Source organism: Pelodiscus sinensis, chromosome 5, assembly GCF_049634645.1.
Source record: "Pelodiscus sinensis isolate JC-2024 chromosome 5, ASM4963464v1, whole genome shotgun sequence".
In the NCBI taxonomy this organism is placed as follows: Eukaryota; Metazoa; Chordata; order Testudines; family Trionychidae; genus Pelodiscus; species Pelodiscus sinensis.
In genome coordinates this window covers 120,114,515-120,258,693 of record NC_134715.1, presented here as the reverse complement: position 1 = coordinate 120,258,693, position 144,179 = coordinate 120,114,515, and the positions used below count along the sequence as shown (strand labels likewise).

Sequence of the window (144,179 nt, the reverse complement as noted above, 5' to 3'; positions counted from 1 at the left end):
CTTTCCATTTTTTATATGACTCCTTTTTTATTTTTAGATCATGCAAGATCTCGTGGTTAAGCCAAGGCGGTCTTTTGCCATATTTTCTATCTTTCCAACACAGCGGAATAGCTTGCTTTTGGGCCCTTAACAATGTCCCTTTGAAAAACTGCCAACTCTCCTCAGTTGTTTTTCCCCTCAGTCTTGATTCCCATGGGACCTTACCTGTCAACTCTCTGAGCTTACCAAAATCTGCCTTCCTGAAATCCATTGTCTCTATTTTGCTGTTCTCCCTTCTATCCTTCCTTAGAATTGTGAACTCTATGATTTCATGATCACTTTCACCGAAGTTGCCTTACACTTTCAAATTCTCTCAACTAGTTCCTCCCTATTTGTTAGGATCAAATCTACAACAGCTTCCCCCCTGGTAGCTTTTTCAACCTTCTGAAATAAAAAGTTGTCTCCAGTGCAGTCCAAGAACTTATTAGATAGTCTGTGCCCTGCTGTGTTATTTTCCCAACATATATCTGGATAGTTGAAGTCCCCCGTCACCACCAAATCTTGGGCTTTGGATGATGAAGGAACATTGGCCTTACTTCCATGGTGAACTTTAACTACGTTTGAAGTACCAATGAATTCAGCAGAACTACTCACATGGTTAAAGATCAGCATGGGCGCCATTCTTTTGCAGGATTAAGGCCATAGGCTTGTGGCCTGTGTTTCTACACAGAAAACAAAGTGGGTTCCTGTTTGAGAATAGGGCCTCTAGACACCACCATAATAATAATAAATAATCTGTGACACAACGGGTTTGGAGTGCTTTAATTAGACAAACTGTGATTTAGCTATATGCTTTTTAAAAAACACATTTGTCTTTTTTTCCTCAGTATTGTTATTGATTATTTAATGTGAAACTACTCAATTAGAACCTATTTAAATCGTGCCAGATTACAGCAGCACTGATGCGTGATATGGGTCCCATTTTTTAAAAGCTTTGAGACGGTTTGTGAACTCCTCACACACAAAGGTGAGTAATTGCTTTGCAGACATATTATGCTCCTAGCTCTTAGCAGAAGCGAATAGAGGCAACAGAAGTAGAGGAAATACATCCCAGGATCAAAGAGTGAAAATCCTTAGACCATCCCTGAATTCCTTCCACTGCCCTTTGCTAGGCTGCAGCGAGTGGGAAAGGAGTGCTCAGGGCTCATGTTAAGGTGTTTGAAGAAGAGTCAGGATGGATCTATTTCTATCATCATATCCCTCATGAAATCAATCCAATAAACTGCAATGTAGTAATATTTCTGAACACTGAGATGCCTAACTCTACCATGATTCTGCATTACACTATCCCTGTGCAAAGAAAGGTCTATAAGGGATTGGTTTGCTGTTATTTGTTACTGGCCAACGATTTTTTACTCTAGTTTGAAGGATTTTTTGATCTTTTGATTTTACAGGAGACTGGAATTGATAAGCCTGCTGATTTCAAGGACTGCAATTCAATCAGAGCTCCCCCTCCCCCCGCCCCCACCCCCGGTGAGGCTGCAATGAATGGCAAGTCCTGGGATTTGAAGGTTTAAGTCAGGGATCACCAACTGTTCTCGTTAGAGCACTACCAGTTTGGTTGCACGGTTTCAGCATGAACTCAGCACTGTGTGCAGTAGTTGAGCCAGCAGATGTCCCTGTCACACTCAAACAACTTAAGGTGCAGAATAAAAGCCTGATTTGGAGAAATCCTATGAATGTACTTTACTTCATGGGGTTGCTCTTAATAGTAAGCAGTACTCTTAATAACAATTGATCCCTTTACAGGACAGTAGTATTCTTGTGCACCAGCTATGTGCTCTGAATTTTACCCTCAGCATAAGATTCATATTCAGCAAATCATAATAAGCTAATCACATTCTGCAAAGCTTCACTTTTCCATTAACACCTCACATGGCATATCTTGAACAAGATGCACCATAGTCATATTATAATCCTATCACTATGGTGAATCTGGGGTGCAGAGCGTTACTTGCGGGGCACAGAGTGTCACAGCTGGGATGGAACTTTTATGGCTGTTGATCATGAGCCATGCTCTCCTTATCCAGCACTCATCAATATTTGTATGTGTAAGCAGGGGCTGAACTGCTGCTTGCTATCAGCCAGCTAAAAGGAGAGGGCTGCCCTGGGGGGAGGGGTGTGCCCACTACAATTGTTTAGCTCTACAAGATAATTAACTGTTAACTGTTGATATGTAAGTACAGCTCATGCCAGGATGGGGAGGGAATACGAGGTGTGGCTATGTAAATCCCATTAAACCAGGGCTGATGGAGAATCAGTGTTGGAATGGAATGTGTATTGTAAATAACTTGGGGCTGTTGTGGGGTCACAAATCATGCTACCCCTAAATGTGGGAACTGTAAAACATGACACCAGTGCTTTCAGGAGAGACACAACAGTCATTGTAAGAGGTCTCCGAGGAACAAGCCTCTCCCCTTCCAGAGTTGAGTGAGCTGAGCTGGGGGGAAGTGTTAAAGGTTTTGAGTCAGCCTGCTTCACACCTGCCAGATGTGAGCTGTAAGTGGCCCAACCTGCCCTTTTCCCCCTGGCTGTGTCTAGACTGGCAAGTTTTTCTGCAAAATCATCTGCTTTTGTGGAAAAACTTGCCAGCTGTCTATACTGGCTGCTTGAATTTCCGCGAGAACACTGACGATCTCATGTAAGATCATCAGTGTTCTTGCGGAAATACTGTGCTGCTCCCGTTCAGGCAAAAGCCCTCTTGCGCAAATCATTTGCGCAAGAGGGCCAGTGTAGACAGCACAGTGCTGTTTTCCGCAAAAAAGCCCCGATGGCTAAAATGGCGATCGGGGCTTTTTTGTGAAAAAGCGCGTCTATATTGGCCATGGACACTTTTCTACAAAAAGTGCTTTTGCGAAAAAGCATCCTGCCAATCTAGACGCGCTTTTCCGAAAATGCTTTTAACGGAAAACTTTTCCGTTAAAAGCATTTCCAAAAAATCATGCCAGTGTAGACATAGCCCCTTTGTTTTAAGGACAGAGCTAAAGCAGACTCCATAAGGAGTCTTTTTGCTAGTCCAGTGGAAGCTGGAAACCTTTGCCAGTCCAGGTGGTGGCTAAAGAGCTGAAATCACTGGTTTGGCTGGGAGCGAGACCCATTGCAGCCAGCGAAGTGGCGGCAGTCAGCAGAGTGGCTGGTGGGAATCACTGGCCAGTGGTGTGGCGTGGCCGGTAGGAGCGCTGGCAGATGAGGAGCGGTGGTCAGTGGCATGGAGCGGCGGCAGGCGAGGAGCGGCAACTAGCAGCGTGGAGCGGCAGCTGGCGACCAGCGGAGCGTCCAGTGGCATGAAACGAGACAGCTGGTAGAGTGTGGCGGAGTGGCTCGTAAGGTGTCCCGTATCTATTGCCCCCTCCCTCCCATTTCTACCCAGGTTGATAGGTGAAACCCTGCGGGTGAACTTTTGGACTCTGGGTAGCACTGACCAGGGACAGAGACTTTTGGGGTATCAGACTTTTGGACTTCAGGTGATTCTTGGCTGGGGGAGGGGGAGTTAGCTCATGTTTGGGTTATGAACTCTGTGGTATTTTCCTAAGTTAATGCCGTATGACTTCTCTCTCTGTTTCATTAAATGTTTCTTTCCTACACTCAGGGTGTGTCTAGACTACAGGGTTTTGTCGACAGATACTGTTGACAAAGCTTCTGTTGACAAAGAGCGTCTAGACTACAGCCAGTTCTGTCGACAAAGCAAGCCACTTTGTTGACATAACAGTGTGGACGCAAAGGACAGTGTAGATGCAATAATGCCTTCTATCGACAGAACTCTGTCAACAAAAGGCGTTATTCCTCGTAGAATGAGGTTTACATATGTCGACAAAACTGCTGAGATGGACCCCTAGATATTGAACCCGGCCCTGGTTGCTGCCAGGCCTTCCCGGCAGAAGGGTTACATATGCATGTGTCATATGTGTGTCTGGAGCTATGAATACTGACTGTGCATCTATATTTGAAATGAGCTTGCTCCTGGGTAACACCGACAAAGTAGTGTATGTCCGTTCTAGCTAGCACATGGTGAAGTGGAGACCCAGGTAACGGCTCATCAGGGAAAACAATTGGCCATGGGAAAAGCTTAGCTTAGCCTCACCTGACAAGCTTTCCTGTGAATGCTTAAGCCAAAATATGGGTAATGGCTGCCATGACTCATCAAAGCATGCAACAGTATATGACTAAAGCATGTGATACTGGCCTCTGTCTTTTTGCTTTTACTTTTCCACATGCTGCTAGGGTATTGGATTGAAACAAAGACATTCCCTCCACATGGAAGAAGCTGTTGAAGGGAGAAATGGCATCACGGTGTGTCCCCATTCCCCCTAGAATATCAAACCTGGAAACACCTGAGGAATAAAGACTGAACTGAGGAAGAAATGAGTCCCATGTAGGCTGTGAAGCTGGGGGTGAGAGGAAAAGCCTTCATGTAACTGTGGCTGGATGTGTCACTGCCTGTGTAAAGATTGGTTGAAGTGCAGGCCAGGGAATGGTCCGCAACTTGTCACAGCAGCATACCACGAAAGGTCTGTATGCCAGAGGGCTCAGTGGTACCCCAGTTCCAGACCCTGGGAAGCCTGTCATACCAGCAAGCAATCAGAACTTTGCAGCCCCACTTCGCAGACAGCTAAGCTGAATGCGGATGGCACAGGACTTTACTGAGCCTCAGAGCAAAGTCAGCTGTGCTAGTTCCTTGTGAGTTCTGCAGTAGCCATGGACATAGTTTGACTGTGGGCATGACCAAAGAGGGAGAACGGAGTGGCAGCAAGTCATCAAGGTAGGTCTCTCCTGAAGTGCCCACCATGCCAGAAAGAGAGGTTGGAAGGAGATGACATGAAAACCGGCCTGTACTTTATTCCCTTCTGTGGGTGTGCAGTCCAAGTCACAATCTAGAGAAGCATGAAAAAAGCTACTGGCATCCAAACTTGCAGAATAAAATCAGTTTAAGGAGAAGACAGGCATGATGTTAAGGTGCAGGACTAGACCTCAGGAGATGTTGTTAGGTGTTTGAAGAGATTCTTAGCTTAATGGACCCTGGTATGTGACTGAGGGCAAAAATTGCAACTATTGCCTACCATAGAGGAGTATAAAGCATTTCAAAATCTTAGACTGCAAGGGATGTTTGGAGGCTAAGGTGGGCCAGGGAGCCAGCTAGCTGGCTGACACGCAGTTGAAAATTGGGACACTGAGAATCAGATAATTGCACTGAACTGTCTGCTCAATTCATAAGAAAAAATTGGAGAAAAAAATCCCCTTGAGCACATTTGAATATTCAGAAATCCTGAGGGAATTACAACCTGCTCATGGGCATTCCACATGCAGAAAGAGCTTAATTGATGAAAGAAAATATTCCCTACAAATTATTTGTCCAGAGCTAGAATATAAGGCTTTCCCATATGAGGACTGTGTGGGAAAAGTGCCTCTGGAATGCATAGTTTCCTCTCCCATTTTCCCCTTGCTCCCGAGGTAATTTACTGCTGACTTATATCATCTCATACCAGCTCAACTACTCCACACGTTCCTCATCTCTCTTTGTCCACCTGCTATAGGGAGAGAGATAAGAAACCATTGCTCCTGCCTCCCTGGGAAGAACACCTCTGAGAGATTCAAAAGAGACGTCTGTTTGGGCCTCATGTTAGGCCCAAGCTGAGCGTAGTTGAGCCAAACTCAGAGAGTGCTGAGTCATTTTTAAGAACAGTCCCAAGCTCAGCCCTCAGTATCACCATTACCACTTCCTCCTTGGGACATGGCCTAGAGGTTCCGTGGTCCCCATGCCCCTGACTCATCACACTTACTCCACAGCATTCTGTAATGTGCTACTAGAATATTTGTTGTTCTTTAAGTTTCTCCAGTTACAGACTAACAAGGCTACCCCTCTGAAGCTTTTGAACACGCAGCATAGTGAGTGTTACAGGACATGCATAGTGAGTGGCTGGCAAGAACAGGGCATGCAGGTGCTAGCACCCCTTCCCTCAACCCCACAGAGAGAAGAAGGTGATCGGACACAGCCCGAGCTTGAGAGGGCTGGGAGGTGATGGTCCTGACCTGACCTGACCTGACCTTACCTGAACCCAACAATTTTAATCAACTCCCATCAGATTCAGGTGCAAGGACATAATCCAAAGAAATCTTCAAAAGCAGAACCTCATGGGGTTTCCTCAACCCCTTCACCTAATGTTTTGCATGAGAAGAGGTGTTTCTCTCCATGCTGATTTAGGGTTAGATTTGCAGAAGACTGGTACTTTAAAAAGGCTGACACACCTTTGCTTGAGGGCACAAATCAAATGACTAGCATGTCTAAGCACCTGCTATAACCTTCAGGCTGTTCATGAGATGTGCCAATGTGCAATTTTTCACTCTCAGTTGAAGTGCAAATTACACCTGCATTTCACTTTTGCAAGCACGAATTGTCCCATGAAAGTTGCTGGAAATTTTTAAAGTCTGGTCCTTCATCTGTTTCATACCACAGAGAAGAGAAATTGCCTGAATATTGAATTAAGGGAGTTCAGGAGACAAATTAAGAAAAAGAAAACTTTTTTGATATGTCGGTCCGGCTATGCAGTAGTCCTTTTCACCCGAGCTAAGAGATCTTTTATGAATTAATGTAACTTTTCAAAATCTCAGAGGGGTAGCCATGTCAGTCAGTAAGTTTAAAAACAAATAGTCCTGTGGCACCTTAGAGACTATATAGTATCACGAGGTTTAGTGGGCAAAACCCACTTTAACAGATGATAAACTGGAGTGGACATAACTTTTCAGTGTGACCCCAAAACTTGGGCTAATAGCAGGCCAAAGTCTAGGATTGTTACCTTGTGGACTTGATAATCAGAAGTTAAAAATTGCTGCCAATTGTGTATAGGTGCCTGGAATTATAATGCATATATTTTAACACTGATGCTGGGTAACAGAAATTATTCTTAATCTAGCCTCAATAGCAATGCACTTTGAACTGAAGATTTTTCAGTGTTCTTTGGTGCCATCAAGTGGCAGTAAGTCTGAAGGACAAAAATACCATGGCGATCTTGTTATAGATAGGGATTTGAGGTCATACAATTAGCATATATATAAGGTGAAGGCTTTTCTCTTGTTTTGAGAGCCCATCATAATGTAGCAGCAGAGGCCAAGCAGATAAAAAGCATATACTAGTGTTTTAACCAGCTTGCAATGTAAACCTTTTAAACAGTGGAAGCTATGCTTCAACGATCTATTTTTGATAAATGGTTATTATACCAGCACTTGCAGATGCAGCTTGGGGGAAGGTCATGTTAGCTGGTTCCTAGCACACACTTGATTTTGTTTGTAGGACTTGAATTAAATTTAATGGGCAGATCCTCAGCTTGTCTAAGTCAGTAAATTGGAGGTAAGTATTCATAAAATGGAGGCCTGTTCATTCATTTATAAGGCAGCTTAGACGGGGCTGTGCATCACCACACAACTTTTAGGTACCTAGAAAAGCACTCAGGTCACCACTTCTCAGTTTGGTGTGTTGGCTTCCTCTACAATGAATGAGGAGGAGTTGCCTCAAGATGGACTTCCCAAAAGCCAAGAGGCTAGGTGGCTCGTTGCCTATCTAGCCAATGAGAGATGCTGACAAGACAAGTGTGTCCTAAGCCTTCAGGACATTCTGCACTTGGGATTCTCAGCTGCAAAATGTCTTTGGGTTAGGCCCCTAAGCCATTTTTGTGGTGAGAGAGGTTGAGGCTGATCACCCTCATTAACTTCAGGCCTGAGGTTCAAATATTCACCTGAGATGTGGTGTACCCCAGTTCAAGTCCCCCCTCCACCTGCCAAAGCAGTTCCATTGTGAACAGCTAATGAGAGAATGATTAGGCTGGAGAAGGAGAACATGACAGTGATGCTGCAGCCTAATGGTTAGAGTGCTCCCTTGAGAGAGCCAGGATCCGGCCACCCTACTTTCAACTGAAGAGGCTGTGGGAACCCCCCCTCACCACAATATCCCATTGCTAGGGTCCTTTCTACCAAATTCATGGCCATGAAAAGCATGTCACAGACCATGAAATCCTGTCTTTTGTGTGTGTCTTTGCCCTATACCATACAGATTTCATGGGGCAGGCAGCATTTCTTAAATTGGGGGCTCTGAGCCAAAAGGGAGTTGCTGGGGGATTGCAAGGTTATGTTGGGGGGCTCATGATATTGCCCCCCTTACTTCTGCACTGCTACCTTCAGAGCTAGGCAGCCGGAGAGTGGCAGCAGCTGACTGAGGCTCATGGTAGGCAGCAGCCCAGAAGTAAGATTGGCAATACCATACCATGCCATCCTTACTTCTGCACTGCTGTGGGCAGGGACTCAGCTTTCACAGCTGAGATCCCAGCCAGCAGGCGCATCTCTCCAGCCGCCCAGCTTTGGTGGGCAGCTGCCACCAGCAGCGCAGAAGTAAGGGTAGCAGCAGTGCAGCCCCCTCCTACAGTAACTTTGTGACCCCCAATTTCTTTTCGGGTCAGGCCTCTACAATTACAGCACCATGGCACGTCAGATTTAAATAGCTGGAATCATGTTTTTAAAATCCTATGACCATGAAATTAACCACAATGGATCAGGAATCTGGTAGGGTCCTGTCCATAGCCCAGTTGCCAGGCATGGGTGGGCTGGGCAATGGCCCAGAGATGCCTTTCTAAGGAGAGCAACTACAGAGCAGGGGGGCTCCTCTTCCCCCTCTGCTCTAGTGCCATATACAATTGCTGCTGTTTCTGCCCCTTTGCCCCGCAGCCCCTCCACCTTGGTGCCACCCCTGGCAAGCTGCTCCCGGAAGTCTCCTGTCTGCTGAGCAGAGAATGGGGGGAAAGGGTGATGTCATGGTGTCCCCCTCCTTCTGTCCCCTCCCACTTGTGTACCTGACTATCACTGAGCTGGAGCGGGCGGGCAGAGGTCAACTGCGGGAGCTGCTAGTGGCTGCTATTGGAGAGAGCATGCCTTCAAACTAGTGAGTTCTGCCTTGCTTAAAATGACAGGGTGCAGTTACACACACTGCCTCAACACAAACATTGTCATTCTCTATCTCACTGGCCCTCTCATATACACGTTGGCTACGTCTACACTGGCCGCCTATTACGAAATAGGCATGCTAATGTAGAACTTGGGAAAAGGCAAATGCGCGGGGGATTTAAATATCCCCCGCGGCATTTGCATTTTCATGGCCGCCGCTTTTTTCCAGCTTGGAGACAAGCCGGAGAAAAGCGTCCAGACTGGCGCGATCCTCCGGAATAAAGCCCTATTCTGGAGGATCTCTTATTCCTACTTGCAAGAATAAGAGATCCTCTGGAATAGGGCTTTATTCCGGAGGATCGCGCCAGTCTGGACGCTTTTCTCCGGCTTGTCTCCAAGCCGGAAAAAAGCGGCGGCCATGAAAATGCAAATGCCGCGGGGGATATTTAAATCCCCCGCGCATTTGCCTTTTCCCAAGTTCTACATTAGCATGCCTATTTCGTAATAGGCGGCCAGTGTAGACACAGCCGTTCTGTCTCTCATTCCCCCAACACACATACACACACACTTCCCACAACATGTACTTGTATTATTATTCTTATTATTACTTCTTGGTATTTCCTGTTAAAATGTGCAATGGACATATATTTTAGAAAAGAAGAGGTTAAGGGGGAATATGATTGAGGTCTATGAAATCATGACTAGTGTGGAAAAAGTAAATAAGGAAAAGTTATTTACTTATTCCCATAATATAAGAACTAAGGGTCACCAAATGAAATTAATAGGTAGCAGGTTTAAAACAAACAAAAGAAAGTTCTTCTTCATGCAGCACATAGTCAACCTGTGGAACTCCTTGCTAGAGGATGTTGCAAAGACTAGAACTTTAACGGGATTCAAAGAAGAGCTAGATACATTCATAGAGGTTAGGTCCATCAATATAAGAACTAAGAGTCACCAAATGAAATTAATAGATAGCAGGTTTAAAACAAAAAATTCATGGAGGTTAGGTCCATCAATGGCAATTAGCCAGGATGGGTACGAATGGTGTCTCTAGCCTCTGTTTCTTTGGAAATGGAGAGGGATCATGTGATGATTACCTGTTGTGTTTACTCCTTCTGGAGCATCTGGCATTCGCCACTGTCGGCAGACAGGATACTGGGCTAGCTGGGCCTTTGGTAAGACCCAGTATGGCCGTTCTTATGTTCTTAAAGTAAAATGTGAACGATATTATGGACCAAGGTCAGTACTGAATCTGTCGCTGAAATCGCGGGTGAACTAATGGCCTCACAGAAATCAGTAACAATGTATGTTGACTTTTGGGCCAGTATTTCAACTCATGTAATAGATGGGGCTCTGCTTGTCAGCTATGCTTTTGGCCTCAATGGAGGAACACTGGTGTAACTAAGAATAAAAAATTAAGTCAAGCAGTTTCCACAAAATAATATAATTAATTAATTAATAACAATTATAACTTATTATTATTAATAATAGCTAGATAGACCTTAGGTCTGACCCAGTATGGCCATTCTTATGTTCTTATTTTTGTAATGTTATTTTTTCAAAGTTTGTGGAGGATTAATAACTGCTGTTATTTTAGGTTTTGACTAATCTTTTCATTTCATAAGTTTATATCCCTCTTTTCATTAAATGTAATTCTTTGAGCAGAGAGTTCTAAAATGCTTAACCTGTCCTGGCTGGAGTAATTATCCATTTTACCTTTATTATCATATTGTGCTTTGTTAATAAAATAATAGTATCTAGACTGTAACTTTACTTTGTAATCAACTTAGCAGCCAGTTTTAAAACATTAGCTAAACACATAACTTTAGAAACTATGCAGATGACAATGTGGTGTTTTTAGTTATAGTTGTAAAATAACTTAAAATTTGCATGAAAATAAATGTAGTTCCAAGTATGGTAGTAATAGCAATGATGGAGTCAAATGTTAGTGAGTCACATACATGACTGATTGGTAAACATAAACAACAAAATAATTAGAATAATAAATTCCCCTCCTTAATAGAAGAGAAAAGCCCTTAATCACGTATGTTAAAGTTAAATATGTTTTTAGTGGACTGACTAAAATAGAGTAGATAACGGCAGTATTACAGAGTATGTGTCTGTATTTGTATAAGCTCACTTCTAGGCTGCTGATCCTGCAGTTCACCTCTGAGCATGCTTTCTGGATTGGGCTCTGCAGGTGACTTAACTCTCAGAACTCCTGCTTCCTCAGGTTCAGGCATCGCTCTGGGGCATTAGCATCCAGATGTCTGGCATGGGGCTGCCAAGAATATGCTCAGAGGAAGACACCTAGGTTCCTAGGGAACTTCTACTGCAAACATTTAGGTGTTAAGCAAGTTTAGATGCCTCCAGAGTTCAGTGGCAGATTAGCTTGGGTTTTGTGAATCACAGTGGGGCCTGATTCTGGAATTTAGGCACCTTAAGTGGGAGTTAGGCACACAGTCATACTGGGGCTGGAGCATCCACTGAAAAAGTGGGCCCCTCCAATTGGTTTCTCCCCCATGCCTCCTCCCAGTGCCTCCCTCCCACCCAGTGCAGATCAGCTGTTCAGAAGCGAATAGGAGACGCTGAGGAGCGGGGATGGAATGAGGGTAAGGTGCACTTTGGAGCGGGGAAGCAGAACATGGCGGGAAGAGGCAAGGCAGGGGCGGGAAGAGGAGGACCAGAAGAAGATGGGAATGGGGGAGGAAGGCGTGGAGTGGAGGCGGGATCTGGAGCAGAGCAGGGGTTGAACATCCCTGGAGAGATGAGAAAGTCAGCACCTGTGCTTAGGTGTCTAAATACTTTTGTGAATCTAGCCCCTAGTCTTCAGTGCCTAGACTTGTTTGTTTCTTGGTTGTGCACATTTATAAGTTTATGACCAGGAGAGACCACTCCACCATCTAGTCTGACCTCATGTATATCACAGACCATTAAATAACCCCTGATTATTCCTGGTCTGAGCCCAATAGCTTGTTTAACAAAAGCAGATTTGGGTAACGCATATCTTCCACAAAGGCATCCCATCTTAATGTGAATCCATGATTTCCCTTGATAGCTTGTCCCAATGGATAATCATCCTAACTATTAAAAATCAGTGCCTAATTTTTAATTGGAATTTGTTTGGCTTCATGATTCATACCAAGTCTTTCTCTGTTTGATTACAAGAGCATTTTAGTACAAAGTATTTGCTTTCTGGGAATTTCCATTTGCTTTGCTTTCATGTCTGAGCAAAAAAGAAAAACAAATTGACACAAAGCTCAGACAAATTAATTTCTGGGTTTTTTTAAGAGATGGAAAAGCAATGTAAAGCCCAAAATAAAAAATATCTAGCTAGGAAACCCAGTGTTCATTCCTTTAAAAAGAAATTCCTATAGCAATTAGTCTAAAGATGTTTTAAATACTTCGTGGTGTATTAAAAACCTAAGAGTTTAAAATTGTGGAGACATATTTGAAAAGATCTGCATACATAAAGACTCTTTCATTGTAAATACAGCCAAATTATATTATATTATATTATATTATATTATATTATATTATATTATATTATATTATATTATATTATATTATATTATATTATTCCCAACACCCTGTGACTTCCCAGAACAACTAGCCTGTTTTTTTTGCTCCCTCTGTTGCTTCCTGGCTTCTATGTCTGCTTATTGCCTTCCAGATTTTCTCTCATTTTTTGATTCTTTGTTTTCCCAATATTCTACCAAAGGATCCATTAAAAGTTAGTACAGGATTTTATTGTAAGGCAGTTTTTTTGAAATTGTGTTGGCAGGTGGATAGACTTAATTATCAGAAGATGAAATATTGAAAGCCCTTTAGCTTTTCACAGTTTTCCCATCAATGCCAACTTTGCTTAATTAGCTCCTTTAATATTAGCCTTTCTTCCTTGCAAGTTGAGTATTCAGGCTGGCATAATTTGGAGACATTAACAGTTCTGTGTTTCCATAGATGACTTTCTCTGCAGTAAGTAGAAAATCATAGAATACTAGGACTGGAAGGGACCTCAAGAGGCCATCGAGTCCACTCCCTGGCCCTCATGGCAGGACCAAATACTGTCTAGACCATCCCTGATAGACATTTATCTATGGCGGAGAACTGGCAGCTCATGTTGTAAACTTCTTCACCTAGCATTCCAGGGGACTGAGCTATCATTGCTGTGATATCTTCTCTGGCTGTAGTGTCAGAAAGGCAAACTAGGCTCAGATGCTGCTGCTTTGGGCTAAAGTGGAAAGAGTATTACTGACACCTAACGGTGAAATAAATGACTACATATTTTCAGGTAAAGATAGGGGGATCATATTTCCCAATGCCAAATATGGGACACCAGGTAAATCACACGGATTTAAGCAATCAATCAGAACTATGCAATACAAACATTAAGTTGACTGAGCGCCCATTAAAAAGACATATGTGTTATTATAACTAATAATAGGTAAAAAAATTTAAATATATTCTTACAATTAATGGTTACTGCTCTTTAGACGTGCCTGCCTTGTCCTCGTCTTTTTGTCCACCACAGGCTGCCTGAACGGGGCTGAGCTCTGCAGCAGCAAAAAGGCTTCAGCGCTTTGGCAAGAGCCATGTGGGAACACGGCTACAGAAAGCGGTGTAGGCGCCAGTGAAAGGGATTTCAGACCTGGGTGGGAGTGGGGAGAGTTGCTGCTGGTCGGGGCTTCAGCCCCATGTTCTGGAACAAGTTCTGCCATGTTCTGGCAGACTTCCCCCCACTTCTTTAGTGTGCCCAGGGAGGCAAGACACACACTTCTACCTCGTTTCTCCCTCGGCACCCTGCCTGACTGCAGACACCGCATGCTGGTGCCTGTTTTACCACCAGCCACAAATAGAAAGCTGCTGTGGCTGCACTGAGTAGGGAATTCAAGGACCAGCAGGGGGCATGCAAATATGGGACGTTTTGCCCCTTTTTAAAAAGAAGTCCGGATGCTGGAAGACAGCACAAATACGGGACAGTCCTGGTAAAAACAGGGCAGACGGTCACCCCAGGTAAAGAGCAACGCATGCCACTGTGGAGCCCAATTTCTTGGTTGATTGGAATGAGGAGTAACGGTAGTTCGAATTAGGATCTTTAATTCGAACTACCTACTCCGTGCCACATGTAGCTGCGGGCACGGAGTTCGGACTAAAGAGAATTTAAAAATGGCGACACTTGGGAACATGCAAATAAAGCCCGGGATATTTAAATCCTGGGCTTCATTTGCAACTCCGCTTGCCCTAATTACCCTACCTAGCTCGAACTAACAAGCTAGTGTATATGTACCCCGAGAGAGGACATTAATGGCAGTTTTCAGGTATCTAAAAGGTCATCACAGGGAGAAAAATTGTTCTCCTTAGGGCAAGAAGCAATGGGCTTAAATTGCAGCAAGGGAGGTTTATTTTGGACATTAGGAAAAACTTTGTAACTGTCAGGATGGTTAAACACTGGAATAAATTACCTAGGGGGGTTGTGGAATCTCCATCACTGGAGAATTTAAGAGCAAGTTAGACAGACATCTTTCAGGGATGATATAGACCGTGCTTGGTCCTGCCATGAGAGCAGGGGACTGGACTTGATGATCTCTCGAGGTCCCTTCCAGTTCTAGTGTTCTATAATTCTGTGTTAGCAAATAGGCAAATTGCAGTAAAAGAACCTTAAGTGCAAAACAAAGCACCCCATGAAACTTATTAAATACCTTTGCCACCTTAATAGTGCCCACTTGTAGAAGTGCATTACAGTATAGGCCCAGATTCTCAGCTATAGCTGAGGAATGCTTGATTCAGGTGAGGACACAGAGTGCAAAATATGCCTTACTCCCAGTCCTGAAATCATCTAAGCACCCTTTTTCTTTTTCACCCCCTATCTAAATTAAAGTAAGAATCTGTCCGGCTTATCCATAGCTGCTGAAACAAAGACAGCCAAAGCCAGCGGGGAAAGAGGCTCTTAGCTGCTTAGGCTTCTCTGACTTGAGGGAAATTCTCCAGCTGCAGTCTAAGCTGGCTGTATGGTAGCTTTGTGACAGAAGAGGGATGCGAAGCTGCCCCATCGGCCAGAATCGGTCCCGTACTTTTCCATCATGCTGTCAGTTTCTTTGCAGAGCTGTTGTTCATCAGCAAGATAGCGAGGTGCACTGTGAATGGGGCTGCACTTCACTGATTCTTTTTTTCCAAAAAGAGAATTTAAAAAAAAATCCACCCCAGAAAACAGTCTGCTAGACAGCTCTAGAAGGCTCAGTCTTTAAGACCTGTGCACTCCAGCAGACAAGGTCTCATGGTATAATTTTGACCTTCTAGCAAGCATATTGATACATCATATAGAAGGAAGCCTGTTTCATTCTGTACATATCCTTCCCCCTCCACACACACAGAAAGCTGATCCAAAGCTTTATAATAGCTATTCCATTTGACTTCAAGGCCTTACAGTGGCTAATAAAAATGAAAAACAGATGAATGTCTTGTGCCTACCAGCATTTGTTTCAAACATTTTGTACCGCTGCAGGTCCCAGCAGAGAAAGAAGATTGGTCAGCCATAAAATTTGTCTTCCAAATTTTTACTTTTAATTTAGCAAATTAGCCAATCATGCGTCAGGGCTGATTCTCCTCTCATTTTTAGTGCTATACATGACAAATAATTCCACTGAAGTCAATGACCCTGAAGTCTTCTCTCCTCTCCCCCTTTCATTTCCACACTGATTTCAATAGACTTTCTCCAGTGTTGCAGAAGAACCAGGCCTCGTATCTTCATAAAAGCTACATTCATGGTACTGTATTGATGCTCCTGCTTATAGATATGGCTACCACACAATTGTGCAGGAATTCAGAATGGAAAATGTTTTGTAATGAAGTCACTAACTGTTCTAGAGGAAGGCAGGCAAATCCCCAGTTTACCGTCCTAAGTAACCCCCAGGCTGATCAGTGCTGTGTATTGCACTTGAGTCGGAATAAAGTTCTTCAGAAGCTGAATCATAGCTACTGACTCATCAAAAGCCCAAGGAGTTCAGTGACTAATTCCCGTCTCCAATGAATAATTCCTCTATTTTACTGGGCACAAGAAGCGAGAAGCTTTTTCTATAGCTTGTGTCTTCTAGCACCACTTTTGTGGCCCTTGAACGAGTCATTGTTACCAATACAAGCAAGACCTCATTGTCTCTGGACAGTGGTTTCTCTGTGTCCCATGCTGATAGAGTACAGGGTCTCCATATCTCCTTGGATACTGTGGGGCTGTGAAGTGAATGACTGGCAGGACATTTGTTCTGGTTTCAACACTAGCTCCTTTCTGGCAGTGGGGAAGACTAATGACTCGCATGTGAGGATCCAGCATGTGCCCCTCATCTCACCTCCCAGAGGATGTGGAGCCCATATTGAACTGGCAGAGTGTGCTGAGAACAACAGTTCTTCTATTCAGTTGCACTATGAATTCAACTTAGTCAGTGACTGGTCAAAGTCAGGCTTTGTGATAGGCTGGAGAATGCAGTGAACATGGTCACTACAGCACAGGCTTATGATCCCTCATATGACCATGTGTGAGGGAACCGATATTGAGGGCCAGGTTGTCTGGCCTGTGCATGGGTGCATTGTGAGTTGTCAAGGGAGAGGGAGGTGAAAGGAGCCTTCTCTGCTTGTGCCTGGCTCTTGTGCAAGGTGGTATAATCACAATCTGCACTGCAGGCAGCTCCAGACTGGCCCTCCTTCAGTTCAGTGGGAACACTCATGCAGCCCACTTGCTAGACTAAGTTGACCCTCAGTGCCCTATAGGAATCTAGTAGGAAAGTTAAGTCCAGGTAGTTATATGTACGCAGCTCCACTGAAGTCAATGGAGTTTCACGGGCAAAGTTAAGAGCAGAGTTTAGCATAATGGGTACATTTTTTCAGTCACCCAACGTTCCTCTTTTTCACTGGGTTATTTTTTTTCAACAATCCTTGCATCCCAAGGCCCAAGTCCTCAAATGTGTTTATGCTTCTATGTCCACTTTAGAAATGAAATTGAGGGTCTTGTGTCACTACGGTGCTTTTGGAAATGTTCCCCATTATAATTGTCAGCCCTCTCCCAGAGGCCAAACCCGAGCTGTAACAACTCCAGGGCATGTCTACAATATGAGAGACATTACGGTGGGGAACCTAGTTATGACCAAGGTTCTCTTATAATGCCGATTGGTTCTTAGATGTGTCCGGGAAACGGGCTGCCCATTGAATGAAGTGAGGGCTATAGGATTTAGCCAACTGACCATCTCCTGGGCACTTTTGACTCACTAATGATTGAATAAACAGTCAAGAAAATGTTTAGGGGATGAGTTAAAGTTTGGGGTGGGGAAGAAAAAGGAGGCGGAAGGCTTGTTGTTAGATAATTATTGAGCTTGTTCCATTTAACACTGTGGATGGAACAAGTTGGGTAACTGTTTGTGGGGCCAAATTGTTTGCTGGCATAAATGAGTTAATTTACTTCAGTGGAGTTTTACTGATTTGGACCAGAAGGTAACTTGATGTATAAACAAAGTGGCACAGTGTTAAAGCATTTACAAATTAAAGTTGTCTACCAACTCTTCTATTTTCTGCTGGCAGCATTTGAGCACTCCTTTCCGTCTGAGCTTTCCACCACAATCTGTGTTGCCAGGTGATGCATTTTAATATTATTAGCCCTTTCAATCCAAAGAGCCAGACTGGGGAGGAGGATATCTGTCTACAGTTTGGGTGCAGACCTTGATTCAGTGCCCAGGTTGTATCTGTCAGGGATGGTGTAGACAGAGCTTGGTCCTGCCTTGAGGGCGGGGGGCTGGACTCAATGACCTCTCGAGGTCCCTTCCAGTCCTATGATTCTATGTTAGTAGGCATATCCGGACAATATCTCGTAAGAGGCTCAGAGAGTGGAAAACGGAAGCACTACCCATGTTCAATGCTGGAGACATAACATCTCTGGGGGGGCAGGTGAGGGGAACAATGTTACACCTTTCAAAACACATAGCAAGATCTTCTCCAGTGCAGCCACCCCATGGCACAGAGGATGGATGGTATCTTACCCAGAAGAGCCCTTTCCACAGCCTCTAACCAGTTAACCCTCCTCCTTGAAGTGGAATGCTCCAAGCCACATCATGGCTGCCTTCAGGGTGGATTCCATTCCCCACGTCTCTGCTACATGAATGAAGAGTCAGGTATCGTGACGGCCAAGCTATTCTGAAAGGTACCATACGGTGCTTAACCAATCTACACAAATGCCCTGTAACAAATATTGGGAGGGGGTTTTGGTGTTGGGTTAACTTCTGTTCTTACAATGACCATGCCCAATTCTGTCACCTAATAACACGAGAGCGACCCACACTTGCTCCTCAGGGGCATTATCTAAAGGATCCCTTAGATGGGCTTTATCTGTGAGTAGAGTCACTGCTTTGCATGGCCGGGTGCCAAACACAGACCACTGTAATTAAAAGAAAATTGCATCTTTGTAGGTTTTCACTTCCTTGGCCCGAGCAGGTGCCCCTGCTGGGTGGTAAAAAGCAACTGCAGCTGCTGCAGCTGTTCTGGCAGGGAAGCAAAAGCCCAGTTAAAGCTCAGTAAAGCTGTACTCTGTTCAGCTGGTAAACCCCATGTGGAGCCTGCTGTCACTTCATTCTAGGGCACTTATTGAAATTAGCATGTGGTGGGTGGCTGTGTGGTGGCTTTTGTTTTTTAAACAGTTATACAGGAAATCAGCCAAGCCCAATTTTCTGCCAACCATTGGCCCTTACATCAATGCTTTTCAGCACAGAGGGTGAGGTAACGAATGATGTGAGGGGAACCCATTTAAAAAATCTTGAACCCACTGACAGCAAGCTGGCATTTGGTGTAATTAGAAACCAGCTTGCTGAGCTAAACGAACCATCTGAGTTGCCTTTCGACAGCAGTGTGACAAAGCACTGTCTGCAGTATAATTTTCTAGTCCATATTTTCCACAAAAGGCTGTTTTTGCCCTCTTCTCCCCCCACCCTGACATTCTTTTGTTAACAACTTACAACGGACTTCAAGATGCAAAAGTCCAACATCTACTGAGCTGCTTGATTTACCAAACTTCTAAATCCACAGCAAAATCTATGATGGGTTCCCCCTCCCCACCCCAGATTGTCCTTCACTGGTAGTGAACACACACAGCCCTGTAAAAAGAAAAAAGCCTTTCATGATTTTCTATATCTATTCTAACTATCTGAGGGAGTTGAGAGAGAGCTGTCCTATTGACAGAACTGGATCAGAGCCAGTTTGAAAGTACAATTTCCCTTTTGAAGTAAGAAGCTCTTGCTCGGTGCTTCTACAGACATTGAATCAACAGTAGGCATAAAAGGCTTTAGTTTTACTAATAATAGCCAATGCAGAGATGGTCCTCTGTCTCTACCTGGCAAATGTGTTCCATTTACATATACATTTGACAGCACAGCAGAAAATTCCTGTTCTATATCTGGATAGGTGTGGTTCAGAAACTTCCTCATTTATACACCAAAGTTGGAAGCTAAATAAACGAGCTTTTTACAGAAGTGTTGAGCTCCTTCCACTCCCACGGGCATTGGGAGGAACTAAGGATCTGGGCCACCGCCTGGTTTCCAAAGAGATGGAGACATGATGCTGTTATCTTTGTACAAGGTAGGCCATCTGAAATATCTGAACAACCACAATTTGCTTGTTGATATTATCCTGATGAGGTGTGGCAACATTGTTTGATGTTAAAATGCCCCTGTGTAATGTTAACACAAGTTGAAGTAGGGGAAGTCTAGGTTGGATATTAGGAAAAACTAGGAGGGTGGTAAACCACTGGAGTGGGCTGTCTAGGGCGGTGGTGGAATCTTCATCCTTGGGGTTTTTTAAGGCCAAGTTTGACAAAGTCTTGGATGGGATGATTTACTTGGGGTTGGTCCTCCTGTGAACAGGAGGTTGGACTAGATAACCTCCCGAAGTCACTTCCTACCCTAATCTCTTTCAAAGGTTTTTCTAATATCCAATTTAAATCTCCCTTGCTGCCGATCAGGCTTTTGTTCTACTGCCTTCAGTGGACACTAAGAGCAATTGATTGCTGTTCTCTTTACAGGTCTTTTTACAGATCCTCTTTTACAGGACCTCCCTTGTCCGGCATCCTCGGGACCTAATTGTATATATTATAAAAAAAATTATTTCTGGTTTTGATTATGCTTTTTATAATAGATTACAATAGGTTTATATTAATGTAGTTTGGCTGTAATGCAAGGGACTTACAGGCCACATCCTGTATGAGCTAAAGCAAAGCTAGCATACACATGCCCGGGACTTTTCACCCAGATAACAAAGTCAATGTGCATATATTCAAAACATTTCATCTACATAAAACAATCTTCAATGGCATACAGGCTTTCAAGAATACCCTCAACCTGTCAAGAATACCCTCAACCTTAACAGGTACATCATTAGTTGGAAAAACCTAAAATAACCAGTTAATACCAGACCGAATAACTGGGCAGGACAGAAATAACAGATGTGATATATAACCTCAAAAGGACCACGGTAACAAATTGACGTATATGATAAGTTGAGATTAATGATAGACTGACCTATTGGGAAAAGCTTCAGGGGGTAGCTGAGGTGGTCTGTACAGGATAAACTTAAAAAACAACAATAGTCTGGTAGCACTTTTAAGACTAACAAAACATGTAGATGGTATCATGAGCTTTTGTGGGCTCTGAAGAAGTGGGCTGTGCCCACAAAAGGTCATGATACCATCTACCCTCTGGTTGCTTTTTATTTGGGAAGCAGAGGTCAAATTGTATGAGTTTGCAGTTAAACAAGCTTATCAAAGAGTTTAAAGAAATTAAAGGACAACTTATCATCTTTGGGTGCACTCTAAACTCGAAATAAGCACCCTAAATTCGAAATAAGATATGCAATTTACGCTATGCAAATTGTATATCTTATTTTGAATCTATTTTGAAATAGCTTATTTTGAAATTTGGTGCATCTACACAGCACCAAATTTTGAAAAAACATGCTATTTCGAAACATCCCTTAACCCTCGTGGAATGAGGGTTACCAGGATGCCAAAATAGCATGCCCGTTATTTAAAAAAATATTTCAAAATATTGGGCGGCTTGTGTCAATGCGGGGTAGCTATTTCAGGATACCTCCAGTATCCCAAAATAGTCATGCAGTGTAGACATACCCTTTGTGACTAGACTACATATAGATCTTTATTATCTATAAATATGTAACTTATTTCGAGAACATATTCTGTCAACAGCGTTCAAGGATCCTGTTTTTGAAGAACCAAGAAGGCAGCTTTTTTTATGTTAAGTTACATATAAACATGTTGGTTGGAATTTCCTTTCTTTGAATTGCTTTTGCTTTGGAGCAGGGATTGCATTTTTCTGATATGTTCTAGCCAATTGTTGTAATCGCTGTGGTCTTGTTAGGTTATTTCCTTGAGAAACAGAAATTGGAATGAAAACATCATTTTACTGTCTGCAATGTGATATGTTTCTACGGAAGGAACTAATGACGGGTCAGGACTCCTTGTCAAGAAGGAAAAACAAGCCTTCTCCAAAGTATGAAAAGGCAAGTGGATGATGATAGTGTTTGGTGTCTGGGGATATTTGCTGAAGCCAAAGGCTACACTGGAAGATTGTTTTCAAGGCACTGTACTTTTCCATAACTGCAAGGATATGATGACCTTTTGCTCCCCACCTCCCTCAAACAGTCTGAAGACAAAAGCCTGACTGAACTAAATCAGTGCAAAAGTCTCAGTGACTGGTCACTGTTCTTGGCGTTTTAAAGTTCTCTCTCGCAATTTATCATCCAAACGTGAAGCTCCATTTTTACTAGCTAAAAATCTCACTCCCTTGTGAGGAAGGGGTGCTATTGCAGCTGTCCTATCCCTCACCCCAGTCAAAGTTAAACATTTTCCATATCCCCATCTCCCCACTCCCAGAGATGCCTGAGATCGATGAAATGGCCCTTAAACAGAACTGAGCACTAAGTTGCAGGAGGGGATGGGGGAAGCACCAGCCTTCCCAATCCAACCCGTTTCACTGCAGCCAGCGACCCATATGCCCTATCACTATACCCCCTAGTTATATCTACCACCCTGACATTAAAAAACAAAACAAAACAAAAAGCTATGGTTTCTGGCCCTTTAAGTTCCAGCAAGAAGTTTTCCGGAGTTTGTTGGTTCCCAGTGAAAGAGCTTGGGAATCCTCATTTGAGAGTATGTGCTTGAGCCCTGCCCTTGATCAAAAGTTTGGCTCCTGAATCTTAGCACCTTTTTGTTCTGGATCTATTCTTGAAAGAGGGCACCTGTTGCACTTTGCAACTACATGTTATAGTTTAGAGTTAGTTTCTTCGGACAGTTAATGCACGCCATAGATTCTTACCATAAAAAAAAATGTGTCCCAGACTTTTTCACTCCTCTAGCCACTTTGCACCACTCTGGCAGCACAAAATGGCCCAATACTTTGCTCAGCTGAAGAAGTGCATCCTAAGTTTCTGAGACCTCCCAGCAATTCATCCCAGGCGAGCCCCTTCTTGGAAAGTCGACAAACCTGAGTCATTGGCAGGAGGGATTGAGTACCAGAGTGCTTGTCTAACAGTATTGTCCTTTCTGGAGGAATTAATGTAAATATTTCTCAGATGTAATCTCTGATATCCCCTATGTAGAATAGTAGCCTGTGTTTCTGAAATGACCAATAACTATTGGATACCTGCAGTGAGATTATACAAAACTCTGGTTTTGTAATCTGAATTTATTGTGAATTAGTGTCCTCATCCTTATGGTTTACTATGGTAAGATATGGATTTTGATTGCAGACTCTCTTCAGACTTCAAAGGTGTTTGGAACCAGAGGTTTAGCTCAGAAGCACACTGACAGAACATATAAGCCGTCTCTATCAGTCTTATAAAATGAAGTAACTGTCATACCCATTTATTTTATTTTTAAAAAAGCGGTATTTTTTTAAACTAAGAAAAACAGACCAACTGGATTACAAATTTCACAGGCAAAAATTCTGCTTAGTCCAGATGTGAGGTAGCATCTCTAACCTTGTGAAAACTGACCTGTATTTTAGCCCTGGGGTTCTTGATTCCAAGAAGAATCTTCACTTTAAATATATTGATTTCTTTTACAGGTCTTGAGTTCTCACTGTTTTTCATCCCCTCAGGCTTACTGATCTTATAGCAAGAAGTCACATGCACATGCCATCCCCTCCAACCAAGTGAAAATTTTCCTACATAGGGTTCATTGGGCCAATGCTTATAACAAACTTCCCCCCTTCTGACAGTGGATTTTGTTGAGATGACAAATGTAACTGGCAGACCAGTTTTCTAGCTGACTTTGTACTTGAAAGATGAGATGTTTTTCCTCCACTCAGCTGACGATTATGGAGCAATAACGCCATTGAGGAATGTGGAAATAGCTCTGTCACTTAGTAATGTTATAATGGGATAATAGCTCTGCCTTGTCACATCCCTAAATTTGAAAAGAGTGATCAAGTTAAACATCTGACCGCCACGTACATGCAGACTTTGATAGGAAAAAACTGATCGGTAGGCAAAGGGAATCTTGGCTGATAACAACAGGTGTTCCTCCCAAAAATTGGAGGTTATAGTATTAAAGTTTTTGGATGCTTAAACCTGATCTGAAGTGTCCGAGTCACTTATGTCTACAATACAAGGCTGGCGGCAACTATTTTAGGAACAGCCTCTCATGAGATTCTTGGTATTTCTTAATTCCAGTTGGGCCTTCAGCGTGGCCCATTATTTCAGAATGTCTTTTTCTTTTCCCAGACACTGCCAGAACTTTCATAGACATGAAAAAATAAGCTTCCTGACCACTCGTGTTCAATTTCCATAGGAGAATAGTGCCCTTTGAAAGCAACAGGGCTGCTCACTCAAGTTACAAAGGCATCAAGTCAAGGTCTGTCTCACCATTTCTCCAGTTTGTTGGCCTGTCTGGAATATCCTGTGAAGAACAAGGGGTCAGGTTAAATGACCTAATGGTCCCTTCTGGCCTTTAGAGCTCTGAAAGTTTTATATGCAGTCGTGGTTCCATTTTGCAGGTAGGTGGGGTGAGTGTCATACACAAACATCCATATTCACCCCCTTAGTGCTAGGGCCACATTGTGTCTTTGGAATGATTTTACTGATGAATAACATGGGGAATTTCCTATATTATGAGCTCGTATGCACTCACAGGGTACATAAGTACATATCCATTATCCTCTTTTGATGACTTCTCATGAACGAAGAGTGAATTGCCTTTGGGTGAATTGTGTGGTTCACCCAACCCAATATTTCTTTAGTCCTCTTTGCCATTCTGTAATACAGCATGTGCACTTGAGTATGTGTTAGGTATGGAAGGAGGAGATGTCCTTCGGCTCTTATAACAAAGGAGCCAGCCACCCATGGGTCAGAGCCAGAACAACATTCTGCACATGCAGCAGCTCACAGTTCCTGCCTCCTTTGCGTTGTTAACCTCTCCCAGCTAAATTCAAGGATGAGATTCAAAATATCCATTATGTCACCAGTGATTTGGGAGCTATTAACATCAGGGGTATGTCTACACTACAAAGTTAATTCGAACTAACAGATGTTAGTTCGCATTAACTTTCATAGGGGCTACACTAGCGCTCCGCTAGTTCGAACTTAATTCGAACTAGCAGAGCGCTTAGTTCGAACTAGGTAAACCTCATTGCACGAGGACTAAGCCTAGTTCGAACTTACTAGTTCGAATTAAGGGCTGTGTAGCCCCTTAATTCGAACTAGTGGGAGGCTAGCCCTCCCCAGCTTTCCCTGGTGGCCACTTTGGGCACAACCAGGAAAACTCTTTTGCCCCCCTCCCGGCCCCGGACCTCTTAAAGGGACACGGGCTGGCTACGGTGCCCGTGCCAGGTGCAAGCCTGCCAGCACCCAGCCAGCAGACCCTGCACCTGTCACACCATGAGCCAGCCACCCGATGCCCCCCAGCCCTCTGCCTCTTCCCGGGACCAGGCTGGTGGCTCTCGGGAGCCTGGCCAGGACCGCAAGAGGCGGGCACCCGCCTGGTCTAGTGCAGACATCGTGGACCTCATCCACGAACTCCTCACTAGGCACAGGAAAGTGGACGTCTAGGGCAGGAGAGCTGCCAGCCTGGCCACCCAGGAGCAGGTTTGCATGAAAATCAAGGTGGTCCACTGTGACCCCCGACCCCGAGCCCTGAGCTTAGAATGGCCTTATTGGGTCAGACCAAAGGTCCATCTAGTCCAGTAGCCTGTCTGCCGACAGCAGCCAACCCTAGGTACCCTGGAGGGGATGGACCAAAGACAGTGACCAAGCCATTTGTCTCGTGCCATCCATCTCCAGCCTTCCACAAACTTTGGGCAGGGACACCATTTCTACCCCCTGGCTAATACCACTCCATGGACCCAACCTCCATGACTTGATCTAACTTCTCTTTAAACTCTATTCTAGTTCTAGCCTTCACAGCCTCCTGCAGCAAGGAGTTCCACAGGTTGACTCTTTGCTTTGGGAAGAAGAACTTTCTGTTACTAGTTTGAAGCCTGCTACCCATTCATTTCATTTGGTGTCCTCTAGTCTTTCTATTATGGGAACTAATGGAGAACTTTTCTTTATGCACCCTCTCCACACCACTCTTGCTTTTATAGACCTCTATCATATCCCCCCTCCGTCTCCTCTTCTCTAAGATGAAAAGTCCCAGGGTATGTCTACACTACCCCCCTAGTTCGAACTAGGGGGGGTAATGTAGTCATACGGAGTTGCAAATGAAGCCCGGGATTTGAATTTCCCGGGCTTCATTTGCATAAAGCCGGCCGGCGCCATTTTTAAATGCCAGCTATTTCGGACCCCGTGCCGCGCGGCTACACGAGGCACAGACTAGCTAGTTCAGATTAGGCTTCCTAATCCGAACTAGCTGTACACCTCGTTCCATGAATTAACTAAATTAGTTCGAATTAGCGCTGTAGTGTAGACATACCCCAGGTTACAGTCAGGTAGGATGCTGAATACCCTCTGCTCCCACTACATTGAAACGCACTCCTAAAGTCACTCAGGATGCAGGACTGGACCCAATGTAAGCAGAAGATTCCAACCTAGACCTCTATCTAATTCAGCCAAGTGTCCCTCCCTCCCAAAATCAAACCAAGTGCCATTTAAAATAAAAGCACACACATTTCCACCATCACAGATAAACCCAAATCTTTGCTCTGAAGCAATAGTCGCTATTTCTTTTGCACTGAAACCAGCTTGTGTTTATTGTTATAACAGGAAAATTCACTGTTCTGTTCTTGGCGTCTCCATATCAGGTAGCTCCAGAACCACAGAAAGGATTTCAGGGAAGAACAACAGTAAGTAGGACTGAAGGGTGTGAGGTAAGCCACTGCACTAGACTAGAAAGATGTCACATACTCCTTTATGGGCTCAATAACTAGTAAGTGCATGCTTCTCCATGTTCCTCTAGTTCTGTATTAGTCTCTGAAACAGAGACTGTGCCTTTCAGCACTTTTGTGGTGTGTACTTTTTGTTCTGCCTTTGACTTCCTGCTGTGTAGACAGCACCAAAAGCCGAATTATGCTATATCAACCTAAGCTACGCAATTGACATGGCTGAAGTTGCTTAGCTAACTTCTACTTTAGTCCTGCTGTGTAGATGTACCTCAATGCATCAGCCCAAGTGTAACCCCAGGAGACTCTGTGACTGAAAAACATTGTCAGAGACACAGTTCTCTCTGCTGCTCCCTGGTCCTAGGGAGGTAATAACTTGCTGTGGTTGGTATCTGCAGGAAACTGAAACACCTCCTGCACTGACTCAGCTGGCTTGGTTGATGTGTAAAGGCCTGGGCAGCAGGTGAACCTAGGGCTGGGGGAGGGAAGCCACTGCCCCCCCCCCTTTATCCTGAGGCTCTGCCACTGCAATTCAGGGCCCTGTGGAAGCCAAGCACTGCCTCCCATTGTAGGGGCAGGCCACCCTCCCCGAGCAGGCAGTGCACCAAACAAACCTTCCTCCCTAGTCCAAGAGCATGGTGGGGGCGGGGTATGTGGCCCCAGTCTCAGTTCCGGAGGAGAGGGGAGAGCTGGTGTCAGTCAGCTTCCTCACTCTTGGCCAGAGCACAGGGGAGAGGGAGGGAGCGTGGCACCCAGTACTCCAGCACCCAGAAATCCGGCAGCACAGCCCCAGCCGCAGCTGGGCTGAATCCCAAACAGCCCTGTGGAAGACACACTGAAGGGGGTCAGAGGTGGGAAGCAGAGTGTGGATGGGACTGGGCTGGCAGTTTGGGAAGGCATTGCCTTCCCCTGCCTCTTATACCCACCACCCATGTGTAAAGGCTCCATCCATTTTCCATCTCATTTGGCCTGCCTGCTCCAGTGGGGAGAACATGTGAGAGAAATTCTTATTCTTCCTTAGACCTTTACACAGGCATGAAAGCCAAGTCGGAATCTAGCCTTAATGCTGTGTCAAACACATAATGGAGTTTCTCTATGTGTGAGTGAGATGCTGCCCACGTACCTGAGCCTGTATGTGTGATGCACACATATTAGATATTTTACCTTGGGAATTAGGGTCCCTAATATTTAAACAAAACAGTTTATCAAAAAGGAGAGATTAGAGGAATCCATGTAAATTTTGGCTCACTATGGGGAAGGTAGCTTCAGGGGGTAGCCAAGTTAGTCTGTTACAGAAAAAAACAAATGGTCTGGTAGCACTTTATAGACTAACAAAACATGTAGATGGTATCATGAGCTTTCGTGGACACAGCCCACTTCTTCAGATGACTGGAGTTCTGAGTTGGGGATATGAAAACTCGAAATAAATAGGAGAGGGGAAGGGGAGGGGGGAGACAATGAAAAAGGGAAAGGGGTGAGAGACAGACAGGGCCAGTTCAAGCCATTCCTGTGCCCCAGGCAGTGGGCGCAAAATGCATGCGTGGCTCCACCCCCTGGCGCGTGGCGCATTCGCAGCCCCGCCCCCCGGCGCACTGCTCACCTTACAGCTGCAATCGGGTGGGTGGCACCTGATGGCAGCTCTAAGGGGCACTGCGCAGCCAGGCGCATGGCGTCCCTTACAGCTGCCATCAGGCGCCCCCTATAGGTTGGCGCCCTGGGCAGCTGCCTGGGCAGCTGCCTGGCCAGCCCCCACCTTAATCCGGCCCTGGAGACAGAGCATCATTAAGTATCTGGAGAATGGATACTTAAACCTAAGCAGATAAAAATCAAAGTCAATAGATAAGATTCCTAAATCAGGAAGGATACCACTCAGGGAGCTGTTTGCACCTTCAGTAGTTATAAAACATGAAAATCAAGGAGAATGGGGCAGAGAAGAAATATTCAGGGTAGTACATGGAGAGATAACTAAGCTTGATGAGATTAAATTAAGAAAGAGAAAATGTAGCCAAACATTAGGAAAAACTCGTTATGAATTGGTGAAATTAGGACATTTAATAGGAGACTTCAAAAAGTGCTGTGGGGACACTCCTCCGGTAGCTGCAAGAGTGGAAAGATCTAACAGGTCTTTTTTTAACTCTCATGTCTTTGTGTAAGATATTTTTTAAGGTCTTAGATCTCTTAAGCAATGTCTTGTTCTCAGCCTAGCTCAGCTATGCATGGGTTAGTCCTGCAGAGGGCAGGTCTGTACAGGACATGTGCCTCTGCTGTGCCCGTCGCCTTACCATAGAAACGGATACTCTTTCTTTTCACAGTTGCTGATTTGTGAGCAAAGAGGAGAACAATTTAATGTCACACGCTTGGCATTGCTGTCATCTGGGTCCCTCGCTCCCTCTTTAATCCTTAATTTGGCCTCCTCCTTGAGACTGAAAGCAAGGGCTGAACAATGGCGGCTTTGATGGTGGTTGGCGGTGGCAGATTGGAATGAGGCACTGTAACAACTGCTGCAGGGGTCTGGGTTGTGGCCTACCATTGTCTGCACAATAATGTAGCCCTAATGTGGCTGCTCATTAACCAGTTCACTGCTGTGCCTCATTATTTTCTGAAGTGGAGGCTTTCATCATGCCTCGCTGTGCTGGAAAAGCATTGTCTGCAGGGCGTGAAGGAACTTGGTATTGGAATGGAAGTCATAAATAGATTCCATAACGGGGGCCTAAGGAGCATTGTGCGATTGTGGGTGTCTCTATCTTAGATCCAGTTTTGGCTCCGTCGGTACATGTACACACACACACTCCAACAGCATATCAGCTCAATATTAATATGCATAACCTGTGAGCCTACAGTTAGAAGCTGCTGTCGATTGGTAGCTGCCAGCAAAAATTTTCAAATGTGGATGCCTAAAGTTAGGTTCTTCAAATAAGATGCAGGGATGTTGCTATTCATTGCACTGTGGTAGTTCCTAGAAGCCGCAATTAGCATTAAAGATCCATTGTGCCAAGCACTGGGCAATCACAGGAACAAAACCCCAGAGAGCTCACTCTGGCAAAATGACAAGGCCGAATAGGTGGCAGTGGGAAAGAAGGGGTAGAGGGCCATGGTAACAGTTACAGCCCTGATTTAGTCAGGTACATTAGCACTTGTGTCTAACTTGAAGCACATGATTCATCCCACAAAAGTCAATGCCATTATTCACAAACTTTAGGTGAGGCATGTGCTTAAATGCTCTGCTGAATCAGGGTCCATATTATGCTTAATAAACAGCTGTCTCAGCTTTTCACCCATCTAATCTAAATAAAAAACAAACTAATTTGGCAGAGCAGGGGTGGGGAACCTACAGCCCCTGGGACAAAGCTGGCTCAGGGCTCACATTGATCTGACAAGCAAGGCTTGGGGCTTCGCTCCCCAGTGAGGTGAGCCAGCACTTGTGCTCCAGCCTTGCAGCAACTCTCCAAGCTTTGGCACCTCTTCACAGGGCTGGCGAATGAGGGAAGCCCCAGCAACCCGAATTGTGTAAGCTGGGACCAAGTCAGTGACTTTTTTTGTTTGTTTTGGGTTGGGGTTTTTTTGTGGTGAAGAGTTGTTTTGGGGAGAGTTCGTTTGGGGGGGGGGCTTCTCACCTGTGTGTGGCCCCTGACTGACTTTTTCCGTGAGCCAGGGGCCCCTAACACAAAAAAGATTCCGCACCCCGTGCCAGCACCTTCAGCTGTGATTGACTTTGTGGGTGCTATGACCCAGCTCTACTGAAAATTAGGCCATTTATATTTAGGGGGCATACCTTCCAGTATGCAGTAGGAGTGGTCTTAGTTGAGCTGGCAAGCTTTTTATCAAGACAATCACAGCCAAAATTAATTAAATCTAACAGAAGCCACTCTTGTTCTGGAGTCTCTTCACAACTTAAAGCCGCAGTGTGAAGTGATTTAATGTTACAGAAGTTGTAGTTTGTTACATGAAAAGGTATGGTTTTGAATACAGGAGAGATAAGCATTAATAAGGCATTAAAGGGGCGTGGTTAGAGTGAGCCATGGGAACCAGCAACCCCTAAATTTATTATCCCGACTCTGACTTTGATGAATTCTATGATTGTGGACATGCCATTTAATTTCTCTGCCTTATTTTTCCCATCTCTAATTTGGGGATAATAATTACTTATATAACTCACAGAGGTGTTGTGAGGATTCATGAATATGTGAAGAGGGTTTGAAGATGAAACATCATATAAATAATAATATTTTTCCTCCATAATGAAATGACCGTGTGTTTTCATCACACATGCCCAATGAAAAATCATGTGTTATAGGGTACGTCTAGACTACAGGCTTTTGTCGACAGAAGTTTTGTCGACAGATACTGTCGACAAAGCTTCTGTCGACAAAGAGCGTCTAGACTACATTCAGTTCTGTCGACAAAGCAAGCTGCTTTGTCGACAAAACCCCGTAGTCTAGACACAACCCTAGATGCAATAACACCTTCTGTCGACAGAACTCTGTCGACAAAAGGCGTTATGCCTCGTAAAATGAGGTTTACCAGCGTCGAGAAAACTGCTGAGTTCTGTTGACGTTATGTCGACAGAACTCAGAGGCAGTATAGACGCAGGTATAGTTTTGTCGACAAAAGTGGACTTTTGTCGACAAAACCCTGTAGTCTAGACACACCCTAAGGGTACGTCTAGACTACATGCCTCTGTCGCCAGAGGCATGTAGATTAGGCTACCCAACATAGTAAAATGAAGCGGCAATTTAAATAATCGCTGCTTCATTTAAATTTACATGGCTGCCGCGCTGAGCCGACAAACAGCTGATCAGCTGTTTGTCGGCTCAGCGCGATAGTCTGGACGCGCGGGTGTTGACATCAAAGGTATGTAGTCTTGACGTACCCGTGTGGCACATGGAAATCATGTAGGGTTTTCAAAAATACCCCTTTTCTACAGGTATCTAATTTGTCACCCCAACTCCTTTATATTATTTGTCATGCTGCTGTCATGTCATAAATACGCCACTCTGTGAACCCACAACAGAGGTCTGTTGAAAACCTAAGTTCTTGTCAGAATCCATTGCTGGTATTGTAAATCCTGATTTTATTATTTATTATCTGGTGAAATTCACTTCTGTGCCATTGGACCAACAAAAGTCCAATTGATTTGAAAAAGCTCAGAGACTTCATGCTGGTCCTCTGCAGAGGGGTGTGTTCGATCCATCTTTTCTTTTGTCTGATCAAGAATATTTCACACATGAGGGGGGGAAAAAGAGAATTGAAGTTACAAAAGGTTGAAGATGCAAATCTGATACACAGAGAAATGTCAATATTAGAAAAGCTGTCACCATTTTAGCAATCAAAATAAGTGAAGAAGACTCAGAAGAGGGGGAGAGATTAGAAAAAAATGGCAATAGGACTCAAATCATACACCTTTTAGTCAGCCGTTAGAATAATAACTAAGAAATGTAGCTAGGTTATGAAAATTCTCACTCTCTGACAGCTGCTTTTGTGAAATGAGTCAAGGAGTCTCAACCTAGTTCCTACCAGACAGGTGTCCACACCACAATAACCCCCAGCACAGATGTCACTGTTGCAGGCAGCTTTAGCAGAGAGACCAGTGACTGAATAGGCAATAGAAACTGAAAGGTCATGGAAAATGAACTTTCCTCTCAGTACCTCTGAGAGCTCCTCTTGGGCATGCAGCTTCACACTGTATTGTTAATGGGCTGGGCAAAGTCTGGCCATTTGTGTAGGACAGGCATCTTAGCCTTTTGAGCCATTCTATCTGGCTGGTTAAACTGCAGATGAGCCTTGTTTTTAGAAAAGGAAGCTGCTGGGTTTGCAGCATGAAGGTCTTAGACCCTCCAAGTGGGGCTACATTGTGTATGTCTTACTCACATGAATAAGTTCACTGCAGATTGGATCCCTTGCTGGGAACTAAAAGGGAGAAGTGACAATATACCACTGATAATGGCTGGAATCCTGCTGCAGCCAAGTAAATGGAAAACTCTCGTGCCACTTGTCCCCTCAAATAAACATTCCAGCAGCATGTAAAACCAGCTTGTCACGTGAGTAACGTTACTCAGGATGAAGTTTACACACTGAACACTTAGTATAGCACAAGGAGAAGGGTCTTCTAAATTTGTTGTTTTGGATAGCTAGCCTATACCTGAATGTAACAGTGTCTTCTGGGCTGGATTCTCAGTTTATGTAAATCAGCCTAGCTCTGTGGAAGTTAATAGAGCTACACTGACTTATGCCCGCCAAGGGTCTGACCCCAGGGTTTTACTGTCTGATAGGATTCCAGCACTGGAATTGGCTGGCACTTCACATGTGATTTGTACATAAAACAGCTTTTCGAGTACAGACTTTTACAATTAAAAAAAGCCACTGTTGGCACAGATAATCCCACTTCTCTCATTTGCATAAATTCTAGGAGGCTGGATAGCCGAGGAAATAAGCAGTAGCAGCTACATAAATGGGCCCTAAAGTGAAACAAGAGTATAAATAACAATGAAGCAATTCAATCTGTCAGGCTCGGTTTACACTGGTGGTGAAAATAAAAGAAGCACCATTATGTCTTTATAAAAGCTTGACCTTGGGTGTTTCTGAAGACATAGGGGGCTCCATGCAAGGGGAAATAGACTTTCTGTACATGATTATATTTCAAGGGTTTTGCTAGGGCTAATACACACATCCTTTGCATTTACTTCTGGAACTAAAGAAGAGGACATCTAACAAATGAATACGTGTAACCCAGAAGACCTAGGTGACCCACTTCCCAATATATTTTGCCTGACAAAGAGCTTATTCCAGACTAGAGCGTATTTTGCATTTCTCCAAAGTTACTATTAATCATGAGGGAAAAACAGGTTGTGCGAACAGTGGGAGTATCTATGAACAGCTCCTTAGATAAGAATGTTTTTACATGCCTGGAAGGAATTAGCATTTTGGACCTCCTTTGCTGTGGGCAGCTTGTGAATCCACTCTCATCATTGTATATCAGACTGCAGAGATTTATATTGATGGCATTTGAAATGAGGTGTCATGTGCTTGTGTTCCTCATGCTTCTTTCACAACCATTTTAGCGTAGTTTAGTGTACTAAATATCTCTTTTCAACAGTCTAGAGGGAGAATTGGGAAGGAAGGAAGGAAAGGAAAGTGGATTCTAGGTCTTAAATGTGAAAATATTTACACATGTAACACTGAATAATCACGCAATTACGATAGATAGATAGATAGATAGATAGATAGATAGATAGATAGATAGATAGATAGATAGATAGATAGATAGATAGATAGATAGATAGATAGATAGATACTAGAAAATTGACCTAGCCTTGTCAGGGTCTGGCACAAAAGTAGGTGGGGGCCACACAGACCTTCCACTGGCAGTTCCATTTGGATCAGTGGAAGCTGCATACCAAATTTGGTGATTCTAGGTCTTACCATTTAGGAAGAGTTCTTGAACAAACAAACTAACTCACAGATAGACAAACATCTCTAATATATAGATTACATAGTCAGTTATGCCCCAGCATTGGTCTAGGGCAGCAAGCTACAAACTATCCCTTACATAAGGTACCTCCTCAGTCAATCCCCGACAACTATTGGAAATGGATCCTTTGAATAGGAAATAGAATTTCATAATATCCTAAAATTAAATCTCCGCCCTCCCATTGCAATCCATGACTGTTTTGTTATTGATTTCAGTAGGTCCAGCATTTCACCCACAGCAGTGATGTTTTGATTTTTGCATATCTCTACATACAATAGGGAGACAAAGTTAAGGTAGGTTAGGCAATATGAATCAAGGGAAGTGATGTGAATGAGTAAGGGTTAGTCAACACACAAGAATAGCCTGGCTCCCCTAGCTGTTCATTTCCAGACATTTTGGGGTTTCTTTTTCTTTAAAGTGTTGAATTTTTGCAAAGAAATTATAAAGGGTATGGGCATAAGATGAAGTTGAAACATACTTGTAACCAATGTTCCCTGTAAGCTATGTACTTGTGCGGCCACTCAGGAGAGATTCAGATGCCACCCAGCTGATTAGCAGAGTGCCCACAGCTACTTTTTTGTTGTTGTTTCTACAGGTTGAATCTCTGTAGTCTGGCACCAGCTTTGAGACCATAGGAAAGTTGGCCACACCCATGATACGTGGACAGGTAGGTATTGACAAACCAGAGAGTGCCAGACTAAAGAGGTTCAGTTTGTACTGACAGTGCACATTCACACATGGTGCTCATAACAAATATTCCGCACATGGATGGAAAATATTAGAGGGAACATTGGTTGTAACTTTACCACTGTTTTAACCAGATTTTGTATTTGTCAAGATCTGGATATGCCACGCCTTAGAGAATATTACTTCAACCAACTCGGAAATGAAAACAATCTTTCTAAACAAACATCTAATCAACTTTCCACATGGACAATTTCAGTTCTCAACTGTGATGTCTTTAATAATAAAACCAAACTCTTCTTCTTTTTTACAGAGATGAGAGGGTATGTCTACACTAGCTCAGTAGTTCGAGCTAGGTAGGCAAATGAGGGCAACTGGAGTTGCAAATGAAGCCCAGGATTTAAATATCCTGGGCTTCAATTGCATCTCCCTGGGCGCCGCCATTTTTAAATCCCCCTTAGTCCAAACTCCATGCCTGCAGCTACACATGGCACAGAGTAGGTAGTTCGAATTAGGATCTCTAATTCGAACTAACGTTACTCCTTGTGGAACGAAGCTTCATTTGCAACTCCAGTTGCCCTCATTTGCCTACCTAGCTCAAACTACCGATCTAGTGTAGACATATCCAGAGGTATCCTCAGGGGAACTGAAACACAAAGCAACTAGCCCAAGGCTGCCTAGCAAGCCTGTGGTAGAGCCAGAACTAAAACCCATTACAACACCCTGACTCTCATCTTGAAGTAGCTAGATAATGTTTTGTCATTGGATGCCTCATCTGTACTGAGGAAGCATTTTGAGAATATGAGAATTAGGGCTGTAAACAGAAAAATACAGGAATATTCCTTAACAAAACTTTCTTCTGCTTGGTGAAGAATGTACCAGCACCTGCCATAAATGCAGGAAGAGGGGAAATGCACAACTCATTCCTGTAGCCCGCAGGTACAGCTCTGTTACTTTTTTTTTTTTTTTAGTGACTATACTAGAAGGTGAAGGCCTCTGTTACAACTAATGAAACTGTGGATTGGTCATAGTTTCCTCAATAAACAGACCATGTGACAGGAATAACAGAAATGGTATTTAGTAGAGATTCTCAGACAAAACAAAGAAGGCATTGTGTATGCCAAGTAAAATGTTTGTAAAATGTGCAGGGCCAAATCTTGTAGTGCTTGCCTATTTTCAAGATTCCCCCATCCCAAAGGAATAAAAGCTTACCAGAGCAAAAAACTAAGCGATCTTGAAAAACAGAGTGTAAGGGCAGTCCCTGAAGTATCCACTTCTATTGGATTTAAGCCTGGAAGATACAGAAAGGAACTCAAGTCTTGTCAATTCCACAGGGCATAGCAGAATGGAATTGGCATTGCTTTTTTCTTTTTGTTGTATTAAAGAGCTGGTATTGCAGCTCTGTTAAAAAGCAGGCAAGAGTGTAATGTACAAGAGCGCTATCAAATAATTTAGATCACTTCAGTGCCATTGTATTGGTATTTAACATCTGACTGCAGGTGACTCGACTTTGTCTGTGCTATTAAAATGTCTCCTGTCTAGCAAAAAAACACAGAAGTCATAAATCCCCAATTTCAACTGTCTGCTGCAGAGTGAGAATGGCAAATCAGAGAGCGGGCAGCTGGGAAATGCAATTTGAATGGTCACATCAAGTTTGCTGCAAATGAACAACTGTCAAAATGTTGCCCTAGAAATACATCAGTGTTTTTTACACGAGCTCTTCAAGAGAGAGACCAGTAGTTTCAATAGCAATGGGAATGTCCTTGGGGCAGAATAAAGGCAGAGACTCATTACATTCTATTGTCATATCCTTCATTCCAAAGATATCAAAGAAAGTTTTGATATTGACTTATTGGTGTGAATGAAAAGACATGGGGCAGGTCTATTTTTAACCATGGATTCTCCTTTGCAACTTTTTTTTTAAATGCATATTTTATATCATATATGTGTGGTCATGTATATAGTCTGCACACACTCACCCATGTCCACATAACTTCACCCTGACCTCCATCTCAGGCCTCGCCCCCCTAAATCTTAAGCATATAGTAACTAAAATCTTGTAAATATATTTATAAATAAATAAAAGGAAGCTAGCAAGAAATACATGCAACAACTGGGCCAAATTCTGATCTCAATTTATACCAATATAAACCCAGACTGCATTTATGCTGCTGAGAGCTAAGGACTGGGCCCACTGTGTCTGAACAAAAACTGAAGAAAAGCAAATTAAAGAAAAGATAATGTGAAATGGCTGTTTTGGGATTAATTTAATTTCAAAATCCATGACACAAAGGTATCCTTATACTGGGAGAATTTGCAAAGGGAAAGCATTCAATTCTGAGAAAGACTTTGCAAAAGTATAGTAGCAGTAATATTCCAACATGTAGTTTAATGGAGGGAAGTTTCAATATAAGACATTATCCAGATGTTGTTTATATATAAACAAGGTTACAGTCTATGAAACTGTTGCTACATAAACATCACTGAAGAATCTATACTTGGGAAAATATTTATGAATAACGCAATAGTGGTTTGGAAGATCTTTGTCATTGGCTATTTTGCCTTAAAGAGTTGCCAGTGGAAGATGTTTCAGTGGAAGAAAATATGCCACAGGCATTTATGGGGTAAAATACTCCATGGGGAAGTCACCATCTAACCCCCAACAGTAAAGGTTTAGAGTATACCCTCAACCCAGAGGAGTTATGTATTTTCTAGAGCTGTTGTTTCTTTTTAATATTTACTCCTGTGTAATTTTGTTTTGACATACATTTTTAAACCTTTTTTTGAATCCTGCTGTATTCCTAGCCTCCTTTAAGGATAAATAGTGTCAATGAAGTCTGCTGGGAAATTGTGCATTATTCCTTGGCTTTCCGTTTCATTTACTGTCTTCTCATTCTTGTGTTATGAGACAGGGTAAATAGAAGTATATCCTGGAACTTATTCTTTGATTTTGTTTGAAAATATTAACCCACTGGAATAAGATAATATATGTAACTCACATAAATTTTAGAAGAACATGAATAAAATTATCCCAAGAAACATATTCTAGATAGAGACACAAAACAGGAAGTCACCAACTGCTATGAAAAATACCTTTCCTAGCAGGAAAACATCTTAAGTCTGTGCCCTCACTTGAAACCCAGTCCAACTCCCATTGACTGCATCTCAAATCTCATTTTTATTGTAATACCCTCTTGTCCTAGTTTGCTCCATATATGATGCCAGCTTAGATGCTCAGCTGTGTCTAAACTACATCCCTTTCTCAAAAAGGGATGTAAATTAGACACTTTGAAATTGCAAATGAAGCTGGGATTTAAATTTCCTGCACTTCATTTGCATAATGGCAGCCACAGTTTTTTTTCAAAAAGGGTCATTTTGAAAGAAAAACGGCTGTTTAGACAGAGATCTTTTGAAAATAAAACCCTTTTTCAAAAGATCCTGTAGTCCTCATTTTTTCAGGAGTACAGGATCTTTCAAAAAAAGGTTTTATTTTCCTCTGTTTGGGGAATGGATTGTTTGTGTCTGTCTTATATCTTGTTTGTGTGTGAACCCAGGGTCAGTGCTTAGCAAACAATGGACAAAATGTTCAAATATAGATGCCTAAACTTAGGTTCCTAAATCCTATATTTTGGCACCCAAATAAGTGGCTGTACTTTCAAAAGTGCCAAAGCCCTAGAAGTTCCCATTGACCTCAGTCCCAATGCCAATAACGCTGGCCATTTTGAGAAACAAGGTCACGTATTTGAATGCCAAAATGTGCATTAGTAGACTAATTGTAAGCATTTTAAAAATTATTTTCCCATAATATTAATGACAGTCCAGAGTGGCTGTGCCACTGTTGGCAGTCAGCTGGTATGTATCTGGAGTCACAGAAGTATTGGACAATTGCAAAATAAGCAACCTTTTTTTTTTTTTTTGGAGGGGGGGAGTAAGGAAGAAGGAGGGTTGTTATAATGGAGCTATTGGCAATTCCAGTCTGTATGAGTCACAGGTTTGGCACTATTGGAAGGAAAGATGGTTTTGTGGCTTAGCGGTGGGCTAGAGCTCAACAAATATAGCTCTTAGTCTGCTTTTCCTTCAGGGGCGCTCTCTGACCTTAGATAAATCAGTTAGGGCATTTCTATACAGCAGGGCAAAAGTCAAATAAAGCCACACAACTTGAGCTACGTCAACTGAGTAGCTGAAGTCAAAATAGCTTAATTTGGCTTTTGGCACTGTCTACACAGCAGGAAGTCGAAGGAAGAATACTCGTTCTTTGACTTCCTTTACTCCTCGTAAAATGAGGGCTACAGGAGTTGGAGTAAGAAGTCCTCCAGTGTGCCATTATTTTCAAATAATGGCTCGCAATATAGACACGCTCTTCGTTATTCCGAAATAATGCTGCTGTGTAGACATAGCCTTAATCTCTTTGGATGCATCTACATTGCACCGTTATTTTGAGATAACTAGAGTTATTTCAAAATAACAATGCGAGCGTTTACACAGCCATTCTGTTATTTCAAAATAATTTCGAAATAACAGACAGCTTATTCCAAAACCTGTAAACTTCATTCTATGACGAATAATGCCTATTCTGAAATAAACAACAAGGCTGTGTCTAGACTGGCCAGTTTTTCCAGAAAATCAGCTGCTTTTCCGGAAAAACTTGCCAGCTGTGTACACTGGCCGCTTAAATTTCCGCAAAAGCACTGACTTCTTACTGTAAGAAATCAGTGCTTTTTGCAGAAATACTATGCTGCTCCCATTCGGGCAAAAGTCCCTTTTGCGCAAAACTTTTGCCCAAAAGGGCCAGTGTAGACAGCTGAGATTTGTTTTGCGCAAAAAAGCCCCGATCATGAAAATGGTGATCGGGGCTTTTTTGCGCAAAAGCGCGTCTAGATTGGCCACGGACACTTTTCTGCAAAAAGTGCTTTTGCGGAAAAGCGTCTGTGCCAATCTAGACGTGCTTTTCCAAACATGCTTTTAATGGAAAACTTTTCCGTTAAAAGCATTTCCGGAAAATCATGCCAGTCTAGACGTAGCCCAAATGGTCTGGTAGCACTTTCTAGACTAACAAAACATGTAGATGGTATCATGAGCTTTTGTGGGAATAGCCCACTTCTTCAGATGACCAGAGTTTTGAGTTTAGGTTGTGCAGACCCAAAATAAATAGGAGAGAAGGAGTGGGGGGGGGGGGGGAGAAAAAAAGGAGGGGAGTGGAGACAGGGAGCAGAGGGTATAGAAAATAAGGAAGGTGGAGGAAATCAGTATCTGAAGATTGGGTAGTTAAAACAAAGCAGATAAGAATCAAATTCAATTGATAGTATCCTCCCTGACATAGGAATCTACACAAAGAGCTGTTTAGTTATTTCAAAATAAGGCATATGTATATGCTCCACTGCTGCTATTTTGAAATAGCCCCTCACCAGGGCCATTCTAAGCCATTCCTCCTCTGTGCCTCCTGAGGCTCTAAATCGAGATAGCACGTCCATATTAGGGAAGCCTGCCTCGGACTAATTTTGACTAATGCTTCCCTGCAGTATAGACGTGCTATTTTGAAATAAGCGTGCAGTGTAGGCGTACCAGGGCTCTGCAAAAGCAGGACCTGCCACTCCCTGCAGGGAACCTCCTCTCCTCTCTCCATGTGCTGCATGAGCAGCACAGCTCCTTCCATCTCCCCTCTACTCCCCACACCGTGCACCACCTCTTCTGGCGCCGGGACACCAGTTCTGACTGGTGGGACCTCATTGTCATGGAGTGGTGGGACAACTAGCAACGGCTCCAGAATTTCTGCATGCAGAAGGACACCTTCTTAGAACTCTGCAAGTGGCTGTGTGAGAGCAACAGACGCCGCTTGCTGGGGAGGGTGCTATTGTGCTCCCAGGAGCACAAGGTTCCTGTATGGCAGCCTCATTGCATCTGTGTGCTCTGGTCTGGCTCTCCATGTGCACCCATGTGCATGGGTTGCTGAGCGATCCCCAGGCCAAGAAGGCTGGGTAAGAAGCACACAGCCTTTCACCGCCTGCCGCCTCCCGTCATGTGTGTCTAGGGAATGGCTGACCCCTAGGTGACATCCTGAGAGGGGGGAGATGGCTCCAGGGACAGGATGAACTCTGGGCTGGTGAGCATGGTGTCGCTGCTGGCCTCCTCATGTTCCTCCTCCTGCACCTCCTCCTCCTCCACAGCCACACCCTCTGGGAGGCTGATGACTCCTGCCCAGAGTCCACAACAAGGGACTGATTCCCCCCCCCCCCCACAATGTGGTGGAGCCAGCGGCGGCCCGTGCCTATAGGCAAACTCGGCAGCCGCCTAGGGCGCCAAGTTAAATGGGGCACCAAATTCTCTGCCACTTCCCCTTGCTGGCGTCAGCCCCGGAGGAAGGCTTCCCTGTGCCGCAGGAGGGGTGAGTCGGCCCCAGAGGAGGAGCGTGGGGAGTTGGCCCGGGGGGAGGCACGCGCCAGCTACCCCTGCGCCGTGGGAGGGGCGGGTCAGCCCCGGGAGAGGTGACGTGCAGGGGTTTCCCCATGCCACGGTGGGGGGGGTGGGCCTTGAGGGAGGCACACACCAGCTTCCCCTGCACCGCGAGAGGGAGGAGTTGGCCCCAGGAGAGGCAGTGTGCGGGGGTTTCTCTGTGCCATGGGAGGGGGGTCAGCCCCAGGGGAGGCACGCACTGGCTTCCACTGTACCATGGGAGGGAGGGGTCGGCCCCAGGAGAGGCGGCGTGCGGGGGGTTTCCCTGTGTCGAGGGAGTGGGGGGTCAACCCCAGGAGAGGTGTGCACCAGCTTCCCTCGGGGGGGGGGGGGAATCCTGGGAAGAGGTGGGTGCAGGGGACTCTCTCTCCCCACTGGCACCTTGTTCCCTCTCCCCACTCCCCTCTCTCCAGCCACAGAACTCCATCCCCAGCCCCTCTCTCCCCAGCGATGTGGTGGTAATGGCAGTTAAAGCAGGATAGCAGCATAATGGACTATGTTGGATTTGTAATAATAAAAATTATAATTAACATTTGTAATGCATTTTTATTTGAAATCGTACTGAAATATCGTCTAGCTGTCGTGTACAAATCTATTCTGAAAATTTCATGTCTCTATTTTAATCTGATCTCAGAAACATTGGTTGGATGGACAAACCGAATAATTATGCCTGTTTAAATAAATATGCTTAAAAAACATTAAATGGAAAATAGGGGCAAAATGTTTCCCAGTTTACCAAAAATCTCAGCCTATATCTGCCCTTGGGGTTGGGGGTAGGGGGGCGCCGATTGCATGGTTTGCCTAGGGCGCCAGTTGCTGGCAGCTAGTCTAGGGCTGCCTCTGGGTGGAGCTGGTTGTAATACTGGCAGGAGTGCGGAGCTGCCCCACAGCAGGAGCTGCGCTTGGCCTTGGTGTAGGCCTGCCTCAGCTCCTTCACCTTCAACTTGCTCCTGGGTGCAGCTGTGTCCCTTCCAGCCATAGATGTCAGCATTCCTGCACCTGATGCAGAGATCCTGGAGGTTTGCTTCCTCTCTCCAAACTTCAGTGAGATGCAGGATCTGCACACCAGACCAGGACGATGCCCTCCTCTTTTACCCCTGGGCAGGGACTTGGGAACTGGCTGCCAGCTCCCTTGCAACCGTGGAGTGCTCGGTGGGAGCACAGGGGGTTGCTCATGGCTGCGTGGTGCAGGGCTTTTCTTCTGCCACGAGCCCTCTCTCCTGTGGTTGCACCTTTAAAGCCTGCAGGGGAAGGGGACCTATAGAGTTCTGATGAGTGTGGACAGAGTGGCCACCAGGGCACTTGTGAGAATCCCTGGAGGCCATTTCTTTTGACGTAAGCACAGCTGCTCTGTCTACACACGCCTTGTTTTGAAATAGGCATTGATCTTGTTAAATGAGGGTTACAGATTTTGGAACAAGGAGCCTGTTATTTCGAAATGATTTTGAAACAAGGGGCTTGCTGTGTAGACGCCCACTTTGTTATTTCAAAATAATGCTGCAGTGTAGACATGCCCTGAGGGCTTCAATTCCTTCTCTGCAAGATGAGGGCAGTGCTATTTTCTTTCCCGCACGCTTTGTTTGTCTTGCCCAGTTAAACAGTAAGCTCTTCGGGCTAGGGGTTGCTTTTACTACATGGGCTGTTAGTGAATATCAAAACAGGGCCTTGTGCAGATACAAAAATGTGGCTCCACATCCAATCCACATCCGCCAGGCTCAACCCGTCATCCAATCCAGGATCCACTAGCAGGGTTTTATCTTCATTTGTACAGCAAGCCATCTGCAGGGGAGGGGGGAGGGAGCACAGATGAGAGAGAGGGCCCAGGGACTAGCAGGGATGAGCAAGGACCAGAGTTAAGGAGCAGCATGGGGGCAGGGTGAGAGTCTTGAGAGGGGGTGGGGTAGCTGCCAAGGGAAGGGAATGGATTTGCATCGTATGGGGGCTTGGCTGCAGCAGCAGCTTCTGTCCTATCCCAGTGGGGCAGAGGAGTACAGCACTGGGGTCCTGTCCTCTCCAGTCCCCATGGCAGGGGGTGGGTCCTGCTGCTCAAGAATCTGCCCACACCCAGGGTAATGCCCCCACTTTCCCTGTAGCTCCATCCCCTCAGAGCCCTCTCAGAGCAGAACAGCTCGCTGCTTTGCTGGGTTCCTTCTTCCTCTCCAGGCAATCAGCTTACTCCCCCAGGCAAGCTCCCAGCTACACTAGCTGGCAGCGCAGAACAGAGTGGGGAGTGGGCAGCATGTGTCCCCAAGCCAGAACCACGGTTCCCACAGGTTCTTGTTCACCAGCACTTGTTCCCTTGGGCAGGGTGATCTGGGAACCTGTTGCTCTCCTTTCCTCTTGGCAGTGGGCGGGGGAGGAGGGTACTTGCCCTGGTACCTCACCTCCACCCAGCAGCCAGGCGGTATGTGCTCCACTAGCCACAACGAAGTTTCATGTGTATAGATGCGGTTATCTGCAGATATGCAGGGCTCTACAGAAGAGGCCTCCGAGAGTTTGTCTATGCTGCAGTTAGACACCTGGAGCTGGCCTTTGCCAACTGACTCTGACTAAGGGACTGTTTAATTTTAGTGTAAACTTTTGGGCTCTGAGATCCTCCCCCTTGCAGGGATTCCAGCCAGAGCCCAAATGATTGCCTTGCAATTAAAGAGCCCCTTTGCCCTAGCCCTGCAAGACTGAGTCATCTGGCACAGGCCAGCTGCAGGTGTCTAATTACAATGTAGACATACCTTTAGTGCTATTGTAGTAATAACGATTGATGCAATGAGATCAAAGACACCGAACATGTGAGTCATCTTACAGGGAAAAGGATAGTCATTTCAAGGTAATAGAAAGTGTAACCAATTGGACAGCCTCCTCTGTCCAGAACATGTAAACTCACACTGAGAGGTCTGGGTATGCCAGATGATTGTTAAAGTCCTAACCCTTCAATTAATTCCATGTGGATAGACTCTTGTGCTCAATCAGTTGTAAGATCAGCGGCTCCGTTTTGTTGTATATAATTTGTCCCCCTCTTCTTCTTTTTTTCTTGTATGCAGTTCGGCTTTTTGTAAGTCACAGATGAAATTATGCTCTCTGTTTTGGTAATGTAAACCTAGAATAGATCCAGTAACTTGATTGGTCATGGATAGACCCTTCAACATTAAAGTAAATGGGCAATTTGCTATTGCCTTCAGTAGTAGCAGGAGCAGGCCCAATATAAATACATGGGAATAAAAGTTGATGCCACACTTTTCTTCATTTGAATTTTTTATTAATTTGCCCTTTTGTTAAATGTTTTTTTAAATTAATGACAACAAAAGGACAAATTAATAAAAAATTAAAATGAAGAAAAGTGTGGCATCAACTTTTATTTCTATGTATTTATATCTTTGAGGGAAGGAGGAAAGAAATGACACAAATAAATTATTCACCTTGTTAGAGTAAAAAACAGGTGTTACGTTTAGGCTATGTCTACACTGGCATGATTTTGCGCAAGAACTCTTTTGCGGAAGAGTTCTTGCGCAAAAACTCTTCCAGAAGAGAGCATCTACACTGACATGTGCCTTTGTGCAAGAGATGTGCTTTTGTGCAAGAGCATCCATGCCTATGTAGACTCTCTCTTGCGCAAGAAAGCACTAATGGCCATTTTAACCATAGGGCTTTCTTGCGCAAGGAATTCATGTTGCCTGTCTACACTGGCCTCTTGCGTGAGAACAGTTGTGCAAGAGGGCTTATTCCTGAGTGGGAGCATCATAGTTCTTGCGCAAGAAGCCCTGATTTCATATATTAGAACATCAGTGTTCTTGCACAAGAACTCGCGGCCAGTGTAGTAGACAGGCAGCAAGTTTTGGCACAAAAGCGGCTGCTTTTGCGCAAGATCGCACCAATGTAGACACAGCCTTAGAGTTTTGATCCAAAGGAAAAAGTTCACAGAAGAATAATTGGATTGTCCAGGTGCTGACTAAGACACAAGAGGGAGTTCACATGATTATTAATCATTAATAAAGTGCTGAAATTCACCGAATACATGATATGCAATGAGTATGGAAGTCTCTAAAGAAACAAAAAGCATAATTCCTACTACAATCATAGCCGTGGATCTAGTTAGAGCTAGTCACATAATATTTTCCAAATAGTATATTTAATGTTGATGTTTTTCTAATAAAAAAACAAGGTGTCTATTTTTTTCCACTATGTGCCCAGCTCTAATTCAGGCAAGAACTGAAACTCATGAGAAAACAGTAGGTCTGAAACCAAAAGTACAAATTCCCCCATTTCATGTGTGTGTGGACTCAGAATTCTATTTGGTTGGCTCAGATCAGTGCTTGCCACTCTACTCTGCCCTGAAGCCATACTAAGCCATGCTCCCAACTTCTTGACACAGTTTGCAGGAAGCCCGTTTTACTTGATTTAGTTATTTTACAAGTTAATCTTTATTCTTTAGTCTAAAGCTGCCCCGTTCATACTATAGTCCGTAATGGCTTGAAAAGATCAGGAGAGACCTACAGATCTCTGAGTGCCCTTCAAAAGCCCAGCTGTGGCTATCATTAGCCTAGTTTTCACAGCCTTCACTGGCTTTTCTAATGCCTAAAAGCTTCAGCCTTGATGCAGGGATAGAGGTCTCTGAGAACTGCAGGGAAGAATGAAGGGAGTAGTTCACTATACATTTTACCAAGCACACACAAAGATATGCAACATTGCAACTGAGATGGGAGTTGCAGCAAGGCTGGAGGGGATGTTCAATAGCAGAGGAAATTATTTGTGTTAGATTGAAGAGTTGTCCAGGGTTCAGCATGGTAAGGATTAAGAGCCAGATTATGACTTATCCACACAGGAGAGCAGATGGGTGTAAAGTGTTTCCTTGATTCCCAGCTTTGCCTCCCTCTGTAATGGACAGCTGCATGCAGGGGAGAGTGGACTGTGTGAAGCTGCTATCTCCCCCATCCCCATGCCTGTGGGCAAAAAGAAACAATTAATGGACAGAGCCTTCTTTCTGTTCTTCCTCAACATGCCACTCAGTATAGTCACACCCATGTACGTTGCACTGGGTAAAGGGCTGGAGTAGGGTACATCCCTCTGGAGTTGGTCCAGAAGTTGTTCTGCGGGACCCAGGATTTAGACTGGGACTTAAAGTTAGTCTGCTTTCAGGGCTGCCCCTGGAAGCCACAACTGGGTACTAGTCAGAGAGGAATAATTAGAATTTGTTCCAAATGGCCCATAAGGAAGAAGGCAGGCACCGTGCTTGGGTTCTTGTGCCGTTCTATGGAAACGAATAACACAGTGTCTGCTCTTTCAGATAAGAACACTGACTAGCAGAGCTTTATTGAAACCCTGTGCCCAACGACTGGAAATTAACAGTGTTTTGGCATAAAAACACTACTGTGAAATCTACAGCCTATCCTAGACACGTAATTATGGAAAATCTTTCTCCTAGTCTAATGCATCGGTCTATTGGCAAGGCTTTCAGACAGGTGCCTAGCTTTAGTCAATGGGATTTCTTGAGTGCCTTCAATGAGGCTATACACATGCTTAAATTGGGCATGTGTTTAAGGATGTTACTGAATCAGAGCCCTAATCCTAATACTGCATGGCATCTGAGTTGAAATCAATAAGAACTGAATATTATTGGGAGCAGCTGAGTGCTGAGCATGTTGGCAAATCAGACCACTGATCTGGGTGCCTAAATATATACTTGGAAGGCTAACTTTGAGAACCTATCTACTTAAAGTCTGGACCTGTATAAATTCTGCTTGAAATCCAGAGCAAGGCTAATGAAGTCAGTGGAAGCACCCTGGGTATCAAACTAGCATGTAGTTGAGAGTGGAATTTGTCCCCTGTAGTAAGCAGATAACACAGCAAATTATGAAAACAGACCATGCTGACTGAGGAAGGATAGAAGGGGAGAATAAAATAGTAAACTGAGAGATGTAATAGAGATGTAGCCGTGTTAGTCTGGTCTTGCTGAAACAAAAGACAGGACTATGCAGCTCTTTAAAGACTAACAAGATGGTTTATTAGGTGATGAGCTTTCATGGGCCAGACCCACTTCCTCAGATCAAATTGTGGAAGAAAATTGGCTAATTATCCTTAATTATCACCTCTAATATCATATCATAGACATTAACCTTCCCCCCCCCCCCCATCTCCCCTTTGTTCTAAAATCTGATTTGTCTATTTTATATGTGTTCACTTTTTTTGATTGTATCCCTTTGGTATGTATGGTTATGACAATTTTCTTCCACAATTTGATCTGAGGAAGTGGATCTGGCCCACAAAAGCTCATAATCTAATAAACCATCTTGTTAGTCTTTAAAGTGCTGCATAGTCCTGTCTTTTGTTCAAACTGAGAGATGGGTATTCTTCTTTTTAAGCAGAGGGGGAAGATTTTTCCACTGAGAGCAGAGAAGTTGTGGTATTGCATCTGTTTCTTCCTTGCTGCTTGTTTTCATTTTGTTGAAAGGATCAAGAGGCCTGGTGAAAAGACCAAGAGGAAGTCTGGAAAAAATTAATGACCTGAGCCATGCATGGAACCCCTGTTGACTTGAACTAGTGGCAGCTGAGTGTGCAGTTACTGAGAACAGGAAGTGGCCCTTAAAATGTAGTTATAAGGGACTTTGTCATTGTATATATCCATGAAGTACCACATGCCATGTGGCTGAACAATAATAACTCCAGCAACTGAAATGATTAAGGCTCTACTTATGCACTGACATGACTTTAATCACTCTTGCATCTAAGCACCTAACTTCCTAAGCCCCCAAATATACAGGTTTGGTCTGGGTAAATCTATGTTGCACTGACCCTTAATCCTGGGACTGCACTTGTCCACAGCTCTGAAGCATGTCAATACATTCTTCTGCTGAGAGGATATGCCATAGCCAGATTCCACAGCTGGGGCCTGTCAGGCCTGGTTCCTGGCGTGGCAGAGCATGCTCCCACAGTGCATTTGATCTCTGGAGAGGAAGAAGTAAATGCTAAATACATGGCACCCTGTGCCAGCTGGCTTGGGAGGAGCAGCATTGGCTAGGATTGTGCAAGCAGGTGCCCGGTTCCCCTCCCTATCAGATGGGGAGAGCTAGGGAACAGCTGTACGCAGAGCAAGGTTAAAAAATAGAGGGAAGTAGGGATTAAAAAATAACTGGCTGGTCTGGCAGTGGGAGCTTGACATGTTTTTCATCTAAATTAAAGAGAAAGTTGGGTTGTTATTTTTTTCTATAGTGAAACAATTGGCTAATACAAGAGCTGCACATTTTCAAGAAGTGAGAACAAGCCATATGTCTTCCATAAAACCATACTGATCTAGTTGAGCCTTCAATTTAAGCTCCATGGTAAATCATTTTTCTCACCTGCCACGGTTAAAGCAAGCAATGTTTTTATTTGCCAAAATGTATTTACAGCATTGTATTATCATTCATCTTTGTCGGTTTTGCATTTGTTATCATTGACACATGGTAAAGTAGTTTTAATTATCTCTGAGTGCAAGAACAGAGATTTTTTTTCTATTCAATATAGCTTATTTCACTTCCAGTATCTAAGCTACCATAATACAAATGTTACTGAAAGGTTCCTTTTTTTCCTCTCTTTAGTTCATAATAAAGGCAGCTCACTTGAGCAAATAGTTCCTTTGAAATGCTAATCCTTCTCAGATGTTTTATTTTTTTGTGTTAGATCAGCTGCACTTTTAAAATACTTTCTCCTTTTCCCTTTAGCCTGAATGCAGAAGAACACTTATTAGCCATATGGACACAAAGTAGCTCATCCGCAGAAGACAACTGAATTAAAGCTTCATGTGGAAAGATGAATTGACTGTGATGCAGAATATAAAAACTGCAATTCTATTAAGTGAGTGTTTTTATTCTTTCCCTTTTTATGCAACACAATCTTTGGGGAAAAATGTAAAAAATGGTAACCAGAAACATTAAGAGTTACACTTGTCCCCAACTAATTAAGGACCATGGGAAGAATATGGAAAGGAAAGTGGATCAAAAACACAGGGTGGAACATAAACCTGTGTTTATTTCTGTTTGTACAGCACCTAACTCAGTAGGATCCTCAACCATGACTGAGGTTTGTGGGTGCTATGGCAATTCAAATAGTCAAATCTAGAGCAGAAAGAGTATTTTTAAAAGAATTCTGCTTGTGTGTATTTCCCTTCCAACTAGCATGTTTTAGGATTCAGCATGTTTTGGTCCTATTTAGGGCCAGGATTTCGAGCACTGAGCTGCCTTTTAGCCCCTGAGTGCAAATAAAGCTTCTGTGCAAAATTAGCCCAGGTGACTGGCACCAGGCTCTGAATACATGGGTTAGCTAAGCTCTATGAAGACCTCGCTGAGGCTGGACTGGCAGGGTGTGGCACCCAGATTTCATGCTTCTTTGTGCTTCATTAAAATGAGCCACTTTATGATTATTTCCCAGTGACTTGTGAGAGAACTTGTCTGTTTTCCTGGGCACAGAGAAGGACTGTGGGAAGGCATGGGAGTGCTATCAGCATCCCCAATGCAAAATGGGCATCTTACCAGCCTAGATTAAAGCAGAACCTGGGTGCTCATCCATACCTCCTGCTGTGCAGCTAGCCTGGCTTGGAAGTACCCAAAACACAAGTGACAGTTTTTGTGTGTGGATGGGTGAGGAATTAGAGGCAACTTCCAGTTAAGAGCCCAAGTTAGCTCTATAGGGAAGACCGACCCTAGGTGGCTGGCCAGTTAGCAGAACTGTTCACAGAAACAGATAAAGCACAAGATGGGATATTAGCTGGTGTCTGCTGCAGACCACCTTACCATGCTATGGGACAGGATGACTGGCACCATATGCTCCTATCTAAAATGTGTAGAGGGAGAAAATGTTGCCTGATCATGGGGACTTAAGTTTGAATGGCATGTGCTGGAGGTCTTGTGCTGCCAATACTAAAACATCCTTGGAATTTCTAAACATTACAGATAAACCGTTTTCTAACTCAAAAAGTATTGCAGCCAGCGCAGAAGAATTCTATATTAGACCTTGTTCTAACAGATAAAGAGGAACAGATCACAGATCTAAAAATTAATTGGAGTGTAAGTGCAAGTGATCATGACCTGATCGTGTTTATAATGTGCAAGCAGAATAATGTCCAGACCAGTGAGCTATTTGTATTTGGTGCTTTAATAGAGCCAGTTTCAAAAAGATGAACTGAATTATGAACCAAATCAGCAGGGGGGGAGGAGAATTTCATCAGAAAAATGTGAATGATAATTGGGAATCATTTAAGAATACCTGACTAGATGGCCAAAAAGTCACTATCAAGAAATAAGGCTGGTTAAAAATCAATCAGCTTTAGAGGAAAAGTGAAGGCAGCTTTAAAAACATGGAAGACGGGGGAGTTGATAGTAGTGAATATTACAAAATGGAAGAAAGTGGGAGTTGATAATAATGACTATAAATCAGAAGTTAGGAGTTGTAAAAAAATTGATAAGAAAGCCAAAGGATCCAAGGAAGAAAACTAAGGTCATCAGAATTAAGGACAATAAGGAGGGTTTTTTTATATATTAGGAACAAAAATAATCCTGACAATTGTATCGGTCCATTGCTTGAGAGGAATGGTGGAATCATCAATAATAATACAAAAAGGTAGACTTGTTCAATAAATATTTTCTGTGTTTGGGGAAAATAGATTATATATGTGATGGGTTTAGGCATAGAGATCCCCTTGAGACTATCACTTGATGTGTTGAAATACCACTGAACCCTTCTATCTGCTCTTCAGGATATCTCACCACTCCGAACTGCTGAGCCAGACCCTTTGGTTTCCTCTCGCACTGGCACAGAGTTGGGGTCACAGCCCACAGCAGAGTAATACGGACACTGAGATCTGCTCAGCTCTGGGAAGGCTCAGTCAAAGGGACTTACCATAGCACCCAAGTGCACAGTCCCAATGGGATAAGACCCCCAGATAAATTTGCCTTTTATAGAGAAGCAAGCTTCTAAAATGTTCACCCTCTTTATCAATGAAAGAGAGAGATGCACAACTATCGCCCTACCTCCAGGTAACAATTATTTACACTGGTTTATTATTTTATTAAGTATAACAAGTATGCACCTCTTCCTGCACCCCAATCCTCTTCCCTAAGTCACAACCCAAGTCCCTGTACCCCCTCTTGCACTCCAGTCCCCTGCCTCAGGCCACAACCCCTTCCTGCCCTAGGTCACAATCAAAACCTCTGCACCTCCTCCTGCACCCCGGTCCCTTGCCCCTCCTTCACTCAAACTCCCAGTACCCACACATCCTTCTGCACCCCAGTCTCTCAACCCAATCTTCCTTCTGCATTCAACCTCCATCCCAGACCCTGCACCTCCTCCATTAATATCATGGAAGAGTGTGGCCCTGGACCACGTTCCAAAATCTTGGAGAGGCCCCCATCAAAAATTATTCCCTCCCCTGCTCTAAGGCTAGCCCTGCCATTATCCCACCATGTAAACAAGCCCTGAAGCTCTGTTTCTTATCTGTAAAATAGAGATCATACTGATGATCAGGGCTCAACAAATTATGCAATCTACTCACCCGTGGCGAGTAGATTGTAACCCGGAAGAGCCGGGTTTCGGCAATCTGTGCATGCGCAGATCGCCAGACAGCACGGCTGGTGAGTGGGGCTTGCCGCGGTTCGGCGAGTCCTGCTGCTGCTGCTGATAATACTTTTGCTTCTCATGTCTACTGAGTCTGTGAACTCACTGGAGCAAGGACTGTAGAGGATTTATGAAGAAAATCTGAAGTTTTCACCACTTGTACTGAACCTACCCTTTGCTTGGATGATTTTAGTCAGCATTGCCAACAGTCTGGTGTTCTTCACCAGTGTTCAATTCAGTTTATAGATTAGCATTTTTTTTTAAAAATCTCCACAGAACAATGTAAATATAGTTTTTACTCTTACAGGCTGGGAGGTTTATTTATTTAATAAAAGGTGTTCAACCAGTTCTAAACCCAAGCCTTCAGATCTGAGGCCATGTCTTCACTTGCCACACCAGAGATCAATCTTGTAGCGTTCAATTTAGCAGGTCTAGTAAAGACCCACTAAATCAAATGCTGAGGGTGCCCCTGGTAGGTGCTGATACTCTTCAGTTCATGAAGAGTAAGGGAAGCCAATGGGAGTGTCTGCTCCCATCAGCCTCACACTGTGAAGACAGCGCCAAGCGCGGCTTAAGGTATGTTGACTCCAGCTACATTATTTATGTATCTGGAGTTGAGTTCCTTAAGCCAATCTTCCAGGTCTAGTATAGACTTGGCCTGAGCTGTTATAAATGCAGTACTCCTCTGTCAATTCCATTGGGCTATCAGAAGATCTCCCTTATTTATATGTAATACATTTATAGATGTCTGGTCATTCTCTTAAGGGAGCATAAAGTCACCATTGTTAGCACACGCTTACTGGTAATGGCACATGCTTCTAGAGTACTGAGCTTTCCGTAATGGCATTACAAGAAAAGAGGATGAAGTAATGCTCATTGCTGTGACAGCCTCTGTCTGCAGGACAAGGAGTTAATTCAGAATTAAATCGCATTAGCATTGAAAAAGCCATTACTCATTGGCAAACTTTTTTTTTCAGAATCATTTCATTGCTCGGTGCAATAAGCCTCCACATTTATCCACAAACATTTTATGACTGATGCTTTATTTCGCCTTTGAATGTTTCTTTAATGAAATCTGTGTGCTTAAAAATATCCAGTAACATTGTTACCATTTTGCTTTCCGATTAACAAAACGGCTTTTTTATCGCAACTTGTGCTCGAGTGGGCATTGAATTTTGACCTTTTTTAAAAAACAAACAACAGCTATCAATGACTTTCCGAGCACTATCAATTTTTTTCTAAATATAAATAAATGCATCTAGAGTAAAAACTTGGGTGTAGCTCTTTGTCACTTATTTTAAGACATAGATCTCTTTGTGTTTGGCATTAGCTAAGGAGACTTCAGTCAGGCCTTGCTTAAAAAGGCCTGCTCTGTTAGTGTTCAAAACAACTTCTTTCTGGGACTGTGTGATCTGCTTTGCTCTCTTTAAATGGCTGTGGTGAAGGAAAAGACCTTATCTACTCAGTGAGTTAATGTGGAGCAAATCAGGGTGTGAATTTATAATGTGCTTTCTCACTGCATGCTAACCGGCCACAGGGACATTTGTGTAGCATCCTAAAAGTTCCATAATGTGCTTTGAATCATAGAATCATAGAGCTGGAAGAGACCTCAGAAAATCATCAAGTCCAGCCCTCTGCCCAAGGCAGGACCAATCCCAACTAAATCAACCCGGCCAGGGCTTTGTCAAGCCAAGACTTAAAAACCTCTAGGGATGAAGATTCCACCACCTCCCTAGGTAACCCATTCCAGTGCTTCACCACCCTCCTAGTGAAATAGTTTTTCCTAATATCCAACCTAGACTTCCCCCACTGTAACTTGAGACCAATGCTCCTTGTTCTGCCATCCGTCACTACAGTGCCTTAATCCAATCCCGTCCTGAGCACAGAATTGTGCTCTCTCTGGCCTATTCTACATTAAGTGGGCTACATGTGGGCCCTTGAGGTATTTCAACCACCAGAGATCAACTGGGAATAAATGCACCCCTTTATCCAAGGCTATGCCATGTTTGAAACTGGGAGCAGTGGGTGACACAGAAGCTTCCATCTTGCCTCTTTACCTGCTGAGGATTCCCTCACATTCATGAAATCCTCAGGAAACTGGATCTTCCAGGTTACTATTTCCTTTGCCATTGCAGCAGTAGAAAGCCACTAACCAGAGTGGGGACCTGGCTATAGCCCAGGGGTGGCCCACAGAAAAATCAGTTAGGAGCCTCACACAAATGAGAAGCCAAAAAATAATAAAAACAAACAAAAACCTTCCTTATGCGGCTCTGACTGAGAAGCAGAAAGACACACCCCACATTCCCTTCACACACCAGAGCCCAAGGGGGCCCAGGCTAGTAGATTTTGTGGGCCCTTCTAGACTCTGGGGTGGGGACAAAATGAGGGAGGGCGCTGCTGGGAAGCAGGCTTGGGGTGTGGGGTCTGAGTGGAAGGAAGAACACAGGAGAGGGCTAGGAGGGGAGCCCTTAGACTCAGGGGGTGGATCTAGGCAAGTCAGAGGCTGCATCCAGCACCTGAGCCTTAGGTTCCCCACCTCTGCTCTAGTCCATAGACCAGTTAGAGTCAATATATACAACACATGACCAACATTGTGATGAGCTGTATAGACTCTTTGGTACCCAAAGAGGTATGTAGGGTGATTCTTGTGGTGCTAAGTTCCCTCCACCTGCCCACCTCTGGATTCTCTAACTTAGCAAGGTGACTGCTGCCTAAAAGAGAGAAGCTTAGGGTGAAGGAGAGAAGGGGAACCAATCTGAAGGAGAAGGCTGCTGCCTTCAAATAGCAGAAACAAAAAATAGGACTATGTAGCACTTTAAAGACTAACAAGATGGTTTATTAGGCGATGAGCTTTCGTGGGCCAGACCCACTTCCTCAGATCAAATTGTGGAAGAAAATTGGCATGACCATATATACCAAAGGACTTCATAAAACAGCCAGGCAGTATGGTGCAAGAAGATACGCTGGCTGCTTGGAGATACGCTGGCCACTTCCTGGGACAATTCTTTCAGGCATGAATATGCCTTTTGTTTTATTTCTTTGGGGCTTGTTGACTTTGTGTTCCGGAACTGCCAAAAGCAGATGACTGTTTGTAGTGTACGCTAAGGGAGAGGTCTGGAACTAGTAATACATTTATCAGAAATGTTTTTTCCCTTTTAAATGATCTTTGATTGATTATTAGAAGGATTCTCTGGACCGTGGCTCTGCCAGGCCAGCCAATTATAATCTACTAATTTTTGTATTATAATATAAACACAATTTAAACGGCCCAAGGTCCAGTTTTTAAAGAGTTCAGCTTCTATCTAGGCAAGGGGTGGACAATAATTTTTTGCTGGGGGCCACTTCAGAAATTTTTGAAGTGGCCCTGGGCTGCACTGGAAGGGGCGGGGCCTCAAGTGGAAGGTGTGGGGCAAGGATACTTCCCTGCTTCCCCACCCACAGACCATGATTGGTCTGGGGGTGAGGGAGCATGTGAAGTCTTTGCCCCCCACCCCTAGAGGTTCCCCCTTGGTGCCCATGCCCCTGGGAGTGGGAGGAGACTTCATGTGCTCTTGCCCCCAGGCCAATCAGAGCTTGGGGGCAGGGGAGTGCGAGATGTCTCCTCCTGTCCTGCCGCACACTCCTTGCAGGGCGGAGGAAACTTTGCACGCCCCCCCCATCCCCAGGGCTTGGGGGCGGGGAGCGCACGAAGCCTCCTCCCACCCTGCCAGGAGCGCATGGCACTTCTAAGCACCACGCGCTCCTTGCAGGGCAGGGCAGAGAAAACTTCATGTTCTTTACCCTGCCCTCAGGCCCTAATTGGCCAATGGGCAGAGGAGTGGCAGGGACTCTGTGGATCAACCTGCTTGGTGGGCCAGATCTGGCCCGTGGAGGCCCTTTTGCCCACCCCGATCTAGGCAGTAATGTAAGTGGCCAGATTTGAAAGCGTCTTGGAGGCTGAGATCCTTTGAATAATCAGATCCCAGCTGGGGGGTGTTGAGCACTTGAAAATCTGGTTCTGAGTTCCTTTGAAAAATCTGGTCTAGGCTATCTGGATGGGTGCGCTGGAAATGTCAAAGGATGGCTGGAATTAATGGCATAGGCATGTTCCTATTTTCTCCAAAGAAATTCTAGTGAAAGCCTGACTCCTAACCCTCACTGTATAAAAACATTCACATGTTGCTTTTTTAAAAAACAAAACAAAAATTCTTTTGTAACAGTCTCTTTCATTATACTGTGTTGGCCTTTTTGTACATGCCATTGATTTTTAGACTCAATCAGCTCATTCCCGCTTGTTTCTTGTTACTCTTCAAGCCGGCGAAGGCTGTTTGCCCTTTTGCTCTGAAGCACTATACGCTCTCTGTTGATGTGAGCTCTGCAGAGGGTTATCCCTTGGACAGGCTTGCTGGTGCCAGCTGAAGATAATGGACTTTTTTCAGACTAAAACATGCCTGTAGGAGTGTTTGGAGCATAACTTTCACAAGCATAACTGCAGTTAATCTTTCATTTGGGACTGCAGGGGGAAAAAACGTTGGCCTTGATTGCCTGCTTAATGTTTTTAAGGCCACTGATGACTTTTTGGGGGTGTGGGAATCATCCAGAGTGTTGCATTCATCTCCTTCTTTTCACTTTGCCAGTGTCTGCCAAACATGCAGCCATAACATCTAGAAAAACGGGCACCCAGCTCCAGGAATCCATCAGGTCTTTTCCAACAGTCCAGCGCTGCTGGAGAGACAAAGTTCTGTCTCTTCCTTGTCACTTGGGAGGGGCTTTCAGTGTGTTACCAAGTAAATATGCAGCAGCCATTTGTCGGGTTTATTTTGGAGTCCGTGATTTATGTAGAAAGAGTGACATAAATGGGATGAATCTGTCAGGGTATGTCTACACTACCCTGCTAGTTCGAGCTAGGAGGGTAATGTAGGCATACCGCACTTGCAAATGAAGCCCGGGATTTGAATTTCCCGGGCTTCATTTGCATAAGCCGGGCGCCGCCATTTTTAAATCCTGGCTCGTTCGAACCCCGGGCCGCGCGGAATGAGGAGTAATGGTACTTCGGACTAGGAAGCCTAGTCCGAACTACCTAGTCTGTGCCGCGTGTAGCCACGCGGCATGGGGTTCGAACGAGCCGGGATTTACAAATGGTGGCGCCCGGCTTATGCAAATGAAGCCCGGGAAATTCAAATCCCGGGCTTCATTTGCAAGTGTGGTATGCCTTCATTACCCTCCTAATTCGAACTAGGTGGGTAGTGTAGACATTCCCTCAGGGAGTGCAAATCAAGTATTTGATCAAAGGGTGACCTGTTTTGCACCACCTTCCCGCCCTCCCACTCCCCGCCCCGGCAGCCAAATGAGGAGGTAACATCCTGAAGCTGGAATAGCATCTATACCTCCTTAGGGGATGAAACTTTGAGATTTTAGGAGCACATTCCTAATACTGTTTCACCCTAAGTCATATGAGAGGCTGGCATTGATATCACTGGGCTTTGCATCAGGTCTTGTATCTGATCTGTGGACCAGCTTGTGCCTGATCTCTGTGTGGGAGCCAAAGAGGGTGAGAGTATAAAGATCCAGTTTCCGTGCATTGGCAGAGCTGACTTCCTGCTAGCACCACCATGGATGCTAGTTGCTTGAAAAGAAATTTGGAGGAGCATGGTGAAGGCAGGCCCATGGTGCCACCCGACTTGCCTTTTACTTCGTTGGCACAAATTAGCTCCTTTTTTGTAAAGGGTCAGCTGGTGTGATGAATTAGTGTGTGAGACATTTGCAGTCATTTTGCCAGCTACCTGATGTTACAAGTGATTGAAAACCTATGCATGCTCCCCAGTGGAGCATCTCAACCACAATGCAAATTAAACTTTGTTAAAAAAATACATCCTTGCATGGGAGTGAGCGTAAAACCATCAAGGGGCCTCTAGCAGCTCAGATTTCTATGGCCTAATTCATAATGGATACAAACAGATCTGGAGGGCTCAGTTCTTATTTGCATCTGAGCTTAGCTATGAGGGATGTGATAGGCTTCAAGGAGCCAGTGGCAGCTCCCAGATCCCACACGATGCAAAGTATACCTATTTTCTTAATAAAACCTTCTGCTTTTCTTGAGCCTCACTTAAAACCTGATATCAAGTAATGTAAGCATTTTTAACGTTCTTAAGGCTCATTAATCCTTAACAAAAAAGAAAAACCAATAGGCTTAGGATGACATTCTAACAATATCTATGGAATGTTAAGTCAATGAAATATTCGAGTAGCAGTTTCAAATATTTTTTGGCTAACACGCCCCCAGTAATGTCCCAAGTGATGTCCCTGCCCAAGGTTTGTGGAAGGCTGGAGAGTGATGGCACGAGACAAATGGCTTGGTCACTGTCTTCGGTCCATCCCCTCCAAGGTCCCTAGGGGTGGCCGCTGTCGGCAGACAGGCTACTGGGCTAGATGGACCTTTGGTCTGACCCAGGACGGCCATTGTAAGCTCAGGGCTGAGGGTCGGGGGTCTCAGTGGACCCCCTTGATTTTCATGCACACCTGCTCCTGGGTGGCCAGGCTGGCAGCTCTCCTGCCCTAGCCAGCCACTTTCCTGTGCCTAGTGCGGAGATCGTGGACAAGGTCCACGATGTCCGCACTAGCCCCGGCGGGTGCCCGCCTCTTGCGGTCCTGGGCAAGCTCCCGGGAGCCGCCATCCTGGTCCGGGAAAGAGGGGGAGGGCTGGGGGGCATCGGGTGGCTGGCTCGAGCCGTGCCAGGTGCAGGGTCTGCTGGCTGGGTGCTGGCAGGCTTGCACCTGGCACGGGCACTGTAGCCAGCCCGTGCCCCTTTAAGGGATCCGGGGCCGGGAGGGGGGCATAGAGTTTCCCTGGTGTTGGCCAGAGTGGCCACCAGGGAAACCTGGGGAGGGCTAGCCTCCCACTAGTTCGAATTAAAGGGCTACACACCCCTTAATTCGAACTAGCTAGTTCGAACTAGGCTTAATCCTCGTAAAATGAGGTTTTCCTAGTTCGAACTTAGCGCTCCGCTAGTTCGAACTTAATTCGAACTAACGGAGCGCTTGTGTAGTGCCTATGAAAGTTAATTCGAACTAATGCCCATTAGTTCGAACTAACTCTGTAGTGTAGACATACCCCCAGATACTGAATGTTCAGCAGCACAGAAATAAACCAAATTCCCTAATTTAACGTTAAGCTTGGACTCATATCATAGTAGCTTCTTTAGTAGTCCTCCTAAAAAAATATGCCTTGACAACTTTGCCTTGAAAATGTGCCTGAAGATCTGTAGAGGTAGGTTATTTCAAACCAGGATCCTTGTTCCTCTGTGTTTAAGATTCAGTAGATATTTCGGAGAGGGGGGACGGGAGAGGAGAAATACCAGGACAACAAGTCCTTGATACACTTAAAAATAGGATCTGGCCAGTTTGGAGCACTCCAATGGAGACAAGAAAAAGAGGGTGTGGCTAAGTGCTTACTGTACTGCAGCTAGCATGGATGACAAATGGGGAGGGACACAAAGGGGGCACTAGCTAAAGGGGGACATGTGACCTGTCCACCCCCATCCTTAACATGGGGCTGACATGCTCTCCCTGTCCTCTCCCTTCCCCACCACAAGTTACTTGGGGTAGGGGGTGTCTGTCCCGCTAAACAGCACTGGGCAGCAAGCTGCATCCGAGATTGCATGCTGAAGGCTGCTTGGGATGCAGGAGCTGCACCACCCTCTTCCCTCCCCATCCCATTACCTGATAGGAGAAGGAGGTCTGTCCCTGCACCAGACTGGGCAGCCTCTCTTCGCCCAGGCTGCATGTCTGGAGGTTGCCTGGGGGAGTGCAGCAGACAGAAGTGCCCCTTGTCCATACTCCTCAAGAGCATTTGGAAGTGCATGGGATTCTTCATGCCCCACCGCCTTCCCAGCATCACCCCTAGCAGCTAGGCTGGGGTGGATGGAGGGTAGTGGACAGGGCCACATACTGGAACTGAAAAAACCTGGGTCCTATTGCCTCCTAAGCCAGACATTTCCTTTGGGGCCTACCAGAAGTTATTCAACTTATCCCCAGTTCTCTATCTGTTTCAAACAACAAAGAGAAAGGGAGATAGGGAAATATTCTCTCATAAGGAGGTTATGAAGATAAAATCTATTACTGACTATGCGGGGATCCAATACCAAGGTGAAGGTTGCTGCAAACATTGTTGGATAGAGGGCAATATTAGGGCAAAATCCATGTGGAGGCAGTGATAGGCAGGCTGCCACCATATCGCAGGATGTAGCTACATGTGTCAGTGACGGGCTCTGGCCATGGACAGACCACAGTGTAATGCTTCAGAAGCTGCCAGAGCCTTCCCCTGCTAAAAATAGTTGTGTAGACAGGTAGGCACGGAGCTGCCTGCAGCATATACTTGTATTCCTACCCACATGCTTCAGCATGTCTTCACTCGCTGCAACTGTGCTGCTATTATACCTATGCTGGGGGGGGGCTATGCATGTACATACGCTCCATGCTGCTGAAAGTGGTGTGTAGTCTAGGTGTAGCCTATTGATAGAGCAGAGTCTGAGCTGAATGTAGGGTGTCTCTCCCCGGGTAACAACAGGCATGACCATAGACATGGCCACACAGTCTAGCAATTGAAAGACAAGCCCACTGTGGAGCCTGGTATATACTTGGTTTGTCTGCCCATGCTTAAGCCCATGGCACTGTTTTCACTGCTATTGTTAGCAACACACGCTACCCCTCTTTCCAAGCCCTGCCCTAGGGCAAGGTGAGTGAGGCAAATGCCTTGGGCCCACGCTTTCGGGGCCCCGCGCTGCTGAGTAGTCACTATCCACCGGCTGGGCCCCGCTCCTAGCATCCTGTCTTGGGCCCCGCAAACCCTGTGGGCCTGCCTCTTTCCCTGCTTTTTCTGCTTTACATTTTTGTCCTTCTGTGCCTCTTGCTCCACTCATCCTCTGAAGTGGGTTGTGCCCACAAAAGCTCATGATACTGTCTATATTTTTTGTTGGTCTCTAAGGTGCTACAGGACTACTGTTTTTTTAAGGTTTTTTTTTAAGCTAGATTAAAGCTAGCATGGCTCTGCCTGTCCATCACTAATTGCCCTTTCACTTGCAGTATAGGCATACTCTAAATGAGACACAGCTGCTCTGTTCCCCCTACATGCATAGCTCTGCCAACAATGTCAATGATAATCTAGTGCATGTAGGTACAGCAGGCCACAAACTGAATGCCAGCCTGTGGAATTAAGTTTCTCTCTTGTTTTAAAACCGATTGATAGGATACTTTCAGTCCAGGGGGACTGTCATGTACAAAGACATGACTTATAACTGCAACTACATTACTCCTAGGAGAGAGGGAGGAAAGGAGGATACAAAACCCCCTCTGCCTAATGCTCAGACAGACTACAACTTCTATATTCAGTATATACACAACAACATCTTGAGCTATGTTCTTGTTGTGAACTGCTGCTGCCTTTCTCTCTTTTTAAGTGAACCTTTCTTATCAATGAGAGACATAGGAAAGCTTTAAACTCTGAATTCACCTTAACATGATTAAAATTTCTGAGAGGAGCAACAAACTGCAGTTATCTGCTGAAGCTTTTGGTGATTAACAAAAAGCAGGCTCGATCTTCACCTAACATTAGCAGAACAGATGTTTCAGAGCTTTCGTTCTCTGCTTCTCTTGGCAATTAGCAGCAGTGAAAACAAGTAATTTTTGTTTGTTTTTACAATAATATCCTGGGTTGTTGTTTTTTTAAATTCACAAGGAAGGGGAGTATAAAAGTAGCAGCCTTGACAGGGGCTTGGAGGACAGGGAGACTGGTTTGTGAAGTCTAGAAGTTCAGAAACATGAAGGCGTGGGAGAAATTTCTACGTACAGTACATACCAAATGGAAAAGAAAATATGACAATGACAGAAAGAAATTGTTTATTCCTCCGGCTAATAAATTCTTCTTTGAGGGGCTTTATTCTTCTTCAATAATCTATTCACAGGAGGTTACTTTTGAGCATCTTTAAGTGAATAACTATTAAATGTTTAAGGGGCAGAGAGGGGTGACCAAACATCAGACATCTGAATAGAATAGTAAAAATGGTTCCACATTATTCAATACCATATACATTAACATCTAATGAATAAAAAGAACACCCACAGACAAGCTTATACATTAATGTTAAAGGGATATATATTTAGGCAATATCTATTCAATGGTCATATGTATAAAGAAGTGACTAGATTATATTTTTCTTCATGAAAGAAGGTACCGTATATTCCGGCATACAAGACGACCTCTGAAGTTAAAAAACATCCCCCAAAAATCGGGGGTCGTCTTGTACGCCGGATGCCCCGCCGCCGGAGCCCCTCCGCGGCTTTGAAAGCCTTGGGGGAAGCCGGCGGCGGGGCATCCCAGGCGCGCATGGGCTGCCCGCCCGCCGGAGCCCCTCCGCGGCTTTGAAAGCCTCGGGGGAAGCCGGCGGGGGGGCATCCCAGGCGCGCATGGGCTGCCCGCCCGCCGGAGCCCCTCCGCAGCTTTGAAAGCCTCGGGGGAAGCCGGCGGCGGGGCATCCCAGGCGCGCATGGGCTGCCCGCCCGCCGGAGCCCCTCCGCGGCTTTGAAAGCCTCGGGGGAAGCCGGCGGCGGGGCATCCCATGCGCGCCTGGGATGCCCCCCCGCCGGCTTCCCCCGAGGCTTTGAAAGCCGCGGAGGGGCTCCGGCGGGCGGGCAGCCCATGCGCGCCTGGGATGCCCCCCCGCCGGCTTCCCCCGAGGCTTTCAAAGCCGCGGAGGGGCTCCGGCGGGGGGGAGCCCAGGCGCTCCTGGCGGCTTTGCTCCCGGTGCCTCTGGTCTGCTGGGGACCATCTCCAGCAGACCAGGGACACCGGGAGCAAAGGAGGCGGAAGGGCGCTGGGGTATAAGATGAAACCCTATCTTTTAATTAAAAAGATAGGGGGTCGTCTTATACGTCCAGTCGCCCTATACGCCGGAAAATACGGTAATGTTTATTCAGCTAGTTAAGCCTTTCTTATATCTCCATTTCAAAAGCTGGAAATAAAGTGTGTCACTACCAGGAAAGGGCATTTTAAGAACAAAGTCTATCAATTACAATATTTCAAAGAGCCATCAGCTAGAATAAATATTGATGCTATAAGTAAAGAATATGCAACAATAGTAAGTGATCAAAATAGAGACAAGTGAGAATCTAGCAGTTCAGCACTGACCTCCGTAGTCTTGGAAAGGGACCAAATCATGAATGGCTAAAGATAATAAAGTCTTTCTGATTAAATAGTCTTTCATTTCTTCCTAACTTTTGCTCTCATCTTAGGCTTCTTTCCCAGGTATGGAAAGGATAAGCATTTGTCTAGGAAGAGCAAGAACTATAGTAGTAACAAGTGATAATACTGAGCACTCACTTTCAGAACATTTTGGTCTGCAGGCTATGGGTGAAGGCCTCCATGGAGGTAGGGACCTTACCTTCCTATTGACAGAATGATGTCGTGGAATTTACATAAGGGGACCTTCAGAGAGGGTGGGCTTTTTTTCCTCCATGAGCCATTCCCCATGGGTTTTACTACGGATTCGGATATCCAGGGAAATATTTTCCCAGTTATTCAGCCTGAGTTTTCATTTTCTTAATTTAAGCCCACTCATCCCAATTACATCTCTTTGTATTACTATGAATAGCCCCTCTTGGGCCGTGGTGTCTATATGCTTCTGATATTTTTATAAGATCATTATTTCCCTCTATTTTATATCTATTGTCATTGATATAGTCAGGCTAGATTGGCCAAATTGTCAGTGGTTGGAGTCAATGGAGTCACAGTGATTTTTGTTAACTAAATATATGACCCTATATATTGAAGTCCACATTTTCAAAAGTGCCCTATAATTTTTGGTGCCCAAAATGGATCATTCTTTTTTATTCTGGTGTCCTCCCATGAAATCTATTCTTTTGTGTGCTTTTACCCTTTCCATCCCTAGAGTTTTTTAAGTCTCAGCTTGAGCAAAGCCCTGGCTGGGTTGATTTAGTTGGGATTGATCCTGCCTTGGGCAGGGGGCTGGACTTGATGACCTCCTGAGGTCTCTTCCAGCTCTATGATTCTATTATTATATTTACAGTTTTCATGGGGGAGACCAGCGTTTCTCAGATTGGTGATCCTGACCCAAAAAGGATTTGCAGGGGGATCTCAAGGTTATTTTAGGAGGGTCACAGTACCACCCGTACTTCTGCACAGCCTTATTGTACAATCTGTGCCTTTCCTATTTCTGTGCTATGTCAATTTAATGCTCATATAAAGTGCTAAAATAGCAACTGGTAGAATGAACAGCATTCTCTTGCCTCAACAGGTCTGGCATAGATAGTGGCATTACAAGCTTCTGTATTCTGTCCCCCCTCTCAGAATTCCTCTTTCCAAACTAAACAAGCCCAGTTCTTTCAGTCTTCCTTCATGTTTTCTAGACCTTTAATCATTTTTGTTGCTCTTCTCTAGACCTCCTCCAATTTCTCCACATCTTTCTTGAAATGTGGCGCCCAGAACTGGACACATTGCTCCAACTGAGGCCTAATCAGCACAGAATAGAGAGGAAGAATGATTTCTCATGTCTTGTTCACAACACTCCTGTTAATACATTCCAGAATTATGTCACACTGTTGACTCATATTTAGCTTGTGGTTCACTATGACTCCTATATCCCTTTCTACAATACTCTTTCCTAAAGGATCACTTCCCATTCTGTATCTGTGAAACTGATTGTTCCTTCCTAAGGACAAAGGCAAAGGACTCCACTTAGGAAGGAACAATCAATCAGTCTCACACATACAGAATGGGAAATGATTGTCTGAATGACTGTATCATAGACAGGTCAGTCTTCAGTGTCTCTGCTACATCTGCCATTAAGACTGCAACTCATGTTAACTCTGGTATTGGGATTTTTTTGACTATCCATCGGGAGTTAGCGTCTGTTTGCCAGAAACTGGGAATGAGAAATAGGGGATGGATTAACTTGATGATTCTCTATTCTGTTCCTTCCCTCTGAAACACATGGCATTGGGAAACAGGATAGTGAGATAGATGGACCTTTAGTCTGACTCAGTATGGCCATTCCTGTGTTCTTAATTGACTGCAATTAGCAAATTGACATCATGAAGCCACTCTAAGCAATCAGATGATACCTTTTATTCAAGACCCTTCTTCTCATGCCGTCAAGTATCCTGCAACTTAGTTAAGGATATTATGCATCCAAATCCATGTATAGAACATTTTAAGCAACGATGAGCCAAACAGTCAAGCTATTTCACTAGGAGGGTGGTGAAGCACTGGTATAGGTTTCCTGGGGAGATGATGGAATCACCATCTTTAGAGGTTTATAAGTCCCAGCTTGACAAAGCCCTGGCTGAGATAATTTAGTTGGGATTGGTCTTGCTTTTAAGAGGGGGATAGACTCGATGACCTCCTGACTTCTCTTCCAATGCTATGATTCTGTGGTTCTATGTGATGTCTTTTGAAATGGCATGAGACAGTTGGAGAAAAGAGAAAGGAGAAATTTTGAAATGGCCTAAAAAGCTAAGAACACTGGGTAGATTCAAAAATACCTTAAAGCAGCCCAACAAATAAGCAAAATGGTAGAGGTGACCCACGGATAATGATGGAGCTGGTATATCCTGTACTGTCATTGTGGTTCTGAATTCGAATCATTTGTTTCAGGATAGAGCTGGACAAAATTTGTCATAACTTCATTAAGTGTTTTTCAGCTATTAATGAAAATATTTTGTGGAAAAAAACCTATTCCTGATCTCCAAAACCTTTTTTGCTATTTCCCCCCGCCTTATAAAGCTGTCACATTTTTTTCTGAGCGGCTCATGAAAAAACAGCAACCATTTTTTTTTCCATTTTTGACCCATTTTGTGTGTCAAATTAATATTGATCTCTTCAATCGTATTTTTGGCTTGTCAGTATTAGCCAATTATGCTTGACAGATCATTTTCACACTATGGACGGTTTGTGAAATATTTGCTTCCCAAGCTGGTTGGAAAATCTCCTTTAAGAGTTCCCAGCGAGGAAATGGAATTGATTTTTTTCTAAAAAAAAATTTTGTGGATGGGAAAACTTACCTATTCCCTTGATCTGTTCTTTGTTATTCCTGTTGAGTGGTCACATGGCTTTGTTTCTGTTACCTGGTTGGATGAATGACACTTCTTAAACAGGAGAATAATAATGAAAAAGAGTCTTCCAATGGCTCCCCACTGCCCTCAGCAACTCAGAGCTCCAGGATGCACCTGCTGTGACTCAAAGCTCAGGGAGCTGTTTGGTTTGGAGCCCCTTGCCACTTGTGAAAGCTTGGAGCTCCTGGGCTCACATTGTCTCAGGCAATGGAGGTACCAAGCAACCCACGGGCAGATGCTGATAAACTGGAGAAGACTCAGAGAAGAGCCATGCGAGTGATTAAAAGGATTAAAATGTGCTTTGACTCTATCACTGTAAGAACTGAAGCTGTTCAACTCAGCAGGCCTCAAACTTCATTGCACCATGACCCCTTTCTGATGATAAAAATTACTACACAGCCTAGGAGCAGGAACAAAAGTCTGAGCCCTCCTCAGCCCCACCACTACAGATGGGGCAGCCGAAGCCAAAAGCCCAAGGCATCCTCCTCAGGGCAGAAGGGGGCACAAAGGTGAAGCTCAAGGGTTTCAGCCGCAGAGGGGGAGAGAGACTATAACCTGAGTTCCCTGCCCAGGACTGAATCTTCAGCCACAGGTCCCAGCAAATGTAACACCAGCCTTGCTGCCCCCCTGGGTCCCAACCCACAAATCTTGACAACCACAGAAAGGAAGTTATAGGTGACTTGATTACAATCGATGAGTCCCTACATGGAGAACATAGATGTAATAATGGGCTCTTGACTCTAACAGAGAAAGGTATAACATGTGCCAAGGGCTGGAAGTTGACGATAGCCCATTGCTGACTGGAAATAAGATGTACATTTTTAACAGGGAGGGTAATTAACCACTGGAACAATTTACTAAGGTGGATTTGCCATTGCTTTCCATAGCTGTTTTTTCTAAAAAATACACTCTAGGAATTGTTGAGAGGAAGATCAGCTAGAATGTGCATAAAGGTCCTTTCTGGCCTTGGAATTTATGAATGACCCTAATCGGTACGTACCCTGCAGCTAGAGTCTCAGGCTCTGCAGCCTCAATATGCACTGTCGAATGCTAATCATAGAGTCGTAGAACTGGAAGGGGCATCAGGAGAATTCTTTTCTAGTCCAGTCCCCTGCACTCAAGGCAGGACTAAGTACTGTTGAGACCAGCATTTCTCATATTTCATTGGACCATGCCTCTCACCAAACAAAACTATTACATGACCCCAGGAGGGGGCCTAAAGCCAAAGCCCAAGGACTGAAGTCCAAGGGGAAGCCTATGAGCTGAGCCCTGCTGCACAGGGCTGAAGGTGAAGTCTGAGCCACTCGGCCCAGGGCTGAAGCCTTGGTCAGTGGGGGCTGAGCTCTGGCCCCAGGCCCCCATCTAACGTCAGCCCTGGTGACCCCATTAAAATGTGACCCACTTTGGAGTCCCAACCCACAATTTAAGAAGCACTGATCTAGCCCATCCACAACAGAGGTTTACAGGGGCAGATTAAGATTTATGGGGCCCTAGGTACAAAGAACGTTTGGACCTGCCAGCATCTCTGCCGTCATGGAGCCCCACCCCCAGTCCTCCCCTTCCTTCAAGGGTCTTCCCCCTGGCCTGGCTGGAAGCCACGATAAGAGCGACCCAAGGGAGTGTCCAGAGCAAATGTCCTGTTTTGCAACAAAACAAAACAAACAAAAAAAAAGGCTGGGGTGAGGCGGTTCTTGTACCAGATCCATGTAGGGACAGGAGGGAGCAGGCCAGCCCCATGTGAGAGACAGTGCAGATGTGCTCTGGCCAGCTGTGCATGGGTGTCTGGGCTGAAGGAATATGTTCACCCTGCCATGGCCAGGCTCCAACTTCAAACCTGGATTGGATCAGGGCTTCAGGGGAAGAGGAGGAGGAGGATAGCAAGGCCTAGGGGTTCTGGCATGCCTGCAGTGGGACCCCAAATTGGCCAGGGCCCCTGAGCATGAGTCCTCGCTTCAAAATTTCATTCTGGAACAAATCCTTTAATAGTGAGCTCTTATGCTTTTATAGCAGCGAATCATAGAATATTAGGACTGGAAGGGACCTCGAGAGGTCATTGAGTCCAGTCCCCTACGCTCATGGCAGGACCAAATACTCTCTGAACCATCCCTGATAGACATTTATCTAACCTACTCTTAAATATCTCCACAGATGGAGAGTCCACAACCTCCCTGGGCAATTTATTCCAGTGTTTGACTACCCTGACAGTTAGGAACTTTTTCCTAATGTCCAACCTAAACCTCCCTTGCTGCAATTTAAGCCCATTGCTTCTTGTTCTATCCTCAGAGGCCAAGATGAACAAGTTTTCTCCCTCCTCCTTATGACACCTGAAAACTGCTATCATGTCCCCTCTCAATCTTCTCTTTTCTAAACTAAACAAGCCCAATTCTTTCAGCCTTCCTTCATGGGTCATGTTCTCTATACCTTTAATCATTCTTGTTGCCCTTCTCTGGACCTTCTCCAATTTCTCCACATCCTTCATGAAATACGGTGCCCAGAACTGAACACAATACTCCAACTGAGGCCTAACTAGCACAGAGTAGAGCAGAAGAATGACTTCTTGTGTCTTGCTCACAACACACCTGTTAATGAATCCCAGAATCATGTTTGCTTTTTTTGCAACAGCATCACACTGCTGACTCATATTCAGCTTGTGGTCCACTGTAACCCCTAAATCCATTTCGGTCATATTCCTTCCTAGACAGTCGCTTCCCATTCTGTATGTGTGAAACTGATTGTTCCTTCCTAAGTGGAGCACTTTGCATTTGTCTTTATTAAACTTAATCCTGTTTACCTCAGACCATTTCTCCAATTTGTCCAGATCATTTTGAATTGTGACCCTATCCTCCAGATTAGTCGCAACACCTCCCAGCTTCGTATCATCTGCTAACTTAATAAGCGTATTTTCTATGCCACTATCTAAATCGTTGATGAAGATATTGAACAGAGCCGGTCCCAAAACAGGCCCCCTGCAGAACCCCACTTGTTATGCCTTTCCATCAGGATTGTAAACAATTAATAACTAGTCTCTGAGTACGGTTATTCAGCCAGTTATGCACCCACCTTATAGTATAGCCCCATCTAAGTTGTATTTACCTAATTTATTGATAAGAATATCATGCTAGACCGTATCAAACACCTTACTAAAGTCGAGGTATACCACATCCACTACTTCTCCCTTATCCACAAGACTCGTTATCCTATCAAAGAAAGGTATCAGATTGGTTTGACATGATTTGTTCTTTACAAATCTATGCTGGCTGTGCCCTATCACCTTGCCACCTTCCAGGTGTTTACAGATGATTTCCTTAATTACCTGCTCCATTATCTTCCCTGGCACAGAAGTTAAACTAACTGGTCTGTAGTTTCCTGGGTTGATCTTATTTCCCTTTTTATAAATGGGCACTATATTTGCCCTTTTCCAGTCTTCTGGAAGCTCTTCTGTCTCCCATGATTTACCAAAGATGATAGCTAGAGGCTCAGATACCTCCTCTATCAGCTCCTTGAGTATTCTAGGATGCATTTCATCAGGCCCTGGTGACTTGCAGGCATCTAACTTTTCTAGGTGATTTTTAACTTGTTCTTTTTTTATTTTATCTTCTAAACCTACCCCCTTCCCACTAGCATTCACTATGTTAGGCGTTCCTTCAGACTTCTCGGTGAAGACTGAAACAAAGAAGTCATTAAGCATCTCTGCCATTTCCCAGTTTCCTGTTACTGTTTCTCCCTCCTCACTCACCAGTGGGCCTACCCTCTCCTTGGTCTTCCTCTTGCTTCTAATGTATTTATAAAAAGGTCTTCTTGTTTCCCTTTATTCCCGTAGCTAGTTTGAGCTCATTTTGTGCCTTTGCCTTTCTAATCTCGCCCCTGCATTCCTGTATTGTTTGCCTGTATTCTTCCTTTGTAATTTGTCCTTTTTCCATTTTTTATAGGACTCCTTTTTTATTTTTAGATCATGCAAGATCTCGTGGTTAAGCCAAGGTGGTCTTTTGCCGTATTTTCTATCTTTCCGACACAGTGGAATAGCTTGCTTTTGGGCCCTTAACAATGTCCCTTTGAAAAACTGCCAACTCTCCTCAGCTGCTTTTCCCCTCAGTCTCAATCCCCATGGAACCTTACCTATCAGCTCTCTGAGCTTACCAAAATCCACCTTCCTGAAATCCATTGTCTCTATTTTGCTGTTCTCCCTTCCACCCTTCCTTAGAATTATGAACTCTATGATTTCATGATCACTTTCACCCAAGCTGCCTTCCACTTTCAAATTCTCAACCAGTTCTTCCCTATTTGTTAGGATCAAATCAGCACCAGTGACTGTCACCTGTTCCAGGCAATTAGGAAATTAGTCTCCCTTAACACTACAGCGGACACTGTTAAGATTTTTGCATTAGAATACAAGTTTGGCATTATGGAATGCATCAAGGTGACTTGCTCAGAGGTTACATAGTGTGCTACTAGAAGAATTGGGAATGGGATTTAGAGCCCCGACACCTTATTCCAGCATTAGGGCCCTACCAAATTTACAGCCATGAAAAGCATGTCATGGACTGTGAAATCCGGCCTCCACAGAGAAAGCTGTTTTTTTTATATGCTGTTACCTGTGCTGTATAGATGTCACAGGGGAGAGCAGTGGTTTTCAAACTAGGGCTTCTGACACAAATGGAGGCGTGGGGGGTTGCTAGGTTATTGCAGGGCGGTTGTGGTATCACCAGCCTTACTTCTGCACTGCCTTCAGAGCTGGATGGCTGGAGAATGATGGCTGCTGGAGAAGGGCCCTCCTCTGCAGGCAGCAGCATAGAAGTAAGGCTAGCAATACCCTACCATGTCCTCCTTATTCCTGTGCTGCTGCTAGCATGCCACTGGCTTCTGGCCAGCAGCTGCTGCTCTCCAGCTACCCAGCTCTGAAGGCAGAGCTACCACTAGCAGCAGCACAGACATAAGAGTGGCAATATCATCCCCCCCCCCCCGCAATTAGCTTACAAGCCCTGCTCCGCAACCGTCCTTTTTTGTGAAGACGCCCATAGTTACAACATCATGAAATTTCAGATTTAAATATTTGAAATCATGAAATGCTTGAGTTTCTAAATATTATGACCATGCAATTGACCAACATGCACTGTGAATTTGGTAGGGCCCTACCCATTATTTAGCTGCCGGGCTCCTGTGTCATTCACATGCCCAAACAGGAGGGAAGCTCCAGTGGCAGGAAATAGCATGAAAGAGGACTGCTACCTACCTCATTAACTGTCTCCCTCCTTCACTGCAATCCCAGGGGCATGCTTTCTTGTTTGTGCAAAGGATGGTAGCTTCCCACCCACGCTCTTTCAGTAAGAGCCATTATGAAATTATTATTACGCTGGAGCTACTCTTAATTGACTCCAGGCACATAGAACGCATACCAAATACCATAAAAGTGTCTGGGTTTCATGCAAGGCCTCATTCAGAAGATTGCATCAGGAGAGGCACCTCTCTCAGTATGAACTTAAAAGCAATGATGAATAAGGCAGAAGACATTTCGGGGGGGATTAATAACTGGATAGAAGGAATTTATATGGCCAGAGGCAAAGTCAAAGCCATTAGCCCTCGTAGGTCACTAAGGAAATAGCCTGTGCCGAAATGGTTATCACTATATTATAATCTTCACTAAAGGAAATAAATCTATAGGTGTACGGTAGTTTCTTTCGCTCGCTCGCTTTTATGAGCAATGTCAATTCAATTAGTATGCACAGGCTAGTCCTAGACGATTAATGCCCTGTGCATTAGCCAACCAGATTGCTTGAATTACCTCTCAAAATTCAATTTGTTTCATAATGATTTATCAATAAGGAGGCATTAAGATGTCATAGCCAGACAACAGCATAAAATACTGATCAGCTCAGAAATACCGCTCAGAAATGCTAATGAATGTAGGTCTGCTTGAGACGTGTGTTCACCACTCCTTGAGAGGCCTGTAAATGTCAATACACCATGGCTAGGCCCTGTGGTGAGGCTCTGCTCTTGGCCTAATATTTTCTTTCTTGGCTTTCTATGTCAGCCACTCTGACTCTACACCAAAATTGTCAAACCTGAAGTTAGACAGCCAAATAGAAGTGGTTTATGTGACAAAAAGTCAACATTTTCCACAAAAAACAGACGATTTTTGTGAAAAATATGGCCTTTTCTTCAAAACCCAACCATCCAAAACAGTTTCAATGGAAAATTCTCAAGCCCTATTTCTAGTAGAACGAAATAAGCAATGAGCAGCTTTCTTCACCACTAGGTGGACAAATTTACCTGTTGTGGTTCAATTCCATGTCTAGCTAAGTCTTGCATCATTCATTTTCTTTGCTGCATATTCATACCTCGGAATTGTCTGACAAATAAACAAAGGGTGCCTGCTTTTCTACAGGACACATTATTTTGCGCCATGCCACCTGGATGATATGAGGCAAACATCACCATTTTTCCTTTCTATTGTTTCATGAAGGTTAGGCGCTTTTCCTCATTCTCATGAAGGTAAGGGTAATGAATCATGAATAATGGATAAGGCGAGAAGTGTTAAGGCTCGCTAGGCCTGGCTAAATTCCAAGGGCCATGTTCAGCCCTCAGATACACATTAACAGCTGTTATTGAAGTCAATGGGAGTGTATGCAGCTATGGTTCTAAAAACAACACAGTCATGAAGGGCTTGACACAGAAATTACTGGGTGTGGTGCTATGGCCTTTGTGATGCAGGAAGTCTGACTAGATGATTGTTATGGCACCTTTTAGCTTTGAAATCTATTAGTTGGAAGGCACAAGCTGGCCTCAGGACTCAGTCTTCATGCGTACTTGGCACAGCTCAGAAAGGAGCTGGAGGGACAAAGAAGGACTTTATGCCAACTTTGTGCTTCCTCAGTCTTAGGGGCCACCAGTCCCAAGGTGGCTGTAAATGACTAGCTGATTTGGGTGACCAGAGATTTTATGGGTACATGAATGAGGTCAGCCATACCTGCATTTCCACACACATATTCTCTGCATCAGAGACTAGGCCCAGGGCAGGGTAGGAGCCACTATGGCTCTGGTCCACCCAGGATGTCACTGAAAGGCCAGCTTTAGGGCAGTCTTGTTCTGGTGGATGCAGAGGGGTGGACACAGCAAAGCACTGCAGTGCAAGATCTGGCCCACTGTTATGTGCACCAAGGCATGTGCAAATGTGCACCACCAGTAAAAAAAAAACATGGGTGCTCTGCTAATCATCTGGGCAGCATTTGAATTGCTCCTGAACAACTGCACAACCACACAGCTTACAGGGAACACTGGGACTGGGTGTGTTGATCAGGCTGATTAAATTTCTGTTCATTTAGCCACACTGGAGCCTGTTTATTTTCAGAGCCGTAATTGTGAGGAGTTTGTCCTGGGTGGGGTGGCACAGTCTTTCCGTGAGCAGGGAATACATTTGAATACATCAAGGCTGCTAGCTTATACCCCAGAATGGGCTGCCCTGCACAAATTGGTGGGGACCCAAACTGTTTCATTTATTATAATTTTATAAAGCCAGTCAGGTGCTTTAGGATCTCTGAGTGACAGTTGCTGTTTAAATTGTCTGGTTTTATTATTGTTTTTCAGGGTAATTGGAAATAGAACCAAGGACCGTGTCTCCCTCTTTAACTAGAGGCAGCGGTTCCAATCCATGGGATACTCCTGCTTTCTTTTGTAAAGCAGTAGCTGTATATTTTCAGCAAAGAGCCCATGCCTCGGGGAGGCGGGGGGCGGTACCCCGAGCAGTCCCTCCACTGCCCGTGTTTGGTGACTGCAAGGCCCAGCATAAGACTTGCCATCCCTGTTGTTTTATCAAGTCTTTGATCACCGGGCAGTTTCAGCAGCTGTGCAAAGGTGACTGTACAGACTCATTTAGGGTATGTCTACACTAGCCCCCTAGTTCAAACTAGGGAGGCTAATGTAGGCATTCGAAGTTGCAAATCAAGCCCGGGATTTAAATATTCCGGGCTTTATTTGCATCTTCCCATCCGGGTGCCATTTTTAAATCCCCTTAGTCCAAACTAACTGACCGTGGCTATACGCAGCAAACGTTAACTCAAACTAAGTCCTTAGTTCGAGTTAACTGTTACATCTCTTTCCACAAGGAGTAACAGTTAATTCGAACTAAGGACTTAGTTCGAATTAATGTTTCACTGCCGCGTGTAGCCGCGCAGCAGTGAGTTCGGGCTAGTGAAATTTCAAAATGGCAACCAGACGGAAACATGCAAATGAAGCCTGGGATATTTAAATCCTGGGCTTCATTTGCAACTCCGGTTGCCTCATTTGCCTACCTACCTCGAATTAACGAGCTAGTGTAGACATACCCTTAGTGTGGCTGCTAAACCTTGCTTGTTTGTTGTGTGCCTGTGGAGGGGGAAAATTCTGGTAATCAACAACATGGGTACACCATTTTGTAACAGTCCAAACAACAGCATGGACTCCATCTTGGCTGACCTTCTCCTTCCTCCCCTGAGGGTGTTTTCCCGCTTTTAGCACTTCCCCGCTCTTTAGATGTTTTGGCAGGAAAGCTAGACAGACACATGACCTAGGTTCTGCCCAGCAACAGTAGTTGATGTAAGGGCTGCCTCTTTGGTTCTAAGGGGCTGCCCTTCTGAGTGGCAGAGTCTGGAGCTACTTAGAGGGGTATGCCAACACCCGCAGATACATTTCGGTTGTGGAGAGGTGAACCTACCTGCATGCGAGGGGTGTGCTACAGCTGCCACCCCTCATCATCGAGGATGTACACACACCCATGACAGCACAGAGAAGGGAGTGGACTGACCATCACCAGAGCAGAGTTGATGCAGCCTGTTCACTGTTCACCTGTGATACCCTCTGGAGCTGGAATCCGGAGCTGTCCCACCACTGTGAGGGCCTGCAAGCTGCAGGAGATGGTCGTGGTTTCATAATCCTCCATTTTCTCACCCAGGTCCCATCCTGGGGAAGGGAAATCACAAATCACCTGAGTCGCAGTCAATGTGCCACCGTTGTGTTGTGGGGAGGGGGGGCATGCTCTTTACCTTCTGGTTTACCTTTCATCTACTTTATTTGAACTGTTAAATAAAAGTCCTGCTTGTTAGCACCCACATTTTAGTCAGTTTTATTTCTCCTAAGGGGCTGGGCCAAACCCCAATGGCAAAGGCAGTTAGGGAGACGTTCCTTTAGGCTGGTTCCCTTTGCGGCCAGGCATGCCAGTCAACACCTGGACCTACTGTTTTGACTGGGGGAAGAGGCAGAGATGCATGAGAAGAAGGTGGAAGGGGTAGATCCAGGCACACAACAAACAAGCAAGATCTAGCAGCCACACAAAATAATTTTAGATTGGGTTTAGCTAGGTTACATGAAGACCAACCTAAACTCAATCACTTTTCCTAGGCAAGACACAGCATGATCTGATCTTGGCCAAGACACTTTGTGCCTCAGTTCCCTGCCCATAAAAATTGGTTAATAATCCCTAGTCATGTAGATACCATGATGATGAGCAAAGTATAAAATGTAATTCAGCTGGGATTTTACAGTCTTTGCCCCAGCTCTAGTATGTGCCTCACAAAGATTAAAACTTTGCCTTGCCTTAAAGGAGTGTTTCTCGTCTTGTGAAAACATAAGAGCATGTTGTGCTAAATATTCATGCAATAAAGACAAGCCATGCTCACAACATGCTACACTTGCCAGGAGCTGGTGAATTCATGGAAACAGTCAATGCTTTTACAGTATTTCTGGCATTGGGTGAGGTGAGGCTAAAGCCGTACTAAAAATTAAATGGAGAGAAGTCGTAACTTCCAGGCAAACACAATGAAAGAACAATGAAGGGCTAGACATATATTAAAGGGCATAAATCTTTCATTCTCAGGCAGTTGAAGGACTTTGTAACTATGGCATTAACTTTATTGTTTTGGTAGGAATAAAATGAAGATGAGGAGGTTACAGATTCAGATCCAGCTGCTGCAGGTGGTGAAAAACAGAGTAAACACTATCCTGTGCAGTGCAGCAGTAGAGTCTTTCCAATAATTATGGATGGCAACAACTACTGGATAATGGAGCTACCGGCACGTGGGTGAAAATGAAAAGAGACACAAACATTACAGTTTATACAAAAATGAAATAGCAGCAAATATACATCTTCATCCATCTCTGTCGCTAACCACATTCCCAATGTATTCTTTCTTCATCCATCTGTCTTCAAATCTCTCTCTACGTGTGTGTGCACTGATCAGTGGTTTTGCGCCAACTTAAACAAGGTCTGAATTTGACCCTTGATCCACAAAGGACAATAAGGAGTTGATGCAATCTGAGTTACAGAAACCTCAGGGCTGCTCTGATCTACCTTAGCAGTAATATTCACAGGGTCATTTCCTGTGGGAAATTAGGGACAGTCAATGTCCGAACACGATTGCCCTCCAACACCAGCCTCTTTCCCTGCTCTCCTGGTGTATTTGGATGCTACTTATTCCCATTATATAAGAAGAGTAAAAGATGAGCTGCTCAGATATTTCTAATGCTCCTTGTGAAGTACTTGGCTCCATTTTACAGTCTCACAAATCACACAGGAGCCAGAAATCTCTCATTACGCTTTTCTGAACATTGAAAGATTGCAAAATTTGGATCTCTAGCATTCCCAAGCCTAGAAAATCTATCCCTACTGTGGACGTACTATCTTGACTTAGAGCCCAGCAGGCACTGAGAAGGAATAACTGAGGGTACGTCTACACTACCACCCTAGTTCGAACTAGGGTGGTTAATGTAGGCAATCGAAGTTGCAAATGAAGCCTGGGATTTAAATATCCCGGGCTTCATTTGCATCTTGCCGGGCGCCACCATTTTTAAATCCCCGTTAGTGCGGACTCCGTGCCTGCGGCTACACGCGGCACTGAGTAGGTAGTTCGAATTAGGCTTTCTCACCTCGTGGAACGTTGTGTAATGGTAGTTCGAATTAGAAAGCCTAATTCGAACTACCTACTCCTCATGCTGGAAATCCAGCTCATTGGGTTTGCCAGTTACACATGAGGCAATAGCATAGATAGTAACTGGAGGTCTTTATTAACTGCATGGCTCTCAAACAGACAGCGGGGGGAACAAGATGAATCTTGCTCTCCCTTCTGAGCAGCAAGGGCATGACCTCCGGCACCAGGCTTTAGAACCTAGTTATTTTTACTGATGCCACTGAAGGGCCAGCTAGGGCCAGGATATTCCCACATCCAGGGGCTGATGCAAAGAGTCTGTTCATTCTCCTCTGGGGCTGAGATTTGACCCTGTCCTTTGTTTATTCTTCTTTTGGGTTTGGCCAAATGCTGTAAGATAGTGTTGATTTAAACTGGAAACACATGGGTCACTTTCAACTTACAATCTCATTCCCAGAGTTTGCTTTTGAGCTCCATCCCTCCCAAAGGGGATGGTCTAAATGACCTGGAGCCACAGCTGTGCCGACTCGGCCCTATAGCCTTCTGACCTAGCTAAAATGAATACCTTGCCGCTGAGAGCCGCAGCCTGCCATTCAGGCAGTGGCCTACTGCCGGTGATGTTAGCAAAACACCAGCCTTGGCAATTGTCCCTGGAGGCAAAGGTGACTTCTAGTAGCACACAGAGAATGCACTGCCCTTCTGTGCCCCCACCAAAACTGTACTGCTAAATCGGGTGCTCCTTCGTACCTACCCCCTCTTCCTCAGAGCGGAAGTGCACTCCCTCTCCTACAGGCACCAGTCACCTATGCCCAGCGGTCCAGTTCCTAGAGGGTTTGTGTTTCCCACCCCCAGCACCGAGTGAGGGTGTTCTCACCGCCAAAGCCTTATACATGTTCCCCTGGCTCTTACCATGTCTTACCATATTTCTGACCCATTCCTCCCCCTGCCCAGCTGCCGCTCCCCTCACTTAGTCCTTCCCACACCTCCCAGTGCAATGATCTGCCTCATTCCGCAAGAGCCTGCTAGTCCTGTAGCTAGCTAGAGAAACCCCAAGCCTGGAAGGTTATTTCTTCCTCTTCTCTTTAGACACAGCTAATGCTGAATTCACATCCTGAGGTGGAACTGGAGAGTGTGCTGATGGCAAACCGCAGCTCTTACCCATTACAAAGATAGCTTCCCCAATTATCACCTCTAATATCATTAGCTCACAGACATTTACCTTCCCCCACCCCAAACGCCCTCTGTTCTGAAACTGATTTGTCCTTTTTATATGTGTTCACTTTTTTTTTATTGTATCCCTTTGGTATATATGGTCATGCCTATTTTCTTCCACAATTTGATCTGAGGAAGTGGGTCTGGCCCACGAAAGCTCATCACCTAATAAACCATCTTGTTAGTCTTTAAAGTGCTACATAGGCCTGTTTTTTGTTTCAGCTAGACCAGACTAACACGGCTGCATCTCTGTTCCCAGCTCTGCAGTCAGAGGAATCAGTGCAGTTCTGTAGCACTACCTACTCTTCATCCCTCCCTTTAGGTGACTGTCTCTCAACAGAAACGAGGCCAGAGAAATCCACATGCTACCACCCAGTGCAGGGACTTCTGTTGTGCCAGGCCCCTGATGATGGAGTGGAGCAGTACAGGCTCAGGGAGAAGAGTCCTTGCCTTTTCTATCCACTGTCATGGTTCTTATACCATTCCTTGTCACAGAAAAGGCCTGCTTCAGCTAGGCAAAATCTAGCCACTGTGAAAGGATGGGTCTTCCCACAGGAGGCCGTGAAAGTTATGTCCCATGCACGCTGCATGCGCACTACAGATGCACTAGGGATTTCCCAGTGGTCCATAACCACCATTTCCCTTCTCCTGTCTTGGTGCGGCATGCAAGGTGCTGCAGCCCACCTCCTCCTCCACCCCGCATGGCTCTGTATCTCCGTGGTTTTTCATATACGCGGACTGTGAAGCACTTCATGCATCTCGCAGCTACTCCAGATTTTGCAGATTGTCCTTTGTTGACTGGTTCCCTCCCCCAAGTTCAAAGAGATCATTTCCTGCACCTAGTGCCAGCTGAAGGGTTAGGGGGTGGGTTGGACACCTGGCAGTGAGCAGCCTGCTGAAATACTGCTGGGGGCAAGGCCTGGGACACACAGCTGCCATGTGGCTCACTGCCAGGGAATGAAACCTGAGACTGAACAACCTTGTGACTAACTGGAGGGCAGAGGCCTGGCACCACTGCCTGATGGGATACTGCGGGGTGAAGGACCCTGCCACCACGTCTACATTATTCCAGCCTCCTTTGGCAAAAACCCTGCTCTCCAAAAGAAGGAAGCGCTCCCTCATTGAGGGTTTCATTTCCTTTTATAAGCGGGACCTGAGCAGAATATTCCTGACGTGCTCATATAACATGCCACGTGCCTTCCGGTCTGCTGCACTAAGTTCAGCCACATTTAGCTGGCCTACAAAGACTCTCCCGCAATGCACTTATCATCACTCCCAGCAGAATCCGCAGAGCAGTGTCACTAGCACTGTTTTAAGGCGTGCAGCTGTAAAATGAGATTAGTGCAACAGAAAGGTTTGCTGTGGCCATGAGAAAGCAGACAGAAGTGTATCACAGGCAAGCGGCAGTAGATTAAAAGGCTCCTAGCCAAAGGCACTGTGCCAACAGGGCATTGGTAGAGTAGCGTGGATGTGTCTACCAGCTTCCCTGAGTCGTATCTTACTTTATTTCCGATCCATTCCTCCCCCTGCCCAGCTGCCTCTCCCCTCAGTCCTTCCCACACCTCCCAATGCAATGATCTGCCTCATTCCAGAAGTGCCGGCCAGTCCTATAGATAACACCAGAGAAATCCCCAGCTTGGAAGATTATTTCTTCCTCTCTCTAGACATAGTAATGCTGGATTTATGTCCTGAGGTGGAACTAGAGAGTTTGCTGATGACAAACCCTAGCTATTTAGGCAGAGGAATCAGCCAGAGTAGATGTAAGAATGACACTGCTATCTTAACCAATACCAGTGTGTGAAGCAGGGACCTCCAGGGCTAAAGAGGATGTCCGGGTACATCCAGGTTGCATAGCTAAAAGTATAACGAACTCCTGTTCTCTGTGGTTTAGGCACATAGTGGAGGTTGTAACACTCATTGACCACTGGCTTACCTCAGGAGGCACAGAGCCGTTACTATTTCACCGAGACAGAGTGCAGAGAATAAGCTGTTCCAAGCAGAGACTTCCAGCTGGAACAGTGTGGCTCCTACTGGCTGAGCCAGAGGATAGCAACTGCTCATCAGTCCACTTGCTAGGTCTGTTTGCTGTAGCCGGGGAGAGTCCAAGGCCCTATTTCAGCACTGGCAATGAGCAAAGTGCACAGCTAGAAATATATCTCGCCACCAGCAGAGGCACGCCACTTATTGTCTTATGGGTAGAATCAACTGGGAAAGTGAACAGGGCTGCAACCTTTCCAGTGATCTGGAGCGTGATTTGAAATCCTTCCTGCAGTTCAGATGATCTTTCCATTCTTGGCGGTACATAAACTCCCTCAGATCAGTAACTGCAAAACGGTGTCTCGTTGTGCAGCATGCAGCTAAAGCCGGCTGATCATTTGACTGTTGTCATTCCAAGAGGAAGGAGCCTGCATTGAAAAAATTCCATTCAAGGAAGCTGAACACTTCCTCGGGAGGAGCCCTCAGACACTATTTTCATGAAGTGGTATCCTGATGATAAATCAGCATTCCCTGACCCCGGCAGAGTGAGAGTGTCATCTCTTCACTTCAGCTGGGAGGCCACCAGTCAAAGCTAAGGATTTTTCTGCCCCAATATCTGCAGAGATTGGATGCCATTATACTAGCACTTACATAGTGGGACCGACAGCTGCTGGGCCCCTGAGCAAGGAGGGTGGGGGGAGCACTGCACATATGAAGGGGCGGAGCCTCAGGCAGAAGGGGCGGGGTTAGGGCTAGCCTTCCTGAGAAAGCCTTCAGCACTGCCCGGAGTGCATCGCGGCTCCCCCTAGCAACCCTCAGCGCTGCCTGCACGGGGTTCTAGCAGTGATTCAAAGGGCCCTCGGGTCCAGTAGCAGCAGCAGTGACTGGGAGCCCTGGGCCCCAGGACAGTTCCCTCCCACCCCCGCCCTTTGCCCCATCCCCCATCAGTGGGCCTGCACTTACATATACATAAGTGACAGTTCCTGTCCCAAAGAGCTTGCAAGCTAAACTAAACTTCCAGATGAGGAACGAAGGTACACAGAACTTGCCCTATGTCATGGGGAGAAGCTGTGTTAGAGCTAGCAATTGAACACAAGTCTCCTGCCTCCCTACTCACTTCCTTAACCAGCTTTCCTAGACACGCCCATAAAGTCATACATTTTAAAGGCAGAAGGGACTATCACCTGCTTTCCTCTGAGTTGAGCCCAGTAACTCGTGTTTGACGAAAACCTATACGCTAAAAAGGCTTGAGTTGAAGACAGCAAGAGATGGAGCATCCACCAGTTCCCTTGGAGGTTTGTTCTAATCACTAAGGCTGCGTCTAGACTGGCATGATTTTCCGGAGATGCTTTTAACAGAAAAGTTTTCCGTTAAAAGCATTTTCAGAACAGAGCATCTAGATTGGCATTGTCGCTTTTCCACAAAAGCACTTTTTGCAGAAAAGCGTCCATGGCCAATCTAGACGAGCTTTTGCACAAAAAAGCCCCGATCACCATTTTCGCGATCAGGGCTTTTTTGCGGAAAACAAATCTCAACTGTCTACACTGGCCCTTTTGTGCAAAAGTTTTGCGCAAAGGGACTTTTGCCCAAACGGGAGCAGCATAGTATTTCCGCAAAAAGCACTGATGTCGTACAGTAGGAAGTCAGTGCTTTTGCAGAAATTCAAGCGGCCAGTGTAGACAGCTGGCAAGTTTTTCAAGAAAAGCGGCTGATTTTCCGGAAAAACTGGCCAGTCTAGACACAGCCTAATGGTTTATTTCCTAATCTGAACATATCTGGTATTAATATCCAGTCACTGCTCTTGCCATGCTTTTCTCTGCTAAATTAAAGAGCCCTTTAGTACACCACATTTGCTCCCCTACCTCTTCAGAGCAAAAACTTTAAAAACAACAAATGGTCTGGTAGCACTTTAAAGATTAACAAAACATGTAGATGGTATCATGAGCTTTCGTGGGCACAGCCCACTTCTTCAGATGACTGGAGTGTTATTTCTTGTCTCTAGAAGGAGCAGTCAAGATGAAACATCTAACCATACTTCATGTTGATCTTCTTCCTCCTGAGTCTTGAGGATGTTTTTCTTTCAACTTGTGCTGGGTTTGTCAATATTTTATGTTTCCTTTCCACACCAGTTGGGAAACAAAAGAAAATGGAAAAAGAAGGAAGGAGGTTTATAAATGTAGCACTTTCTGCAGGCTTTTTCTAAGGGAATGGCAGCCTTATGGCTAAAGATTAAGATTAAGGAGACTGAAAAACAGGTGCTAAATTCTGGTCATGCTTTCAGTGGGGTCCTTTAAAAGTTGCTTGCATTTTGAATGATTCTAACACTTTCTCTAAGTGCACAGGCATCCAGAGCACTGAAGGCCTATTTTCAGATGTGGACATTATCCAGGCTGAGGTGATCATCTTCGTCTACTGAGAAACTGGTTCTGCTCAATCGATTGTATGGTGAAAAGCCTTTGCAGTAACGGCTCTTCCAATGGGTTCTAATGAAGAGATCAGACAAGAGCAGGGTATGTGACGCCATTCATCAGCCACGACTAACTTCCTTTTTGAGTGGCTTTCATTTCTGTCATGTTATTGGATTTTAAGGGGAGGAGATCACTGCTGCACCCACTGGGGGGTGTTTGCCCCAAACTCTATAGAAAGGGGGCTATGTGAGGTGTCAAATGAAAGCTTATGTTCTACTGATTCTATGTATGCTACTCATGTATTTGTATGATGTCTGTATGGGTTATGAATACGAGATCTGTGCTTGTACTGTAAATGTTTTCTGCCTGAGACAGAGCAATGGGCCTGGACTGCATGTTGTAAAGAACAATTGTTCAGTCAATGACTATGCTAATTAGCAGGGCTCCAAGGACAATGGCTCTCAAGGTGGCCCATACCCACCTGAGGAATGCGTCTGGAAACCTGCAACCAATCAGGGCATAATGGCTGCCAGCATGTGAAACACAGACAGGTGACTTGATCATGTGACAGGCTCCAGCCTGTAAGGTACCAGAAATGGATATAAAGTGAGGCAGACTCCATTTTGTCTTCAATTCTGCTACTGATCCTAGATGCAGCCTTGCGAGGGACAGAGAACCAGGAAGGATTATTGACCCATCCTGACATAGGATGTACCCAGAGACTTTTAAGCTAGCAGTTTATAACATCTCTGCTGAAAGAACTTGGTGATTGGTACATGAAGGCTGTGTCTAAACTGGCAAGTTTTTCCGCAAAATCATGTGATTTTGAGGAAAAGCTTGCCAGCTGTCTACACTGGCCGTTTGAATTTCCGGAAAAGCACTGACGATCTCATGTAAGATCGTCAGTGCTTTTCCGGAAATACTATGCTGCTCCCGTTTGGGCAAAAGTCTTTTTCCAAAAGACTTTTGCACAAAAGGGCCAGTGTAAACAGCACAGTAGTGTTTTACGCAAAAAAGCCCCGATCGCGAAAATGGCGATCCGCATCTAGATTGGCCACGGACGCTTTTCCGCAAAAAATGCTTTTGCGGAAAAGCATCCTGCTAATCTAGACGTGCTTTTCCAAAAATGCTTTTAATGGAAAACTTTTCCGTTCAAAGCATTTTCGGAAAATCATGTCAGTGTAGACGTAGCCGTAATGTATTCTCCTTAACAACCTTACTCTCATACTTTTATTAATAAGCCTTTAGACTTTAGAGTCTAAAGGATTGGCACAGCGTGATCTTGTGGTAAGATCTAAAGTGACCGGGAAATTGTGGCTGGTTCTTTGGGACTGGGAGAACCCGTTCAGGGTAGGTGATTTTAGGTTCTATAACCCCTCACCTGTGTGTAAGGCCCGGGACTAATTGTGGCACGGGAAAATCAATGGCAAAAAGTCTAAAGGTGCCAGATCAGGCCTACCAGACCAGTGATTCTGACTTAAAAGCGATTCTCATTCTAGTGAGCGTGCTAGTCTGGGCAGTGAGCGAAGTGGAAACTCGTGATCTCTCCAGACCAACTGACTTTAAACTAGCCTTGTTCCCAAACACAGTGAAGAACTCACATGGGCATGTGTGATTGTTACAAAACATACCCTGATTTGGCGTGAGGGTTTTAATGCCAAATTTATCAGGATAGTTATATATAATTAAAGATAATTTCAGTTTTTCCATTCTGAACAAAACCAATACATGGTTTGGCTGTGAATTGTTGATGTTTAAAATTAGTACGTCATGATGCATGAAATGTATTTAAAGAAACAAAACAGGAAATCCTCCCTAGTATGCATGTTGCTGGGGAACCCTTCCATGCATTAACAAGCATTATAGATGTGGCCTTTTTATGCCCTTTCCTTTCCCAGAACCTTTTAATTCTAAATCAACCCAGGAATACAAGAGTAAGAGGGAAAAGGGCAGATAAGCCACAGACCCTTGAAACCTGAATGGGAAAACAATGAAAATGGCCACTGATAAAGAATGTTGCAAAGCCCTGAATATATTGTATTAGCCAGCAATACTATAACCTCTACAATCTTTATTGGATGAAAATGGGAAAGTAATGATTGTAGGGTCACTAGGCTGCATTCAGGAAGTACAATGGCAACACTCAAAACAAAATTGAAAAGACACAGGAAGCAATTGCCCACAAAAGATGCATTTCTAATCTAATTTCTGCTTCTCTGGCTAGCTTGTTAAGAGAATGATGAAAACCTTGTCTGCCAAGAAAATATATTCATAATCAGTGGGGAAAGCAGGTCTTTCTTGATTTTTACCTGAAACATCAGGGGGGAAAGTATATCAGATGCACGATGACTTGGAAAGAAAACAGAGATGCAGTTGATAAGGGGCCTTTTGTTCCCAGGATGAGCAGAAATTAGATGAAACCAGGAACCATTAACGGCACAATGATGACTTCTTAGCAATGGAAAAAATCTGTGTATGTATGTATATCCACATCACTTGCATTCTGTACAGTGATGGGGAGCAATAGAAGAACCTAAATAAATAGAATCTAAACAGAAGTAAAAATCAAGACACATAGTAACCTGTTACAGTCACAAAGCTACATAGACAATAAACGTCAGTAGATAATTACCTAGGTTATGTCTACACTACAGAGTTTTCCAGGATACCAGAGGCATCCCGGAAAAACTCTGCCGCATCCAGGGAATGTGTTTGCTCTTCCGAAATTTTTTTTGGAAGAGCTGACGTGCTTTTTCGTCATCCCTGTAAACCTCGTTTTACAAAGAAGAAAGGATGTTCAGAAAAAGGCGGGGGTTCTGACATTTGGCCCAGTGTAGATGGACCAAATGTCGGAAAAGCCTGTTCTAAAAAATGAAGTGGAAAAAGCTACACAAATGGCAATTTTTGTGTAGCTTCTTCTGGAAGAACAGCGCGTAGCTGCAATTTGCGTCGCTTTTTCCAGAAGAACAGTGTAGTGTAGACATAGCCCTTGAGAGCTGTGTTCCCTGTAAGTTGAGCTCTTAGGTAGCCACCCAGGAGAGATTCACATGCTGCCCAGCTGATTAGCAGAGCACCCACAGCTGCCCATGGCCAGCAGCATGTGTTTCTTTTGGTGGTGCACATCTATATATGCATCTGTACATTTAACAAAATTTATTTCACACGTGGATGGAAAAATAGAGGAAATATTGCTAAAGAGGGTATTTTTTATTTTTATTTCTGTGCTGATAATTCCTAATGATAATATAATATACTGCTGGAATGCCAACAAATGTGTCAAAAACTAATTTTAACAGCTTAGAACACATGATTAGAGTTTTTCTCTTGTTTACAAGTTGCTAAGAGAAAATTTTCTCAAAAGTAGGCACTGGTTTGGGGTGCCCAATTCAAGCTTCCTATTCCAGTCCAATTAGTTCTCTTGGGTTTAGCAGCCCAAAAGTAGAGTCACCCCCAAATTAGTGGGGACTCGCAGTGCATTATGGGAAGCTTTCCATTTGCTCTGAAGCAACAGATAGTAGCCACTGCTGGAGACGTGATACAGGCCCTAATGGTCTCATCTTCTAAGCCAAACCTATGGTCCCATGTGTATCACAATTATTCTTTTAAGAGTCTAAATCCATTGAAGATAGGTTCTGCTGCTCCCTCTGAAGTGAACCCAATGAAATGTTCATTGGCCATGTTCTTATGAATTCTAGGTAGATTTAATTGGTTTTGAAACAATGGACCAAATTCAGAGGCAATATCTAGAGTGGTGTAAACTTCCTCACACCAACAGACTCCCTTATACTCAGCTGGCCTAATTTGCATCCACTCAACCAATATGTAATGCAGATTAGCAACGGAACATACCCAATGCACAGATAAAAAGGCTAAAAGAGATTATTAGCATAGGAGCTACTTTACATTACACCGTCTTTCCCTTTCATCCATTGCCTCTGCATATAATTAAGACCAACTTGGTCTCCCTTAGATGTTAGTAGGTCTAAGGGAATCTAAACAGATGTAATGCCAAATTCTGCTGGACTTGCCATCCTCTGCGATACCACTTAAAATTAGTGCAGAATGAGACCCACCATTAGTATGAGGCATCTAACTTAGGTCACATCTTGTTTTATTCTCTACATTGTCAGAAATACCAGACGGCAGCTCATGAGGTCCTAGATCACTAAATTGGACATTCTCTCTCATAAGGATGAATATCTTACACTTCTATTAAGGATACAACATGATTTTTTACAAAAGGCAAGCCTTAATTAAGTTTCTCAGTGCTATACAAAGTGGGAAAGCACAGGAGGTAACCCTGCTTCCGCGAGGAGTAAAGGACATCAAAGATAAAGTGTTCTTATTTGACTTTATGCAGTGTAGCAGTTAATGTAGCTGAGGTTGCCTATCTTAATTTGACTTTGTCTTGTAGTGTAGGCGTACCCAAAGGGGCTAACCTGAGGTCATAAGTTAGTGTCAGAGCTAGGAATTCTCTATCATCATTCTCTGGCTCTCACCACTTGACTACACCTCTCTTAGCACATAATTCCCAAGTTTCTACCTTTGATGCATATTTTTATTTTAAGCAGATTTGGACAGGCGTGACTATAAAACATGCCAGAGATTCAAGCAAGTTGGTATACATTCAGCCAGCTCTTCATTTTACTGTCCCTTGTTATCAATATGAATCTGATATGGGGCATTTTATTAAATGAAATGAGGCTAATAAAAGGCACAGAATGTCAATAATTTTGCACCGTGTGCAATCAAATATGCACTTTAAACAGATACACTCTAACTTTATGGGTCCATAGGAGTTAGCGGTCATTTAACAAGACAAGTATTCAGCAAACTATTTCTTTTACATGCAGATGGGAGCCTCTGTTCATCTGCATTCTATAAAGCCTTGTTTTTCTCTCTTGGTTATCAGATCTGTGATATCTAACAGACAAGAAAATGCGTGTGATATCCGCCAGCTGGATTCCATCTGTCTTTTCTCCATGGGGCTGCAGTTTCACAGTCTACATCCTATCTCACCGGCACACCCTCCCGACATGAGACGCTAAGTGTAAAGGTTGGCTACGCTGGTGGAAAAAACATCTCTTCAGTGCATCACAACTATTTCCCTACCTACACAACAGTGGCATTCTTCTTGTTCTGGCATGCGAGATGTGTTGTTGCAATATATCACTGAACTTCCATAGAAAAAAAAAAGGAGCCTGGCAAAAGTCGTAAAGAGAGAAGTGCACATTTCTGACCTGGACTTTGTGCATCTGTAGGGTGAAGAGAGGGCAGGGCAGGGGAGGAACACAAAACTGCCAAAGGCTAGATCCTCCACTGATGTAAATCACCCAGGACTTCAATGGAACCCTGCTGACTTATGCCAGCTAAGGATCAGGCCTCATATTCTTTGAGGAAGAAAAAGCCTCAGAGGATGAGGCCCAGAACAGAGCAACAGTATTGCAAATCAGCCTGGGCCAATTTAAGTTTTTGCTACTTGTCACAGTGTGTGTTTCAGCTCCAATAGTTACATCATTTCCATTTATGAACAAACTGTACCAAGAGGGAAAAGTAGAAAAATAGATTTTAGCAGCAGATCTGGTGGCTGGTGCCTAAGCTATTCTTTCCTTTCCCAAGAAGGAGCACAGAAACTCCAGTTATCTGCTTATATCACTGCATTCCAGTGTTCCCTGTAAGCTGTGCGCTTGTGCAGCCACTCAGGAAAGCATCAAATGCTGCCCAGCTGATCAGCAGAGTGCTCACACGTACGTTTGTTTGTTTTTTTTGTTGTTTCTAGTGGTGGTGCACATTCACTCATGCCTCAGTGCACATAAGCAAAGTATTCCACATGTGGATGGAAACGATGAGAGAGGGACCACTGCTACACTCCTCAACCTGTAACCAAGGACTTTCTTGGTAAACTGCCTAAAGACTAGAGCTGATGCTAAAGACTGAGGCCTGATTCGCCTGGCATAGATCAGGAGAAAATCAGTACAATTACACTGGGGTGACAGTGTAAGATGAGGTCTGAAATTTGGCCATTCCCATGTGAATGAACAAAGCTGATTACATCATAAGGACATTCATCTACAGAGCTTCCAAGTTTTGCTCTTGTTTATAACACTTCTGTAATATATATTCCTCTAAGGACCCCAGTGAATTTGACAAACATTAAGCCTCACAACACCCCTGTGATTTAAATATGTATTATTTTACACATTTTACAGATGAGCGTACTTGAGGCATAGAGAGGCTCAGTATGAACTAGACAACGTTACATCTCAGATTAGTGTCACAGCCAGTGTTGGAATGCCATTGTCTCTGTCACCAGACATACACCTTCTCTTTATTAGAAGCAGAAATTCAACTCAGTATTGAGGGGGCAGATTTTCAAAGTCCTGGGGCACATGAATGCTTAACTTATGCACCCTGGCACTTGATTTGAATGTGAATGTGGTATTTGCCTGTCCATATTATCACTTAGGTATCTAGTGAGCCGCATACAAGCATAAATGTCTGATTTGTGCTAGTGTATTTTGTCTTTGTACCCATAAATTAGACAGGTGCCAGTGGACTTCCTAACTTAAAAAATTTGCTCGTTTGCTGCAGATATAGGAAGTCACAACCACCCACAAGGCAGGGAGAGGTACAATTTCTGTGACCAGTTCACTTTCCCCCTCCGCTATACGTCTATATACATAAACAATAGGGGAGCCGACAGCTACGCCAGGCTCCTTGGCAAGGTGGGGGGTGGCATCTCTATGCTCCCTGAAAGGACAGGGCCTCAGGAGAAGAGGCGGGGCCAAGGCAGCAAGCATGGCATGTCAACCCCCTCACGGCCCTCAGCACCATCTAGAGCATGCCATGCAGTGCTCCTGCAGTGATGTATAGGGCTCCCGGTCACGCCATTGTCACAGTAGTGGCAGCAGCAGCTGGGAGCCTTGGCCCTTTACAATCACTGGGGCCCCTGTCAGCGGGCCTGTATATAATACAAGGAGCATGGTGAGTAAATGGGAAGAATTGGAAATCTGAGTGCCCTAGCTAAATTAAGACTTAATTGGAATCGCTGTAACAACTTGGTGGGCTAAATCTCATAATGAAAATATTAGAAGCGAGGGGCATAACTTGTTCAGGAAGGGCTAGTACTGAAAAAAGGGAGGAGCTGTTACACTGCACATCTGGAATGTACATGCTGCTTCTGAGGTCCTGAAGGAAATAAGAGCAGTCCAGTTGAAAGTCTCTAGGCGGAAATAAAAGGGGGCGGGGAGGATGACATCATGGTAGGGTTTCCTGTAGCTCACCAAATCAGGAGAACGTGGTGGATGAGGCATTTCTAAAACAAATGACAAATAACACAAACACAAGTCCTGACAGGAACGGGAAACTTTAACTACCCAGAGAGTGAAAAGATGGAAAAACATGTCAAAATACAAAATGTCCAATAAGTGCTTGTGAGCAGGCCCACCAACAGGGCAGGCAAAGGGGGCAATTGCCCCCTAGCCCTTTAAATTGCCACCAATGTGCTGTGTCGCATGATCCATGCAGCAACGAGAGCTGGGGGGGGGGGCGGCAGGGTGCACTTCGGCAGACTGCCCCAGCCCTGCCCTTTCCAGGAGTGAAAAGTCACCCCCTTGCCCTACAGCTGCAAAGGCTGTTGGCACCTCTGCTTGGGAGGTATGGCACGTACTGCAGACAATTTCTTGCTTCCGAAGATGGAGGAAATAACCAGCGGAGAAGCCATTTTAGACTGGATTTTGACCAACAGGAAGGAATTGGTTGTGAATCTGACTGTGGTGGGCAATCTGCCTGAAAATGCTCATGAAATAGTAAGTTTTGTGATTCTAAGGCAACGAGGAGCGAGAACCGCAGAATAAGGACACTGGACTTCAAAACATTATATTTTAGCAAATTCAGAGAACTGATAGATAAGAACAGGAAGAAAATCTAAAGGGAAAAAATGTTCAGGAGAGCTTGTAGCTTCTCCACGAGACAAATATTAAAGCTAGCCCAAGATGAAGGAAAAATAGAAAGAGCAAGAGGCCAATGTAGTTCCACCAGGAGCTTTTAAATGGCCTGAAAATCAAAAAGAAATCCTACAAAAAGTGGAAACATGGACAAATTGCTAAGAAAAAATGTAAAAGAATAGCACAATCATGAAAGGAGACAATTAGAAAGGCTAAGGAACAAAATGAGTTACACGTGCCATGAGAAAAAAAGGACAACTAAAGGAGGAAGTGAAAGATGAAGGAAAGTGCAAGTTCACTACTCAGTGGGGAGGAGAGCTAGCAACTAATGAATTCAAGAAAGCTGAAGTCTTTAGTGCCTATTTTGCTTAAAAACAAGTAATCCTGTGGCACCTTAGCGATTAACATGCCCATCAAGGTTTGGTTTAGTCGCTCACCAATGGCATCATAGAAGATGAAATCCGTCAAGCAATGGCTCAATCCAAGAAGATTTGTTTCTAAGGGCATGCCTACACTGACAGGAAAAAGGTTGAATTAAAAGATGCAACTTCAGCTACATCAATTGCATAGCTGAAGTCAAAAATAACTTAATTCAGCTTTTGGCAGGAAGTCGAAGGAAGAACACTCTTCCTTTGACTTCCTTATTCCTCGTGAAATGAGGGTTATAGAAGTCGGAATAAGAAGTCCACTAGCTCGAAATTATTTTGAAATAATGTCTTGCTGTGTAGACATGCACTTTGTAATTTCGAAATACCACTGTAGTGTAGACTTGCCCTTATAAGGTGCCACAGGACTACTCATTTTATAGTTACAGACTAACACAGCTGCCCCTCTGCGACTATTTTACTTAAGGCTTCGTTTAAAAGGTTAATTGTGACCAGAGGCTTAACACAATCAGGAGCGGCCCTAGCCGAGCTGCCGGCAACTGGCGCCCTAAGCAAAATGCACGATAGGTGTCCCCACCTCCAAAGCCCTCAACAGCCCTTTATCTTGGTGCCCTAGGAGACCGCCTAGTTCACTTACATTGACAGGCCATCCCTGAACACAACTGATATTAACAACAAGGGAGTAAGAAAAATAAACTTAAATAGAGAAAGAACAAATTAAAGACTATTTAAATAAAGTAGAATGACTAGAGAACTGGAATAAATGTTGACTATCTTCCAATCCCACTGATTGCTGTTCAGGTCAGTAAGTTGCAGGAGGCACTCAGCTGGCTGGACTGAGCCCTTACTGCATGCCACCCCTGAGTGCATTGTGCTTCAGTGGAGGAGACGTGATCCTTACCCTTCTTTTATAGAATCAGGATCCATTGGCTAATGCTCGGTCAGAGATTTGTAAGTCTTCTAAGGAAAGTGGTATAAAAGTGCAAAGGACATTTTATTACTGTTAGTTGTACATGATCGATGTATTTACTGTAGACCCAACTCTTAATTTGGACTTGGAAAAACAATAGCCGCCTTTGAGAAAAACTGTATACGCTGAAGGTGAGAGAGGTCAGTGGCTACAGCCAAAAAATGATTCCCACAGGACCTCATTCTCAGATGGATAAAAATGCATAAATTCCCACTGAATAAAAGAGGGTTCAGCCAAGACTGGAAATCAATCTGACAAGCAGTCCAGATAGCTCATGAGCAGTCTAATCACACAACAGACTGAGAGGCAATGCCAAATTTGCTGGCAAAGCTCGCTGTGAATTCTGTAGTGGATCCTGATTTTCCAGACGAAGGGAACTCTAGCTTAGATTTGGATCCTGTAACAATCACCAGCCAAGCTGCCTGTACCTACATTTGTTTAACAGGTATGTGCTGGCTTGTCAGCCCTGTGGTCTGATTTCCAATCTTCATCTATAGAACAAGTTTGGTCTGGGTAATAATGGTGCACGCTTCCTCACATGGCCTCAGTCCTCGCTGGAAGCAATCATTTTTAAATGCATCGAGATGTAGGGTTGGAAGGGACCTGGAGGAGGCATCTAATCCAGCCCCCCTGCACTCAGGCAGGACCAAATAAAACCAGACAATCCCTGACGGGTGTTTGTCTAACCCAGGGACGGGCAATAATTTTTTATGGGGGAGGGGGCCACTCCAAGAATTTGTAAAGTGGTCAAAGGCTGCACTATTCCATGATACAAATGGAGGAAGTGCAGGGTCTGGGATGGAGGTAGGGTGTGGAAAGGAGCTTGGGGTAAGGGACTGGGGTGCAGCAGGGAGTGTGGGGTCTGAGAAGGAGTTTGCGTGAAGGAGGCAGTTGTGACCTGGGGCACAGGACTGGGGTGCAGGGATTTGGGTTGTGACCTAGGACAGGAAGGGGTTGTGACTTGGAGTGCAGGGGTTTGGTTTGTGGCCTAGAGCAAGGAACTGGGGTACAGCAGTTTGGGATGTGACCTAGGGTAGGAGGGGACTGTGACCTACGGCAGTGGATTAGGGTGCAGGAGTTCGGGTTGTGACCTAGGGCAGGGTTGTGATCTGGGGCAGGAAATTGGGGTGCCAGATCTGGGAGGGGATACAAGTGCAGGAGGGGACAGAAGGTTTGAGTACGTGGAGTAGTGGGGCAGAGTGTTTTGGAAGGGAGGGGCTTGGGTGCCAGAGGCAGGCTCTGGCCAGGAGACTTACCTGGATGACTCCTGGCCAGCAACCCAGCATAGTTATCAGGCAGGCAGGCCTGTAGGCAGGCAGCCAGCCAGCCTGCCTGCCCTGTCCCCACACAGGCTGCAGGGATGGTCAGAAACCAGCCAATAGAATTATGTTGGAGGTGGGGGCCTGAAGCCTTCCCCCTCCCCCTGGACTCTCAGTTTTGAATGAGAAAGTGCCCAGCAGCTGCTTTTCTGAGTAGCATGTAGGTGGGGCAAGGCAAGGGGCTCCCCACTGCGTCCTCAGGCCAGACCCAGTGGCTTGGTGAACTGGATCCGGCCCACAGGTCATATTTGACCCAGGCCTGGTCTAACCTGTTCTTAAAACCCTCTCAGAGATGGGGAGCCCACAGCCTCCCTTGGAACCCTATTCCAGATCTTAACTACCTGAATAGTTAGTAAAAGCTTTTTACCTAAATCTTCATTGTAAATTAAAGCCATTACGCCTTGTCCAATCTTCAGTGGCCCCTAGAATTTATTATTATCTTTTTTATAGAAGTCCTTAATATATTATCCCCTGTGCTTTATATATCCTGTCAATGCAACCCAGAATATTAACCTTTTTGGCAACCATATCACACTTTTTTCATATTCAATTTGCAAACCATTATAACTTCCGGCTCCTTTCTAGCAGTACTACCACCTGTCCAGTTACTCCGCTTTTTGAAGATGCATATTTGATTATTGCTTCCTAAGCATAGTAATTTGCACTTGTCTTTACTGAATGTCATCTTGTTGCTTTCAGACCAAGTCTCCAGTTTATTAAGGTTCATTTAAATTCTAAGGGTGTCCTCTAAAGTGCTTGCAACCCCTCCCAGTTAGTTGGCATCTGCCAATTTTACAAGCATACACTCTTCTCCATTGTATACTTTGACAGCATAAATGAAAGTATTGAATAGTTTCAGATCCAGGAGTTTTCAGAAGGGATCGTTAGTCTGGTCTCCTGGGTCAAAACTAAGGACGTTTTAGTTTAGAGGTTCTCCAACTTTTATCACAGTGTGGAACAAATCTTAGTAATATAATCACATTCCTGTGGTATGGTAATACTTTACAATCTTCGACTGCACTTATCCTCACAGCACCTCTGTGAGCTAGGCCAGCTCCCCTTTTCATAGATGAGGAACAGAGACACTCCATAGTGAGGCTAAAGGGCAGCTCCCAATGGGAGTTGGGTAAGTAGGCACTTCTGAAAAATCTCACTACAGTATTTGCATCCTTAACTGCATAACTACCTTTAAAGATCTAGATGTAAGGAACTTGACCAAGGGCACTGAGGTCTGTGGCAGAGCTAGAAACTTAAGCCAGGGGTCCCAAGCTAGCACCCTACCCAACTGCATCCTCCTTCCTCACCTGATACATCTTTGTTTTGATTTTAAGCTCTTCAGGACAGGGGGTGATGATTACATGTTTGTACAATGTCTGGTGTAGTAGAGCTCTGATCTCAGTGGAGGCCTTTGGGCATTACCACAATATAGATAATAATGATTCCAGGTGCCATGCCACAGCATCTAAAATGACAAGTTCCCAGGCCAAAAAAACTATGAAAAGGGTGTTTGTTTCTCACCACATCGTTTTTTCCGACCTCTTTGTAAAAAGTTATAAAACGGTCAATAAATAATTGGCCTCAGAGCCAAATTCAAACTTTGTAATGCAGGCCCAGCATTAACTAACTCCCACCCCAAAACATAACCAGTTAATACTAAAGGTGTGAGCCCCATGCGGCTGTACATTCCATTGGGGCCAAAAGGGACCTTCACACTCAGTCTCATAGACTCATAGACTTTAAGGTCAGAAGGGACCATTATGATCATCTAGTCTGACCCCCTGCACCGTGCAAGCCACAGAATCTCGCCCACCCCTCTTAGAATAATCCTCTCACCTATGTCTCAGATATTGAAGCCTTCCAATACTTTGAAGGCCCCAACATGCAGAGAGTCCTTCAGCTGTGATCTGTGCCCAATGCTACAGAGGAAGGCGAAAAACCTCCAGGGCCTCTGCCAATCTACCCTGGAGGAAAATTCCTTCCTGACCCCAAATATGGCGATCAGCTAAACCCTGAGCATGTGGGCAAGACTCACCAGCCAGACACCCAGAAAGTTCCCTATAGCAACTCCTATCATCCCTCCATTGACCTATTTCCAACTGGAAATGAATGGTCAATTAGTTACCAAGATCATGTTATTTCATCCAACCATCCCCTTATCATAGAATCAGTACTGGAAGAGACCTCAGAAGGTCGTCAAGTCCAGCCCTCCGCTCTAGGCAGGACCAATCCCATCTAAATCAACCCGGCCAGGGCTTTGTCAAGCCGAGACTTAAACACCTCTAGGGATGGAGACTCCACTACTTCCCTAGGTAACCCATTCCAATGCTTCACTACCCTCCTAGTAAAATAGTTTTTCCTAATATCCAATCTGGACCTCTCCCACCACAACTTGAGACCATTGCTCCTTGTTCTGCCATCTGTCACTACTGAGAACAGCCTCTCTCCATCCTCTTTGGAACCTCCCTTCAGGAAGTTGAAGGCTGCTATCAAGTCCCCCCTCACTCTTCGCTTCTGCAGACTAAACAGACCCAAGTCCCTCAGCCTCTCCTCGTAGGTCATATGCTCCAGACCCCTAATCATTTTGGTTGCCCTCCGCTGGACCCTCTCCAATGCGTCCGCATCCTTTTTGTAGTGGGGGGCCCAGAACTGGACACAGTACTCCAGATGTGGCCTCACCAAAGCCGAATAAAGGGGAATAATGACATCTCTGGATCTGCTGGCAATGCTCCTCTTAATGCATCCTAATATGCCATTAGCCTTCTTGGCTACAAGGGCACACTGTTGACTCATATCCAGCTTCTCATCCACTGTAACCCCCAGGTCCTTTTCTGCAGAACTACTACTTAACTGGTTGGTCCCCAGCCTGTAACTATGCTTGGGATTCTTCCGTCCCAAGTGCAGGACTCTACACTTGTCTTTGTTGAATCTCATGAGATTTCTAGTGGCCCAATCTTCCAATTTGTCCAAGTCACTCTGGACCCTATCTCTGCCCTTAAGCGTATCTACCTCTCCCCCTAGCTTAGTGTCATCTGCAAACTTGCTGAGGGTGCAATCTATCCCCTCATCCAGGTCATTAATAAAGATATTGAACAAAACCGGTCCTAGAACCGAACCTTGGGGCACTCCACTAGAAACCGACCTCCATCCTGACATCGAACCGTTGATCACTACCCGCTGGGCCCGGCCTTCTAGCCATCTTTCTATCCATCTTACCGTCCATTTATCCAATCCGCATTCCCTTAACTTGCTGGCAAGAATATTGTGGGAGACCACTGACTTTCCCATGTCCACTGAGCCAGTTACCTCATCATAGAAGCTAATCAGATTGGTCAAGCACGACTTGCCCTTTGTGAATCCATGCTGACTATTCCTGATCACTTTCCTCTCATTCAAGTGTCTCAAAATGGACTCCTTTATGATCCCTTCCATGATTTTTCCAGGAACCGAGGTAAGACTGACCGGCCTATAGTTCCCTGGATCGTCCTTCTTCCCTTTTTTGAAGATGGGCACTACATTTGCCTTTTTCCAATCATCCGGGATTTCGCCCGATCTCCACGACTTTTCAAAGATAATGGCCAAAGGCTCCTCAATGACATTTGCCAACTCCTTCAGTACCCTTGGGTGCATTAAGTCTGGACCCATGGATTTGTGTACGTTTAGTTTTTCTAAATAGTTCCTAACCTGTTCTTTACCCACCAAGGGCTGTCCATCTTCTTCCCATCTTGCGTCGCTTAGCACAGAAGTCCAGGAGCCGACCTTGTCCGTGAATACAGAGGCAAAGAAAGCATTGAGTACTTCAGCTTTCCCCACATCCTCTGTCACTAGGTTACCTCCTTCATCCATTAGGGACTGCACACCCTCTCTGATCACCTTCTTCTTGTTGACATGCCTGTAGAAACCTTTCTTGTTATCCTTCACATCCTTAGCCAGTCGCAACTCCATTTGCGCTTTCGCCTTCCTGATAACCCCCCGGCATTCTCGAACTATACATTTAAGCTCCTCCCTAGTCATTTGTCCAAGTTTCCACTTTCTGTAAGCTTCCCTTTTGTGCTTAAGTACACCAAGGATTTCCCCTGTAAGCCAATCCGGTCTCCTACCAGGTTTGCCTCTCTTGCTACGTGTCGGGATGGTTTCTTTCTGTGCCTTCAATAAGGCTCTGCCCTGAGAGTCCAGCTTTTAGTTCCATTTAATCAGAATGTTTTTGCAAGGTATTGATAAAAAGCTCCATTTCTCCTGCATTTCTCAGATAGCTCCTTAGTCTTCAGCCTTCACACACGCTGAGGAGCAAGAGTAGTGACTGGGACAGCCCGTCTGAGTAAAATGACTCAGTATGAGCAAGGCCTGTGGAACTGGATCCATAGTCAGTGTCTATACAAAGCCAACAATGTTCAACAGAGCCTCTTTGGGCCCCTGGACAAAGCGTGTGTGTGAGGGGGCAGCTCTGTGCCCCTGGAAATGTTGGGGCCTCAGGCAGGAGCAGGGCCAGGGGCAGTCAGTCCTTAGAGCCACACGGAGCGTTGTTCCTGCAGTGAGTGAAAGACCTTCGGTCTCTGGCTGCCATCACTGCTATGGTAGCAATGGTGACAGACGAAAGCCCCAGGCCTTTTGGATCACCAGGCCCTGAGGCAACTGTCTTCTTGCCCCACCTTCTCCCCCGTTGGCTCTAACAAAATCACCAGCACACCCAGAACTAAAAGCAGTGGTGCAATTCACCCCTGAACAGACGACCCACATGAGATCTCTGTGCCACGTACGCTCTGTTTTGAGGACTTCCACGGTGCAGCGGCATAGGCCTTTCCCTCAGCCTGTGCCAGGGTGAAGCTCCCCAGTAATGAAAAGAGGTAGCCAGCCCACTTTCAAAGCTGTTCACACTTGTTTAGCACTTTATCCAGGCTATTGTGCCATTACTGTTGTGGTCTTCTGAGTGCTTCACTCCCTCACATCCCCGTTTCCCCCTTCCCCCCAAAAAAACCAATTTAAACAGGGTTAGGACTGGACTGTAATTCAGGATTAAGATTCAGATGTTCGAGCACTGGAGCAGAAAGGCAATAAGCCAAGAATGCTTTCATAACTGGGTGGGTACTGCAATGTATGTGGGAAGAATGGCATGTTTCAAAAAGAAAATCAACCCAATTGTATAGCCCACAAGACACCACACAGCACAATGTTCTTTACCACTTGCCAGCTGCCCCTAATTACATGTTTGCTCAGGTTCTCATGCTGTACTGCGACCCATCAAAGGTTCATCACGCTGGATTACAGACATGATAGATCCTGTTTACAGGTACCAGCGGTGTGTTCAGCTTGGGCTGATGCCTGTTCATGTTGGATTCTTTTTATGATTGGCTGCCCTTTGACTTGAATGTGAAAGCAAGTGGCAGTGATGGTTAATGTGCTGCCCTCCTAACCTTCCTTCCTTCCTTCCTCTTAATGTTCTCTGTGACAGCTGCCTTCCGTACCTGACAAACAGAAGAGAATTTGTGGAGGGGACAGCAGGTGGAGAAAGGTGTTTCCAGAAAAGCAGAGACGTCTATGAGTCAGCAGCTTTATGACTTGGATTATTATAGAACCAAAAACTCATCTGTGAATTATGCACATGGAGGTGCAAGAGCCAAGATGCAGAGGTGGGAGGATGTGAAAAGCGCACACACAAATTCCACAGGCAAATGTGTCTTTGCACGAGGTGAGCTGAATACCAGAGGCCCGTGGCACACGACTGCGGTGGTGAAACCAGACCTGACCGAATGCACGGAGGGCCCTGTAGACTTTGTTCTTGGGGTCATGGGGTTCTTCAGCAGCAGCACCTGCTAGGAGTGGGTTGTTTCTGAATGGAAAGCACCTGCATGTACAGCATCTTGAGCTCCAAAGAGTAACTGGAGCTCAGAGCAAGACAGCCCTTGTCAGTACAGGTACAGGTTACAGCTGGATCTTGAAGGCACAGATTCTTAAAGTCTGAGTTTTGACTCACCTACACTACTGGCGAGGAGTCCTGTGGCACCTTATAGACTAACTGAAATGTTGGAGCATAAGCTTTCGGGGGCAAAGACTCACTTCGTCAGATGCATGGAAGTAGGTCTTTGCCCACGAAAGCTTATGCTCCAACACTTCAGTTAGTCTATAAGGTGCCACAGGACTCCTCGCCGCTTTTGCAGATTCAGACTAACACGGCTACCCCTCTGATACTTGACCTACACTACTGGAAATCAGGAGTGGCACCAATGAGGTTAATGGAATGACACCAATGTAATAGTGACCTAAGAAAGGATGGTTTACAGATTTTAAGGGAGGGATGGGCAAAATATGACCAGTGGGCCAGATCTGGCCTGGCCAATATTTCTGTCTGACCTGATTAGCAGAGCCTGCATTTTTACAGCCAGCAAGATATGTTCAGCTGCCCTCCCCCACACCTTGCTCTGTCCTGCAGCTGCACTGCTCCCAGGACCCTCCTGCTAGCTGTGCAGAACACAGGGGGAGGCATGAAGGACTGATATCAGGGTGTTCCCCTGCCCCTGTACCTCATCTCTGCAGAGCAGGGGCCAGGGAGATGGTCACACACAGCGGAGCCGCTCCATTCTGAGGTATGACTGGAGTCGGAGATAAGTGCCTGTCTTAAAGAGGCAGGGTGCTGTGTCTACTATTTCCCCAGCAGCCAGCTCTCTCACTCACACTCCCTCCCACCCCATATATTCCATCTCTGCAGAGCAGGGGAGAAGAGACACCAGAGCAGGAGACCTCTCCGTATCTTAGAGCCAGCACATGGCATCGCTCAGAAACTCACCCAGCCCAGCAGCAGCCAGCAACACACTTGCTGTGTCACACACTCAGTCGGTGTCACACCTTGTCTCTGTGCCACACACACACACAACCCAGTCACTGTCACACACACTGTGCCACACACACTCTCTCAGTCTCTGTGTCAATCTGTATTTGATGGACCCGCTCTCCCTCCCCCCCCACCATACTTTATGAAATGGGCCTAGGGACATGAATTTACGTAACTCAAAGGTGCTTTGAGCAAATTATTTCACATAACCCATCAATCTTCATGTCATGAGCCGCTGGTTTTGTTTATCCTACTTTGTTGTGTGTATCATTTGTGTGTGTAAAATTAGACCTGTGGCATGGGGAATACTTCGTGGATTTCAAATGTGTGACTGAGAGGCATGGAGGGTGTGACCCTCAAGTCTTGATGAACAACTTTTAAACAATCTCTTCAGTCCTTAAGTCTGAGCAGTGAGGTCTGAGCAGGGGTTGGTAGGGAATGGCCTCAATTCCTTAACAAAAAGAATAGGAAAGCAGAGGCCTTGGTCTTTTGGCTGGGCTGCACCTCAAGGAAAGGAGCCAAAGATCCCGGGGTGGGGAAGAGAGCAGGGCCGGATTAACAGGGGGGCTAGCTGGGCAGCTGCCTGGGGTGCCAACCTATGGGGGGCGCCTGATGGCAGCTGTAAGGGGCACTGCGTGCCCAGGGGCCGTACAGCACCCCTTAGAGCTGACATCAGGCGCCACACGCCCAGGGCCGGGGTCTGCACGGCAGCCCTTAGAGCTGACATCAGGCGCCACACGCCCAGGGCCGGGGTCTGCACGGCAGCCCTTAGAGCTGACATCAGGCGCCACACGTGTGTGGGGGGTGGAGCCATGCATGTGTCACACGCCCACTGCCCGAGTGCAGGAATGGCTCAAGCCGGCCCTGGAAGAGAGCCCTGGTTTGGAGTGGCAGCAGGAAAAGGGGTTTTAGGGTGCGTTTGAAGAGTTTGTACTGAGGTTTTGGTGTAGAATTAGCCAAGCGTTTTATGTCTTTTGATTTGTAACCTACTTTGCTCTGCCTGTTTTCGCTTATTACCACTAAAATCCTACTGCTTGTAATCAGTAAAATCACTTTTATTTTCTATCAAACTCAGTGTCAACAATTATTACCTGAGGACACAACCAGAGTGTACATTCCCCCTTTCATTGTTAGAGGGCTTACCCTTATCTAATTCTTTGAGGTTTGATCCCATTTGGGGAATGGTATTCTAGGCAGCTGGGCCCTAAACTGCACTCTCCTTGTACCTGAAAAGGTTCAGTGTCTGAACTACTTCCCGGTGGGGGCAGGGACCTCAGCCTGGGGCCTTTGCCAGGAAAGACCAGCAGAGCTGGCCCAGTAGAACCGGGTGGTGAGAAGCCCCAGAGACGAGAAGGCGAGTGGCAGTGGCTGTGTCAGCACCCTGGGAGGCACCCCCAAAGGGCCGTCTGTGACCACACCCCGTCACACTGTCTCACGTGTACATACAGTCTCTTTCTCCCTCACACACACTTTCTCTAGCCTCAAACCCCATCCCTTATTCCTGGGACTCTGCCCCTTTCAGGGGCTCACTGTGATGACGTACCAAAATTTGTGGAATGCCCCAGCCCCGTGAAAATTATTGCCCCCTCCAGTTTTAAAGCAAGGAGGGACTGTTGATTAACTAGTTTGTCACCCTATATCACTGAGAGTGTGGAGTACCATCTGTGATGGGTTCAGTCACAGAGAGATCCTCCTGAGCCTGTTACTTGATGTGCTGAAATACCACTGACTCACCTACCTGTCCTCTAGGGAGTCCCAGCATCCCATCTTGTCCTGCTGAGACTCTCTGGTCTCCTCCACCGATGGCACAGTGTTGGGATCACAGCCCACAGCAGAGAAACACAGACACTGAGATCAGATCATCTCTGGAAAGGTTCAATCAAAGGGACTTGACACAGCACGCAGGTGCACAGACCCAATGGGACTAGCACCCCAGATAAATTCATCTTACTCTGCATAAAAGTTGTATACACAGCAAGCTCATAAGGTGTTCACCCCCTTAATGAAAGAGAGATAGGCACAACTATTATTCCCTCTTCCCCAGGTAACAATTACTTACACTTAAACTTTGGGTTTATTAATAAACCAAATGGATTTTATTAAGTATACAAAGTAGGATTTAAGTGGTTGAAAGTAATAGCAGACAGATCAAAGTAAGTTATTAAGCAAAATAAAACAAAACACATCACCTAAATTTAATACTCTTAAGAAACCTGTCACGTGCAATTTTTTACCTTAATCGTCTTTTCTCACAAGCGAGGAAGCCTCCCACCTTGGGCCTAATCCTCTTTAATGTTCAGCTCCAGGTGGTTGTCTTTATTCATAAGCAAGGTGAACATCCGTCTGTTGTAATGTTCCTTTTTTTGTTTCCAATTGGTTTTGATTGTTGACCATGGTCTCTAAGACTACGTCTAAACTACGGAGTTATTTTGGGATACTGGAAGTATCCTGAAATAGCTGGTCCATGTCTTTTGAGCATTCCCATTATTTCAAAATATACCAAGCTCACTATTCTGACATCCCTGAAAACCTCGTTCCACAAGGATTAAGGGACATTTCAGAATAGAGCTCTATTTCAAAATTAACTCAAAATAAGCTATACTATTTGTGTAGCTCAAATTGTGTAGCTTATTTCGAGATAAGGTGCAGTGTAGATGCACCCTAATGGTTCTCCATTGATAGTCACCAGCTAACCCAGAAGGGGCTACAACACCCTTATGCTTAAATGGGCTTATCACTGAGATATTATCTGCTGGTGACTAACTTTTACATCAAAACCATAAAACATACTTTGTGCATAGTTAGATTATTCCGTAAATATTACTTGTTCACACATCTCCTAATGATTATGATTCTTAATAAGTTAAAAGCTTTCAGTAGATACTTTATATGCTACGCTTTATGGATAAATAACGTGAGAGATAAGTCTGGTGGAGTTTGCCAGGTCTGAGACTAGAGTTGTTTGCAAAGAACAGGGGATCTTTGCCCAGAGTTCCTTCTTTGTTGAGGGAACTGTGGCCGGGGGGAGGGGCCGCTGGTATTAAAAGCATTAAACACACAACTTAATATTATACCTAGTGAAATCAATAGCAAAACTTCCATTATGTCAATGGAAGCAAGGTCAGGCCCATAAAGTGCTGCACACAGAGTTTCCACAATATTGGCACAGCTGAACAGCACCTTGATTTCCTCCCCCAAGAATTGTTAAACCCAGAGAGGACTTTAATAGGTAGAAATTCCAACTGCCCATTCCTGGTTCCTACTCCCTCTGGCCTGATGCAGATCATTTAAGGGGCACAAGAGGAGAAGGGCTACTCAGAAGTGCAGGCCGAGAGAAAGCTGTGCCACATTAAAACGTTACAGGCTGAGAGGGAACAGGCCCCTATCTCCATCCACCACAGAGGCCAAACGCACCCCTGGCACATACAGGCCATTGGAGCTGTACTTGTCTACAGCAGCTTGGACAGAAATGTCTGAGATTCAGTTAGGGGTGTAAGTGTCAGTTAAAACAGTTAACGGGTTAACTGATTTAAATTATACCGTTTAACCAGTTCATCACTGGCAGGCTGGCACAGGGGCTGTGATCCCACTAGGTAGTGGGCCAGGGAGTCCTGTCTGCTGGGCATGGCTGTCGCTGCTCTATACCAGCCTTTCCACCACAGATGAAACTGAAGCCTCTCTGGCACAGCTGTGGCCAGGGCCCTGCAAGATACCTGGCAAGCATTCTGGTAAGCATAATGTTTGCCAGGTAACTGGTTAACCAGTTAAACTTTTACATCCCTAGTTTAAAAAAATACATTTCAAATTGATTGTGCACAATATGGGTGTGTCTAGACTGGCAAGATTTTGCACAAAAGCGGCTACTTTTGTGCAAAAACTTGCCGGCTCTCTACACTGGCCACTTGAATTTGTGCAAGACTACTGACTTTGTAAGGTACAAAATCAGTGCTTCTTGCGCAAATACTTTCACGCTCCCACTCAGGGTTAAGCCCTCTTGCGCAAGAATACTTGCGCAAGAGGGCCAGTGTAGACAGGCACCTTAATTTTTTGCGCAAGAAAGCCCGATGGCTAAAAAGCACTTTTTGCGCAAAAGCACCCTTGCCAATCTAGATGCTCTTTTGCGGAAATACTTTTAACGGAAAAACTTTTCAGTTAAAAGTATTTCCGCAAAATCATGCCAGTCTAGACGTAGCCTACATGTTTAGGCGTCTTCTATTTCTATTGCTGCTGAGCACACAGGAGAACAGTAACTCTAACTGGATGGACAAACCGATCATGGGCAGGACAGACACCAGGCTTGTCCCTCCATGTGTGTCACCTTTTAACTTAAGGAACAGGTCTGATTCGTGAGTGGCAGGGCTCCACCTTGCTCCAAACTCACATCCAGGGGCTGCAAACAACTGTTCCATGCTACAGTCATGGGCCCAATGATGGGGGCCAGCATCTCTCTCTTCCCACAGTACATGCAGTTGGCTTTTGGGGAATGGGGTGCCCTCTTCCCATGTCCCCTACTGTAGGTAACCACCTATGCCTCCTGCCTCTAACCACACCCTCCCCCTTTCTCTCCCTGCCAAAGCTGAAGCCCACAGGGAGCCTCTAACCTGAGCCCTGCCAGGCGAGGATGAAACTCTTGGGTTTCATCTAGAGTGGTGGGGCTCAGGCTTCAGCCCCGGGTCGCAGCAAATCCAAGCCAGCCCTGATGACCCCACTTTGAGAACCACTGAGTTACAGCAATAGGAAGCAAAGCTCACGGGGATATAGGTGGATAAGGAGGGGAGGCAAGAATAGTGACACACTTTCCCCTCTTCTCTCCCTTCCCCTTTCCTAGCTGTCCATTCAACATAGATCTGTATTATCCAGGTTCCTTATCTTGCCCTGGCTTGCTCCTCACTGCTCATCCTAGACTTCATCCTGGGCCACTGAAGTTAAGTCGGGGCCTCTCTGAGGCCTTATAAATAAAACCAGACTCCAGCATGTGTTTACAGTTGCTGGGCCTGAAGGCTAAAATAAAATGCCCAGTTCAACCCTCGTGTCTACAATCTCTAAGTGATACTAAGAATAGGTTTGTGAACAACTGAGTGGACTTAATTGCCTTGAGAAATACCATATCCAGATGGCGCTTGCAACTTCTCTGCCTCAGCAGAAAGTGTCTACCTCCTGAAGTGATTTAAATGCTCCTCATAAATGTCAAATCCTTTCCTGTACAAGCCTTCAAATTCCTACATGAACTAGCGTTTAAAATCAACCCCCTCCCATGCTTTTGTATCCCCTATGCTCCATGCAGTCCTGGGTACAGCAACTTTGTGCCAGCGTGACAGGGGAGCAGGAGAGGTTTCTGAACTCCAGACATTTGTTTTCACAGATTGTTACTGCAAAGTATGGAGTCAGAAAATGAAACTTCTCCCTGGCATACTAAGGTTTCCTTTGCCGCTTAGGTTATTTGCTAATTGAGTCCTGGCACATCTAATGGTTTCTCCACTCTATTAACAGTGACTATTCTGACTAAGCTGTCCTTTGGTCTCTGCAGGCATGGAAAATTCATCTTATGTTCAGACACTATTGAAAATTGCATGCGGAAATCCTTATCTGAGCTAATCTTAAGTTAGCATTTTCCAGCTTGGTTAGGAAAATATTTCTTGTTGCCATTGGGCCAGTCACATAGATGCACAAAATGTCATTTTTTAATGAGAACAACAATCTATGTGCCCAATCCTGAAACCATTCTTGTGTCCAATCCCCTGGATTTCAGTATGAATATTCATGGGAATAAGCATGAGTACAGCTGTAAGTACTTACCAGATCAGGGCCTTTCTATGCCAACTGTATTCAGTCTTTTCAGCAGGTTGTTGAAGTAATGATACATAAAGATACAATAAGAAGTCAAGCTATTCTCTAAACTTAATGGGCCAAATTCTGCCCTAACTCTCAACTTATACAACTGCACCTGAAGTCAACAAAGTTAAGCAGGTTGTAAACAGGCGAGAATTTTATTTATTATTTATTTTGTGGTTTGCATTTCCTCATGCACTACGCATTCACAATTTAACCTCTGAACACTTATTTCACAAAATAAATCATATTGGCTCCATGTCTACACCATATCTCACCCTAAACTACAAAAACAGCCACACCCAAATCAATCCACCCACTCAGGAAAAAACAGAGTAAATAGGTAGGGTTTGTAATGTTTCCTGAAGGTCAGTACACTTGGGCTGTCAGACCAATGGCAAAATAAGTTCCAGTTAAAGGCCATCATTTGAGAAAACCCTCCCCTAGTGCATGATGTACAAATTTGGGACTGTCGGCTCAAACATCTTAGCAGATCTCAGCTATTGTGCAGAACATATGGGCTGTGTCTAGACTGGCATGATTTTGCGGAAATACTTTTAATGGAAAAGTTTTTCCGTTAAAATTATTTCCGCAAAAAAGCATCTAGATTGGCACAGAAAAAAGTGCTTTTGCGCAAAAACATCCGTGCCCACTATAGCCATCGGGCTTTCTTGCGCAAAAAATTAAGGTGCCTGTCTACACTGGCCCTCTTGCGCAAGTATTCTTGTGCAAGAAGGCTTATCTCTGAATGGGAGCATCAAAGTATTTGTGCAAGAAGCACTGAATTCTTACATTAGAACGTCAGTGCTCTTGCGCAAATTGAAGCGGCCAGTGTATACAGCTGGCAAGTTTTTGTGCAAAAGCGAGTGCTTTTGCACAAAATCTTGCCAGTCTAGATGCAACCATGGAGAGAGGCCGGTCTTCCAATTCAAAGAGGATTAGATCAAACCCCACATTCTGTAAGGCACCCAGAAGTGAATCGGAAGCCAGCACAACCTGAATGTGGACATAGTATACTCCAAAGGAGGAAAGGATGGGCTGCTACTTTCTGCGCATCAGGTGGAGTATGAGCAGCCTTTGGCTATAGCCCTAGCAAGCAGGGCATATTGGAATAATTCCTTCTGCAGGAGACAAGGAACAAAAGTGAGGACTTTGTAAGGGAGAAAGGTCAAAATGTCCTTGTTAAGCACAGATGAAAGTGAGCATTCAATCACTGCTGCTGAAGATCCAGAAGAGGCCAGGAAGCTGGAAGCCAAGGTGTGATCATGAGTAACAAAAAGGCAGGCATAACCCTTCAGATGGGGGTGGGGGGTGTAATACTTCTGCCATTCTCTGCAGGGAGTTCCCCCAGCAAGCCAAAGCAGTTCATTCCATTTAAAGTGTACACAAACCTCAGAGATATCCCCAGTACTTAAAACAGGGAATGGCTCTAGAACCAGACCTCTCTCTAGAACCAGAATTCATTTTTAGGGACAATGGCAGCATCTGTGTATGAAAGCGTGTACACCTGCCACTGTCAAATGGACAGTTGTGGCACCACCTTATCTATGGAGCTGTTAAGCATCTCCCAGTATAGAAGTACATCATCTAACATCAGAAATTATGCGTGTAGTCTCCCTCTCTTTCTCCTTCTCTTTCTGTTTCTGTTTGCCTAGCTACATAAATAATCAGAAATTTGAAACGTGTGTCTGACAGAACTCTCCAGCTATAGTTTTACCTCCAGCTGTTATTCTCCTAGGAGTCTCAGTAAATCCTAGGGCAGTGACAGTGAAGGGTGGAATAGACCCAATGAAGAATGTGACCATATGGTATTTTACTAAGAGATACACAAATATATTGGTTAGACAAGTTATCTACAGGATATCTTTATTCTAGATAGAAATATAAAGGCAGACAAGAAAACAAAAGACGAAATTATGTAAAATCAACACACAGAAAACAAAGGCTCTGAATTGGACATTCATTTCCATCTAAATATATTATTTTCCAAAGCATCCCATTGATCACTTGAGAAAATTGGTTAATTCAGTTTAAAACTGGAGCTTGAATGCACTTCCTAAATAAACATTGAACAAGATAATCATATGTTATCTCAATGACAACCAGGATAGAACATTAATAAACCCAAACATTGCTATTCTTCCTTCTAGATTAATATTAACACGAGAAAAAACCTGTTCTGAGTTCTGGAGTTTTCAATGGAAAATGGAAAAGAAGCAAAAGGACCAAATGTTATAATCCATTAGGATTACTCAAACAATTGTGGAATGGAACATTCTAGTACCATCTCTGCCACTCCCTTATTGCATGATCCTGGGCAAATCACTTAATTTCACTGCACTTCAGTCTCCCCATCTAGTAGGATAATACTTATCTTAACTAATTAATTAAAGTTATTAAAAGTACTCTAGAGAAGAAAGCTGTTTAATCTATTTTTATTAGAGACACAGTATGCTCACCTAATATTCAGCTGTATAACTACAGTACCTGTACACATTTCTATCACTGTACTTAGCTAGGCATTTATACTGCATTCATCAATGTGGATCTGAGCCCTACAGGAATTCTGTGTGAAACACAACCCATCAGCTCATTCAGAGTTTTCAAAGTGGAGTCCTTTAACAGACATACTAAAAGGCGGCAAATTACTGCTAACCTGCAAGCCTTACTTTAGCTTTCTGAAGCTTCAGGGGGCAGCCAAGTTAGTCTGTAGAGAAAACAACAACAAATGGTCTGGTAGCACTTTACAGACTAATAAAACATGTAGATGGTATCATGAGCTTTCTTGGGCACAGCCCACTTCTTCAGATGACCAGAGTTTTGAGTTTAGGATGTTTAGACCCAAAATATATAGGGGGGGGGGAGGGCAGAGGAAAAAAAGAAGGGGGTGGGAGACAGGGAGCAAAATGCAGGACAATGTAGCACTTTAAAGACTAACAAGATGGTTTATTAGATGATGAGCTTTCGTGGGCCAGACCCACTTCCTCAGATCAAATAGTGGAAGAAAGTAGTCACAACCATATATACCAAAGGATACCATTAAAAAAAATGAACAAATATGAAAAGGACAAATCACATTGCAGAACAGGAGGGGGATGCGGGGGGGGGGGGAAGGAAGGAAGGTAAGTGTCTGTGAATTGATGATATTAGAGGTAGGGAGAGTGGGATGTTTGTGAGTTAATGGTATTAGAGGTGATAATTGGGGAAACTATCTTGGTAATGGGTGAGACAGTTCAAATGTTTGTTAAGTCCTTGTTGGAAAGTGTCGAATTTTAACATGAATGACAGTTCAGAGGATTCCCTTTCAAGTGCAGATGTAAAAGGTCTTTGTAGCAGAATGCAGGTGGTTAAGTCATTGAGAGAGTGTCCTTTCTGGTTAAAATGGCAAGAAACTGTTTTCTCTTTGTGATCTTGTCTGATATCTGTTTTGTGGGCATTAATCCTTTGGCGAAGTGTCTGAGATGTTTGTCCAATGTACATAGCAGACGGACACTTTCGGCACATGATAGCATAGATTATATTTCTGGATGCGCAGGAATATGTGTTCTTGATCTTATAACTCACTTGGTTAGGTCCAATAATGGTATCAGCAGAATGAATATGTGGACAAAGCTGGCAACGGGGTTTGTTGCAAGGGAAGGTACCAGGGTTGGTATTAGTGTGGTATGTCCTGTGGTGGTTGGTAAGAATCATCTTGAGGTTAGGTGGTTGTCTATAGGAGACTATGGGTCTGTCTCCCAGAGCCTCTTTGAGTATGATATCCTGTTCCAATATAGGCTGTAGTTTATTGATAATGTGTTGGACAGGTTTAAGTTGGGGGTTGTAGGTGATGACAAGCGGTGTTCTATTGTTGGTTTTCTTGGGTCTGTCTTGAAGGAGATGGTTTCTAGGTATTCGTCTGGCTCTTTCAATTTGCTTTTTTATTTCTCTGGGTGGGTAGTTGAGATTTATAAATGCTTGGTAGAGATCCTGAAGCTTCTGGTCTCTGTCAGTGGGATTAGAGCAGATGCGGTTGTATTGATAGTATCCTTCCTGACATAGCCAGATACACAGAAAAGCATTGGAATTAGAGTTCATCTGTAAATTTAATTCTCATGCTAATGGACTCAATCGTGATGAAAGAGGGTTGGGACACTATCTACCTAACAGTCACTGAAGGTGCAAACAGCTCTTTGTGTAGATTCTTATGTCAGGAAGGATACTATCAATTGACTTTGATTCTTATCTGCTTCGTTTTAACTACCCAGTCTTCAGATACTTCCCGATTCCCTCTACTCTCTGCTCCCTGTCTCCCACCCCCTTCTTTTTTTTCTTCTTCCCCCTTCCCCTGCCTATTTATTTTGGGTCTGCATATCCTAAACTCAAAATTCCGGCCAGAAGTGGTCTGTGCCCACAAAAGCTCATGGTACCATCTACATATTTTGTTAGTCTAAAAAGCACTACCAGACCATTTTTTTGTTTTCTTAGCTTTCTGGAAAGTCGGGTGTTCTTTTACTGACTTTTCAGACTTTCTATTGGCTTTCCCTTTCATACTTGTTTCATTGAATTCTGTTTTATACCCTCAGTCATTCATTACATTCTGACTTGGGTGACCAGTTCATTTGTCCTGATTACAAGTTTACAAAAACAGAAGCTAGATCTTTCTGTAATGATGCCAACTGCCGAATACACATTCCTGTTGTTACTGATATGTGATAGTTACACTATTACAGGAGGAGCTGAGAGCAACCTCTATATTTAGGATTCTTGCAACTTTTTTTTTCAAAAGCTCTCACACCTCCATTGTTTGCATCAGACCTTTGCTATTCAGCTGGGAGAACACACTCAAGCCAGGAAAGTGCTTGTTTTTGTCCTTTGAAATTCTATTCAGCTTTTGGTGGGTATAAACTGTTAAATACCGCCATTTTCCTTCCCTTGTTTGTTTTCCTCAGGAAAATTTTGGCAGCATGCTCCAATAATAACTGAAGACACGTACATTCCTAAGTGCAAGGCACCTCATCAGCAAACCACCAATAGCAACCTGTGACAATTCTGTGCTGGGAACAACTGGGAATTGCCAGCACAACCATAGAGAGGGGAGAGGGAAAGTCAGTGTCTGGTAAAACAAAATAATATAAGAAGTGCAAAAAGTTGGACAACTATCCTATTCCTCCTTCCCAGAAAGAGGCAGAGGTGTCTCTCAAATGAAAGATGTTTCAGGGAATCCCCCTCCTCCTTCCCTTTGTTATCTCCCCTTTGGTCTGTCTGGTTCAGGTATCAAAGGGACACCAAAAGTACAAGCTCATTTGTTTATTAGCAGACTAGGCATTTCTTGCTAGAAGCAAAGATATCCTCTCTGCAGGATTATAGCCACACGTCTGAATTCATTAGCATCACAGACAAGATTCTCGAGTAAATTGTCAGCCTGATGCCCAGGGATTTATTTGCACAACTTCCATTGATGCAAAAAGCGCAAACTTCCCTGCATTTTCAATGGGCCTACATTATTCATTCATGGAGTTTGTGGCTTTCAAAGTTTCACATCTGTGACTCTCAGGCAGCAAGCTTGTCAGCATCAGGTCTAGTCAGTTCTTAGATGGAAGATATCCATGGAAAAATCCAGGCTGTTCCAGAATATGGTGGTAGTGATTCAGTAAGGAGAGTTCTTTCTTTTTAATTACTGCCCCAGCCTCACACGAGAGGGCATGGTAGAGGATGTAGGATACAAATCTGAGGTTTCAACTATTTATGATCTTCATGAAGGATCCTAACTGTACTTTCAACAAAGCAAGCCATTGACATCTTTGGTGTCCTAGCCATCTTCAGATTTGGGTGATTACTGAAGCTGTGTAAAATGCCAAAATACTCATAATGCGGACTTTTCTGCCTTGCATTATGGGCTGAAAAGTGTTTGCGCGAAAAGGTTCATTAATATGCAACTATTCTTTTAGACCGCATGGGTCCATTTTCCAGTGAAACAGCCTTGTTTTCAAATGAGAGCATGTCTGTTTCCAGTTTTCAAGTGAAAGATGGGATATGTCTACACAGCATCGTTATTTCAGAATAATTGGCGTTATTCCGAAATAACATAGGGCACATCTACATTAAAAACCTCTATTTGGAAATAATGTCAAGCTGGAGGACTTCTTACTCCGACTCATGGTAACCCTCATTTCACAAGGAGTAAAGGATGTCGAAGGAAGAGTGTTCTTCCTTCGACTTACTGCTGTGTAGACAGCGCCAAAAGCTGAATTAAGCTATTTCGACTGAAGCTACGCAATTGCATAGCTTAATTCAACTTTAGCCTTGCTGTGCAGACATACCCATGGTGTATGCACCAAAAATATATTAAAAATCTCACATTTTTGATGTGCAAACAGCCATTTCATCAACAAAGAGAAGAAGTGAAATTTTAGGAGATGCTGAATTGTGGCAAATAAAATGACAAAATTGAGTGTGTGAGAAATTTGAGGAAATTAAAGACTAAACATTTCACTCAGCTTTTGTAAATACTTTTTTTAACCTACCCAAGTTCTTCTGGAGGTTTCAGTCAGGTAGAATAGTCCTTCTTGCACTTTTTTTAAATAGAAGTTTGAATTAATAGAAAATAAAATGCTAGACACCATTAACTATAGACCAGTGCTTAAACCACTATAATAATCCTCTCATTCAGAATATTTCAATACAGGATTGTGTCAGGGAGTGAGTCACCCAACTTCCACACCTTCCTCACAACAAGGAACACAAAGCAACTGGCCTTGCTAAGAACCAGGGAGGCTGTGAGCAAACCAATGATGCTCAAAACCTGCCAGAAAAAGTGGGAAGCTACTGAACCTGTCTCCACAGGAAAACAGCATCCGGAAGACAGGTTTCAGAACAATAGTCATATTCATTTGTTTCATAAAAAACAACAAGGAGTCTGGTGGCACGTTAAAAACTAATACATTTATTATGGCATAAGTTTTTGTGACATACTTAACTCATTTCCTGAGATGCTAGAAGTGGAAAAAAGGAGCAGGGATATAGAGATGGGAACGTAACATCAGTGCTAATTAAATCAAGGTGATTAGGGCTATGTCTAGACTGCAAGCTTCTTTCAGAAGAAGCTTTTCCAGAAGAGATCTTCAGAAAAAACTTCTTCCAAAAGAGAGCGTCCACACTGCGAAAGCGCATCCAAAAAATGATCTGCTTTTTCAACAGATAGCATCCACACTGAGGGTATGTCTACACTACAGAGTTTTGTTGGAAAAACAGCTGTTTTTCCGACAAAACTTGAGGAATGTCCACATTGCTATTGCATTTTTCTGCAAGAAAATCGAAAGAACAGAGGGATTTTTCCAGTATTGGTAATCCTCATTCTATGAGAAAGAAGCCTTTTTGAGAAAGAGCTCTTTTGCAAAAAGGCGTGTGTGGACGGGGAAGAGGGAGTTCTTTCAGAAGAAGAGGAAAGAGGGAAAAGCACAGGTGGCCTGGTGGCCATTCTGTCCATAGCAATCACAACTTACATGCGAGAGAGCGTCCATTCAGTCTGGATGCTCTCTTTTGAAAAATCAGATCGCTTTTTCGATGTCCTTTTGCAGTGTGGACGCTCTTTTTCAGAAGAAGTTTTTTTGGAAGATATCTTCCAAAAAATGCTTTTTCCGAAAAAAGCCTGTAATCTAGACATAGTCTGAATGGACACTATCTCATATTTCAGCTCTGAATACTACGGGTGGAATGGCCACCAGAGCACCTGTACTTTTTCCTCTTTCCTCTTCTTGCAAAAAAACTCCTTCTTTCCCATTCACACACGCCTTTTTCCAAAAGAGCTCTTCCTCATAAAAAGAGGTTTACCAATGTCAGAAAAACCCCTCTGTTCTTTCGATTTTCTTTTGAAAGAACGCAACTGCAGTGTGGATGTAATTGAAGTTTTTTCAGAAAAACGGACGTTTTTCAAAAAAATCTCCGTTGTGTAGACATACTCAGTAGCTCAACAGTGATGAGAAGGGAGAGTACCTGAAGGGGTAAGTTCTAATTGTCAGGGCCCGTGGCGAGATTACAACCCGGCAGAGCCGGGTTCAGGCAATCTGCGCATTAGCAGAACGATCTGCGCATGTTCATATCACCGGACAGCGCGGTTGGCAAGCGGGGCTCGCCGCAGTTCGGCGAGCCCTGCTAATTGTAATGAGAGAGCCATTCCATGTCTCTATTCAAACCCCTTATGGCAGTGTGAAATTTGCATATGAATTCCAGCTCAGCAGTTTTGTGCTGCAGTCTCTTTTTGAAATGTTTTTACCTAAAAAAGGCATCAGGAAGGAGTGTTAAGGGAGGGCAGCTCTGGGGAGAATGAGGTTGTGTTGGGTGGGAGGAGGCCTTGGGTAGTGCCAGGCCAAATCATGGTGAGTAATGTTCACTGCAAATTTAGCTTTTTTTTCCCCCTGTTTGTGAGGTGTTCATGATTTCTGGGAATGGATGTTACATTCGTAGCTAATCAATGGGCAGTTGAGAGATGCACTAACCATCCCTTGTGCTGTTCACAAACTGCATAACCACTCACAGCAATGCAGCAGGCTTACCAGCACAGAGCTCCCAAATAGATGTCTCTGGTACAGGGAAGCTGTAGTGGAAGTACAGGTCAGTGATCACTGTTTACCTCACTCAGAGCCTACGCCTGCCTAAGCCCCAGCAGCTATGGGGAAAGTGTGGATCCAGACTGAATTATACCTAGCTAATATCCTCAACTGCCTTCTGCTAAAAGGCTCAGCTGTGTGTCCGAGGCCCTACACTGCTAATAATTAATACAGATTCTTCTTTAGTGGAGGCAGCGAGAACCCACAAGTAGGACAGTAGGCTGTGTGTCAGGAGACCTAGAGTCGATTTCCAGCTCTGCTACTAACTTGCTTTGTGACCTTGGGCTAATCACTTAACCTTTCTATGACTCTCCTCCATCTTTTGTCTTGTCTATTTAGATTGTAAGCTTTTGGGATCAGGGACTGTCTCTCTTACTGTGTCTTTTTACAGTGCCTAGAATAGCAGGATGGCCAGTCCCTGCTGGGGTGTCTAAATGCTATTGTAGCAATAATATTTTATGGAGTAAGAACCTGTACTTTCAGAGAAAGGGGACATGACCTCATTCCTGTTGCCTGTTGCGAAATTCCTAGGTGGCCACCTATTACTTACATGTTTTAGCGGGTGAGAAATGGTTGGCTGGTTATTGGGCACTGTGACATCTCAAAGTAGGCTGTCCCAAATAATGCCTCATGCATGCTGGAACTAGGGGCACCACTGCACCCCCTGGCTTGAATTAGTAAAAACACCAAACACACAGTTTCCACTATCAGCATTCCCATTATAAACATTGTTTTAGCACCCCCAACCGCACAGGTACCAGCACTGCTCCTTAGAAATTCAGTCCCTTTTGTGTATTCACGAGCAGAATTGGGTCAAAAAACCATACAGCACATATTGGTGTCTGTCCCTGAACTCCAAAGTGCCTGCTCTTCCCAACATAACTTAAATTGCAGCAAGGGAGGTTTAATTTGGACATCAGGAAAAACTTCCTGTCGGGGTGGTTAAGCACTGGAATAAATTGCCTAGGAAGACTGTGGAATCTCCATCACTAGAGATATTCAAGAGCAGGTTAGATAGGCATCTGTCAGGGATGATCTAGACAGTGCTTGGTCCTGCCGTGAGGGCAGGGGACTGGACTCGATGACCTCTCAAGGTCTCTTCCAGTTCTAGTGTTCTATGATTCTATAATTAACACACAGATAATTTGCAGAGCCAGGCCATTTATGAAGACCTTAATACTCCAGTCTGAACACCAAGATCCTTAGAACCCTACTCTGAGAGGGGGATCCTAACAGCATCCATCACTTATAGCCAGCTTCATCCCAGAAGGGCTTGTTACCATAGTGACATGAAAGCATGGCAGTCATTAGGACACCTGCATAGAGGCTAGATATTTGAGTAAGGGCATCGCATTATCCTTCAATCTCAGGTATTTGCTAAATGTAGAAAATGCCCAGGAAGTTAAATGCTTTGATCTTGAAATACTTGTAAGCGAGGCATTATGAAAGAATGAAGGAAATGTTTAAAATGGATCTAGGGAAACAGATGTTTGGCTTCTTCCCTCAGCTACCACTAAATCAGTCACTAGCCTACCCTAGCATTTTGCACAAGTGATGTTCCAGAAAGCTAATCCTGTTTTTGCACAGGGCATTATTTTTCCAACATAAATCTATTTGCTTGCACAGCTTTTAGACATTGGTACAAACTTTATATCCTTTACTCTGAATCATGGCTCTCTTTGTACTGATATATGGAGCTCTGCATATCAGTGGTCAAGGAACCATATAGGCTGCTGCTATATGGAGAGCTTGTTTTATATGCTGATTAGCAACTGGAATTTTGGGGACATTTATTCCTGCCCTTTTAAAAAAAAATTAAAACTAAAAATCCTTCTCCCCATTCATCAGTACTCCATGGAACATTAGCCAGGGTTAACATATATCTGGGATATTTTCAGTTACTCAATTTTTTAAATTTGTTTTCATTCCATTTCTGATTGTAATACCTGGGCTATAGTCAGTCAAATTTAGCCAAACACACACTAGTGGATATTACAGAATGTTCCACACCCAGACTACTAACCCAATAGCCTGGGGCCAGCTTCCACTTTATAAAACAGGGAGCAGTCATACCGAAATGGCTTGTTGTGGCAAATTAATTGCAGTTAAAGTAGGATTAGAACATCTCTAGTTTAAGGGATGATTCAGAGTTTGAAAAAACAAGCCAAAATGAACAGTTTGGAATGATAAAACCCTGAACTAACTCCCACAGAGTTCCAATGGGAGATAGATCATGTCCTAATTTAGGATCAGAAGTCACTGAGACATCCCTTTGTCTTAACGTTATGAGCCCCAACATTCATTTGTTCCAGCAAACTCCTACTGCAAGATACCTAATTCGTCACCCCTCTTCTTTCCTGGCTATTACTTCCTAGCAAGCAGCGGGAGCAGATGCGTTAAGGGCTTGTCCGTAGGCACAAATGACTGCTTGGAGCCATGTGCATAAACTAAACTGGAACTATTATGATTTGTATATCATATTGTCACGAGCATAATTGATCAGTTCACAGTCATGAGTGGATTTTACTTTCACAATACCTCTGAGATATGAAAGTACCTCTGTAATATAATAATACCAAGCTCAACATTTGGATTTACATAACACTCTCACCAATTAAAATTAGCTGTGACACTGTGCTGTGTACTTCTGAGCACAAAAATGCTTTTGCCATGAAAATATTTCAAGAAATTCACTACAGACAATGGAAAGTATGAAATATGAAAAATAACTCTGCCCCTTAACAAAACTGGGACTCCAGAAGAAATCAAAGTATTTATGATGCCATGGGTCTCATTTGAGGGTATTTAGCTTTTGCTAAACATTTCACAGACAAATCGAGATTTCACCTCGCCCAAATGTGTTGCTAACCTTCAATTTCACACCTTTGTGTTGCACAGTCTACTAATGAATCCAAAGTTTTGCTAATCGAATTCTACTTTCACAGCTTGGCTTATATATGTACACAATAGTGTGAAAATAATGGTCTCTGATACTTTTGTGAATCTTTTATACCTACACTAAGATGCTTGTCATATAGATACAGGATAAACTTTAGTCATGTATGTTGCATTTTTCTATAAAATATTGTGCATATCAATTAGTTTGCCACTATTTACACATATCATATAAACCAGATGGGTTAATTAAACCCTTCAAACTGATCCCTTGGTCCTCTAATGTAGAAGTCAGATTTGGGAATCTGGAGCAATTCCTGTTGAGTTAGGATTGCTGCAGAACTAAACAGCAGGGAACTACTTTTGCTTACAGATTTGTGGGAGGGAAATAGTACAAGGACACTGTATTCATTATATGCCTTCCCTACCCAGTACAAGGATGGTAGACTGTACCACACTTTTTTGTCGGTACCATGCACTAAAGCCACTATTTTAGTCATTGCACATTAGGCAACAGAGTTAATTATCTTGTCCAGAATATCTAGTGACATTACATCTGATGGAAGCAAAAATTAATTTGTGCCACCGTTCAAAGTATAGTGAATCCTAAGTACACACATGCCTCAAATATCATTAGTCAACTCAAATTATCTATCGATACTTTGCCATATTTCTCAGTACTTTAATTTCCAGTTTGCGTGTCCCACCCAGACAACTCCATGGAACTGGGAAAAGTAATGGATACTGATATGAATAACAAGCACACCCAGAGTTCCAATAGGGAGGATGAAGAAGAAAACAAGAATTTAGCATGGATATAAATCCTCAAGATGCAGGGCATAACCCAACCTCTAGACAGTAGGGGTTAGGCAGAACCTTTCCTTGCAAATAAGTTATTTCTTAACTGCCAACTGCAGAGTTATTTCCTCCTTCTGAAATTTCTGGTGCTGGCCATCAGAGATAGGATTCTGGACTAGATAGACCTTGAGTGTGAGCCAGCCTGGAAACTCATATTCCTACAAGCATTTCCGTTTAGAGAATGATTTTCCTTTCTCCCTCCTCCCAAGAAGAAAAAAACAGAGGGAATCAGAATAAACTTGGTACAGGGCATGGTTGCCTTGCGGTGTCCCTTCTGGTCAAATGTAGTGTGGCTGGCACTTTGTGCTTCAGTTTCCCTCCCTTGTTCTCCTCCACTTTCCAGACACTAGTCTGTGGTGAAGAAGGGGAAAAGGGCCTTAGGTTCTCTGGCCAACATAACCCCTGCCAGAGTAGCAAAAATCCAGACTAAAAAGTCCCAGACTGAAAGGTGCTTCTGTGTTTGCAGGCTTCCCCTCCCTTCCCCCGCCACCATCTGGAGCCTGCTCCCAGCTACTTTCGGAGCTACTTTTGAGAGCCTTTCTCCATTCTAAGCTAGAGTGCTAGCAAGGTTAACCACCTCTGAAATGAGAAAAAAAAAAGCAGCACATATCCACCCATGAGGCAAGCCTACCACAACCCCAACCACAAGGCAACTCTGCAAACCCCCCCTCCACCATCTTCAACAGCCACTTATAGTACCTAGAGAGATAACCCATATAGATAAGGTTGATACCATTGCATGGCTCCTCACCAGCATATGACTCAAACCCCCTCTCACATCTGGGCAGTGCACTTGTGTGTTGGCTGGCAGACAGATGCTGTATTTTTAATAGATTTCATCTGTTATCGCTTAAACTGTGGAAGTAAGAACACGGTGGCGTCTTTAGTTGGACCCGGGAATTTTAACAGTAGCTACCCTGGTGTATCGTGATAATAGTGAAAATCTTTAGAGCCATCTTAAAAACAAACAAACAGCAGATTAAATTATTTCTCTGGCAACTGGCAAATACATAAAAAAAACCCAATAACCAGGCCTGTCAAATATGGGTCAGCCAGTGACTCTAGTACTAGCCCCACGCGGGTTCCCTTGCATTAGTCAAACCAGGGATTAGGCCCTCTACAAGAGAAAGAGAACAGGAGCCAGGCAGTTCCCTGTGGTTCTAAGTCTCACTCGGCCATTTTATAAGGCCCCAGTGTCCATTAAGCTATACCTGACCCACCTCAGTTCTGCCCCTCAGATTGGGAAGCTAATTAACTGTGGCACAGGTGTGGCTGGCCCCCTTTTCCTTTAAAGGGGCCAGTCACCTTGTGTGAGAATGTTCCTCATACAAGAGCAAAGCGATATGCAAAAGGCTTTAACCAGTCTTCAGGACAGATGGCATAAACTACCATCATGATACCATTCCCCAAATCAAAGGCTTTATATCTTGCAATAAGACATGTTAGACCTCTCAATCCCCACCCAAATTTCCCAGCCATGTAGTCACAGAGGAGCAGGAGCTGGGATATTGCCTGGTCCTTGGGAACCCCCACACCAATACAAAAGTTGGTCCAAAAGCTAAGTCTGCTCCTCTGCAGTACATGGGCACACAGGCACTGGCCACACTGGCTAGAATGCCACTTCCCACAGTCTCCATTAGTAGTCAAGAGCCTGATTGGAGGCACCTTCAAAGCACAATGCCAGAGCCAACTCTTTACACAGTCTTTCCCCCATTAACAAAGAGTCTAGGAACCATGTAGGAACCTCAACTCAGGAAACAGCCCAGAATAAGGACTGTAGGAATTGCCACAATAAAAACAGATCAGAGCTTCATCTAGTCTCTCCAAGGGCCAGTACCATCTGCTCCAGAGGAAGATACAGGCACCCCCAAATGAGTAGTTATGGAATAGCCTCTCCATTGGGGAACATTGCCCTAATCCTATTAATAAGAGGTTGGTTTACACCCTGAAGAAACGATTTTATCCCTGCCAAATGATTTGTTTAATAATCCTTGATCCAGTGCAATTGTGGATGTTCTATATAAATGTCTCATCCTTAACTTAATCCTACTAAGGCAGTTACCTCAGTGACATCTTGTAGCAACAAGTTTCCTGTGGTAATGATGATACAGGGTGTAAAAATTTCCTTTCATTTGTTTTAACGATGCTTCTTTTCAATTTCACTAAACAACACCCCCTTTCCATTGTTTATGAGAAACAGTGAAGGAGCAGTGCTGTAAGTAAGAAGAATCTGGCAGCGGGATAGACTGACGAATCTAGCAGCTGAAGCACCCTCAAAGCAGACAGACAGTAGGCTAGCAGAGGCATTATAGGAAATGGCATAGTAAGTCACCCTGAAAAACCCAGGGGGGCTCAAACTGGATTAACTCAAGACAGGCCAAAGTGAGAAAACAACAGAATTCCACTTGTCATCACCTACAGTCTACAACTTAAACTCCTCCAACACATTATCAACAATCTACAACTTATCCTAGAACATGACCCCTCAGTCTCAAAGGCCTTGGGGGAAAGGCCAATCCTCGCATGAAGACAACCCCCTAACCTCAAACAATTATTTTCAATAACCACGCAACACACCTCCATCAGAATTATCCAAGAACCCACCCCCACAATCAGCCCCAGTGCCAACTCTGCCCACACATCTACAGAAGTGATTTTATCACTGGACCCAACCACATCAGCCACCAAATCAGAGGCTCATTTAACTGCACATCTACTAATGTGATCTATGCCATCAAATGGCAACAATGCCCCACTGCCATGTATACTAGCCAAACTGGACAGTCTCTGTGGGAAAGAATTAATGCACACAAATCAGATATCCGAAAAGGCAATACACAAAAACCTGTTAGAGAACACTTTAATCTACCTGGACACACATTAATGGATCTCCAAGTCACCATTTTGTTTCAGGCAAATTCCACAAGCCAAATACACAGAGAAGGATTGGAACTTAACTTCATTTACAAGTTTAATTCTTATGTAAATAGTATGAACAAAGACATTGCCTGACTCGCAAGCTACTTTCCACATCCTATGACTTAACCAACCAATTAAACAATAGAGGTGCTAATGATTCTTATCGTCCTCTCATAACTATTTAGTCTTTAAGGTGCTACTAGATTATTTGTTGTTTAAGTTTTTCCTGTTACAAACTAACTCAGCTACCCCTCTGAAGCTTATCTACTCTCTCTCTCTCTTTTTTCCTTCCTCCCCTCTTTTTTTTCTCCTTTTCTTTCTTTTTTTTCCTTCTTCCCTCCCCCCCTCATTTATTCTTGGATCTGGACTTCTAATATCTGAAGAAGTGAGCTGTGCCCATGAAAGCTCATGGTGCCATCTACATGGTTTGTTAGTCTTTAAGGTGCTGCTAGTCTATTGTTGTTTTTTAAGATTTTCATGTTACAGACTAACACGGCTACCCCTCTGAAGCTTTTGTACCTACTGTTTGTGGACAATATCCTGAATGGACAGAACAAATGCAACTTTCATGGGACGGTTCTCAGCCTCTTCCAAGATCCGGATTGATAAATCCTGACCACTCTCCACAAAAAAAAAAAAAAAAAAGAGAGAGAGAGAATTGTAAAACTCTCCTTGACTTTGGTAGAGGCAGGATTTCACTTCTGACCAATATCCCTGAAAATTCAGAGACAGAGATTCTGGAAAAGAATTGTGTCTTGAAAAATCAATAAGAGACCTTTGATGTTCAATTTTAATCTTTTTTGTCAATTTAGCTATGAATTTTTTTTATTTTAAGTCAGATACAAGTGGGTTTTTGCTCACAAAAGCTTATGCTCCAATAAATCTGTTAGTCCATTGTTTCTCAAACTGTGGGCCCCAACCCCCTAGGGAGTCGCGAGCAACTTAGAGAGGGGTCGCGGTGTCACAAAGTTTGAGAACCCCTGTGTTAGTCTATAAGGTGCCACAGGACTTCTCATTGTTTATACAGATTCAGACTAACCCCTCTGATAACTGAGTGATCATTACTCAAGAGTTCTGCAAGAGTTACCCTTGTTAGACTAAAAAACCAAACAATGGATTCTTAAGAACAATTAGCACCTTCTCTATCAGCTTCATGTAGCATGGCCATTCTAGTTGACTATTGCCCCTTTTTTTCTTTTCTTTTTTTCCTTTTCCTCCCCCCCTCCCATCCCCTATTTATTTAGAAACTGGACCTTTAATAACTCCATTCATCTGAAGAAGTGGGTTGTGCCCATGAAAGCTCATGATACTATCCACATGTTTTGTTAGACTCTAAGGTACTGCAAGACTGTTGGTTTTTAAGTTTTTCCTTGTTAGACTGTGAGCACTATGTTTCCTCATTCAAATCCATCTGCCTTCATTTTCCAGTTATCAGATGGTATTTTAAGCACTGATACAGGGTCTGTTTAGGTTAACAGAGAACAATATTAGACAAGGAGTAAAGGGATACATGGAAAATGTATTGCTTCCAATTTTGATTTGATCTCGCTTCACTGTGTTTCATTATGTCCCACTGAATTACCCTCTAATCCCGGAGAGCAAAATAAAGAGGGCGGGCAAATTACTTTCTTTCCTGCCACTAAGTCAAGCAGCACATAGTCCAAGCCATGATATTTAGATCTGGATCCAAACTTTCCTGAAGTCTCAATGAATTTGGATCTTGGGTTTTCAGATGCAGCCCTTTGCTATTTTTAGAGTTGGTTGAGGGCAACAAAGCGTTAATTCATCATGGATTTTTATAACCAACATGGCTGGAGTGTAACAAAAAAAAAAACCCTATGGGAAATGATATTGTGTCACTACAAAAAAAAGTTTTTCCAGCCCTTTCTGTGCAACAGATATAATTGTTCAAAATAATAATGAGCCACGAGCTTGCATGACAGTCTGCGCTTCCTCTTTACTAACAGACAAAATGTTCTTTTTCCAGCAGGAAGAAAACGATTGTGCCCTGAGTGAGATCACACAGCCCCCCACAGAAGGATGCACTTTACTGTAGTGCCATGGGAGGACCTGAAGCGATTAAAATACACCCAGAACACTCACGGGGGGGGGGGGGGGGGGGGAGGATGGAAGGTTTGGTTGGTTGGGCTGGGTTTTATCTTTTTTAAAGGATAAGCAAAATTTAGTGGCATGAAAGGCAAGCAAGGGTGTGAAATAGAAAATCAGGGGTTCCTGATGCTGATCTTTAATGCAAAGAGTGATGGTCCCTTGTAATCTTCCTGTCAGTGTGTGGTGCCTCCCTGTGCCAAGGGATGTGATTCTGTTATGGCACCCAGATACAGGGGCTGGCCCTTTACCACAAGCTGCAGCGACTCCTGTGTAGGCCATGGAGGGCTTTGGTTTGATGCCGCATGCTGGCCAGGATGGTAGAGATAATGCACCCAAGGTATGTCTCTGCAACCAGCGGGAGGTGTGATTGTCAGCTAAGGAAGACATGCATGAGCTACCACACTCAAAATAGCAGTATGGCAGCGGCAGCTTAGACTAGGGCCTGCATATGTGTGCAGGGCGTTGTACTCCCTGCCTATGTTGCCACGGCCACACTGCTCTTTGTAGTGTGCCAGCTCATGTAGCTCTACCAGCGCGGGGAACCACATCTCCTCATGTAGACATACCCTCAGAGGCCATGCAAGCACACCCAGGGCTGGACGTTGCCCCCACTTATGTTGGTGCATCTCCCTTGATTTTAGTGGAGTTACCCCCACATAAGTGAAAGCAGACTGTCCACCTGCCATTAGAAACATGGGGTGCATGCTGACTTGCGGGGGGTTCACAGTAAGAACAACGGCTACTGGAAGCACTAAGTAGAGGTTTCATCTGGTATGTTGCTTACACATGGACCTGAAAGATGCCTTATGGACCCTCAGCTGCAGTAGTGTGACCAGAAACACCCAGCATGCACACGCCCACTGAAGTCCAGCTGCCTCACTAGGGAAGTCTATTATTAATCACTGTTTGCATGCTTTATACATACGATGCCATAGATGTGCATAGCAGATACAAGACATGCTCCCTGTCCTAAGTCGCCTACGAGCAGATCATCAAAGGTATTTGGGTACCATAAGATACAGATAGATGGTAGTGTGGTTTACAAAAGCAAAGCCAAACTCCCATTAACTTTCAGTGGGAAATAGGAACTAACCTAAGTACTTCTCCAAAGCTCACTTAAGTCTAACCATCGACGACTTCATTGAGCTTGGAGCCAAACTCCATCCAGCTAAATCTATTGTGACTCCTGTTTTGACTTCAGTGGGCACCAGGACTGAATTTGGCTTACTGTTAATTGAAAACATAGGGAGAATTGTCCCTGAAATTTGAGATCAGATTTTCCTTTTTCCTCTGAGGAAGCAAGAGGTCACTCCCTAGCACTGAAGAAATCCCCATTCTTCACAATTGACTTGAAGCATTGATTCTTTCCTTCACATTTGTTCTCTTTCAAAGCGATCCATAATTAGAGATCTCGACCCCAACCCCTGACATGAATCTTGTTAGGTTATGCTTAACAAGTACCTAAAAGGGTGTTACAAGGAGGAGGGAAAAATTGTTCTCCTTGGCCTCTGATGATAGGACAAGAAGCAATGGGCTTAAACTGCAGCGAGGGAGGTTTTGGTTGGACATTAGGAAAAATTTCCTGTCAGGGTGGTTAAGCACTGGAATAAATTACCCAGGGAGGTTCTGGAATCTCCAGCACAAGAGATTTAAGAGGAAATTAGATAGACAGGAATGATCTAGATCAGGGGTCAGCAACGTTTCAGAAGTGGTGTGACAATTTTTAACTTATTCACTTCTATGTACAGATCTGTGTGCTGGGGGGAGGAAGGGGCAGGGTGGGTATGGAGACCATATTTTCTGAACTAGCTGCAACTAGGGAGAACAGTTTAATTTAAATTATTAAATAGATTAAGCATTTTAACTTTCTCATGTTAGTTTATCAAACTTCATTTTAAATAAAGTAAAATATTAACTTATGCCCAACACAAAAGGACATACATTTATTTATGGCAGGGTGGGGAACTTTTTTGGGTCAGGGGCCAATAAGCCACAGAAAAAATCAGTTGGGGACTACATGAGAAGCAAAAAAACTCCTCCAAAACCCCCCACCCCCCTGATGTGTCCACCAACTGAGACATCTCACTCCTCTGGCCCCATGGGGCGAGGGGAAGAGACAGGGAGGACTGAGGTTCAGGGTTTCCCAGATTTACTTTTCTGGGATTCTGGAGTTAGTGGATTTTATGGACCCTGTTAGGCTCTGGGGTAGGGAAAAAAATGAGAGGTTCGGTGTGCGAGACAGGGCTGCCAGTGAGTGGGGTAAGGATGGGGTGCAGAAGGGGGAGAGGTTACGAGGTCTGGGTGGGAAGTAGGCTGCAGAAGCAGGCTGGGAGAAGGGTGTCTGGCGAGGTGGAGGGAGCAGGAACAAGAGAGGGGGTCGGAACAAGCTGGAGGTGCGGGGTCCTGGTGGGGAGAGGGAATTCAGTGAGGGGGACTGGGGTCTGGGGGTCGGGATATGAGGAGAGACACTCACCTGGCTTCATGCCCCCTTGCAGTGGAGAAAGCCTCCTCACCTGTCACTGCACTTGTTCCCCCAGTAGGGTGGGGAGGGGGAGGGAGCTCACCTCCCCCTCCCCACCATGCAGCAGGGAGCCTGCATGGCACCAGTTCTGGCTTCCCGTTCCGGAGGCATGTGAGGGAGGGCGGGTGAAGAAAGCCCCAACCTTCCCCGCCAGACCCAGCTCACGGCAGAGTGCGGCAAAAGCACATGGCTTCATGTGCTGCTGCTCCTCCAAAGGGTGGGGAGGGGCATGGGGAGAGAGAGCAGCAGCACACAGAGTGCACCTGCCAAGCCCAAGCACACCCTGCCTTTCAGTGGGGCTCCACACAGGCCATCACAGGGCTGATGTGGCCACTCCAAGGCACTGAGGTGAGGGAGCGGCTCCCCTGGGTTTTGCCATGGACTCGGCCAGCGTTGTCACTGCGCTTACAGCGTTGCCAGCTGCTGTAAGAACAAGCGACCGCAAGAACAAGCGACTGCTTGGAGATGGAGGAGGCAGCAGTGCGGCCAGACCGGGGCCCCATGCGGCAGAGGCAGACCCGTGTGGGAGAGGAGATTGCATGGCGTGGAATGGTGGGGCAGCTGCAGTGGGCGGTAGGGGCTGGCCAGGATGCAAAAAATGCTCCAGAATCCAGAAACTGCGCGCCACAGGAAGCCACCCCAGCTGCCTGCCGGCAAAGCGCCTACATTCTCTTTGATGTGCAGCCATCTCTCCACGAAACACAGCAACTGGGCAGAGCAACAATAGTCTAGGCTAGGATACCAAGTGAAAAGTTCTCTCAGCTAATTGACAGGGGAGATTTTAAGTGAGCTAAACTGTGAAAGGTGCTGTAGGTTCTTCAATGACCAAAAGTGCCAAGGACTTTTATTTTTAATTTCATCTGGAAAGGTAACTCCATCAGTGCAGTGTCCTTCAGCACCATGCTGCAGGTAGTGGTTCAGGAGTGGGGGCAGCACCTAGTAAAGCATCAACACCACATGCTACAGCCTCCTGGGTTTTCCTGGTAGGTCTTCTGTCCAAGCATGACCAAGCCTAGCCACCACACTCCCCTTAACTCTCAAGATACGACTGTGTCACATAACCACAGGTGTATCTGTGTCTCTTACAGTGCGTGTTATCGAGGAGGGCAGACATTTCACTGTCACATACATTGTTTTGGTTTTTTGCCTTTTACTTCACTATCCCTGGCTCAGATTTTCACAGTAGCCACGAGGGCTTGGGCACGTTCATGCTAAAATTGGAAGATGTGTCTAAATCCTTCCATGCCAGATGTACAGTGGTTAATTTGCAACGGCAAGAAGCCCACAATGGCAAGTTCCTGTGTCCTGTCCAACAGGCGATGGCAATCTCTGACTGTAAACATTAACCTATGAACCTCAAATAACATTTGACACTCAGGCTAAACTGGGTAGGTTTGCTTTCGTAATGATAATATCTTCCTCTGTGGTTTTTTTCCATTGCTCAATTAACTATTGTTTAGCCCAGCATGCCCTTATTCATAAGTACGTTCATTAATAGATCTAAGCTTTGGACTCATTTGGGACCATATGATACACTGGCATTAATCTTTCTGATTAACATAATTAATATCATTTACCCTTTATATGCACCCGTAATGTCCCCCAGGCTAGTATAAAACTTTGATGGCACTGGATGAATTCATCCAGGTAAAGCAACTAGAATGCTTGTCTGCATAGTTTTGCTGTTATTTGCATCTTTTTTTATTTACATCACTTGTCAGTCATTCGAATTTGAGGGGGCGTATCTATGTTCTCTTTTACAGTAAAAAGAGCAAGATGGGATAAATCTGGCAGCCCTTTCCCAAGCTAACCTCCCTCAGAAGTCAATGGGAAGGTGGCCAGAGTGAATGGTGCTCATAAGAAGAAGTTAGGAACATAAGAACAGCCATACTGGGTCAGACCAAAGGTCCATCTAGCCCAGGATCCTCTCCTCCAACTGCAGCCAATGCCAGGTGCTCCAGAGGAAATGTACAGAATCAAGTGATCTGTCCTCTGTCACCCATTCCCAGCTTCTGACAGAGGCTAGGGACACCATTCCTGCCCGTACTGGCTAATAGCCATTGATGGACCTAATCTCCATGAATTTGTCTAGTTCTTTTTTGTACCCTGTTAAAGTCCTGGTCTTCACAACATCCTCTGGCAAGGAGTTCCACAGATTGACTGCACTGCATGAAGAAAAACTTTTTATTTGTTTTAAACCTGCTACCTATTAATTTCATTTGGTGACCCCCTAGTTATTACGTTATGGGAACAAGTAAATAACTTTTCCTTATTCACTTTCTCCACACCAATCATGATTTTATAAACCTCTATCATATGCCCTCTTAGTCTCCTCTTTTCTAAAGGTGAGAAATCCCATTCTTATTACTCTCTCCTCATTAAGTAGTAAGCTCTCTATTAATTAAAGGATGCTACACTAATTAACACTTTTTCTTTTTCTTTTTAACCAAACAAGAGCTGGATTCAGGGCTCATTGATGTTAATGGAACTACTCGCATTCAATTCAGTGGGCTTTGAGCCTTAGTTGAAGTATCTTTCAATTACCTACCACTGATCCTGACACTGATCTTTCCAGGTTTGGAAACAGTGCTGCTAAGCTTTGACCATTATAAACTAAGCAGAATGGGAGACAGGGTTTTCCCGGCCCAGGATTCCCAGCCCCGCCATATTTTCCTATCTGCATTGACTAAATACACCAGTTCCCTATAAACCGAGCACTTGGCCAGCCACCCAGAAGAGATTTAAATGCGGCCCAACTAATTAGCAGAGCGCCTACAGCAGTCAGCAGGTGTTTCCACTGGTGGTGCACATGCACACATGCCTCAGTGCACATAACACAATGTATTCCACACATGGATGGAAAAAATTAGACGGAACACTGCCTGTGCCACTTTTCCAGTTGGGATTAAAGCAGTGGTGGGCAACCCACTCTCTGCGCTGCCCAGAGCTCCAGCCACTACCGCTGCTTCCAGCCCCTTTGAATCTCCAGGCCCCAGGACAACTGCACCCTTTACCCTCTTTCCCACCCCTCCTCCCATCAGCAGGACTGGTTCCAACCTTCCAACTAAATGCAACTCAGGCAGGGAGGTACTAAATCAGGGTGTCTTCCTTCCCACTCCTGAGTCTGGTCAACCTGCAAAGTGCCTGGCTGGCTTGTGACTCCATGGTAGCGCCGGCACCTTGCGCTGCTGTACTCTTATTCCTAGATGGCTTCTTTCACGGTCTCCCCCAAGAACAGGCCCCAGTGCTTAGAGTGTTCCCAGAAGACTCCACCAAAGTGAGGATCAGATGACCCAGTATAACTGTATAAGGATGCTGTATGGGGCATAATTATGTAGGTAAGGGGGGGGAACAGCCTCTGAACTAACCTCCTCGTTAGGGAACCCCCAAACCCACACCCTGTGCTCAGGGTAAAGGAGAGTCTTACAAGTTAAAGGGCAAGAATGAAGATAAGCATATCTGGTTTCTATTCCCAGCTCTCTCACAGACTCCCTCTGGGAGCCTGGGGAAGCCACTAGTTTTGGTTCACAGAGGTTTTCCTGCTCCTGACGAGGGATGTACACGACTAGGCTTATCAGGTAGTTGAGTTAACTACTCAACTACTCTCATCCCCCTCCCTGCCGCCCCCGCCACCCTTGCTGCTGCCTATGTATCAGAGACAGCAAGGCAGGGGAAGTAGGAGCTTGTGCTGTGGGCGCTGGCTTAAAAGCTGTTCCCCCAGCACCGTCTCCACGGTGACGCCCAGCTCAATCCCAGCTCACGCCGGGTCCTGGAGCTACCCCTGCGGTAGCTCTTCAGTTTAAATGTAATAAGAGCCAGGCAGGCAGGGTTTGGGCCAGGCCCAGGGTTCATGGACAGGATCCAGGCTTGCACTGGGTCTGGGACCTACCCCTGCTGCGGCTCTGCAGTTTAAATGTAGTAGGAGACGGGCTGCCTGCCCGTCTGGCTCTTACTAAATTTAAACTGCAAAGCCGCAGCAAGGGTTAACTCCTGAAGGCTTCCTCCCTTATCTTCTAATTGTGGAGTCAATAGAACTTCTATGGAATAGTACTTCCTTTCTCCCACTCCCTGGCTGTACTGTATATTTAATTCTCAGGGGCAGGGACTATCTTCAGCTAGGCACAGAGCTGACAGAGACTGATCTTGGTTTGGGGCCTGCAGGCACAAATGCAATGCACATAAATAATAACCACAATACTGAATTGTGTAGGATGTGAGATCTGCATAGCTCATGTGTTGTACCTTATACTAAAAACATCAGGACTCCTACCTACTGATATTTACGTAGCATGCACATCAAAGTGAGAGGAAGACTTGGCAGGTTTTAAACATGCCGATGAGTACCAGTTAGGAATATTACAAAATTCTTTCCCATTAATGTTCAGCCACACCTCAGCCCTAGGCCACACTGAACCTCCCACATGCTGAAAACACACGTTGCATAGGAAGACACCCCACAGCTCTCTAACAATGTGCCTGGTTTAAATATTCCTTTAGCTCCTTTCCCCAAATCTTCCTCTAAAGGTTCAGGTCTCTCTGTCTCTGACTCCTCTGCCCATCTGTCTCTCTCTCTCCCCATCTTCCTTCCCACAGTCGTGGGAACAGACCTCATCACTTGAGAAAAATGCCCTTTTCAGACCCCCTGCTGTTGCCTGAAGCAGACAAAAAAAACCCGAAGCCTTTTGAGCAGAGAATCCTTGTCAGAACAAGAAATAGTACTGACCTCAGTGAAGTCCACATATACGGCCAGAGAGGTGCTGCAGGCTCTGTGTGCTTTCACCAGCTACCTGCATGATTACAATACAGTACATGGAATATCATTCCCCCCACCATTTACATTTAATACAATGGCTTTAGAGCACACATTATAAAAATCTAAAAGTCCTAGCTCTTGGCTTTCATTACATGGCTCATTACTGCTCTAACACTATCTACTCAAGACAGAAAAGAGAGCAATTTGTCTCCCTTATAAGTAGCTCCCCAGTCTTTTCCCTCCCCATTACAAATTTACCCTTTTAAAAATCACAACACCTCTGTATAGCATTCAGAACACTCCACTCAGGGGTGGTCTGCGATAATGAAGGTGGAATATCTGGGAACAACATTTGAACATGCTTTGCTCCTAATTGAGTTTTTCCAGCTTTTGGGATAATTGTTGCAACCAATTAGCCCCCTGTATTGTTAGCGGGAGGGAAATGATGCTTCTTCAGGCTTCTGAGAGAGGTTTACTGTATGCACAACTATGTACAGGCAAATTTTGTGAGAGAGTAACTACCCTATCCCCTCAGAAACGATGGACTGGAACCCCATTGTGAGGCAAATATTTCCCAAGGAAATGCACCGCAAAGCCTCATAGCCGTCTACGTTTCAAACACAAAGGAAGCAGACAGATTTTTTTTTTTTTAAATATCAGAAGTGGAGGAGTGAGTAAGATTCAAAAAGGAGTTGGTCCTTCAAATGGATAACGAAAACAACCATTTATCACAATTAATTATAAAATATTCTGGAAGCGATATTGAACTTCATGTTTCAGGGCTTAAGCTGTTATTAGAGATCAGGATGAGACCCATGATGGGAGGCAGAATATCCCCCTTCAGCCTATTGTGGGAATCTTACTGGCCTCTGAAGTACTGGGCATTCACTGGAGCGATGAATGGGGGAGGAACAGAGGGTATGTCTACACTACCCCGCTAGTTCGAACTAGGAGGGTAATGTAGGCATACCGCACTTGCAAATGAAGCCCGGGATTTGAATTTCCCGGGCTTCATTTGCATAAGCGGGGAGCCGCCATTTTTAAATCCCCGCTGCTTCGAACCCCGTGCAGCGCGGCTACACGGGGCTCGAACTAGGTAGTTCGGACTAGGGTGCCTATTCCGAACTACCGGTACACCTCATTTCACGAGGAGTAACGGTAGTTCGGAATAGGAACCTAGTCCGAACTACCTAGGTCGAGCCCCGTGTAGCCGCGCTGCACGGGGTTCGAAGCAGCGGGGGATTTAAAAATGGCGGCTCCCCGCTTATGCAAATGAAGCCCAGGAAATTCAAATCCCGGGCTTCATTTGCAAGTGCGGTATGCCTACATTACCCTCCTAGTTCGAACTAGGAGGGTAGTGTAGACATACCCTTAGAGAGTGGATCCTTCAACATTTTCTTTCTCTATTCTACCTGTAGCATGCTTTTTCCCCAGGAAAGGGGAAAACCAGGCAGTTCTGTTTTTCTAAGGTCCCCTTCCTCCTCCTTTCCTTCCCACTCCCCACCCCTCCATTCAGCACTGAGGTAAAATCATAGAATCATAGAATCATAGGACTGGAAGGGACCTCGAGAGGTCATCGAGTCCAGCCCCCTGCCCTCAAGGCAGGACCAAGCTCCACCTACACCATCCCTGACAGATGTCTATCTAACCTGTTCTTAAATATCTCCAGAGAGGGAGATTCCACCACCTCCCTTGGCAATTTATTCCAATATTTGACCACCCTGACAGTTAGGAATTTTTTCCTAATGTCCAATCTAAACCTCCCCTGCTGCACTTTAAGCCCATTACTCCTTGTCCTGTCCTCAGAAACCAAGAGGAACAAATTTTCTCCTTCCTCCTTGTGACACCCTTTTAGATATTTGAAAACTGCTATCATGTCCCCCCTTAATCTTCTTTTTTCCAAACTAAACAAGCCCAGTTCATGAAGCCTGGCTTCATAGGTCATGTTCTCTAAACCTTTAATCATTCTTGTCGCTCTTCTCTGTACCCTTTCCAATTTCTCCACATCTTTCTTGAAATGTGGCGCCCAGAACTGGACACAGTACTCCAGCTGAGGCCTAACTAGTGCAGAGTAGAGCGGCAGAATGACTTCACGAGTTTTGCTTACAACACACCAGTTGATACAACCTAGAATCATATTTGCTTTTTTTGCAACAGCATCACACTGTTGACTCATATTCAACTTGTGGTCCACTATGACCCCTAGATCCCTTTCCGCCATGCTCCTTCCTAGACAGTCGCTTCCCATCTTGTATGTATGGAACTGATTGTTCCTTCCTAAGTGGAGCACTTTGCATTTCTCTTTATTAAACCTCATCCTGTTTACCTCTGACCATTTCTCTAACTTGCTAAGGTCATTTTGAATTATGTCCCTATCCTCCAAAGAAGTTGCAACCCCACCCAGTTTGGTATCATCTGCAAACTTAATAAGCGTACTCTCTATCCCAATATCTACATCATTGATGAAGATATTGAATAGTACGGGTCCCAAAACAGACCCTTGAGGAACTCCACTTGTTATCCCTTTCCAGCAGGATTTAGAACCGTTAACAACCACTCTCTGACTACGGTTATCCAGCCAATTATGCACCCACCTTATCGTGGCCCTATCTAAGTTATATTTGCCTAGTTTATCAATAAGAATATCATGCGAGACCGTATCAAATGCCTTACTAAAGTCTAGGTATATGACATCCACCGCTTCTCCCTTATCCACAAGGCTCGTTATCTTATCAAAGAAAGCTATCAGATTAGTTTGGCATGACTTGTTCTTCACAAACCCATGCTGGCTATTCCCTATCACTTTATTACTTTCCAAGTGTTTGCATATGATTTCCTTAATTACCTGCTCCATTATCTTCCCTGGGACAGACGTTAAACTGACCGGTCTATAATTTCCTGGGTTGTTCTTATTCCCCTTTTTATAGATGGGCACAATATTTGCCCTTTTCCAGTCTTCTGGAATCTCCCCTGTCTGCCATGATTTTTCAAAGATCATAGCTAAAGGCTCAGATACCTCCTCTATCAGCTCCTTGAGTATCCTGGGATGCATTTCATCAGATGTGATCTTGTCTGGTATTGCATGAGGGTGCCTCTTGGATGAGTGTTCTGTCCTGCCCCCAAAGGCATGACCTCATTAGCTTTCCCCTGTGTGATGTGACATCATTCACCTGTGCTGGCAGGCACAGTTCCAATCCATTCCTGGAAATCCCAGTATTCTGGGAGTGCAGACATGGCCTCTGTAGGGCCATCTGGCCCATGGCATGAAAGGCCTCTTGTAAAGGATAACTCAGAAACCTGGCCAGATTAAGGCAATCGAGGGCTGTAGACACACCATGAAACGTCTCTGCCCCCACAGTCCTGCCCCAGCCCTGGTCCCTACTTACAATGGCAGTGGTATTGGGACCCTTCCCCCTCTCAGGAGCAGCAGCAACAGGATGGAGAGGCAAAGAGGCATCAGGGGCAGAGGTTGAGTGAATGGTCTGGGCCTGCTGTACTCTTCTCATCTCACTTATAGAGCACCCTGCTGGGATAATGTTGTCAGGGCCTCCCAGATCAGTAGATCTCGGAAATAACACCATCTTGAGATGCGTGGCGCACGTCCATCTCCTCTGAGCTGTTGTCTCAGGCTCTCTGCAAATTCAGACATCTCTGCATCAGTTATACTCAGATTATATTTTCAATCTATTCTTTGCAACCATGAGGGCTGAAAATGTACATTTTTTTAAGCTGAGAATCTGATTTTATCTCAGAACTCCAGGAACTGAGACACAGTGCACTGGCCTTTGCTTTTATTCAGATCTGTTACAAAAGCTTCTTTCAGTGGTGTGCAAAAGTTATGATTGCATTCGAGCAAAGGCTCACATCGGTTTAACTCGGAGAGTCTTGCAGCAAAAACACAACTAGGCTATGTCTACACTCGCGGCTTCTCATGCAAGAACATCTTGTGCAAGGGTTCTTGTGCAAGAAGTCTTGCGCAAAAAAACATCCACACTGCCATGTGAGCGCTGTGCTTTTGCGCAAGAGCTCCCATGGCGGTGTGGATGCTCTCTTGCGCAAGAAAGCTCTGACAGCCGTTTTAGCCATAGGGCTTTCTTGCGCAAGAAATCCCTGCTGAGCATCCACACTGCCCTCCTGCACAAGAGCTCCTGCGCAAGAGGGCTTACACTTGTTTAAAAAGAGCATAGCTCTTGTGCAAGAAGCCCTCTCTTACCACGCCGTACTGTAAATTTCCTTGCGCAAGAGCGGGCGGGCAGTGAAGACGCTCTGTGGATTCTTGCGCAAGAACGGCCATACTTGCACAAGAAGCCGCGAGTGTAGACATAACCCTATTGTTTTAAAGACCAAGACTAACAAGGGAGCCATCATGTGTAGGGAATGGGGAGCAATCACTCAGGATATTAGGGTCTTATAGTACTAAGTAAATCCCAAGGGAACAAACACACTATCTAAGCAAAATTAAAATTATATAAATTAAGTGAGGGATTCTCTGAAACAGCCTAAATCTAAGACAGAGATAAATGAGGCCTTTGAAATAATCCACAGTGCAAGAGACCTGGTGACAATGGAGACATATACAAATTCCTACTTGCTTTTGAAGAAGGGCAGCTCCCTCCCATCATGGATAATGCCTCAGTCATCTAGCTAAAGAAAACAGGTTGAAAACCTCTTGTATGAGATAAAACCACAGACCAGCATCATCAATAACCCATTGCGAAAAAGAACTGCGACTGAAGCATGAGTTAATTACCAGTGGGATCCAAGGGAGCTAAGTTATCTAGAAAATCCACACTAAGGAGACTTTGCGAAAGGGAACCACCAGCAAAATACTACAGGCCACATCCTCATCTGGTGAGAATAGGCAGAGATGCATTGAAGCATCAGAAAATAGGGCAATTTTACCCCAACTAAAGATCGGGCTTTAATATGACACCCCTCATAAAACTGTGTTCCGTTGCGATGGCAAATTCTATGCCTGATGCAGGGAAAGCACTGGATAAAATGGAGCCAGGCTCCTTGGCATTGGGGAGGGTTTTTTTTTTTTTAATGGGCAGAAGTGCTCTTTAATACTTGTACGGCTGGAACACACATCCTGAGGGTGAGCAGGACACTTCAAAGAAAAACATAACAAAGGTGTCCCTCTGCCATAGTCACTCATAGACCACCCAGGCACAAAGGAGATTCATTTGGGGGGACAGAGGCCAAAGAAAATTCAGAGGGTGGCGACTGGCTGTTAACAACATTACAAATGCCAGAATAACACATTTGGCATGCCGTGGAAGGTGGATGTGTCAGAAGTGATGCCCTTGAACTACAAATATGGTAAAATAAAACTGGAAGGGTTGAGATTTAAAGGGAGAAATTCACACTTAAAGATAGCTGAGGGTCAAGTCACACTCACCTGTTAATAAAATATATAGCCTTTGTGCAGGCCCCGTACTGGATCCAGCTCAGAAGGCTCTGAAGAGAGATGTCTCTCCTTCTCCCACTCTCAACAAGGGGAAGAGCAGTGGATTCTCAGCTACAGAACATGGGTAGTGTGTAGAGCGGCCCTGGTGATGCACACTGACGGTCTTGTACTCACTTACCCTGAGAGCGACATTCTGGAGACTGATTTCCTGGGATTTGATTTAGCGGTTCTAGTAAGGACTTTCCAAATCAGCTGCTGATGGTGCCCCAGTCAACCCTGGTATCCCACTGGGTTGCAAGGAGTATGGGAATTTGATGGGAGAGTTTCTCCCATCGACCTCCTGCCATGGGGATGCTGCAGAAATTCGATCTAAGGCACGTTGGCTCCAGCTATGCTATTCTCATAGCTGGAGTTCCGTCTCTAAGATCGACTTTCTCTGGAAGTATAGACCTGGCCTGGTTTGGCTAGTCACATAGTGCTGGCTTGTGCTCTTTGGTTCCAGTTAAAACATAACTGAAGGGCGGAGGAGATCAAGGGACAATGAATCGAAGCCAGTGTGAGTCACTTGAATTCAATCACACTAAACCAGGCCTGGGCAAAATACGGCCCACAGGCTGGATTCAGCCTGCCAAGCCACCGGATCCAGCCCACAGAGGCAGTGGAGAGCCCCAGGCAGGCTCCCCTGCTTGCCTCGCAGCCCCACGCACGATGCAGAAAGGCAGCTGCAAGGCTCCATTTCTGTTTTAAAATTGGAGGGGAGAGGAGATGTTTCAGGAGCCGCCCCACCCCAGCACATTCCCATTGGCCGGTTTCAGGCCAGCAACCAGCCAATAGGAGCTGCTTGTTTTAATAACAGGCAGCCAAGAAGAATCATGCCCCCTTTCCTGGGCTCAGTTATTCAGTGAAGCACATGGCCAGGCAAGCAGGCAGGCTGGCTAGGAAACATCTTAAGATTTGCAGGCAGGCAGGCTGGTTTGGCAGCTGGCAGGTAAGTCTCCTGGACACAGCCTGCTTCTGGCACCCCACTCCCTTTCCTGCCCCAACCCTCTGCCCCCCCACTTAACATACCCAAACCCTCTGTTCCCCTCTTACACCCATACCCCCTCCAAGATCTGGCACCCCAGTCTCCTTCCCCAGATCACAATATCCTCCTACCCTAGGTCACAACCCAAACCCCTGCACTCCAGTCCTTTGCCCTAGATCACAACCGCCTCCTTCACCCAAACTCCCCTCCCAGACTGCAGTCTACCTCCTGCACCCCAATCCCTTACCCCAAGCTCCCTTCTGCACCCAATCTCCATCCCAGCACCTCCCCCCCCCCCCCATCTCCTCCATTAATACCATGGAAGAGTGCGGCCCTTGACCACTTTCAATAATCTTGGAGTGGCCCCCTGTCAAAAATTATTGCCCACCCTTGCACTAAACTGAGTTAAAAATTGGTTATATACAAGCATGCCTCTAGCCACCCCAAGATGGTAGGTGCTGCCCATAAATAAAGCAAGAGATACTCCCTGTCTCCAAGAGCTTGCAAGGTAAGTAGACCAGGTAAGCAGACCAGGTAAGTATTAATATCTTCTTTGTATAGCTTAGGAGCAGATTAGAGAGATAAAGTGACTTGTGCAGGATCATGCAAGCAATCATGGCAGCTTGGGGAATGGCATGCTGGTAACCTGTGTTCCAGTCCAATGTTATAACCACAAAACCATCTTTCCTTTCCGAGGCAAAAGCTTTAAAATATATTTTCCTACTATTGCTTTTCCTTCTAATCAAAAGCTTTAGGATGTTTGGGGAGCAAAGTTGGCATGTGACTGCAGAGGGACACTTTCTCTTTTGAGATGTATTCCATGCTGTGGAAATGATTGATGACCACCATCTATGGAAGGGTCCTACTGAAATGAACCTCTTACTAAGATTCTTAGTTTCTGTTCAAGGCAATAAAAGGCAAGTTTTCTGTAATGTGTCCAAAAGGTTGTAATGAACTCCTGACAAGTCATCTGAAAGTGCAAGAGATCTAGGCTTAGAATTGAAAAGGTGTAGCTGGAGAAAGACAGGGTTTCCTAAGACAGAACCTTCTTATTTGGCCTTTTACACTCCTCACCAGCTACAACGGGTCTTCAAAAAGGATAATCAAGTTCCATTGTGGTTCTGGGTAGAAAAAGGTCTTTTTCAAAGAGACGACAGTATTGTAAATGGATCAGCATCTGTTATAACAAAGATTTAGGGACATTAACAGATAAACAGACTATAAAATCCTGAAGAAACTCTAAAAAATGGGGAGTGACTCGAATTATCTGAAGATCCCATTATGATTTTCCATAAAGGAAAAGATAATATGGTTAATTGGAGACATTGAATCAAACCAATGGTCCATCTAGTCCATTACTCTGTCTTCAATAGCAGCCAGTCCCAGGTGTTTCTCAGGAAGGTCAAAGTAACATCACAGCAAGCAAGCATGGAATAATATGCCCATCCTAAAGCTCTCTTTCAAACCATCTTTCTAACAATGGAACTTGGTTATTTTAATTATTAGAAACTGTCAGCATTTTGTTAGTATTAATACAATACATCTGCATATACTTATGATACAAAATGTTCAGTACCAATTTGAATTTTACAAATATATTAGCCTCAGTGACATCCTGTGGCTAGAAGTTCCACAGTCCAACTAAACTTCATGTGTAATATATAAAGCAAAATAGGAAATACTTCCAATACCTCCAAACAGAACGAGATCCAGGAAAACAGAATTCTCAATGGATATAACTGGGGAGATGAAGTAGTGATATTTCCAAGAAATATGAGACAAAAAGGCCTAAATACCGTAGGTAGAGGTAGTAATTGCCTGCAAAACATTACATTCTCTGGGATGAGGAACTAGGGGACAATTCTGAACAGAAAAGTGGTCTCATATATGCAAAAGTAGCCATTTCATTCTCAAATAGCTTAAACTGAAGATCAACAACATATTTTTTCTCTGATTCCAGGGGTGTTGGCCAAATTAGCAGGAGAGAGCTCCAGGAAATGTTGGAGATGTAGAAGAAGCCCCGAATCATTAGCAATAATACTATGGAAACACTTTAAAAATCAGGGTAGGAGGAGCTTGGAAAAATTGGACAAGCTTGTCAACTGATCTACATTGGTGTAACTTTATTGTAGTGAATGGAGCTAGGCCAGTTTACACCAGTGGAGGATCTGGCCTACTCATTACAGATTTATGAACTGTTGGAGATGGAGAGAGTTATTGGCTTAGAGTTAGGGTTACTGGCTATGAAAAATGAGGCGATGGTAGTAAAATGGAAGAAAGGGGATGAAAACCCTTTAGACCTGATGCTAATAACTGCACAGTACTGCTTATAGAGGAATTGTCAGTCAAATTAATTTCCTTCACAGCAGAAATAGCTCACATTTCTGCAGGACATGTTGGAAAAGGGTTCTTGGTTGCACACTTCTCCTTATGAGGTAGTAGAGGGCACTCATGATGAAGTATGGGAACATTTATACGTGTTAAAAAGTGAACTCAATCCCAGATGTCACATTAAAGTAGAAGCTGGTTCATGATGCTTAAAGCTAAATACCAGGTCACTGGATACTATTGGATTTGAAATATATGTACCAAGACACAAAACATTTGCAGTATATCATGCAAACAATGTGTAAGTGTCTCTCTCCCCAGGTAGAAAAGTATATTGCAGTACCATACATTTGGATTTCAGGTCTAGATGTTTGGCTCTTTTTCCAACAAAATCAAACGCAAAACTCTCATGAGCTTTAGAATGGGAGCTAGGTTGGACCCTCTTGATTTTTTTATTGCCAACTATAGAGCCAAATCCTACTTCCCTTACTTATGCCAGGTGTTCCAAAGAACAATCACTTTAGTCAGGTTATAAGCATGAGTAACACACATCATTGGTTAAGCCAATAATCCTAATTATTTACCTTCTTTAAAAGGAGCCAAAATACTTTGAGATTAGCTGGAGATTGACTGAAAACTAAACTCCAGATCCAAACATCCTTATGTTTTGGAGAAGTTCAGGCTGAACTAAATCCTCAGCTCTGAACAGCCTTAAATTTTGTGGAAGTTTAGATCCACCCTCTTCACACAATACAGAAAACCCTCGCCACTCACAAATGCTGGGAACCCGGCTCCCGGTTCCTGCAGTGAGCTTCCCTCAACTCCTGAACTCACTTCCACTGCAGGGAGCTGGGGGAAAGTCACCGTGGCTCTGGGCAAGTGCAGAGAACTCCCTCTCTATTTGCAAAAAATGAGGAGTACAAGATCTGCCGAAAAAGCTCCCCGCTGTCGGCAGAGCCGTGGCTACACTTTACTTTCACTTTCGAAAGGGCACGTGATCGGCATAGCGCCCGAGCGTGAGTATGCAAATGAAGCCCAGGATATTTAAATCCCAGGCTCATTTGCACTTCCAAAGTGCTTGATTTGCATCCCTCTGTCGGCAGAGGGATGCAGTCTAGACACAGCCTAAGAGTGTTAATATCTGGCTGTGTGCTCTGCCTTTGCAGACCTGTCCACTTCCTCTCTGTGGAGCAACCAGAGGAGGAACCCTGCTGTTGAAAAGGGAGTAAAACTAAGCTCCTTTCCTTGGCCTTTGGGCTCTGCAGCCACTTGGGATTGTCTAGGGAGATCTCTCCCACTTGATGGTCAGCACCTTTCTTTCTTTTGAATGACGTGATATAGATGCATCCCAAGAAAGGAGGGCTGGGGAAGGCATCCTTGAGGGAAGCCAGGGCCAAGGAGACAGGAACTGAAGACAAAGAGAGGGCAGGAGGAGGATGGAAGTTTAAAAGACAACCTGACAAAATAAGGACCACCAGAGGAGGAAGCGGGGGAGAGGCGGAAGCTTTCTCACCCCATAGAGCAGTAACATGGGGAAGAGCCTGATCTTCCAGCATATCACACCACACAAATCAGTGGGCAAGACCTGGAGCAGATCTACATCAGCAGAGCTTTATGGACTTCTTCACAGGGGTCACTCCTGACCTCTACCAGCATGAGTCAGAGGAGCTAATCTGCTTTTTATACTGCACCTTTTGCCCCTAACGTTTGTCTCTTCTTCTCCTTCTGCTTTATGCCTGCATGGTTCTGCACAGCTGTGCCCAGGATGACCCCCCAGTGTGAGGCAATGGACAATCTCTTTGCTTTCAGATCCGCGTACAAAGCATCTGACCCACTTTTTCCACTATTGAAGTAGCAATGGTACAGCTGTGCATGGCATTCTGCAGACGAGACAGTGAAAAGAATGGCCCAGTGATTAGGGAAAATGGCATAGGACTTGGAAGACCCACATTTGAGTTCCTGCTCCTCCCCAGAACTCTGGGTGATACTGAGCAAATCACTGTGATCCAGATGTTCAAAGTATGTAGGTATCTAAAGATGCAGATAGGCACCTAGTAGTATCCTCCCATGGGAGTTAGGCCTCTACCACACTGAGGCATTTCTGACAACCCAACAGGCTCTTATCTGCATGTTTAGGCACCTAATAGATTTGGAAATATGGTCCTTATCCTCTCAGTGACTCAATCCCTACCTGTAAAATGGGGAGAATAACACCTCCTACCTCACAGAGGATAAATGCATCAAAGCAGGGGATCTCACAACAAAATTTTTGGTGACCTCATCGTGTGACCACCAAATCTTGCTGGTAGCTGCTCTGGCCATTTTTTCCTGACATACGTAATGATCATTAGGAAAAAACAAATACATCAAATCATTGGTATGTATTTATGTAAGGTGGTTGGTAGTGGTGGCTTGCAGATTCAATAATAAATATAAAGTACAGTTGTCTCTATCCTTTATTGCAGGGGTGTCCAAACTTTTTTCAAAGAGGGCCAGATTTGATGAAGTGAACATGCGTGAGGGCCGACCATTTTGCCTGACATTCTTTGAACCATTAAAATTAAATGCAAATTAACTATTTTATGCAAAGTTTATTGCAAACGGCATACTTTTCATTTCGTCACATGGATGACAAATCTAAACAGGTGTTAAATCACTCTGCCTTTCATATCTGAAGGCCAGATGAAAAAAAAATCCAGGAAGCTGAAATATATGTCAGGAACATTGTAAAGTACATTACATATTATTGGTAATAAAGGTTGTCTGTCAACTTTTAAGTTCAAAAAATATGAACAGGAACATAACACCAAGTATACATGTTGTGTCCAAATATATTTATAACTGATTTAGACCAACTGACATTAACTGAGATTTTACAATGTATTCATCTCAATACATATGGATTCGTTGGGGGCCATAAAAGATAGATATTGCCAAATTACCTGTGGGGCCGTATTAAACCGGAACACGGGCCGCAATTGGTCCCCGGGCCGGACTTTGGACATGCCTGCTTTATTGGAACTAACAAAATAGAAAGTAAGCTACTTTGCACACTCTTGTCTTTGTGTTTTGTTGTTTCTTTTGCTTTTCTTGTTGGTTTTTTGTAGGACTTTCTAGCTCATAAGGCTGCTGCTGTGAAAAGTGCTACTTGTATGTTAAGATCACTTTTTGCAGCCTCCCAGCTAGCTACTAAGCCTGCTGTGAAAAGTGATATTAACAAACATACAAGTATCAGCCCCAGCAAGCTCAGGGACAAATTAAACCCTGGATGGGGAGGTTGATAGGGAGGCAGCAGGGGACAGAGCTGGCCACTGCTCAGCAAGAGCCCAAAGCCCCTCAGCTGGAGCTTGCTGCCCTCCACCTCCAGGCCGAAGTCTGCCCTCATCACTTCCAGGAAGGTGGAGAACTCACTGGCTGCATGTTCTTCCAGCACTTGTGCCTCCAGAGTGGAGACCTGGGGGAGGGACCACTTGCTTTGTACCTCTGCCCTGGAGGCTGTGGACACATCTGAGAAATGCTGCATTTAAAGTTTGTCAGGTTTTCAGATACTACAGTGACAAAGGAATGTAAGTACCTATCACAATAAATGCCAACACAAATATTGTTACCCTTGTTTTCTGCAAGAGTAAACTGAGGGTTTGGAAGGGTAGAATGTCTTCTCCAAGGGTACCCAGACACTCAGTAGCGGGAAATTATCCCAGGAGGTCTGACTCCTCCTTTTTTGTCCTAACCATCAAGATGTGCACGTCTGAAAAAGCAAAGTGGATACACAAACATCATTCAAAATGCAGCCAAAAATCCTGCACATCTCTTCTTCCTGTAAAAACATTTGCTGTCCTCTTGTTTGTGAGTAAAAAAAGTCCCGGAGGGGTAGCTGTGTTAGTCTGTAACTTTAAAAACAACGAGTAGTCCTCTGGCACCTAAAGACTAACAAAATATATAGCATCATGAGTTTTCGTGGGTAAAACCCACTTCATCAGGTGAATTGGAGTGGAAATAACCGAAAACAAGATATATATAACATTAGAAGAAGTACATACCAATTATTAAATAACATGGGTCCTACAATTATATATAACAGCAGAAGTAGTACCTTTCAATTGCAGTATCCGTGTTAATTAATAATTGACAGTTACTTCTGCTGTTTTATATATATATAAAACAGCAGAAGTAACTGTCAATTATTAATTAACACGGTTACTGCAATTGAAAGGTACTCATGTTATTTAATAATTGGTATGTACTTCTTCTAATGTTATATATATCTTGTTTTCGGTTATTTCCACTCCAATTCACCTGATGAAGTGGGTTTTACCCACGAAAACTCATGATGGTATATATTTTGTTAGTCTTTAGATGCCATAGGACTACTCTTGTTTGTGGTTATTTATATCTGCAGCACCGTTATCACTGCAGGTGATTTTATTTCACACCTCCATGTAAGGAGAGTGCTAAGGCTTATAGTAATTCCCAGCAGGGTCTATCTGCAGCAATGATTGTCTTAACCTACTAATGTAATCACCATAGTTAAGTGTCATTGTCTCTCCACCCCTAGTGTTAATATTAGCTCATCCACTGCCAAAGTCATCTGCTGCAAACATGTGTGATACATGTAGTGTTATTTGGCGCTTCGTGAACTCAGCCCATGCAGTGGTCCATGCTCTGTTGTTTTGGGAATAGGGAACAGCATAAAATGTTGTGCACAGACCAGTTTCAAAATCACCTTTTACATTTGCCTTGTATTATGTCTGTTATCAAAACCTGGTTCAATGAAGCACTAAGATTTTTCCATTGCCCTAGGATTCAGCAGGCTCAGAGCTTGCCTTGATGATCAACCTTGTTAGCTTGTTAGCACCTTGTTAGCACCTATTCTTTTGGCACCCTCATTGGATGGTGAGAAGAAAGGCAAAGCAAGTTCTTGGAAGTAAAGATCCTGCTGCTATTCAGGTTTGAATAAAGAGGGTCATTGCTCCCCCAGGCTCCTCTCTCTCTCTTTTCCCTTATTTAGGCCACATACATAGAAGAGTAACACCACCCACAAAGCTGTATAAATCAAGCAGCAATCAATGCACCAAAGCTTCTGCAACACACGCAGAGACAGGCACATTAGTAAATGTACACTGCTCTCTGCCCACTTCTTTAATCCTGCACATGAAGTTTACATTTCCTTGTCTTCACCAGGCCTGCATCCCCATTGTGTAATACCTGAAGCAAAACACGTTTCCTTTTCATGAGAAGCTGGGGGGTGATTTTTTTTACTCTAGCAATAGAATCCCAGTGGGAAAATACTTAGAGACATGGATGGGGGAATGCTTTGGGTTCAATTGGATCAAGTTCAAAACTAGTGAAAGAAAATCCAACTCCATTGAAGTCAATGAAGCTTCATTCACTTACCTGAGCTCTGAATTTGG

The 144,179-nt window shown here is 44.6% G+C and overlaps 1 long non-coding RNA gene across 3 annotated transcripts; it reads right to left on the bottom strand.

Moving 5' to 3' along the window:
• Window positions 1-31,263: 31,263 nt before the first annotated feature.
• LOC142829693 (uncharacterized) lies at window positions 31,264-118,159 on the bottom strand. Of its 3 annotated transcripts, none has more exons than XR_012904420.1 (4): window positions 117,951-118,159; window positions 65,551-65,613; window positions 47,704-47,855; window positions 44,618-45,854 (listed from the first exon to the last, which is right to left on the bottom strand). It is a non-coding gene; the product is annotated as an uncharacterized LOC142829693 (long non-coding RNA). The 3 variants fall into 3 exon arrangements; XR_012904419.1 differs by lacking the exon at window positions 117,951-118,159 and adding an exon at window positions 74,288-74,525; XR_012904421.1 differs by lacking the exons at window positions 44,618-45,854; window positions 47,704-47,855; window positions 117,951-118,159 and adding exons at window positions 31,264-31,521; window positions 74,288-74,525.
• Between the last annotated feature and the right edge of the window lie 26,020 nt (window positions 118,160-144,179).